The sequence below is a fragment of the Letharia columbiana genome (assembly GCF_014066305.1).
Source record: "Letharia columbiana isolate WasteWater2 chromosome Unknown Sc0000030_s1, whole genome shotgun sequence".
NCBI lineage: Eukaryota > Fungi > Ascomycota > Lecanoromycetes > Lecanorales > Parmeliaceae > Letharia > Letharia columbiana.
This window is the reverse complement of record NW_023501073.1, coordinates 6248-143734: the sequence shown is the minus strand read 5'-3', so window position 1 is coordinate 143734 and position 137487 is coordinate 6248. Positions and strand designations below refer to the sequence as shown.

General features: G+C 45.1%; 44 protein-coding genes across 44 annotated transcripts; 22 read left to right on the top strand and 22 right to left on the bottom strand.

Moving 5' to 3' along the window:
* Positions 1-15664: 15664 nt before the first annotated feature.
* On the bottom strand, positions 15665-16757 carry HO173_008330 (uncharacterized protein; the record flags this gene model as incomplete). The annotated part of the gene is made up of 4 exons (XM_037310230.1): positions 15665-16026; positions 16090-16569; positions 16624-16650; positions 16715-16757. The coding sequence occupies 4 exons, from the start codon at positions 16755-16757 to the stop codon at positions 15665-15667; spliced, it is 912 nt and encodes a 303-aa protein (XP_037162816.1).
* A 62-nt stretch (positions 16758-16819) lies between these two features.
* HO173_008329 (uncharacterized protein) lies at positions 16820-17673 on the bottom strand (the record flags this gene model as incomplete). The annotated part of the gene is made up of 3 exons (XM_037310229.1): positions 16820-17038; positions 17099-17259; positions 17319-17673. 3 exons carry the CDS (start codon positions 17671-17673, stop codon positions 16820-16822), a joined length of 735 nt encoding a protein of 244 aa, XP_037162815.1.
* Positions 17674-29105: 11432 nt separating this feature from the next.
* On the top strand, positions 29106-30076 carry HO173_008328 (uncharacterized protein; the record flags this gene model as incomplete). The annotated part of the gene is made up of 3 exons (XM_037310228.1): positions 29106-29174; positions 29228-29600; positions 29649-30076. 3 exons carry the CDS (start codon positions 29106-29108, stop codon positions 30074-30076), a joined length of 870 nt encoding a protein of 289 aa, XP_037162814.1.
* Positions 30077-31900: 1824 nt separating this feature from the next.
* HO173_008327 (uncharacterized protein) lies at positions 31901-33022 on the top strand (the record flags this gene model as incomplete). The annotated part of the gene is made up of 1 exon (XM_037310227.1): positions 31901-33022. The coding sequence occupies one exon, from the start codon at positions 31901-31903 to the stop codon at positions 33020-33022; it is 1122 nt and encodes a 373-aa protein (XP_037162813.1).
* Positions 33023-33780: 758 nt separating this feature from the next.
* Positions 33781-34544, top strand: HO173_008326 (uncharacterized protein; the record flags this gene model as incomplete). Its single annotated transcript, XM_037310226.1, has 2 exons — positions 33781-34068; positions 34191-34544. The coding sequence occupies 2 exons, from the start codon at positions 33781-33783 to the stop codon at positions 34542-34544; spliced, it is 642 nt and encodes a 213-aa protein (XP_037162812.1).
* A 284-nt stretch (positions 34545-34828) lies between these two features.
* Positions 34829-36069, top strand: HO173_008325 (uncharacterized protein; the record flags this gene model as incomplete). The annotated part of the gene is made up of 2 exons (XM_037310225.1): positions 34829-35000; positions 35102-36069. 2 exons carry the CDS (start codon positions 34829-34831, stop codon positions 36067-36069), a joined length of 1140 nt encoding a protein of 379 aa, XP_037162811.1.
* Positions 36070-37202: 1133 nt separating this feature from the next.
* HO173_008324 (uncharacterized protein) lies at positions 37203-41268 on the bottom strand (the record flags this gene model as incomplete). Its single annotated transcript, XM_037310224.1, has 7 exons — positions 37203-37832; positions 37997-38297; positions 38370-38722; positions 38778-39972; positions 40052-40244; positions 40294-40324; positions 40387-41268. The coding sequence occupies 7 exons, from the start codon at positions 41266-41268 to the stop codon at positions 37203-37205; spliced, it is 3585 nt and encodes a 1194-aa protein (XP_037162810.1).
* Positions 41269-41490: 222 nt separating this feature from the next.
* On the top strand, positions 41491-42894 carry HO173_008323 (uncharacterized protein; the record flags this gene model as incomplete). Its single annotated transcript, XM_037310223.1, has 7 exons — positions 41491-41535; positions 41687-41801; positions 41855-41905; positions 41963-42003; positions 42053-42482; positions 42536-42825; positions 42877-42894. The coding sequence occupies 7 exons, from the start codon at positions 41491-41493 to the stop codon at positions 42892-42894; spliced, it is 990 nt and encodes a 329-aa protein (XP_037162809.1).
* Positions 42895-44235: 1341 nt separating this feature from the next.
* On the top strand, positions 44236-45353 carry HO173_008322 (uncharacterized protein; the record flags this gene model as incomplete). The annotated part of the gene is made up of 2 exons (XM_037310222.1): positions 44236-44752; positions 44866-45353. The coding sequence occupies 2 exons, from the start codon at positions 44236-44238 to the stop codon at positions 45351-45353; spliced, it is 1005 nt and encodes a 334-aa protein (XP_037162808.1).
* Positions 45354-45660: 307 nt separating this feature from the next.
* On the bottom strand, positions 45661-47778 carry HO173_008321 (uncharacterized protein; the record flags this gene model as incomplete). Its single annotated transcript, XM_037310221.1, has 2 exons — positions 45661-47361; positions 47422-47778. The coding sequence occupies 2 exons, from the start codon at positions 47776-47778 to the stop codon at positions 45661-45663; spliced, it is 2058 nt and encodes a 685-aa protein (XP_037162807.1).
* A 417-nt stretch (positions 47779-48195) lies between these two features.
* HO173_008320 (uncharacterized protein) lies at positions 48196-50144 on the bottom strand (the record flags this gene model as incomplete). The annotated part of the gene is made up of 4 exons (XM_037310220.1): positions 48196-49743; positions 49797-49883; positions 49957-50003; positions 50066-50144. 4 exons carry the CDS (start codon positions 50142-50144, stop codon positions 48196-48198), a joined length of 1761 nt encoding a protein of 586 aa, XP_037162806.1.
* A 352-nt stretch (positions 50145-50496) lies between these two features.
* HO173_008319 (uncharacterized protein) lies at positions 50497-51358 on the top strand (the record flags this gene model as incomplete). The annotated part of the gene is made up of 3 exons (XM_037310219.1): positions 50497-50761; positions 50957-51240; positions 51290-51358. 3 exons carry the CDS (start codon positions 50497-50499, stop codon positions 51356-51358), a joined length of 618 nt encoding a protein of 205 aa, XP_037162805.1.
* Positions 51359-52052: 694 nt separating this feature from the next.
* On the top strand, positions 52053-54028 carry HO173_008318 (uncharacterized protein; the record flags this gene model as incomplete). Its single annotated transcript, XM_037310218.1, has 4 exons — positions 52053-52287; positions 52340-52461; positions 52516-53468; positions 53590-54028. 4 exons carry the CDS (start codon positions 52053-52055, stop codon positions 54026-54028), a joined length of 1749 nt encoding a protein of 582 aa, XP_037162804.1.
* A 345-nt stretch (positions 54029-54373) lies between these two features.
* HO173_008317 (uncharacterized protein) lies at positions 54374-56639 on the bottom strand (the record flags this gene model as incomplete). Its single annotated transcript, XM_037310217.1, has 2 exons — positions 54374-54624; positions 54719-56639. The coding sequence occupies 2 exons, from the start codon at positions 56637-56639 to the stop codon at positions 54374-54376; spliced, it is 2172 nt and encodes a 723-aa protein (XP_037162803.1).
* A 1851-nt stretch (positions 56640-58490) lies between these two features.
* On the top strand, positions 58491-62238 carry HO173_008316 (uncharacterized protein; the record flags this gene model as incomplete). The annotated part of the gene is made up of 2 exons (XM_037310216.1): positions 58491-62061; positions 62114-62238. 2 exons carry the CDS (start codon positions 58491-58493, stop codon positions 62236-62238), a joined length of 3696 nt encoding a protein of 1231 aa, XP_037162802.1.
* A 295-nt stretch (positions 62239-62533) lies between these two features.
* On the top strand, positions 62534-68297 carry HO173_008315 (uncharacterized protein; the record flags this gene model as incomplete). The annotated part of the gene is made up of 3 exons (XM_037310215.1): positions 62534-62562; positions 63632-66579; positions 67171-68297. The coding sequence occupies 3 exons, from the start codon at positions 62534-62536 to the stop codon at positions 68295-68297; spliced, it is 4104 nt and encodes a 1367-aa protein (XP_037162801.1).
* A 765-nt stretch (positions 68298-69062) lies between these two features.
* On the bottom strand, positions 69063-70184 carry HO173_008314 (uncharacterized protein; the record flags this gene model as incomplete). Its single annotated transcript, XM_037310214.1, has 1 exon — positions 69063-70184. One exon carries the CDS (start codon positions 70182-70184, stop codon positions 69063-69065), a length of 1122 nt encoding a protein of 373 aa, XP_037162800.1.
* A 1682-nt stretch (positions 70185-71866) lies between these two features.
* HO173_008313 (uncharacterized protein) lies at positions 71867-74542 on the bottom strand (the record flags this gene model as incomplete). Its single annotated transcript, XM_037310213.1, has 1 exon — positions 71867-74542. The coding sequence occupies one exon, from the start codon at positions 74540-74542 to the stop codon at positions 71867-71869; it is 2676 nt and encodes an 891-aa protein (XP_037162799.1).
* Positions 74543-75153: 611 nt separating this feature from the next.
* HO173_008312 (uncharacterized protein) lies at positions 75154-77362 on the bottom strand (the record flags this gene model as incomplete). The annotated part of the gene is made up of 3 exons (XM_037310212.1): positions 75154-75872; positions 75921-77023; positions 77082-77362. 3 exons carry the CDS (start codon positions 77360-77362, stop codon positions 75154-75156), a joined length of 2103 nt encoding a protein of 700 aa, XP_037162798.1.
* A 1241-nt stretch (positions 77363-78603) lies between these two features.
* HO173_008311 (uncharacterized protein) lies at positions 78604-79500 on the top strand (the record flags this gene model as incomplete). Its single annotated transcript, XM_037310211.1, has 2 exons — positions 78604-78609; positions 78637-79500. The coding sequence occupies 2 exons, from the start codon at positions 78604-78606 to the stop codon at positions 79498-79500; spliced, it is 870 nt and encodes a 289-aa protein (XP_037162797.1).
* A 398-nt stretch (positions 79501-79898) lies between these two features.
* Positions 79899-80306, bottom strand: HO173_008310 (uncharacterized protein; the record flags this gene model as incomplete). Its single annotated transcript, XM_037310210.1, has 1 exon — positions 79899-80306. The coding sequence occupies one exon, from the start codon at positions 80304-80306 to the stop codon at positions 79899-79901; it is 408 nt and encodes a 135-aa protein (XP_037162796.1).
* A 698-nt stretch (positions 80307-81004) lies between these two features.
* HO173_008309 (uncharacterized protein) lies at positions 81005-81322 on the bottom strand (the record flags this gene model as incomplete). The annotated part of the gene is made up of 1 exon (XM_037310209.1): positions 81005-81322. The coding sequence occupies one exon, from the start codon at positions 81320-81322 to the stop codon at positions 81005-81007; it is 318 nt and encodes a 105-aa protein (XP_037162795.1).
* A 14-nt stretch (positions 81323-81336) lies between these two features.
* HO173_008308 (uncharacterized protein) lies at positions 81337-81818 on the bottom strand (the record flags this gene model as incomplete). Its single annotated transcript, XM_037310208.1, has 2 exons — positions 81337-81688; positions 81748-81818. 2 exons carry the CDS (start codon positions 81816-81818, stop codon positions 81337-81339), a joined length of 423 nt encoding a protein of 140 aa, XP_037162794.1.
* Positions 81819-82305: 487 nt separating this feature from the next.
* HO173_008307 (uncharacterized protein) lies at positions 82306-82920 on the bottom strand (the record flags this gene model as incomplete). Its single annotated transcript, XM_037310207.1, has 1 exon — positions 82306-82920. The coding sequence occupies one exon, from the start codon at positions 82918-82920 to the stop codon at positions 82306-82308; it is 615 nt and encodes a 204-aa protein (XP_037162793.1).
* A 658-nt stretch (positions 82921-83578) lies between these two features.
* HO173_008306 (uncharacterized protein) lies at positions 83579-84331 on the bottom strand (the record flags this gene model as incomplete). Its single annotated transcript, XM_037310206.1, has 2 exons — positions 83579-84230; positions 84306-84331. 2 exons carry the CDS (start codon positions 84329-84331, stop codon positions 83579-83581), a joined length of 678 nt encoding a protein of 225 aa, XP_037162792.1.
* Positions 84332-84658: 327 nt separating this feature from the next.
* HO173_008305 (uncharacterized protein) lies at positions 84659-86174 on the top strand (the record flags this gene model as incomplete). Its single annotated transcript, XM_037310205.1, has 5 exons — positions 84659-84825; positions 84876-85185; positions 85237-85471; positions 85521-85750; positions 85803-86174. The coding sequence occupies 5 exons, from the start codon at positions 84659-84661 to the stop codon at positions 86172-86174; spliced, it is 1314 nt and encodes a 437-aa protein (XP_037162791.1).
* A 575-nt stretch (positions 86175-86749) lies between these two features.
* Positions 86750-88254, top strand: HO173_008304 (uncharacterized protein; the record flags this gene model as incomplete). Its single annotated transcript, XM_037310204.1, has 3 exons — positions 86750-87708; positions 87767-88083; positions 88139-88254. 3 exons carry the CDS (start codon positions 86750-86752, stop codon positions 88252-88254), a joined length of 1392 nt encoding a protein of 463 aa, XP_037162790.1.
* Positions 88255-88995: 741 nt separating this feature from the next.
* Positions 88996-89352, bottom strand: HO173_008303 (uncharacterized protein; the record flags this gene model as incomplete). The annotated part of the gene is made up of 1 exon (XM_037310203.1): positions 88996-89352. One exon carries the CDS (start codon positions 89350-89352, stop codon positions 88996-88998), a length of 357 nt encoding a protein of 118 aa, XP_037162789.1.
* A 606-nt stretch (positions 89353-89958) lies between these two features.
* Positions 89959-91373, bottom strand: HO173_008302 (uncharacterized protein; the record flags this gene model as incomplete). The annotated part of the gene is made up of 2 exons (XM_037310202.1): positions 89959-91292; positions 91340-91373. 2 exons carry the CDS (start codon positions 91371-91373, stop codon positions 89959-89961), a joined length of 1368 nt encoding a protein of 455 aa, XP_037162788.1.
* Positions 91374-95806: 4433 nt separating this feature from the next.
* HO173_008301 (uncharacterized protein) lies at positions 95807-97111 on the top strand (the record flags this gene model as incomplete). Its single annotated transcript, XM_037310201.1, has 3 exons — positions 95807-96534; positions 96586-96917; positions 96978-97111. The coding sequence occupies 3 exons, from the start codon at positions 95807-95809 to the stop codon at positions 97109-97111; spliced, it is 1194 nt and encodes a 397-aa protein (XP_037162787.1).
* A 3206-nt stretch (positions 97112-100317) lies between these two features.
* HO173_008300 (uncharacterized protein) lies at positions 100318-100911 on the top strand (the record flags this gene model as incomplete). The annotated part of the gene is made up of 1 exon (XM_037310200.1): positions 100318-100911. One exon carries the CDS (start codon positions 100318-100320, stop codon positions 100909-100911), a length of 594 nt encoding a protein of 197 aa, XP_037162786.1.
* A 45-nt stretch (positions 100912-100956) lies between these two features.
* On the bottom strand, positions 100957-102229 carry HO173_008299 (uncharacterized protein; the record flags this gene model as incomplete). The annotated part of the gene is made up of 4 exons (XM_037310199.1): positions 100957-101026; positions 101296-101328; positions 101427-101617; positions 101678-102229. 4 exons carry the CDS (start codon positions 102227-102229, stop codon positions 100957-100959), a joined length of 846 nt encoding a protein of 281 aa, XP_037162785.1.
* A 23-nt stretch (positions 102230-102252) lies between these two features.
* On the bottom strand, positions 102253-102624 carry HO173_008298 (uncharacterized protein; the record flags this gene model as incomplete). Its single annotated transcript, XM_037310198.1, has 1 exon — positions 102253-102624. The coding sequence occupies one exon, from the start codon at positions 102622-102624 to the stop codon at positions 102253-102255; it is 372 nt and encodes a 123-aa protein (XP_037162784.1).
* Positions 102625-103524: 900 nt separating this feature from the next.
* Positions 103525-108625, top strand: HO173_008297 (uncharacterized protein; the record flags this gene model as incomplete). Its single annotated transcript, XM_037310197.1, has 2 exons — positions 103525-103650; positions 107066-108625. The coding sequence occupies 2 exons, from the start codon at positions 103525-103527 to the stop codon at positions 108623-108625; spliced, it is 1686 nt and encodes a 561-aa protein (XP_037162783.1).
* A 2484-nt stretch (positions 108626-111109) lies between these two features.
* On the top strand, positions 111110-111769 carry HO173_008296 (uncharacterized protein; the record flags this gene model as incomplete). The annotated part of the gene is made up of 1 exon (XM_037310196.1): positions 111110-111769. The coding sequence occupies one exon, from the start codon at positions 111110-111112 to the stop codon at positions 111767-111769; it is 660 nt and encodes a 219-aa protein (XP_037162782.1).
* Positions 111770-112802: 1033 nt separating this feature from the next.
* On the top strand, positions 112803-113351 carry HO173_008295 (uncharacterized protein; the record flags this gene model as incomplete). The annotated part of the gene is made up of 1 exon (XM_037310195.1): positions 112803-113351. One exon carries the CDS (start codon positions 112803-112805, stop codon positions 113349-113351), a length of 549 nt encoding a protein of 182 aa, XP_037162781.1.
* Positions 113352-114920: 1569 nt separating this feature from the next.
* On the bottom strand, positions 114921-115560 carry HO173_008294 (uncharacterized protein; the record flags this gene model as incomplete). Its single annotated transcript, XM_037310194.1, has 2 exons — positions 114921-115394; positions 115465-115560. 2 exons carry the CDS (start codon positions 115558-115560, stop codon positions 114921-114923), a joined length of 570 nt encoding a protein of 189 aa, XP_037162780.1.
* Positions 115561-116733: 1173 nt separating this feature from the next.
* Positions 116734-117861, bottom strand: HO173_008293 (uncharacterized protein; the record flags this gene model as incomplete). The annotated part of the gene is made up of 1 exon (XM_037310193.1): positions 116734-117861. One exon carries the CDS (start codon positions 117859-117861, stop codon positions 116734-116736), a length of 1128 nt encoding a protein of 375 aa, XP_037162779.1.
* Positions 117862-118263: 402 nt separating this feature from the next.
* Positions 118264-119893, top strand: HO173_008292 (uncharacterized protein; the record flags this gene model as incomplete). The annotated part of the gene is made up of 2 exons (XM_037310192.1): positions 118264-118647; positions 118715-119893. 2 exons carry the CDS (start codon positions 118264-118266, stop codon positions 119891-119893), a joined length of 1563 nt encoding a protein of 520 aa, XP_037162778.1.
* Positions 119894-120613: 720 nt separating this feature from the next.
* HO173_008291 (uncharacterized protein) lies at positions 120614-121480 on the top strand (the record flags this gene model as incomplete). The annotated part of the gene is made up of 1 exon (XM_037310191.1): positions 120614-121480. The coding sequence occupies one exon, from the start codon at positions 120614-120616 to the stop codon at positions 121478-121480; it is 867 nt and encodes a 288-aa protein (XP_037162777.1).
* A 1495-nt stretch (positions 121481-122975) lies between these two features.
* Positions 122976-124768, top strand: HO173_008290 (uncharacterized protein; the record flags this gene model as incomplete). The annotated part of the gene is made up of 2 exons (XM_037310190.1): positions 122976-123063; positions 123120-124768. The coding sequence occupies 2 exons, from the start codon at positions 122976-122978 to the stop codon at positions 124766-124768; spliced, it is 1737 nt and encodes a 578-aa protein (XP_037162776.1).
* Positions 124769-125271: 503 nt separating this feature from the next.
* HO173_008289 (uncharacterized protein) lies at positions 125272-126510 on the bottom strand (the record flags this gene model as incomplete). Its single annotated transcript, XM_037310189.1, has 1 exon — positions 125272-126510. One exon carries the CDS (start codon positions 126508-126510, stop codon positions 125272-125274), a length of 1239 nt encoding a protein of 412 aa, XP_037162775.1.
* A 1443-nt stretch (positions 126511-127953) lies between these two features.
* Positions 127954-129283, bottom strand: HO173_008288 (uncharacterized protein; the record flags this gene model as incomplete). Its single annotated transcript, XM_037310188.1, has 3 exons — positions 127954-128542; positions 128606-129072; positions 129122-129283. The coding sequence occupies 3 exons, from the start codon at positions 129281-129283 to the stop codon at positions 127954-127956; spliced, it is 1218 nt and encodes a 405-aa protein (XP_037162774.1).
* A 2327-nt stretch (positions 129284-131610) lies between these two features.
* On the top strand, positions 131611-131892 carry HO173_008287 (uncharacterized protein; the record flags this gene model as incomplete). The annotated part of the gene is made up of 1 exon (XM_037310187.1): positions 131611-131892. The coding sequence occupies one exon, from the start codon at positions 131611-131613 to the stop codon at positions 131890-131892; it is 282 nt and encodes a 93-aa protein (XP_037162773.1).
* Between the last annotated feature and the right edge of the window lie 5595 nt (positions 131893-137487).

Here is a 137487-nt window from a genome sequence, read left to right as displayed (position 1 = left end):
ATCTTTAATATATTAAAAGAAATAGACTTTAAATTAAATCTTCTTTATACTCTTACTAGCTTAATATTAGTAAATTTATTAATCTTAAATCTAGATAATATATAAAGTTAAATCGTTATAGATAAGTTATAGATATATTATTATCTAGAAGAACTTGAGAACTTCGATAAGAAGGTCTTAAATATTATTATATTATTCGTATAATATAAAGAAAAGCGTTCTATCTTTAGAAGATATATTATCGAACTTAGTTTAGATTATATCGAAGTATAACTTATAAATATTATCGAAGAAGAGTTTATTATAATCTTTATATTTATTATTAATTTATAGAATTTTATAAAAAGCGCTATTAATACTTCTAATACTTAATATAATAAATTAAAGATTTTAATAGAGAATTTTCGAACTACTAGTCGTAATATTAAGATATTTTAATAATAAAATAAATAACTTAATTAGAATATCGCTTATATTAAGATAAAGATATTAATAATTATTATTTAGCTAAGTAATAGTAATAATTAATTATTCTACGAGTAAGAAATTAATAATAGACTTCGAGGTTTACGTAATAGATATCGCATTAATATTATAAAATTTATTAAAGAAAATAAGAAATTTAAGTAAGACTTAAAGTGTAAAGAGTAATAGCTAAAGAAGTAATAATCTTATATATTAATTAATTTAAAAAACTTCGATAAGAAAGATATAAAGATTATATCTATATCTCGTTAGTCGAGTATTTTTATTAATAGTATTCATCGAAACTTATATTATATCTCTATTACGAATCGCGTAGAGAATATAGAATTAAATAAACGATATCTCGATATCTCGAATTTTTATAATATTAATAATCGAAATAAGTAAGATAGCTAGCGTTAATATCTTAAAGCGAAGTTTAAATAAAGCGCTATAATCTTTCTTATTAAACTTAAGAAAATTAATTATATATAAGATTATTATAAGTCTATTATTTATAACGTTATTAAAATAAGAGTAAATAAAGATATCTTAGATCTATATTAAATTATCTAAGAAATAATTAATAAATTAGATAATATATTCGAAATATATAATAAGATTATTAAATTAAATATTAAGATATTTAATTTTAAATTTAATATAAGAGTAATAGATAAGAAGAAATCGTTTAAGAACTTCTACGTATAATTCTCTATAGCTATCGCTCTCTTAAGATTTACTAATATTTATAAGATATTTAATCTAAAACGATTAATCTTTATACGTCTAAGATATCGAATTTTAGAATAGTCTTTTAATACTTTTCGAGAATTAGTTATTTTTCTATAAGTATTAAATATAAATCTTCGAGCTATTAATAATATATTAGATTTAAAGAGTAAGAAAGAGATTAATAAAATTAATAAGAACTTTACCCCCTCGAATAATTAATATAATACTTTCTTTACTAAAAGAAATAATAATATTATTATCGAAAATTTCAATATATAAAAATATAAGTATTCTAAATTATTAATAAATAGAATTTAAAAAGAAGATAGATATTTTAAGTATTTAAAGATTAAATATCGTTTTAGCGATAATAGTATCTTATATAAGAATATAGATTTATTAATAAAAGAATAAGTTAATATAATTCTAAAAGCCGTCGACGTTAAGAAGAATATCCTCGTCGAATTATTATAAGAATTAAAAAATTAAATATCTCTAATTAAGTCGTCGCTAGAGATCTAAAAGCCTTATATATAAGAATTAAAGAGTTAGAAATAGAAAGAATACTCGCTTTCGTCTCTCTATCCGCGTATATTATTATTATTAAAGCCTCTTTATAAAATAAATATTAATTAGACTTTTATAGAAAAATTATTATATTAATAAAATAGATTAAGATTAATTATCTCTCGAATATCGAAGCTTTAATATTAAGCTTTATAAATATATCTTTTATTAAAGTAAATAAGTTATTTAAAGTAGTATTAATATAATTCTATAGATTATAATTAGTTAATAATAAATTAATCTTTATTTTTAATATTATATATATAGTCTTAATAAAACTCGCCTTAAAAGATTATATAGAAGAACTTTAATACTTAATTATCTTATTAAAATAATTTAATATTATTCTAGAAATATTATAACTAGAATAGTATAACTCTTATATATTCTTTAGATTTAGAATTATTATATTTAATTTAGATTATTATATATTTAACTATTTATTATATAATAAACTTATTATTATTTAAAGTAATAATAAGTTTTTAAAAAAGAATTTAAATTATATAGTAAAGATTATATTTAAAAAAAAGAATATAGTAGAGATCTTCGCCTATATCTTTATTAAGATAATTAAAAAATTAGAGAATTAAGTTATTATTATATAATCTTAAGACTTTAAATAACTTTTTAACTTTATTAATAAGAAAGCGAAGTTTATTATTAATATCGCCGCTATTACGATAGAAGATTATAAAAAATTCTTTTATAAGTTAAGAAAGAAACCTTTAATTATAAAATAGCTATAAAAATAAGTTTTTATAATATATTATAAATAGCTAGATATTTAAAATCTTATTAAAACTAATAAACTTTCTTCTTATCGCTTTATTAATTATAAAATATATCTTAAAAAAGAAGTTATTTTATTATCGAAGAAGACTTATAAGCTCTTTAAAGATTAGATATTAGTTATAAAGAAATATATTAATAAGATATTAGAAAAAGACTATATTAGATTAAGTACTTCTCTCTATATAGTATTTATTCTAATTATAAAGAAACTCGATAAAAGACTTAGACTATATGTAAACTATAGAGCTCTTAAATATATTTACTATTTCTAATTAAAATACTTCTCTATTAATTAAGAAGATCCTCGCTAAATTATACGCGGCGAAGATATATAATAAATTCGATATTATAGTCGCTTTTAACGAGATTAGAGTAAAAAAGAATTATAAGAAAAAAATCGTATTTCTTACTCGATATAGTCTATTCGAATATATAATAATATCTTTTAGATTATATAATACCTCTATTACTTTTTAAATATTTATTAATAATATCTTACGCGAATATCTAAATATATTCTATATTATCTATTTAGACGATATTCTTATCTATAATAATATTAAAGATAAGTATATTTAGTATATAGAAAAGATATTAAAGAAACTTCGATAAGCTAATCTCTATCTTAATATTAATAAATATAATTTTTATATTATTAGAGTTAAATATCTAGAATTAATTATTATTATAAAAGAAGTAGAAATAAATATAAAGAAAATTAAGATTATTACTTAATAAAAGAAATTTAGATATATTAAAGATATATAAGTATTTCTAAAATTCGCTAATTTCTATTAAAAGTTTATTACGAGATACTCTAAAATCGTTATATCTCTAATAAACTTTATTTATACTTAATAGAAGAAAGACTTTATCTATTTATAGACTTAAGAGTATTCTAAATAACTCGCTTTCGAAATACTTAAGAAAGCTTTTACTACTATCTCTATACTTACTTATTTTAATTTAAATAAAAAAACTTAACTAGAAATAAACGCGTCTAATTTTATAATTATTATTATTCTATCGTAAGAAGATAAAGATAAAGTACTTAGATCTATAATATTTCTCTTTAAAAAGATATCTTCTATAGAGTATAACTACGATATCTATAATAAGAAACTTATAATTATAATATAGGTCTTTAAGAAATAATATTCTAAGCTAACTAATATCTCTATCGAGAATTCTATTAAAGTTATTTTAGATTATAAGAACTTATAATACTTTATATTTTTTAAATAACTTAACTTTCGCTAAGTAAGATAAACGAAGTTTTTATTCGAATTTAACTTTTATATTATTTATTATTTAAGAAAATAAAGTATTAAATCTAATAGTCTTATTCGATAAGTAAGAGATCTATCTAAAAATAAGAATAATAATTATACTCGTTATTAATATTATATAATTCTTAAAAATAATAATCTTAACGAAGATATTAAGAATATCGTATATCTTATTATTATACTTCTAAACGATATAAGAGAAAATATTATCTCTCTAACTATAATACTATATAAATTTAGCGAATAAAATAATATTAATAATAAGAAGTCTAATAAAGAATTATTATTAAGAGCCTTAATAGAGACTTCTTAAGAGAAGTTCTTAGAAGAATCGAGAGAAGTCTCTACTATTAATACTTCTAAGTTATTATATTAAATAAAAAATACTTATAATTATAATAATATCGCTTAAAAAATTATTTAATTAAAGATATCTAAATAGAGAAAGCTATTATTTAAAATAATTAAGAATAATCTTAAGCTAAAATTAGATAATTATTATCTTTATAATAGATTATTATATATTAATAATAGACTATATATATCGAACGTATTTCGAATTATAAATTAAAATTATTAGAGATATTTATAACTCTTTACTCGAAGGCTACGTTAATAGATTATTAATCTATAATAGAGTAAGTAGATTTTACTATTAGTTAAGAATAACGAATTTTATTACTCGCTATATTAAGAGCTATTATATCTATAAAAGATCTAAGACTTATAGAGAGAATAAGTAAGATCTACTTAAATCTCTTTCTATTTTTAAATAGTATTAATAAGATATTTTTATTAACTTTATTATATTACTATCTATTTATCTTAGATATAAATACTTCTATTAATATATTATAATAATTATAAATAGACTTAATAAGAAGAAGAAATTCGTTTTTTTAGACTCTCTAGAAGTAAAGATAGTAGTTTAGGCCTTTATCGAATTCATATAGCGAGAGAAAGAATATTTATTTATTATCATCTTCAATCGAGGTATTTAGTTTATAATATATTTCTAAAGAAGACTATATAAAAGAATTAGAATTAAATCTAAACTCTTTACTACGTTTTATTCGAAAATTAATAAATAAATAAAGAACGCTAACGCTATTCTAAAATAATACTTTAGAGTTTATATTAATTATAATTAAGATAATTAGATAAATCTATTATTAATAGTAGAGTTCGAAGCTAACTTCGATAAGAACGCCTTATCGAGAATATTATTATTTCTTCTTATTAAAGAATATATTTCTTATGTAAGAATAGAATCTTTAATCTTTTAAAATTAATTCGCTAATTAAAGAGCGAAGAGAGATATTAAATTAGTTAATAAATTTATCGAAAAGATTAATATTATAAGAAATTATCTAAGAAGTTAGCTTAAATAATTATAAGCTTTATAGAAAGAAGTAAACTAATTATTATTAACTTTCGATATTAGAATTTAAAGTTAAAGATATAATTATACTTAATAGAAGAAATATTAAAATTATACGCCTTAATAAATTACTAGATTATAAGAATTTCGAATTATTTAAAATTATTAAAGCTTTAAATAATTTCGCTTATAAGTTAGAACTCTCGACTTTTATAAATAATATTTACTCTATCTTTTATTTATAGCTATTATATCTCGATAATAATAATAATTCACTACTAGAATAGATTAAGCCTTCGCCGCTATCTATCGATATTAATAAAGAAGATAAAATCTACGATATTAAAGAAATAGTTTAATTTAAATTAAATAAATAAAAGAATAATTTCTTAACTAGTAAGAGGGGATATCTAATATATAAAATTAGATATAGAGGCTCTAAGATTAAGAAAAATTTATTCTAATAACTATTTACGAATATAGTAGAATATTCGAATCTAATAGTAGACTTTTATTATTATTACCTCGAGGCCGTTAACTCTTATTTATTATTTAAAAGATCTTTAGAATAGTCTTCTCTATTAGCGCTATTAATTTATAGTAGCTATATCGATTTATAAAAAGATCTTAATATCGTAATAAAATACTAAGTTAATATATCTAAGAATATTACTTTATATACGTCTAGATATACTTTTTATAAGATCGATATCTACTATATAGTAGTCGTCGCCGAAGCTTTAAATTAAAGAGAGGAATAATATTACGATTTTAATAATCTTACGACCTTACTTATATTATAGCCTAATTAAACTTAGCGTATTAAGGCCTTTCGATCTTTCTATCTTACTATAAAATTTATATACTTATAATAATTCTATATAGATAGTATTCTCTTTATACTATAATATAGAGTTATTATATATATAATATAAAGTTCTAATAAATATATAACTTAATATCTATTATACTTTAAATATTATTATAATAATATTAGATTATTTAAATAGAAGTTTAAAAAAAAAAAAAATTTTTTTAAAAAAAAAAGATTTAATAAAAAAAGAAAGTCTTAGAGAAGAGAGAAAGTTTAGATGTTTATCGCGTATACTAATTTTTTTTTTTTTTTTTTTTTTTTTTTTTTTTTTTAATTTATAATTAATTAATTTTTTTTTTTTTTTTTTTATATTTTTTTTTTTTATTTTTTTTTTTTTTTTTTTTTTTTTTTTTTTTTTATTTTTTTTTTTTTTTTTTTTTTTTTTTTTTTTTTTTTTTTTTTTTTTTTTTAAAAAAAAAATTTTATTAAAAGGGGGATTTAAAAAATTTTTTTTTTTTTTTTTTTTAAAAAAAAAAAATTTTTTATTATTTATAAATTTTTTTTTTTTTTTTTTTTTTTTTTTTTTTTTTTTTAAAAAAAATTTTTTTTTTTATTTAAAAACTATAATTAAAATAGTATATAATATATATTCTCTATATTTCTAACTTCGATACTTACTAGAATTAATACACTTTTTAATAAAATAAGTATTAATTAAAATTAAGTATAGTTTAATATTTATAGATATTTATATAAGCTCTTTAATTTCTTTATATATATCTATTAACTTATCTTTTTATAGCGATTAAAATAGAAGATATTAAGTCTAATAATTTATTATAATAAGTATTAAATATTAATAATAATAACGATATTAAAGAGTCTCGATATAGGTTAATTAGATAGCGATTAGATTTTTAATTAAAACGAAAAGTAAAGAATAAGCTTAGTAAAAATAAAAATATTAAGAGATCGCGATAGCGAATAAATATATTTATATCTAAAAAGAAATTAATTAAAAAAATAAAGAAAATCGATATCTTAATTATTAATTACGCTATAGCTCGTAATAAGTATAAAGCTAGATATATTAATATATCGTAATTAAAATAAAAGTAAGCTTTTAAGAAAATTAGATAAAATATAATAGATAAATAATAAGTAATTTCTAATTCTAGTTATTATTCTAGTAGACTTATATTTTAATAATATTATATAAAAAAAATACGCGAGCGTAATTTAAAGAAAGTTTAGAGTTTCGCTTTTCGCGTAAATTATTATATATATAAATAAAGATAAAAGCTCGAATTAAAAGAAAATAGATAATATCGAAATTAAATAAAATATAAATATTAAGAATAATTCTATTATACGCGCTAATAATTAAGTAGACTTTATTTTTTAAGCTATTTAAAAGCGTGATATAGAACTTAATAATAAGCTCTATTATAGCTTAAATATAAAAGTATTAACGCGTTAATTAATAAGTATTAAGTTATTATAGAAATCTTAAAATATTAAATATAATTACGTCTAGAAGATAAAATTATAAATCTTTATTAATACGTAATTAATTTAATATATAATAATAAAAAGTTTATTACGAAAGCTACGCTATTTAAATTAATACTTTAATCTTAATTATTACTTTTATTATTATATAAGTAATATAAAACTATCTTTTATTTAAATATATCTAATTCTTAATTTTAATTATTATTATAAATATCGTTAATTTATTCTAGAATTATTAAATATACTTTTATATACTTTCTATATTTTATCTTTTTTTTAATTAAATAGTAATTAAACTCTAAATTAAAATAAATATTTAGAAGAGAAAAGTTTATAAGTACTTAATTATATAATTTTATTTTTTTTATACTTTTTATAATTACTTAAATAATTAATAATATATAATTATATCTTATAATTATATATATAATAATTAATTAATTTAGTAACTAAATTATATAAAAATAAATATATTTTTATCTTTAATTTAAATAGCTTAACTAAGATAATTATAAGATCTAGATTTTTTTTTTATAATATAACTCGCTTTTTATATATTATATAAAGATAAATATTTATTTAAATAGAAATTATTAGAGTTAATTATAAAGTATAGTAATAAGAGATTTACTCTTAAATTAACGAATTAGAAAGACTTCTATTATCTTATATAATACTTTAAAAGTAAATCTTTAAATACGATAGCGCTTTAATAGATCTTAATTAAGTATAATTTAACGAATTAGATATTAAAAGAGAAGCTTTAAAATTATAAGATTAATTAACTTTTAATAATAATAGATCTCGCGTAAAGCTCGAGTTATAGCTTATATTAGTTATATATAATAAATATAATAATAATTAAAAGAATATACTATCTAGTTTCTATCGACGCTTTAATACTATTAAAATAGAGGCGGTATTTATTAAAGTAGAGATAATATCTATTAAAGCGATAGCGGTAGCGATTAAAGCGATAATAATATTTAATAAACTCTTTATTTTAATATTATATCTAATACTCTAGAATAATATTAGTTTTTTTAAAGAGCTATTAATAATAGATTAAGCGTATATAAGTTAAGCTCTTTACGCGATCTATTTATATATTAACTTAAAATTATTAAAAGATAAAAAATAAATATATAACTTAATAACTACGTTATACTTTTAATATAGTTATAATAATATTAGATTATTTAAATAAAAGTTTAATATATAAAGAAGATAGTCTAATAATAAGAAGAGTTAATATAAAAAGAAAGTCTTAAAGAGGAAGAAGAAGAGAAGGAAAGCTTAGATATTTATCGCGTATATTAAATTTTTAGATTACTTTAAATTATCTAATTTAAATTAAATATTAATAAAGCGCTTTCTCTTTAATTTTAAAGATTTAAATTTAAGCGAATTATATTTATTAAGTATTATTATCTAATACGATCTTAGCTATTTCTATAATAATTATAATTATTATTATAGCTTATATAGATTAAAAGATAAAAGATTTAAGAGAGTAAGTTAATAAGTAATTATTTTTATCTAATTTAACTAATATTAAACTATTATAACTTATTAAAATTTTTATATATTCTATTCTTACTTTCTTATTTTTAAGTCTTACTATCTTTATAGAAATAATTATTCTTTAAGTTAAACTTTATAATAATATATTTAAAATAACGCGTAATATATATTCTCTTTATTTCTAATATCGATATTTACTAGAATTAATATACTTTTTAATAAAATAAGCTTTAATTAAAATTAAGAATAGCTTAGTATTTATAAATATTTATATAAGCTCTTTAATTCTTTTATATATATTTACTAATTTATCTTTTTATAGTAATTAAAGTAAAAGAGATTAAATCTAATAATTTATTATAATAAATATTAAATATTAATAATAATAACGATATTAAAGAGTTTCGATATAGGTTAATTAAGCGATAACTAGACTCTTAATTAAAATAAAAAGCGAAGGATAAGCTTAATTAAAATAAAAATATTAAGAGATCGCGATAGCGAATAGATATATTTATATTTAAGAAGAAATTAATTAAGAAAGTAAAGAAAGTCGATATCTTAGCTATTAATTATACTATAATTATTAAAAAGTATAAAGTTAAGTATATTAATATATTATTATTATAATAAAAGTAAGCTTTTAAATAAATTAGATAAAATATAATAGATAAGCGATAAGTAATTTCTAATTCTAATTATTATTTTAGTAGATTTATATTTTAATAATATTATATAAAAAAAGTACGCGAGCGTAATTACGAAGAAGTCTAGAATTCTACTTATTACGCGAATTATCGTATATATAAATAAAGATAAAAGCTCGAATTAAAAGAAAATAAATAATATTAAAGTTAAATAAGATATAAGTATTAAGAATAATTCTATTATACGCGCTAATAATTAAGTAGATTTTATCTTTTAAACTACTTAAGAGCGTAATATAGAATTTAATAATAAGCGCTATTATAGCTTAGATATAATAATATTAATACGCTAATTAATAAATATTAAGCTATTATAGAAATTTTAAAATATTAAATATAATTATATCTAAAAGATAGAATTATAAATTTTTATTTATATATAATTAATCTAATATATAGTAATAAAAAGTTTATTATAAAAGCTATACTATCTAAATCGATATTTTAATTTTAGTTATTATTATCGCTATTATATGAGTAGTATAAAACTATCTCTTATTTAAATATATCTAATTCTTAATTCTAATTATTATTATAGATATTATTAATTTATTCTAGAATTATTAAATATACTTTTATATACTTTCTATATTTAATCTTTTTTTTATATATCGCGAGAAGATAGCTTAAAGAAATATAACTTATTATATTAAGCTATAATACTTTTAAAAGAATATTAAGAAATATATTAACTTTTCTAAATTAATAGTTTAATAAAAAGGTTATAATTATAATACGTATAATTTTATATTAAATAATAATATCGAAAATATATAATAGACGTATAAAATTATTATCGATAACTTTAATTATAAAGTATCGACGGATTTCGCGTAATTAATATTAAAGAAAGATAAGCTTTTCTTATTACTAGTAGATATAGCTCGCTTTCTTTTATATATATAAAGTAATAAAATATAATCGCATTTAATTTTATATTTTATTAATTTAACGTAGTCGTATTAATTAGAATAATAATTAAAATAGCTACTTCTAAATATAGAAATTCTAATTAAAATATCTTATATATATATTATATTATAATATAATACTATAGATATATTATATCGTAGTATATATCGCTAAGATCTTATATTATATTAGATATAGAATTCTATAAATCTTAATAACTTATATTATATTAGAGTATAGTATAATAAATTAATATCTTATACTATATTATATCTTTTCGACTCGTAAACTATAATCTCTATTAATTTTATAAAAACGATAATAAGATATATTAATCGACTTCGTTATAGACTTATTTATATTCGATAACTATAACGCTATTTAGATAGTAATTAATCGACTTATTAAGAAACGTTACTACGTAGTCTATTCTAATATTAATAAAGATATTATCGCTAAGAAGATAGTTAACTTACTATTTAAGAAAGTTTTTCGTCTATATAACTTATCGATCTTAATAATATCAAATCGAGGCTCTTAATTTATAACTACTATATAAAAGTTTTTTTATAAGAGACTAAGTATTATAGCTAAGCTATTAATAGCTTTCTATTCTAAAACTAATAAATAGATCGAATAAGCGAATTAGAATATAAAGTATTATTTTTAAATATATTATAATTATATATAGAACGACTAGATAAGATAACTATCTATTATCGAGTTCGTCGATAATAATACTATCTTATTAACTATTAATATTCTATCTTTCCTCGCGAATAAGAGGTTTTATTCTCGAATAATTTTTAGCTTAAATATTATCGACTATAAGATTATATATAAGCGTCTTAATACTACTCGAGCGAAGAATATTACGAATTATATAAAATAAGTTTTTAAGTATATTCGAAGTAATATAGATCGCGCTTAGAAGGCTATAGTTATATAAGTTAATAAATATTAATAAAAGATTACTTTTTAAATAGACGATAAGATCTTTCTAAATAGTAAGAATATTATCTTCGATCGCTCTTCTTGTAAATTAAACTATAAGAGACTTAATCTATTCGAGATTATAGGTCTTATAGAAATCTTATATCGTCTAAAACTTCCGCTAATTATAAGAATTTACGACGTCTTCTATTTTAATCTCTTAAGTCTCGCGATAAATAACCTCTTATTAGAGTAGATAAATCTTTTATCGAAATATATTACTATTAATAATCGAATTAAATAGATTATTAAAGAAATACTTAGCTTTAAATTAATCTATAGCCGTTTTAAGTATAAAGTTAAGTAGAAAAACCTCGATAATAATCTTATCTAATATAATGCGAACGGCGATAAATTCGAAAATTGCTAGAATTTAATAGACGACTTTTATAAGCGATATCTCGAAGAGTCTTATCTATAAAGAATTAACTAATAAAATTTCGAAACTATCTCGAATACCTCGTTTTTAGTTAAATTAAAATCGTTCGATATCTTTATAATAGCCTTATTTTTTTTAAAATCGAGAATCGATTTCTTAGACTTATATTAATTAGAAATTATCTTATATATAATCTTTCGCGTAAACTCCCCTTATTAATATAACTCTAAAGATCTTTTAAAGTTATATTAGTATATATATAAATTATATTATCGCTATTACGAAATATAATCGATATTAGCTAAATAATATATTATAGAGAAGATTATATTAAAGTTACTTAATATTAAATTAGAGTTTTAGCGTCTATCACTCGATTTAGTTCGAAAGCTCTTAATTAATTACGTCGTATTATTCTATCGATATTCTATTCGCTTAAATATAAATTCGAAAATTATTATTATTTACCTCTACGTTTATAGATATAATTTTCGCTATACTATATCGATTCTCTCTCGGCTAGACTTTCTATATATATTTATATCTCGATTAGTAATATTACTATAATATAAATATAAAAAGCTACTATCGTTTCTAATATCTCTTATAAAGAAAGATATAATACTAGAGTTCCCGGATATAATTATTTCTTTACTACTTTTATTATTTTTTAAGCGTTAAGCGTATATATATACTTATTTTTCTATCTTTTTACTTATTAATTATAGAATATAATTTAACGAAGAAGAAAGATAGTATTATAAGCGTACTCTTAATATACTTCTTAGTTCTATAGCTAGCGAGCCTTAGCGAAGATATTTTCTATTATATTATATCTTCTTTTCATCTATATAATTCGATATCTTAGTTATCTTATTTAATATATCTATATTAATATTATATCTATATCGATTCTAATAATTAACTCGCTCGACGAAGTTATATAATCGTATATTATCTCTCTTACGATCTTTTCTATACTCGTTATTATCTTTAAAACGTATTATCTTTATAATATATCTCGATATTTACTCTATTTACTTCTAAATTCTCTTTTAAATAAGCTCGTAATTTTAATAATATAGTTATTATCTTTCGACTTTCTTATAAGTTCTTAATATATCTTTTTAAGTAATATAATATTTTATTTATAGTTAATAAGACTTAATAAGTATTTAAATTCGAGTCTTATTATTATAATTAATACTTTAAATATTAAATATATTAATAAAAGATAATTAAGATAGAGAATAATAAGAAGATTTCTATTTATTATATTATATAAATAAGACTTATATATTAAAAGTCTCTATACTCTTTCTCTATTTCTTTACGCTATAATTAATACTTTAATATTATTAATATATTACTATTATATATTCTATTAATATCGCTATTATATATATACTTCGTATATTTATACTTCGTATATATATACTTTATATATATATACTACGTCGCTATTATATAGAGTACTAATACTTATTAAAATAAAGAATAATAATGCTATCCATGAAATTTGAAAGTATACCAAGCACTCAGCCCTACCTGGACCCTTGTCTTGGCATGTCCAGGACTTTTGGTGCCGACCTCCGTACTGTGTCCATTATTCCTTTAAGTTCTCTAAATTGTGTGCGGATGAGATATGAGACCATAAGGCATCCATTTCAGATGGTCTCAACCACCGTTATAGGTGGTCTTTTTACTTGCTTTTCTTTGGCACCGCCATTGTAGGAATAAAATAACAGTATTAACCGGTGCGCCGCTTCTGAAATCTGTTTGTTCGTTGCCCTTGTCCAAAGTTTCACATAACACGACTGTCCGGAACCCTAAGGTATATATATTCAGGAAGATCGAGCAAGTCCGATGCTCGTGGTTCTGCGGAGAGTATTCGAAAGTCGTTGCGGTCCAACCCTCCCCCCTTGTTGCTCCTTGGCCAATAGGACCTTCAACTATGAGGCATTGACACACCAAAGATTGATCGTAATGTATCAATTCATCGTCGTCGTCGTCGTCTTGCATTTCCAGTCTCAACTGCTCCTGCATCTCTCCCATGGGTGTATTATCACTCCCATCAACAGTCATTTACCCCCTCCATCGACTACTTGTTTAATGCTTGCCTTCATCATACGTTGGCATTGAATAGGGAATGCATGCCCACGTGCTATGGGATGTTGACCACAAAATGCAGGAGCTGGCAATTCATGGTTCACGACTTCGGTGCAACAAAAAGTATAGAGTGCTGCCCCTGCATGTCGAAAATGATCGCTTTGAGATATTCGGCCTTTATATTGCATGAAAAAACCCGGAATTGCTTTACATCGAGTTGTCCGTTTCCCCTTGTTTCCCAGCGGAGTTGACCTATCTTCCATAACAGCCTCTTTGAGATCTTACACAGGATTGCTCACCCTCTCTAGGATTCCTATTGCAAAGGATGATTTCGTTCCAAACATTGTTGGATATTGCCACCATAATCACTCACGCCATAGCTGTCCCCAGCCCAACTTCGTCAGCTCCTCCAAAAGCATCAACTAGCTCTGTAGCCAAGTCATATTCGAAGGCATTCAATGCCATGGTACGCTGCGTCATATCAAACAAGCGCGGCCTCTCACATTATCCAGTATGACGACACCACTGTCCCCGTTGGCATCTCCGCAAATGTTCCCACGCCCTATTTGGAACCCAACTATATTGGCTGGACTGTTCTAAGCAGAATAGCCGCGTCGATGCAGGGTCGTGATTGCGGTGGGATCTAGTCTGTTCTTGATAATATATCTGTCTTGAACCTCCTATAGGTAGTAAAGCGCGCTATGGAAGGCGTTGCAACTGATATTATATCTGTTATATCTGATACCCTTGACCAGGCTACATTTACTGTGAAAATGCCTGTGCAGCTACAATAGAGTCAGCCAAGCCTATCTGTTCGAAAGGGCGGAAAATGACGTATGTTATTAAGTTCCTTGCCAATATCACTCGCAGCAATTTAAAGTACGTATCATAGTATAGCGGGCGCACCAGAACAGTTGTCCGAGACGGGAGGGTAGGAAGGAGGGACGGAGGAGAGGTTCTGATTTTGCCTTTCCCACTAGCCGCCACGCGCAATGTTGGTTCGTGTCGAGGCGTAAAGTAAGAAAGAGGTTCGGCGAGGCGGACTCACGGATCCGTCCACGCGACTGCTTCCGAGGGGCGCTTGGTATTAGGGGCTCTGGGGCTATCAAAGTTACTTCTACTTCTTCTAGTTCAAAATGCAATAAGCTACTAGTTCTTTGATAACACCCTAATATTATTATTTCTACTTATACTTTATAGATAGTAACTATTTCTTTTTCTTCTTAAATAGCCTCGTAATAGTAGTACCGTGGGCCTTGGCGGATAAAATGGTCCGAGAACGATTCCCAACAGTGGCCTATTTGTTAGCAACTCAGCTAAAAAACTTGGTCCCGGGGGTCTGCGCTTGACAGCCAGACACCCCTATTATTTGGACCTAAATACCTGCCCGCAGGGACCCCGATGGGGGCCCCCTAGGGCTGTAGATGCTGGCCCAGGGAAACCGGGGAAACCGACTGCGATTCCACCGCCGCAGGAAACTCAGAACTCACATTCCGCCTGCGCGATAAACGTGTCTTCCCCGGCGCCGTTGTCACAAGCCTGCGTCGACGAAGTCGCTGCGCTGCATGTGGTCCATGAGGCCATATCCGGACAGGAGACGCTACCAGGAGCGGTCGTGGGACCTTCGTACCTGCATCCGCTGTATGGAGCATCGGTGAAAACGCCTAGGCTGCTCGGGAAGCTGACGGTGTCGCCGGCAGAATCCTCCCAAAATCCTCCATTGCAGGCATCTATCTTGGTGGCTTGACCGATGGCGTGCGAGTAGACTGTCCAAGCGTCGAGCTGTATCCCGTCGACTAAACCGTGTTTGAACATAATCTCAAACGCTCGTGTCGGAGTTGCTGCGATCTTGATGTCAGTTCCCATTTCCTTGAAAACTTGAAATATACATTTGGGATACATACGCTGTGACGGTGTCACCACGGGAGCCGGGGTAGCAGATGAGGTGACGATCCCTGTGTTGACTGGAAACTGGTTTATCGCGAAGATGGTATTGCTGAGCGCGCAGCCAGTGCTGGATCCCTGGGTTGTCAACGCTGCGGTCGTCGTCCCGCAGTCACACTTTTCGCTCGGGCTGCCTTGAACCGATATGGATGGTAGGAATGTGAAGCAGTTCTCGGTTTCCGGATGAGCTGTGTCTGGCGTAGACGGAAAAGTGATATCTCCGATGGTAGTAAATGTCGTATCTGGCATAGATGGAGGCGCTTGGGAAGAGGCATAACCCCATTCCTCTGTTCCAGCGCTGTTTTGATCTGGAAGTGCCGTGAGGCTGGAATTTGTGCCGTCGCTATTGTCCATGTTGCTCCATGCATCGACGGCCCAGTCCTCTGATCTTGAGACGACTGGACGTGCTCCCCAATCGAACGACTCCGGAATACTTATCGCTAATTAATATCGATTAGCTAATCCGGTGGCTTGGCGGGTGGTGATTATCTTACCCAGGGCGGTATAATAATATGACATGACTATTGAGATTAGCTGACGATGAATACAGGATCAGACATGAGTCTGCATTGGGGATCTGCATACAATTCACCGAAGTTTCTCGCAAACTTTTGTCTTGTGTAGCCATCCTAATACAGGCAGCTGGGCTTAGGATACGTGGCCAGTCGATTAACGTCACTAAACAACCCGTCAGAAGTTGTGATAGGTCTGATGGACGCCAACGTTACTTTTTTTGATGCCTATGGAACGGATCGAGATGATACCCGGAAAGAGCCACTGCTCACGCGTACCCAAGTAGTTCTCCATGTAGTGTATGTTTTTTTTTGGGTCGTCGAGTGTGCTCTGAATTTTTGCGGGAGCGGCAGGCAGAGACCAGAAGTCCGGACAGAAATTCCAGTAGATCGTGTCCTGGAAACGTAATCAGAACTCGCACCACGAGGTATGCAGTCACTCTTGAGGATAGCATACCCAACGACGGAAGTAGCCATAGTCGTTGAAGATATTGAGGATATCGGTTGACATGCACGTAATGCTGGTTTTGTCAAACGCATCGCACCCAACGAACACATAGGTTGGGATCCATGCAGATTTGTAATGTTTGATCGCCGTACTCACTCTGAGGAAGTTATCTGGCAGTGATGTCAATTAGTAGGCCTGCAGCGAAGTATGTGATTGAAAGTCGCGTTACTTTTGATCCACGCAGCTTGGGTTGGTGCACTTCTTCCGAACCATTGAGTCACTTCGCCAGTCCAGTCGTGAAATCCGTCACCCTGCCAGAGCTGGACTCGATCGGACAATGCTGCGATGTTTTTCATCGTTGCCAGGACTGCCGCCTGCTGGCTGTCAGAGCATTTTCCGTCTTTGAAGATCACGTGGAAATCGTATTTGAAATCTGGTGTTGTACCGGGCGCTGGTACCAAGTCTACAACGATGGGACTAAGCCTCTCGGTCGATGAGTTCGAAAAATTTGTCGAGGCGGCAGCATGTCTTGCAAAGACAGCAATGGATGCCAAAGCTTGGAGTGAAAAATGTGTGATATGCATGGCTTGGAGTTGTACCACGATTAAAAACAATGGGTTTCGGGGCCTTTCCTCCACGAATGTCTTACCTATGAGTTCAAGAGCTATGGGAATTCAAGTAGCTAGACATTCAACGTATATATATTCGTATCATGCCCAACATCACCCGCTCTTTGCACTAGACCTCGCCATGCCAAAATAAAGTTCCATGCGGGCCCGCGAAACTCACACCAACATGACATCTCCCAATATCCTGAGCAATTTTTGAAACAGTCCATCAGTCAAACGTTCCAACAACTGCTCGATGCAATTTGTTGGTCATGCATTGAGCCTGCTTTACTGAACTCTGAGTTCTACAGCGGGACAAGCCGATTGGAATCGAGGTCTTGCATCCTCACTCGTCTATCAATCAGGTCAATAACGGGCTTAACAAAAAAATTTTTTTTTTTTTTTTTTTTTTTTTTTTTTTTTTTTTTTTTTTTTTTTTTTTTTTTTTTATTTTTTTTTATTTTTTTTTTAAATATTTTAAATTTTTTAATTAATATTATTATTTTAATAATTTTTTTTTTTTTTTTTTTTTTTTTTTTTTTTTTTTTTTTTTTTTTTTTTTTTTTTTTATATTTTTAATAAAAAAAAAATATTTTATTTTTTTTTTTTTTTTTTTTTTTTTTATATTTTAAAATTTTTTTTTTTTTTTTTTTTTTTTTTTTTTTTTTTTTTTTTTTTTTTTTTTTTTTATATATAAATATTTTTTTTTTATATTATAAATAAAAAATAATATTATTTTTTTTTTTTTTATAAATTTTTTTAAAAAAGTATTTATTAATTTTTTTTTTTTAAATTTTATTTTTTTTTTTATTTTTTTTTTCTTTTTTTTTTTTTTTATTTTTTTTTTTTTTTTTTTTTTTTTTTTTTTATTTTTTTTTTTTTTTTTACCTTTTTTCCCTTTTTTTATTATTTTTTTTTTTTTTTTTTTTTTTTTTTTTTTTTTTTTATTTTAAAAAATTTTTTTTTTTTAAAAATTTTTTGGTAATGCCCCCTAATACACTCTAAGTACTATTCTATATATATATGGCATCAATATATATTATCAACAATATACGTATCATTGTGCGCTATATTAGAGCATTACCCACGCGACTAATTTCATTAAATCATTCAATTCCGTAGCCAAATTTGAGTTGACGTTGATACTCGTTGTTATAGAACCTTACCGTCGCAACGTCGATCATTAGAACTTTTCTTTTTTCGTGCGTATTACTACTAAACTGATAGAACTGGCGGAAAAGATTAGAATAGTTACTGAATCGGCGGAATTTAGATAAATTCTAATTAGATTTGCTAAATCGGCGGATAGCGTGTGAAAAGTAGATTATAGTTGCTAATTGAGTGGAATTTAGACGAATTTAAATTAGATTTACTAATTCAACGGATTTTGTAATTTCCGCGACAAACGCGCAATTAGCAATTTCAAATTTTGTAGAAACTTTTCAGATTTACAGAAGTAATAAGTATATCTATCTTTTATAAGTTAGTGATCTCGATTACTAACTTTCAAAAATAGTAAATCTTAGGTATCGAGTATAATATCTATCACCTATAATACGTTTTAAAGACTTCCTTCTATATAGACTTTTCTTTCGCCTTATTAATAGCCTATAACTTCTTTCTATCCTTAAATAACTTTATTAAATATAAGCTTTAACCTATATCTTTAACGCTTTCAGAGCGAGGGTATATTGCTAGACTAATCTCGATCACCGTTAGTGCATCTATAATTACGAGATTTCGAGAGAAATAATAATTATATATTAAAGAAAGCGGAGTTGAAGAAGAGGGCTCCGCGGGCGAAAAAAATATCGATCCCTATACGTTAATAGTTAGAAGTTTTTAACTTAATTGAAAGAGATTTAAGTAAGTCGTTTAGATAAGATAGTCGTCTTATCGAATAGAAAGAGGTTATCCTTATAGAAACCTGTAATAAAAATTATATAGGCTATGAATAATACGGAAAGGTTTAATAATAGTGGAATAAGATTACCTTCTAATTAAATGATCGTCTTTATCGAGTTTTATCTTATTAATTAGTATAAAATAGAATAGATATTCTTATTTTTAGACGAGATAAAGAAAAGGTATAGGAGGTTATTAGTAAATTAAAACGAGAGGATAATTGGACGTAGTAAATTAATATGTGAATTGAATTTATTAAAGAAAAGAAGCTTAAGGCTGAAGTATATGAATAGGATAACGAGAACGCACGGGTTTAAAAGGTAATTTAGATATAGAAATTGTAGGTTATAATAACGATTTATAGCAAGAAGAAGGAGGCTATCGAGTTTTTATGCGAGAATACTATATTTATAGAGCCCGAAGATAATTAAAATGAAGCTCTTAATTCTAATTTCCCACCTATATCTAGCTCTATAATAGACGAAGATACGTAGCTAATAATAAATATATTCTTATCGAGTATAGCATTAACTTCTATATTTACTTCGGATCTAATAGTCTTATTAACGAATACCGAGCGAAAGAGAATAGATTAGATCGTTAAATAAAAGAAGGCTTTAGAGGAAAATAGTCTCCTTTGTAAAGCACTAATATTAAAGCTTAATAGAGCTAAAAAGAAGCGCGAATCTCGCGTTACTAACTTCGATAAAGCTATTATTAGTATTACTAAATTATTTAATAAGATAATTAACGCTTAAACTATATTAGCCTACGAGTTAACTACCCGCGTTAAGAGACTAAAAACTATAATAAAGAATATTGCCGATAGTATATAGGGTATTATTACTAGGATGAATAGGAGTGAGAATTCGCTAAAGAAGAAGCGAAGAATAATTATTAAAAGTGATAAGGGCGAAGAAGTATAATTTCGCGTCGAACCGTTTCCGTTATTTGCTATTCTTTATTCGAATTTAAGGTTATTTCGCGGCGAATATTCGAGTATAATGCGTATATATTTAGTAGTAATCGAAGATAGTTTAATGCGCTATCGATGAAATTATTAGTAATTCGATAAGATTAGGTATTTAGTAAGAGAGAGCGGTTAAACTAGAAAACGGCTGTTTATATAGTTGCCTCTTATATATGTATAATAATTCGTAAGTAGAATCGACATTATATAGTACGCCGCTATAGGCTATAGACTCGATTTTTATTCGAGTTTAAAAGTATTTACTATTTATAGCTACTAAGTAGAATTAAAGGCCTATTCGATACTAATTCGAATACTTAATATTCTATTATTAATAGTTCGTTCGTTCGCGGTTAGACTATAATAGTCTCTAGAAATTAAATTTAAAACTTTCTATATTATAGAGTATGCCTAATTATCGTAGAGATAGAGTATATCCTTAACTTTATTTAGCTAGAATTCTTAAATCTTTCGAGCGATAATAAACTCTCGGAACATAGTTAGATCGTTAATAAACCTAAGACGAAAGTTGTCTAATAAGAAGATTAAGTCGTTTAGTTTTATAGTACCCTAGAATTTTAAGCTATATCCTTTATAATCGAAATAATTAAATCTTTAGACGTAAGTAGAGCGATAGAAGCCTCGAAATATCTTATTAACGAAAGCCTAAATCGTATTATAGCCTCTATATTTCTTTAGCTTCTTTGTAAATAACTTAGCTCTTTTTTTATTTATAGAAGGATGTTACTCGAGGATTTTCTGATAGCGATACGTAAGATGAAGAATGGTATTATTGAAAATAGTCGATATATAGGCCGGCGATCTATTAAATTTATAGGCTATACTAAAAAGTCGATTAGGCTAGGATAACTTATAAAGGATAATATAGAGTGCAAGTTTCGGTAAGTATTGATATCGATTCCGCCATTTAATAGTATTTAACTTAAAGTACTACAGAAGCTCTCTAATCTTATTCTTCGTGAATCTTATATAATATTAAAACTAGGTGTTATCTTTAATGTTAAGATTCTAGAAGAAAAAGTCGTTTTTGAGCGGAGGCTTATATCGCTAGCGTAGCTGCTGCGCTAGGAGCTTTTTACGATAATAAAGAACGATAAATATTAAGATAGTTATTATAGCGATTATTTCCCCTTATTTGAAAGACGTTATAGTAGTAGACGTGGATAAAATAACTAATATGAATTAAAAGTAGGAATTTTATAAGGGCATTCGGAAGCGCGGAATATCTACGGATATATTCGTTTAAACATCGGTTACTACCCGATCGGGCTAGCGTAGGACCCTGAACCTCGTAATGCTGCGCAACTAAATTTGAAATTTATGTTGCGAAACCCCTCTAATACATCGCTAACGAACGAAATAAAAGATATATATACGCTCGATTATAATTTATAAAGTACGAGTAATCTAAGATATTACCTTACTTAATTAAAGGTATTTCGATATTAGAGTAGTTGACATTTCTTAGCGTATACGATTACTTCTATACGCGTATATCGTAGATTAAAGCTAAGAATAATTTCGGTGTTGTCGAGATGACGATACGACGTTCAATTGAGGATACGAGAGGTCTTGGCAGCGACTTAATGTCATATATAAGTAAGGTACTAGTACTCTATATAAGTAATAGGGCTGAGTAGAGGGAAGTCCAACCAGTAAGATACTTTTATTATATTATTAAAAAGGAGGATGCTTTGCTCGTCGCAATTTGATGTTTCCAACCGTCGTCCAACAGAGTCTCCATGAACTTTATGATTTACTTACTTCTAAACACGAAAGTTAACTCGCAATACTGTGGTGCTGGCAACTTACTAATTAAAGTATCTAAAGTACACTAAAACATAAAGTAGTGCTAGTAGCCCTACGAGGTAGAGTAAGCTAAGCAATCAGAGAGAGAATCGATTCGTGCAGAAACCGAGCTAATGAAAATAAGTATTCGTACTATACCTTATCTTAGATCCCCATCGTAAAGTAAGTAGTGTATGTTGCCAAATCGCTAGTCGAAGGGATACTAGTCGAACAATGTAGAGAAGTAAAGGACAGGTAGGGAAATTATACCCGACAGCGACTCCGTAGGAAATACGAGGTGTTCTACAGGTACTTTAGGCTTCGAGGAAGGTCGATGTACAAGTAGGGGAACGAATGCTGGTTCAGCCTTGGTGAAGTGCCTCGGGGATACAAGGATTTAGAGTCAGGATGGGCGCACCCTTCCTCCATCCCCTTCAACTCCCTCATTAATCACACCAGTGTCAGCATCATCTGATCCAGACCTGAGCGAAGCGTTTTGGTACTAGTAAGAGCGCTGGCTGTCGTCTTCAACTTCTGCTGCCAAGCCTGGTAGTGAAATCTTAAAACATGGTATTCACCGCGCAATAGGGGCTATCAAAGTTACTTCTACTTCTTCTAGTAGAAAATGTAATAAACTACTAGTTCTTTAATAGCACCCTTATTATTTCTACTTATAGATAGTAACTATTTCTTCTTCTTCTTAAATAGCCTCGTAATAATAGTATCGTATTAACTATATTCGATATAGAGCCTTAATAAATAAAAACGATTTAAGAACGATTTTTAATAGTAGTCTATAGTTATATAAAATACCTCTTAAAGTTATTATTAAAGTTATTATATATAAAATATCTCTTAAAGTTATTATAACGATTATATCTTATCGTAGTTATTATAACTTCTACTTTCGTCGTAATAAAGATTTCTCGTAAGAAAGCTACTCTTAGAAAAACTTTTCTAGACCTTTTTAAAAATATAAAACTTCTTATAATTAGATAGTCTAATAACGATAGAAAACTCATCGATCTTCTTATTATAAGATTTAAGGAGAATTAATTCGTTAGATATACTATTTAACTAGCTTTAGATAATTCTATCGTTAGTATTAAGAAATCTACGACTTATCGTAACCTTACTAATAGGGTCTTTAGCGATTTTCCGCCTTCCGACGAGTACTTCGCGTATAAGAGAACGCTTATTTCATATAGTAAGGCCGTTAGAAATTAATTAACGGTGTTAGAAAAGATATATTATAGAATGAAAGAGATTATAAGAGTTATCGATAATAGGCTTAATATCGAGAAAGAGATTTATATTAATATACTAATAATAGATAGTTAAAACGAGATAAAAAAGAAATATCCTAAATTCTATCGACTTAAGTATCTACTAGGCGAACGTATAAATATCAGTAATTATATCGTTAATAATAGTAGTTAAAGCATCGATCTTTTAAGCGTTCTTCCCGATAGTAGTAGGCGTGTTACTCGAAGCGGATCTGATAACGAAGCGACTATAGATTTAAAAGCCGCTATAAAAGAGAATAAGAATATAGAGAATAATAATAATATAATAGAAATAATAAAAAATAAAATTTTAAAGATCGCTATTATAAAGATCTCTTCTTATAAAAATAAAGATAAATAGAAGAAGACTCGCGATCTTAATTCTATTAATAGCTCTATATTTAATATAACGAGTCGTAAACGTAATTTCAGCGAGTTTAATTATCTTCTAACGATTATTAAGTATAAAGAGTTTTAAAAATATCGCCGCGATATAGTAATTAAAGAGATTAAGCGTTTAAAAATATAGAGAAAAATAAAACTACGTTATCTAAAGCTAAAAATAACTAAACGTACTAAGATTCGAAAGTATAAATATATTATAAAACAATTACGTATACTAAGAATAGAGGCTACTATAAAGAAATAAGCGACTCTATTATCTTTAAAAACTAATATAAAAAAAATAGCTCTCGATTCCGCTATTTAGCTTAAATATAAATAGAATATTATTACTAATATCTTAACTAAGCTATTAAATAAGACTACGAAGAATATTTTAACTATTAATTATAAGAAATAGCTAGCAATACCTTAAAAGTAATAATTTAATAGAAGTTTATTAAATATTAAAGAGACGCGAGATTATATATATCGTAGTTCGACTATTCGCTTCGCTTATAGTAATTCTTAACTTAAAGACGTACTAGTCTTAAAGACGCGAAAATCTATTATTTCTTTCTAATTCTATATAGATCTTATTCTATAACTCGAATTCTAATAAATACGTCTTAATATATATATACTAGCTTCTATAGATTATAATTTAGCTTTTAAATATAAGCCTTAATAGCCTTATCGGCCTTTTTTTACTAAATTTCCTTAGTTCGAGTAGCTCGCTTTAGAGCCTTCTCCGCCTTTTCTATAGCTATTTCTTCTATTACAGTTAGAGATTTACGTATTTAATCTATTAATATTTATTCTCTCTTCTAGATAATTATTCTAGAAAGTATCTTATATACTCGCTTAATTATAGTCTCTTTATAAATAGTTTTAATATCTCGCTTAGTAATTTATCTCGAGTAGTTATTAGTAATAGATTCTTTTATAAATCGAGCTAATAACTATTATATATTTTTTAAAATAATAAAAGTCTAAGTAGCAAGTAGTTCTTTAAATCATTAATCGTATTTAATAATATCTTCGACTTTATAGAGGATTCTAGTAAGTATAAGAGATATAGACTCGTCTAGAGTTATAGCGCGAGGTATTAGATTTCTAATTTTTTTAAATATTACTTTAGAGTTATAGGATATAAAACTAATCTTTTAAAAGATCGAATATATAATATTAGACGTAAAGGTTTAGATTCTTATTTAATTAAATATTACGAGAAAGTCGAGCCTATCTATCTATTAAAGTCGCTACTTCTAAGATATATAGTTAAATTTATAATCTTTATATAATAATATTTAAATAGTTAAAAGTATCTTATATCTAATAGCTATATAATATATATAAAATATAAGAGAAGTATAAATAAGTCGATCTTCAATTATTAGATAAATGTATGAAATTCGTAGGTGTAGTAGAATTCGAAGTCGTCTAGAATTAAGATTCTTTATTCTCTTACTTAACGATAATAAGAAAATGTATTAAAATATAGTAGTTAGTCGTATGCTAATTAATTATTTAAATATTTAATAGATGAAACGACTAATATAGTATTCGAAGATAAGTCGTTTTTACTTCATTTATATAGAATATAAGTATCTTTTAGAATTATAAATAAAGGTATACTCTAGTCTATAACGTTAATATATTCTATAGATATAATATAATTACGATTATCTAGATCTACGAATTATAGAGACTTACTTTTATTTAAAGTAATAATATAATAAATAATTCTATAGTTAATTCGAAAGCTAGTTTTATTTATATTTCAAATATCTTAATATTATATACTCTTCTCTTTATAGTTCTATCGAAATTTCTTATATATTACGCGTATACTCTTAATATCGTACGTATTCTTATATTTAGCACTAAGAGATTTTTACTTTCATTTATAATATTTAAAATATCGTTTTATAAATTATATAGTCTAATCTTTATCGAGTAGTTTAAGGGGATAATACGGATTTAAAGCGATTTTAAGAATATATTTAATAGTACTTTAAATGTAATTTAGTCGAAGTAAATACTCGATATTATTTAGACGATTAATATAGTTATATAGTAATTATTCTTAAGTTATAATAAGACGTATATAAGTAGATATTCGAGTACTTCTAGAAGCTTATCCCCGAAGTCGTCTTTATACTTATCGCGGTTTAAGACTATAATACTCTACGGCCGCTATAGCGCTGCGAAAATAATTATTCTTATACTTATTAATAGTCTTCTAGATAAGTTTCTCTTACTTAGAATAAGATATAGATATAATATAGTAAAATAATAGTAAATTATAATATAGAGTATTAAATCGCGAAAAAACGCGTCTTTGAGACTAGTACGTCTTTAAGTTATAAACTACTATAAGCGAAGCGAATAGTCGAACTACGATTATATTTAATAGATCTAGATTAGCTATAATATACTTATTTTAGAGTAAAAATATAGGCGTAATCGCTTACTAAAGTCTATTTAATATATATAATCTTCGTATATCTCTCTTTATTAGAAAAGTACTAGAGAGAGTTATCTTAGAGTCTTTTTTAAAAGTATTACGAGTAAATAAAGTTAGCGCGATATTATATTTACTTCGATAAATTATAATAATTAACTCGAAATCTAGTAAAAAGCGCTAAATACTACGGGAACTTTTTTAAATATACTTATTCTCGTATTATACTAAGTATTTAGTTACTATAAAAATATTAATCCTTCTCCGTTCGCGTATTTTAACTTATTTTCAAGATTTCGTTCTCTATAGCCTACTTTCAAATTTTTATATATTAGATCTAGAAGTACTAGTAAATTTATAAATCTATATTACCCCTCGCGTAAGTATAAAATATAATATTTATCATCTAAAATTAGCGTAAGTTATAGACTATAGGGGCTTATTTAATTAATATCTTCTCCGTACCCTTTTTAAATAATTAAATTACGAAATATTCGAATTTAATAGCTTATTCTTTAAGTATTTACGTATATTCTTCTCTTATTATAGAGTTACCCTTCTTATTACGATAATATACTTCGATATAATTATTATTAATTTATATACTCCTTAATCTCTATTCTTATTTAATTATTATTCGAAATTAATCCTATTCTAGTTAGTCTTATTATATCTTTAATTTATCGTTAAGATAGAAAGAATATAGAACGATATAGGCGTTAACCTAGATTATAATAAATATTATATCTTTTAATCTATAGATCTAAATACGAAGCTCTTTTAGCGACTAAAAACGTTCTTTAAGATAACTAATTGCATACTCGCTTTTAATACGAATCCTCGATAGATTTAAATTAAAAATACGATTCTCGCGTACATCGCTAAAAGGCTTCTTATAAGAAATTATATATTATATTTTAATAAAATATTTAACGTCTATTTAGATTTATTCCCCCTTCGTTAGCAGCTTTATATAATTCTAAGCGAGTCGTATAGCGATAAAGTAATATATATTATAACGACTTTCTACGAAACCCGAGACATAATCGATAATCTTAAGATTCGGAGTGTTGATTATTTAGATATTTATAGAGTAGTTACTCTTACGATCGAATTAGATATTATTATATTAATAAGACCTCTAAAATATAGATATAAGAGTCTTATCGACTATATATCATCCTTCTCGCTATACTTCTTTATCTAATTATTCTTCTATTTAATCCTTTATATACTCTCTTTCTAATTCTTTCGCTAGCTATTAAATATAATCTCGTTATAGATTACTATTAAGAATTACTATAATCACTCGACGAGTAATAATATCTATTATTCTATATTCGATTCCTGCCTATATAGCCACTCGCTAAATCGATACTTTATTTCTATATATTTTAAATCTATCGAAAGTAATAAATAACTGCCGTTCCACGGGTATTTACTTCGATTTATATTTAGAGTTATTATAAAACACCGCTATTAAGTCGAATCGCTCTATTAATTTATCGAATATCTAAGAATTTATATAAGCGTACTATCGAAAGAGATTCGATCGCTTATACTTTCATTTTAAGTAGATATCTAGATTCGCTAATATTTTAACTATAGAACGACGAGACTTTAGAGTACGTTTTCTAGTCGTATTTAATAATATCTATATCACGAAATCCGTCTCTAAGTTAGACGGGCTAAAATCGCTACTATTTAAAGTATTATTAATTATCTTCTTAATAAGTAGATAGCTAATATAGGCGTCTATTAAAGCGCGTTTAGACTTCTTTCTAGTTATAACGCCTATAGAATCAGGCTTAATAAGAGATAGCGTATTATATATATAGAAGGCTACTCTAGAACGTATAATAGAATACGTAATAAGTAGCTTATAAAGTTGAATAGCAGGTCCGGAGTTGCTATTCAAAAGTCGTTTTTTTTCTGCTTATCATAGGGCTGAAATAGGGCTGCAGGGGTAAATAAGTGACTTATTTCATAAGTAGAAGTAACTTGATAGCCCCTAATGTCAATTGAAAAATTTGCATCTTTGCTTCCTTCCTGTCGCTTCCTATCCTCGCCTACTTTCTTTGCTACTTTCTTCGCCTCTTCTCATGTCTCAGAGCGCTTTAGGAAGTCTGGCACTCCCCGGCGTGTTTGCCTTGATCTCATATCTCGCCTATGGATCGCAATTCCTTTTTCGCCACATTGAGCCCCACGCATTGGAACAGAAACAGGCATTCATCTTCAATGCGCTGGTTGCTTGCGTATGGATCACCTACGCTCGAGCATGTTTCACTAATCCTGGATGGGTACCGCCTGCCTGGAATTCCAATCACTCGGCTTCTGAGCAATCACCGCCGTCTAAGAAGACGCTAAGATGGTGTAGAAAGTGTGAAGCGTTGAAGCCGCCCCGAGCACATCACTGCAAAATTTGTCAAAGGTGTTCAAGGGTCTCATCTCCTGCAAATGATGCCGACATCTGATGGAAGCCTGCAGATGTATCCCGAAGATGGATCACCACTGCCCATGGACTATCAATTGTGTCTCTCATCGTACCTTTCCTCATTTCCTCCGCTTCCTATGCTATGCAACGGCATCAATGGTATACCTCGAGTACTTCATCTACCTCCGAGTAGCTGTGGTCTGGACAGGACGTAATCTTCCAAGCGTATGTCGGTATAGCTGATCATGCTCTGGTCATTACTTATCAGACCTTCTCAGTATCTCGGTCCTACTCCCACGCAGCTAGTCTTCCTGTTCATATTCCTGATTGTAAACTCGCTCACTTTGTTCGCTCTTGCTATCCTTCTGGCTCGTAATATCTGGTGCTTGGGTGGCAATGTAACAACAATTGAAGGATGGGAGATTGAACGACATCAGACGCTCGTTCGCCGAGCTCGGGTCCTGGGAGGATATCTAGATGGCCCAGACGGCATGAGAATCAAGATTAGGAAACAGGAATTCCCTTATGATATTGGAATACTTCAAAATATGAGGCAAGGAATGGGCGGTACTCCTTTGCTTTGGCTATGGCCGTTCACGGCAACACCATCAATCGAGTCTGGCCTGGACTTTGAGACCAATGGCTTTGAAGGTACTGTGTGCTCTGAAAAATATAATAATGCTAACATGCTATTGACAGATCCCTCTATGTCGTGGCCACCCCCAGACCCTGACCGGATGCCAAGGCTTAGCAATCGGCCACCTTACGAACAACCGTTTGTCTACGATGAAGACTTGTCGACGACTCAAAACAACGTTGACGCATTTCGTAGAAGACAAGAGGAAGACCTAAAGCGATATGACGGAGGAGCCACTACTTCAATTCGGCGCCGACCTTTCCATGAGCGCTACAGGAATGGAGGCCATGATGAGGCGTCCTTTGCTTCCCAGGCAGTTGGATCCGATGATTTGGCAGGCGGTGAAGAGGTTTGGCGAGATTCAGAGGGAGACAGGTTGGATGACTTCGGCGTTGACGAGGATGCCGAGTTCCATGACGAGGATGACATACCGTTGGCCGAGTTGCTCCGCAGACGACATGAGCCTGCCCATTATAGTGACGGTAACTGAGGAGTCGACAGTTGCCTGAATGAAGACCAAGCCACTTGCGGCCTTAGATACGGAATTGAAAGATGCTACGTTGCGGGTGGCAAGCTATCTCACGCCTAAATCATGCGGGGCACGGAAAGCATCAAATCATCTTCGTTACAAACGAAGCTTATGGCCGTTAAGCCTTCACTATTTGCATCATGCGGGGTAGCGACTATGTACTTGTTGGGTAGCATCGATTGCATCGGCAGCAACCCTGACGCACGGACGCTCATGCGTGTCCCCTGCTTATTAGTTCTAGAAGATCAATGGCTGCCACGCGAGCATGTGCATCGATATGCAGGTCATATACGGACTACATTAGCCTGTCTCCTTCGTCGATCCGTGCCGAAGCCCGACAAGAGGATGAGTGAAGGCCCGACTGTCTCCGAATAACATAACACCCCCCGATGCAGGTTGCTCAATCGGTGAATCCAGTCCTCAGACAGCGCTCAACACAATTTTCCGTTTTCTAGCGTGGGGCCCGAACAGATAGGCACCTGCTAATTCTTCGGAACGAAGCAGGCACGAGGTCCAATGCTCCCCCAATCAGGGCTTTGAAAGCTTTCAAGTCGGACTGTTTTACTTTTGCCAATTTGCATTGAAGCCCGAATATTTCCCTCCTCGCATGCTCACAGTCTTCAATTGTCCATGATCCCAATTCGTACTTCCGTCGGGTCCAGACCCAGACCATTGGATCTTCTTATGAGTCAAATGACCGACGTTCTCGCGAATGGACGGTGACGGTCAATTCAATTGCCCTGATGGCCACGGCATTTTTTTGGGGGGGGGGAAATCAAAGATTTTTTTTTCCCCGAGATCACAGCTAGGCACAGGTGACAGGTGGCGTTCCTGCCTCAACAGCGGAAGGTCCCGCCGCAGACCCCCACGCTCGGCCAGTGGTTTCGCCTCATGAGCCCGGCAGAAGGGAGTCGAGAAGCCCATGCGACCCTTGGGGCTCTCCCATCTGCGGTGCTATCTCGTATCTCAGTCCCTTTCTTCCGGCAGGATCAATATCTCTTCAGTGCAAAAAGTAGCTTACATGTACCTAGCAGATTCCCAGACTAGCCGATAGTGCGGTACTTTAGTATTCGCCTGGCTTGACAGCTAAGCAGCTTGCAGAGTAAAGTAATAAATGCCCTGGAAATGCAGGAGACTACGAGTAGTAGTTGGCGATCAATCACCAAATTCTCCGTTGATGGTAAGGCTTAATTCCCACAGCGCCCCTTTCCCGGTGAGAATAATGGAAATATAACCAATCAAGTGAAAGGATTGTGTAGGCTATGTGTGGGATGCATGTGGGGTCCGAAGCGTTCCTGGGATTTCCGTGGAACGGTTGGGGAAAGAAAAGAAAGAAAAGAGAGAAAAAGAAAAGAATTGCTCCCCACAAGACTTTCACCTCACTCAGATGTGACAATTGGAATTTAACCGCCTGAAAATCAAGCTGACGTTCCAAGGACTCTGCTCCGAGCTCTCTCTCTCCTCTCCTCTCCTCTCCCTTCCCTTTGATGTGTATCAGCTTATTACTGCATTCCATTTCAATTCCCACCAGACTTCACCTTCTTAGCCTGTTGGACCCCCACTCTATCCTAGGGCTTTATCCTTGTGCTCGGACCTCTTTGCTGATCTCCATAGTCTTTCTCGACCACAAAAACCTGACCATCGTGTATGGATAATTATGGAACGTCTCTTTAGCTTTGTACATGTCATGGATTCCGATTTCTTCCCCGTCCTTTGCAAATATCTAGTTCCCAATCAACCTCCGCTCCTTTTCTTCTCATTTTCGTCTTTTTTCCTTCACCCAAAATGTCTCCTCACAAAACTGCTTCGCCTGCCGGCAGTTGTCATCAAGACGATCTGCAACTTCCTTCTGTCTCTCTTCTTGCCCGACCAGCGACACTGACCCACTCAATTTCTTCCGAATCATCCTACAACCCATCTCCCCGGAGCGCATCTGTTTCCTCGCTGGACGACATGCCCATCATGAATAGACCGTTGAGACCAGGTGTATACGTGCCGACGGTGGCATTTTTCAAGAACAACGAGGATCTCAACCCCGATGCGATAGGAAAACATGCTGTGAGACTCGCCAAGGCTGGTGTGGCTGCGATTGCAACGCAAGGTTCCAACGGCGAAGCAGTACATCTCACCCATCAAGAAAGACAACAGGTCACTCGCATCACACGCAAGGCTTTGAACGATGAAGGATTTGACTCCCTGCCAGTCATCGTGGGCTGTGGCTCGCAGTCGACTCGCGAAACGATCGAGCTTTGTCAAGACGCCCTAGCTTCTGGAGGCGACTATGCCCTAGTTCTTCCTCCGTCCTACTACAAGCCATCCCACAAGCCAGACACGATAGTCGGATTCTTCAGAGATGTTGCCAACGCATCTCCCATCCCCATCATCATTTACAACTACCCAGCAGCGGTGGCTGGCATCGACCTCAGCTCGGACGTAATCAGCGAGCTCTCCAAGCATCCCAACATCGTTGGCTGCAAGCTCACATGCGGAAACACCGGCAAGCTGACTCGGATCGCCGCAGCCACAAATGCAGCCACACCCGCAGATGCCGGCTCCAGTTTCATGTGCATGGGCGGTTCTGCAGACTTCACTTTGCAGACGCTGATTGTCGGTGGATCTGGAGTCATCTGCGGGATCGGCAACGTTGCGCCCAAAGCCTGCGTCAAGATCGTGGACCTGTTTGCGGCCGGGAAGCTGGCGGAGGCTAAAAAGCTGCAAGCTGTTGTGGCCCGTGGTGACTGGGCCGCTATTTCTGGAGGCATCGTAGGCACGAAGAGCGCGTTGGATACGTACTTCGGGTACGGAGGCATCGCACGCAGGCCTTTGCCTCGAGTGACCAAGTCAGAGGCTATAAAATTTGCCAGTGATTTCAAGGAAATTGTGGAGTTGGAGAAAAGTCTGTCATGATGAACGTGGGCGGTATTCTGTGTCCTTGTTCTCGCAAGCGCTTTTCGTAAAATGGCGTACGAATGTTTAGCGATAGCCAGCCATGCTTAGATGAACTTGACCTGTCAGACCATGCTGTTTTTTTTCTCTTTTTCTTTTCATCATATCAATTCCAAAGTATCTATATCTATTCTAGGATCTGCGAGGAAGTACTCGTAGGTGGTCTGCGCGTAGTCGGTTCGGCCCTGTCAAACTTGCATATTTACCCCAGACTACCTTCTTTTGCCGCAGCTCTTCACCACTCACTGGGCGGCACACACACACCACCTTCCCCACCATAATCAATCACCGTCCCCACACTAGTCAGGTACCATCTCCACGCTTGACCACAGCTGTGCGCTTCGATCGAGCTTTCCCGCCCAACAAAGGGATTGATCTATCAAAAGATCAAGACAGTCTAAAGTTCTCAAGAAGCGCGCCTTCATGACGAGCCCAACCAGAATTGAACGGTTCACAAAGATGCCGCTCGCTTCTAGTGCGTCTTAGCCCTACGCAACATCGAGGCAGCGACTATACACGCCATGCAGCATGAGCGCTGACCCTCTTGCGATGCCCGTCCTAAACTGGTGCAATCTTTCCTGCTGCAGCTTTCTGCGTCGCAGATGCGTACGGCGATGCTATAATCCAGGTCCCACCCTCTTCAAGCACGTGTTTTACAGGAGAATAGAAAGAGTAGGAATACAGCGAAGGACCAGGGTTTCCCGGCAAATTCCGCGAGAATGCGTCACTGGCTCCTACGCGCCGCTCCATTGCTGGCTGCCCTTCTCGGGATATGGACTCCGCTGTCTTTTGCTACGCCAACGCTTCGCAGTAGCATTGACCCAGCCATTCCTATCGTTTCCCAGCAGCAGCAGCAGCAGCAGCAAAGCGGACCTCAAGCACTTTCACTGTCTCCCGCTTACAGACGTTCTTCTCCCTCAGTAACTCCTACTGCCATAGGAAAGCGCGATGGCATCCACATCCAGGAGCTAAGTTCCAGCTTCCTCCTCCATTACCATGTTTTCACGGTAAGTGTTCTCTACAGATCTCCTCGTCACAAGACATCCCTTCAGGAAACGAGCGAAGCCACTTGCTCCTTCGTCTTCCCATACATCCAAAGGATGCTGAATACCGAAACTAATTCCTCCAGACATTTGCCCCTTCCTGGCCCACCGCATCCCGGCTCGCAAACTTCTGGTTCCAACTCGGAATCCAGCTCCTCGAGGTCCCGGACCACTATTTCCTCTCAAAGGTTATACAATTCAGCTCGGGACCGCTGCAGCTGGAACTGTTCAATGCGAGTGATGACACCGGTGGTATCCCGAGGGAATTTATCATTGCGTTGGCGAATGCGATGGTGGGGTATACTGAAAGGGGCTTTTGTGGGGTGTTCAATGCGAGGATTAGCAGTAGGGGGAATGGAGAGGGAGGGCCGAGTGAGGTGGCGAAGTTGTGGATTACTTTTAGGATTGTTGAGGGATTGGGGGAGGTGATTGGGGTGTGATGGTGGGGTATGTAAGACAGTGTGGAGGGTTGGCGTTGTTCTGCATATGGAGATCGGCTATTGACGGCTGACAGCGGAGGAGATATTGTGGTAGAGCAGCTTCCTTACCAAACATTCTCGTATTGTAATCATATTCATCTGAACTTGCGCTTCAAATTGGACATATTCACCTCCCTTGCCCACTTTCTTGAGCACCTCCAACAGATCCCCAGCTACTCTTCATCTCAGCGATTGATAACCAAAGCCCCACCTTCCGCCTCGCCCAGCTGGCTTCATCCCTCACCATGGGCGGTGGTCCCGACTCGAAGCCCGAGCATCTGCTCGTCATCCTGCCCTTTAAAGAACCGACCGAGATATTCGACAGGATCAGGAAGAACCATCCGAATATCAAGATTACGTTCAAGAGCTTGCTCTTCACCAGCACGCCGTGGATGGGCGAGGAGGATATACCGAAAGGTTTGATTGACCTCCCCCTCTCTTTCTCTTCCGCCTCCGCCTCCTGCTCCTCTCAGTAGCTGGGTGTGATGGATGATTGCTGAATGCTATGCCCGCTGTAGAAATATACAAGGATGCTACCATCCTCGTCACACTGTCCGCTCTCCCTCCGAGTCCCGAAGCCTGCCCCAACCTCCGACTCATCCATTTCTTCTCCGCCGGCACGAATCACATCGCGAATTCTCCAATCTATACAAGCACCTCGATCCCGTTGACCACCTCGTCGGGCATTCACGGCCCCCAAATTGCGGAATGGGTCATCCTGACCGCGCTGGCCCACTCGCATCACTACTCCTTCCTCCACACACTGCAAAAGAATCGCGAATGGGACAGAGCCAAGAACATAAAGGCCTTGCAGAGTTTGAAGGATAAAGCAGGCCAGCGACTAGGCGTCCTCGGCTACGGCAGCATAGGTCGCCAAGTTGCCCGCGTAGCTCGCGGCATGGGCATGGATGTCATCGCGTACACAGCCTCTCCACGCACCACGCCAGAATCGAAACACGACAAAGGTTTCATCGTCCCCGGAACCGGCGACCCAGACGGCTCGATCCCGGAAGCCTGGTTCAGCGGCCTGGATAAGGTTTCTCTACGCAATTTCCTCGCGCAAGACATCGATCACCTCCTCATCAGCGTTCCTTTGACGAAAGAGACAACCCACTTCATCGGCGCCGAAGAATTCGCAATCCTAGGCAAGAAGAAGAACGCTTTCATATCCAACATCTCCCGCGGACAAATCATCGTGCAATCCGACCTCATCGCCTCCCTCAAAGCCTACGACGACAACGACCCATTAGACGGAGGCGATGGCGGAGGCGGATTGCGAGGCGCGGCGCTGGATGTGACGGACCCGGAACCGCTGCCCAAGGACGACCCGTTGTGGGAAGCACCGAACTGTATCATCACGCCGCATATCAGCGGGCTCGGGGAAGCGTATGTGGATCGCGCGTTCCAGGTGTTGGAGGTGAATCTGGACAGGAGGGAGAAGGGGGAAAGGATGATCAACGTTGTCGATAGGAAGAGGGGCTATTGAGATGCTGCTCTCGGATCAAAGTGCGAAGCACGGGTGATTGAATGGTCTGGACCGTAGTGGAAATCATCTAATGAATCATGACTCTCTCTCTCTCTCTCTCTCTCTCTCTCTCTCTCTCTCTCTCTCTCTCTCTCTCTCTCTCTCTCTCTCACACACATCTACCTACAACGCTCCCCAGAACCCGCGTCCCACAGGCTCACCACCCCCAGACCATCGCCGTCAACGCCATCCAATCGCCTCGCACACACACACACACACACACACACACACACACACACACGCCAGGGCAACGAAAACTCCACCCCTCTCCTCCAACCACCCGACCCACCTTAAAATATACACGTACATGTCACCATAAAATATATACATGTCACCATAAAATATCCACATACATGTCACCATAAAATATCCACATACACGTCACCATAAAATATCCACGTACATGTCACCATAAAATATAAGTACACGTCACCATAAAATATCCACGTACATGTCACCATAAAATATCCACAAACATGTCACCATAAAATATCCACGTACATGTCACCATAAAATATCCACATACATGTCACCATAAAATATCCACATACATGTCACCATAAAATATCCACCTACATACCATAAAATATATACACGTACATGTATTCCACCAAAACCCTACCCCCAACATGCCACGTGTACAACTTTCCATGCGCGAGGGTTGTAACGGGGGTGTGGAAAAATCCGGGATACCTCTTCGTGGGGGAAGGGGGGGATGCTAGATTGCTGGTTGCCTCTGTCTGAGAAACGAGGGGTGAGGGCAAGACGGGACGGGAGCGAGGCGGTTCTTCTTTACGCACGTGGGGGGTTTTGAAGGGGACGTGTCCCGCGGTGTCGGTGGCAATGCGGTTGATTGCCTTCTGTAAGGAAACATCTGAGCTGAGCAGAAGAAGAGCAACACTTCCCTTCTTTTCCGGGGGTCCAAGGGCAATGGTCCCATAGCATTGCCACGAATATGGCCTACTCTTTCTGCACACTTGGACACTTTCAAGTATTCAAAGGGTGCAAATCCCAAAATGCTATGGCTAACTTCGGTATTTACCGTCCGTACAGGAAGAACCAAGCAGAACGAGCCACCAGCGCCAACCACAACGCTACTTGTACTGCGTCTTCTTGCGAGCTTTTAGCGTGATTTCACTACTCGCATTGCGCACTAACTCCCTCCGTGGCTCAAATCGATTGACGTCTTCCTCCGGCGAGGTGACCCGACTAGTCGACCCATCGCTGTCTGATTCATCATCATTGGCCGTATTAAAGGTGAGGAGATCGAAAGGATTGACCTCAAATTCGCGACTCAGACGGGCCACATTCTCGACAGTAAGCGCAGGGATTGGGGGCTTGATTCGCATTGATGAGGGAGTTGGAGGCATGGAGATGCTCAGCTGGCGTGGGTTGGGATGGCTGGCTACCATGAGTTTTTGATCGCGAAGGATGATGGCTTGTTCGTTGGGGGCCAGACGCTGCATCATGATTTTGCTCTTTCCAGGATCTGTTGCTTTGGGGTCTTTCGAGACCGCAAGTTTTTGATCATGCTCGCTACTTTCATAAGGATCGATTAGCTCACTGGTAGAGGCAGAGCTGGACGCAGTACAGATGCTATCATTGTCGATGTGAGGGGTTGGAAACGCTTCTCGGATGCGCGATCTTCGTTTGCCTTCGACGGCCCATTTAAGAAGCATCTTTTCCAGCGTCTTGCCTCTGACAGGCTTGGCGAGGTAGTCATCCTATATCGAGTCTGACATCAGCATCTCTTCTCCGAAGCAAAAGTTTCAGATACAAGACAGGCTTAGGGAACATAATAAGGTTCTTCCTCGCGATGCAGGTCTTGCGACCCAGACTGCTGTGTCAAGGAGGGGACAGCGCGCCTAGTGCTTCCAAATGAACATACCATGCCTGCTTGGGTGCACTTTTCCTTGTCGCCTTGAATAGCGGAGGCCGTCATAGCTACTATGGGAAGGGTCCGTATGCTAGCAATCGCTGAGTAAGGGCTATGATGACGGATGAGATGGGTGGTTCGATAGCCGTCGAGGATGGGCATCTGGCAGTCCATGAGGATAATATCCGGTTTTGGGTGAGTCGTGCTGGGAGCTTCTAGCAGATAATCGAGAGCTTCCTTGCCATTCCACACCGCGTTCACGGAGAATCCGAATTTTCTGACTGTCTTGAGAGCGATCTGTTGGTTGATAGCACTGTAACAGGCAAGTAAGCAAGTTGATTCATGAGCACAATACAGCACGCGCGAGATGGAAATTACAACATACTTGTCCTCCACGACCAGAACATGAACATGCCCACGGTCGATCTCCCGCTGGACCGATTCCTCGTTTGGATCTTCTCCAGGATGCATCGGTCCTAAGCCAGTGCCAGTCCTACTATTGAGATGATCTGGTGGAGCCACGTTTTGCTGGAGACCTCCATCAACACTTTGCGCGTCAGAAAGGCATCCGGGTATTGAGGTATCCCAACGAAAGCTCTCTGGCACAAGTCTTGCATCCCTAAGGGGCGAGCCAAGCGTTGAAGATCGCGGCTTGTTGAATGGTATCCAGAATGTGGTTGTTGTACCCAAGCCGAACTCCGATTTCAAGTTGATATCGCCATGCATTAACTCGACGAGCTAAAACTTGTCAGCGATTTCATGCTTTAGCTACCGAGAGCAACATCATTCGTACATTTTTGCTGATGGTCAATCCGAGCCCGGTCCCTCCAAAATTCCGAGCCGTGCTGGAATCGGCTTGACTGAAAGGTTTGAAGAGCCGTTGCTGCACTTCCTTTTCAATTCCAATCCCCGTGTCCTCCACAGTAAAGAGAATCTCAATCAAGTCACTCGTCTCCTTTTGACTTTCGACCGTCAACTTGACGTAACCCTCCGACGTGAACTTGATGCTATTGGTCAGTAGGTTGGTGAGTATCTGCCGTACGCGGCCTGGATCTCCCATCACTACCAGATCCTGCTCAATATCTCCTTGAACATCGCTTTCGAAGTGGATGTTTCTTCTCTCCGCGGCAAAAGACAGCATTTTGCATACGTCTTGAACCACGACTGACAGAGAAAAGGGGATTTCTTCGATGTCCAATCTCCCAGACTCGACTTTGGAGAGATCCAAAACGTCGTTGATGACGGTCAAGAGACCATTCGCTGATCGTTGAATGCTCTCAGTAAATTCTCGCTGCTCTTTGTCAAGATATGTATCCAGGAGAAGCTCTGACATGCCGATGACCCCTGCTATTGGTGTCCGGATCTCGTGTGACATGTTGGCCAAGAACTGACTCTTGAGTTTGCTTGCCTCTTTGGCAGCATTTTCAGCGGTGGACAACCTGATATTCTCCGTTCCCTGGGACTGTAGCTTGTTATCTCTTTCCTTGAGTTCGGTAACATCCATGCTGATTGCAATCAGCCCATCAATGTATTTTTCATCGCTTCCTCCGCTGTCTCCCTTCTTCATACCTAGAATCGGGGAAAATTGTGTGCGATACCATCGATTCTTATCGTCTACCTGGTGCTCATCGCTCCACTCCTTGACTCTACCGTCCAAAATTGACCGAATCAAATCCGCAAATATATCCCTATCCTTCTTCTCTTTGTGTTCGCCGAAGTACTGGACGACGTTTTTCCCAATGGCTTCTTTCATAAATTCTGGGCTTTGATCCTGCCACATGAGCTCGCCTTCAAGGAATGTGATAGTACAATCCCGGTCGATCGCCCAAATGGTGACCCTTGAATGTTTGATCACGTTGAGGAATTGTTCTCGGGTTTTCTTTGCTTCCTGACGGGCTTCGACCAGGTCATTGATGTCTGTATAGGATCCGAACCATTTTATGATCTTCCCAGATTTATCCCGCAATGGCGAGCCCCTGGACTGCATCCTGTGAAGTTTTCGGCGTCAGCCTTTCGTTGTTCAGATAAGAGGACCTGGATTTTGGCATCGACGAGAGTCATACGTACCAGCGCCATGCACCATCATGGTTTCTGAGACGGAATTCCATCACGTAATCATGACCTGTTCTTAGGCAATGAACCCACTCTTTGAGGTACTGAGTCAGATCATCTGGATGACACGGGATCCGATCCCCAGGCATCCCGATCGATTGATCCGTGGTCAGACCTGTATAATCGTACCATGAGGGAGAAAAGTAGTCTTATGACGCGTAAGCGCAGGAATCTAACGAAGGGTCTGAATTCCATACCTATAAGTCCCCCTGGAGTGGTAGTCCATAGCTATTGTCAGAGATTAGCATCTTTCTCAAGTACCTAGGCAATAACTAGCTCAGATTACATACCATTTGAGGTAATGTTTCACATATTAGTTGGAATTGCTGTTCGTTCTGTTCATTTTGTTCGCTCTGTGCCTTAAGCAACTCTGTGTACCAAGTCACATCCTTGAATGCACAGACGGCAGCTTGGAAGTCTCCAGTCTTCTCGTCGTAAACGCATCGGCCGACAGTCTCAAAGACTTTTTGCCTCGCTTGAGAGTCTATGATTCCAATCCTGAGCCTGCTAAAGGGTTGCTGAGTCCGACAAAGCTTCACAATTGGCCATTCGTGTTGTTCCAATTCTCGATCAAAATCCTCCGTGAAAACGATGTAGCGAGAAAGAACATCACCTGCGTCATCGGAGACTGGATCTGTATCGAAGCGCATCATCCGGGCCACTGCTTTGTTGGGTACGGCTATACTTTGATCTTGCCACAGAGCAAGGACAGGTATGTCTGTTGCATCAAGCATAGCATCTTTCATCCGCATGAGCTTGTCGTTTTGGGAAAGACCAGGTGTGATGTCTGGTTTTCCAGGCGTATCAGGATCGTTGTTGGCAGATACTGGGAGTACTTGCGGTTCAATAGGTCCCAGTTGGGAAAGCAAAGACAGGCGGGAAGTGGACGATAATGGTGGAGCTTCATCCTGAAACGGGACAGTCGAGGAGAGCAGAGCAGCACCACATTGCCAGCAATGAGTGCTTATGGGAAGATGTGCGTCACCATCATGTCGGAAGCCGGTGGGGGTCTGAGCCCAGGTATCAGATCGGCTCCGAGTTCGAGGGAGAACAGGTCGCCCTTCAAGTCCGGCCCCTGACAGAGACTTCTTTAAGGTAGGGTAGGAAAGCAACCCTTTTGAATGCGCAGATGGTGATTTCGGTGGAGATGTAGAGGGAGGGTTCGACGGCATGTCTATGACAGTGGGTGAATGCCTCCTCTGTGGTCTCCAAGAGCCATACAAGGCTGTGCGTAGGTGTATGCTGCCTAGGTAATAGCCAAAGCTTAGTAGCGGGCGTGGTTATGATCGCAGCGCAGCTTAAGAATTGCAGGAAAAAACGAGCGTCTTAAGAAATAGAAAATGTCCCATTACACATCCGTAGTGTCTTCAAGGAAGCTTTTGTGGAAATAGAAAATGTTACCGGCGAAGGGCCGCTACTGCTGTGTTCTCTACACAGCAGTACATATAGCTCCTGCCTGCCATAAGCTCTTACATACTCGGGATTCTCGCTTGATATTAGTTTTAATTCCAAGAATTTGTTGCGATTTCCTCATACTCGAATACCGACATCTTACCTTATATCCTTAATCTCCGAAGCACTTTATCTTAGCGTGATTTGGCGCGAAAGGTCGCGAAGCGCGGACAAACACCAAAAACAAAGTACTCCACTCTGACAGCGACCTGCTTTTCCAACCTGCCTCACCATCTTCAAGGTAGCGTATTGCGTGAGTATCTGTTCGAGCGTCTGCTAGCCCATCGAGACTAATTTATCAATTAGAGCAAAGTGACCCTCCGTCTCGAGCAAGGAATCCTCAGCTATCCACCAAGAGTATGCGGCTTTACGGCACAATCGTCTATCCCTCCGTATGCTGACGATGAACCATAGTGCTTGAAGCACGGTTGGAGCAGGCCAACCTGCTGAAGAAGGTAGGCCATACTTGTCTAGACTCTGAATATATACTCAAGCGGCCTCTAGGTCGTCGACGCCATCAAAGACCTCGTACAAGACTGCAACTTCGACTGCAATGACTCCGGCGTTGCCCTCCAAGCCATGGACAATTCCCACGTCGCCCTCGTCTCCATGATGCTCAAAGCCGAATCCTTCTCTCCTTTCCGCTGCGACCGCAACATCGCGCTAGGCATCAATCTCACCTCGCTCATGAAGGTGCTGCGATGCGCGCAAAACGAGGATATTCTAACATTGAAGGCGGAAGATGCGCCAGATGTCGTAAACTTAGTATTCGAAAGCAGCGAGAGTGATAGGCTGAGCGAGTATGACATTAAGCTTATGGATATCGATCAAGAGCACTTGGGCATACCTGAGACTGAGTACGCGGCTACAATTACGATGCCTTCGGCGGAATTTCAGAGGATCTGTAGGGATCTGATGGCCTTGTCGGAATCAGGTTTGGTGACACTTGCAGCAAGACGTGTATCATCCTGCTAAATTGTCTCAAAGTTGCCATTGAAGCTACAAAGGACGGCGTCAAATTCTCCTGCTCCGGCGATATTGGCAATGGAGCTGTCACCCTTCGAAGCCATACCAATGTCGAAAAACCAGACCTCAATGTCGAGATCGCCCTCTCGGAACCCGTCGCTCTGACCTTCTCCCTCAAGTACCTTGTCAATTTCTGCAAAGCCAGCGGCCTCTCAAGCACAGTCAAGTTGTGTCTGTCCAATGAGGTGCCGTTGCTCGTTGAGTACGGTTTGGCATCCAATAGCTATTTGAGATTCTACCTAGCTCCGAAGGTAAGATACTGTGTCCTACCCACTCCCGGAACCTGCTGATCCGGTGTTTAGATTGGTGACGAGGAGTGAAGGCTGGATCTGGGATGGAAAATAAGACAACGCTGTGGCATAGACTAGAAGTCTGCGTGGCCGTATGATGATGAGGATCCGCCTAGGATAGGTATTTGATGTATCAACAATTTGTGGAGGACTTCTAGTGCATGCAGAGCTAAGGGATGCTGCCTCGCGAATTCAAGTATTCAAATGCACAATCTGACCTTTTAGCCTCACATTTCGCAAACGAGCAAGAAATCTTCAGTCATCCAAGGCCTCGGGCTCTTTGCTTTATTATGCACAGATATTTGAGACCTCCTTGAGCCGTTTGGCACTCTGGGCGGCTGTCTTGGTAGTAGGCGCTTACTCGTACCACCGGCACCACCGGCAATCATCCCTGCTACCAACACCCCCTCGACACTCAATCTGCTGTTTCATGTTTACTATTTCCCATTACGTACGATGCTATCGCATTCCCGACTTACGTCAGTAGGACTAGGAGACATGACGGTCAACCAAGGATTCGTACGAGCATGAATTGCTCGTTCACTCCTCTCGAACACTACCTACCGTATTTATTGATGCTGAGAAGCCTGCGGCCTGGGACCACAATAGGGAGCCTCTATGTGCAGTTGTTTCAGATGATCATTCGCTGGTGCCATCGCCGCTCACCAACGCTCCAGATGCCCACCCTATTTCCAGCAGTGAAACAGGACGATGTTGTACCCAAACCAACATCTCCAGGCTAATCGGATAATAGTGCCGAAATGCTTCGGAGTTTCCGGAATATGCTCGTCAACAGATACTCTCAATGAGAATGATACCTCCTTTGCCCACGCTAGGTTCCGTTCATCTCGGACACGATGAGGCCATGTTTTGCTGGCCCGAGCCGATGGTAGTGTGTATCAGAATAAATTCTCCTTTGTGTACGATTTAGTTGAAACGAAACCATCAATATTGGTACTCGATGGCATCGCATCTAGACCGCAATTGAAAGGGACACCATACTCATTCGAGGAAAGCATTTACTACCATGGTGCGTTCTAGGACAGTCAAGGTACTACTGCTGCTCCAACACCGGTACTTCGAGCGACAAGGAGGACTCTAACCCGACCATATTGCCGGACTTCCATGGTGCATCCCCACGGCTTGTGGGATCTAAGGATAGTGTGTCAATACGAGCATGTCCATGCCGTCTATATAATCCAATGTACCCCCTGGTGCCCGAGTATGTAGATACACAACCTCAGTGAGGAGATCCCAATCATTCTTTGACAGTCATCAAATATTCCCTTCTTGATCGAAACAGCTAGACGCTGCCATTGACCTCTCACATTCTCTTCTTTCAGACCCCAAAAGCTTGATCATTCTCTCGATATGAAAACTGTTCACCATTTTACCCTGCTACTAGTTGCTCTCGCAGCTCCGTCCCAAGTCTTCGCCGCGCACCGTCCCTCCAACTTGGGTTCCCCTTACTACAATCCTCCAAACGGTCAACCAAATGGTGGCTGGACACCTCATGGCTGGAGCCCCTCCTCAACAACAACAACTACCTCAACCCCAACCACATCGACGACCACGACCACATCATCCGCCACCGCCATCGCTGCCGCCACCGCGACCGGCACCTCCTCCGGCGACTCCAGCTGTGACGGCTTCGCTCTCAACTTCTCAGGCGATCTCAGCTACGATTATTGGCTCGGCGGATCCTTTGGAAACGAAACCGGCAGCCTGAGCGACACGAGCAGTTTCTGCTTCCCGAACGGAAACTCGGGTGGCAGGGTCAACATCGGCCAATTTCCCGACCCTGGCGACGGGGCAATGTTGACCGGCAACAGCCTCGTAGAATGCGACCCGGTGACCGCCGGCACTCCGGGTTGCGACGTCTCTTACGGTACATCCTTCCCTCCGCTTTTCACCCCCTTCCCTTCCCTTCCCTTCCCTTCCCCTTCCCCCTTCTCCAAATCCAACATGCTGCACGCTGACCACAATCTTCGCCGCCCTCAGTCGACGGCTTCTCGGTCGGCATCACCTGCACCATGGCCAACGGCGCCAACTTCCTCGGCGCCCCCGGCCCCATCGGCTGCGCGTCCAACATCCTCGCCGCCTGCCCCTCCGACCAGCAAGACTCCACCTACAACGTCTGCGGCAACCCGGGCTTCGACTCCGACGCCGCGGTCACGGACCCGTGGACGGACTGTCTGGGCACCCCGACCAGCGGGGCGATCGTGTGGCCGGACGGAGACGGGTATTTCTATCTCGATCCCGACTTGTTCCCCGTCGAGTGTACGGTTCACGGCGCGGGGACGGTGGGGAAGAGGGCGGTGGATGGATTACCCGTTGCCGGGAGAGGTGCGGGGGATGTCGCCGTTCGAGCGAGGGATGGCGCGCGTGGGCATGCGCGTAAGCATGCTGAGGCTCATGTTGAACGGTCGAGGAGATCGGGTGGGCATGCGAGGGGGTTGATGGATGTGACTGGTGAAACGAAGCTTTGAGAGCTTTGGACCGGTGTATTTGTGCGAGTTTGTATATATACATGTGATCTTTTTTTGAAATAGAAGGCTAGGCTGGATGTATCCGCGGGGCTGGATCGCTATCTCTACGATGAGGAAGATGTTGCAGTCATGGATTAGACGTTTCTGCAATCATCGCATTACCTAGCCTTGGAATTGCTTTCTGCGCCGCGAAAGGTTGCTTTGTCTGCGAATGGCTCGACAAGCTGAATTAGGAATTTTGAGCAGGGTAATATCACCCCTGCATCTTTGGGAACGTCCGATCGCTCGAACGACAACATTAATTTCATTAGCTATGCCACAAAAGCCATATATACCACACCATTGCGCCAACCCCCACATTCAACACGCTTGATCTGAACTCGTCGTACACGACCATCAGGCCTTTTCTCCGCTTTCGTCTCGAAGGCTCGTCTAACGCACTATCATTCCATGTCCTGTTCACTGCAACTCCTTGCGGACTCTCATCCTCAGCCTCGTCCTCGACGGTAGGAGGCTGATAGCCGTAACCGCTTCCGGGAGTCACATTTCTTGGCCCGGCTGATGGTCTGACTGCAAGGCCATTTTGGGAAGAGGTACTTGATGAGCTGGCGTGGGATGGTGTGTCTTGCTGTTTCGTAGGGGCTGGCTTGATCTTAGAGAGGGGCAGAAGGGAGCCATTGGTGTTACTGGTAGCTGGCGTTGGACCATAGGCGATTCTGACTGCTCGAACGAACAGCACGACGAGCGTAAATGCTAACAACAAACCATAGCGGATGAAAATCGAAAGCTGGTCTGGTAGTAAGCAAAGGTGACTCTGTATCGTAGACGATTTCGAAGCATCCTGGCTGTTAGCCTTCCCCTCCTCATCCACAGGGTTCCATAAGCTCAAGAGCAGGAACCCAGGCTTGCGAACACCCATGGCCCAAGATATCGACTTGACGGTGACTTCTCGTATACCGCCATTTTTTGAGGTGTAGCCTCGATGAATGACATCGCAATAGTCGTGATCGTCTCCCGAGAAAATGTGAGATACGTCTCCTACAAGCTCCACCAGCTCCTTTGATATTTCGTGGGTGAGGACGTTCTGATACTGTACGCCTTGCTGTATAGCGATCGCATTTGCATCATCCTTCTCTGGCGCTTCGCCACTGTCGGTTCTGGATGGAGGATAGCGCTCACGGAGAGGTCCGCAGGGTGTTCCTGGAGCTCGGTATAGTGGTACATGGGTCAGGATGATCGAGGGTATATCTGTACTCTTCAAGGGGTCAAAGTCCAGGGGTATAGTCCAGGCGCGAGGCTCTTCAAGATCTATGACGTCTTTATTCATGATTTCGTTCTCATTCTTCCCATACCGCACTCTTAGTTCTCGAGCAATGGTTCGAGCTTTCTCCCCTTGAGCAGTATGTAGGAACTGTTCCACGGGGCCCCAGATGTCTTTGTTCGATTCATCTATCCCCTGGCTGCCAGTAGCTGGATCGGGTTGTCCCTTTGCGCTCAGTGAGACGGTGTCCAGAGACACGAATGTGTGGTTCCCAACAATATCTATTCTGTTCCCATTTCCGAAATAGGCCTGGAATCTCTTTCTCACGGGTAATCGTATACCATTTCCAAGCCCAAGGTCATGATTGCCGGGAAGTCCGGCCACCATCTTTCGACCATTCTGACCCTGTCCACCTCGTAGCCAGGTGTTGAAGAAAATACGGGCGAATCTTTTATACTCCTTCAACCAGAACCTATTGTCGTACTTTCTCCATCTCTTGTCCACGCTTTTTCCCCCTTCGGCTTCACCTGTCGACCACTCTCGTCCTCCATCGAAGAGATCACCTAGAAAGAAGACGGAGCCTGGAGCCAGTATACTCTGGATCTGCTGGAAGGACTTGCGAATGTAGAGATCAGTGTAGCGGACTGTGAGCGTAGAAAGTGGCCAGGGGCGTCCGGGGTAGGTGTGGGGATCGACGAGTTGAGGATCAGCGATGAGCGCGACGTGGTGGGGAGTGGATGTAGCGGGCTAATGATTCGGTCAGCGCCAATTCTTCTGCTCGAATTTTGGGGAAGGAATCTGGCATACCCAGCTTTCCCAGTTGCTCCAGGCGCAATTTTCCACGCTGTGCCTGAAGACGACCTCTTCGCCCCACCAAAGCACCACCCACCAGATGATGATCAAGGCAAGTGGTATGCCGAGCAGGTCCCTGGGCCTCCATGACCGTAGCATCCCTACTATTCCCAGAGATCGTCTCCATATTTCGTTCCAATTCACGCGCCTCGGCAGCCTCGAGCTTGAAGGGTGCCCTTGAACGGGACCATTCGGTAAGACGGGTATGTAATTACCCAAAAACGAAGGCAGCTCGTCCGAAGTGCGACGCTTCTTGCCCGCTTGGTTGATCAAACCATTGCGCAACGGGTGCCCGTTCTGGTGAGAGGTCATACTGCAATCGTCGTCGTACGAGTAATACCGGTCATTGTGAGATTTGAGGCTCACAAAGTGCCTGAAGAAAAGGACTTCGAATAGATTGCCAGTTCGACGCCCTGTAATTCAATGAGCCCGAGGACACTAAGCTAGATGTTGGTCGCGAGTAAATACGAATTCAGCCCTACGAAGCGACAAATTGGTATGTCAGATCCTAATACTATACTCGTAGGTGGAGTTCTTGAATTCCAATGGAGATTCGCAGAGGGAATTTCCCACAGATTGATCGGGTACTTAAGAGTGTAGAGTGAGTAAGATGCATGATGCTAATTGAATGAAAGAGCTCGTGAGTCCAGCCAAATGGAATCATAAGTATGTACATCTTCTGAAGCAAAGCAAAACCCCACTTCTAACTCGCCGAAACGATATGATACATCAATGCGAATGATCCTCCTCGTTATGCATGTCGGCCTCGACCGTGCTCGGTGCACAGCACTGACCGCCTTGGTCACATTCATCGCCGCAATCAAGCAGGCAGGCCTCGGGCTCACTACGCATGCTGGCTGCTTTACTGCCACCTTTGCTTCCTGCTTTCGGTTTGGGCAAGCTAGAGTCTTCGTTGTCTGAGTGCTGTGCGGAAGTATGCCGGTGTTCGCTGTCCAAGCAAAACTCTGGTTGTATGGTAGAGGAGTGAATGCCGTATTCATGGAGGCAGCGACGGACTTGCCTGGCAAGCAACATATACCGTTTCGAGCCTTCGCCTTTAAAATCGAATTCGACCTGTACATGTAGCGAGGCGACCACTTTGGCGTCGCTCAACTGCCATACGTGTAGATGGTGACAACTCAAGATTCCCGGAAGCTCTTCAATGTCCTCCTTGATGTTATCGACACTGATGCCTGCCGGGACGGCTTGGAGCAGAATCCGTGATGCCGCTTTACATAGCGGAATGGCTGATCCGAGGATGATAAGGGTGATGATAAGGGAGATGGCTGGATCTGAATAAAATCTCCACGTATAGTCCGTGAGCCAAATGATGAGAGCAGACCCAATAACACCAATATTCCCAAGAGCATCCCCCATGACGTGTAGGAAGACACCACGCATGTTGAGATCTCCATGCGATTGTCCGCCACTACTCGTCTCCTTTGGCTGGTTGTGATTATGGTTATCGTGCCACGAGTCGTGACGGTCGTCAGATTTGTGCTTGTGAGAATGTCCGTTATTGTCTGCATGCTTGGCCGAGCCGTTGCTCTTAGCATGCTTAAGAAGTGGCGAGCCCTCTGTCGGCTCGTGCTCATCCTCGTCAACTGCTTCTTCTCCTCCGGACACACTACTCCCCTCCCTGGATTCAATGTCTTCCAATCGACTTTGCGCAATGATATCCTGCCTGAAGCTCGCAGGATGGATATGAATGTCGTCGACACTGGAAAATCTATTTCTCGATCCTCCGCTGTTCTGACGGCGACGGTGTCGCGTGCTGCTAGCACGTGATTTTCGGGTGGACAGAGGCGACGTGGACCCTTTGACAGTTGAATCGTCCTCATCGCTAGGTGTAAACCCATTGGAGCTTCGGCTTAGCTGATCTTGAGGCCCTTCTCTTGCTGCCCCCGCGGACTTTGGCCACCCAGCAATTGTACTTTGCGGCAATACGTCTGCCACGTTCCCGCTCTCATCTGCTACCGCTTGAGTATGCTTCCCACCAACAGTATGGCTATGTCCTTCCTCAGCAGTAGCAAGCTTATCGGCTCCACCGTGTGAGTGGCCATGACCGCCTCCGTGACTGTGACCATGCTCATGGAAGAGGAACAGGCCGAGGATATTGGATAGGAGGCCAAAGCAACCAACGATGAAGACTAGTCTGGGATTTGAGACGGTCTGCGGTTCGACAAATCTCTGAATGGCTTCCAGGAAGATAGATAGACACAGAGCGACAAGGAAGACTCCATTTACAAGAGCACCTAGTGTTTCGGCACGTTGCCACTGAACACCTGTTAGATGCTTTGTAGAACAAAGGCCAATGGAGCTAACCATACCCCATATGTGTACATCTTCGAGCTTGCTTTTTGATGTGCCACTTTGACCGCCCACAATCCGACACAAAGCGAGAGGACATCGTTGAGCTGCAGCACCTCGGAGATTAGTGAAGAGTTCCGTACGTGATGTGAACATGATAAAAGTTGTAGCATGACCGACCATATGAAAGGAATCTGCAACGAGGGCCAGTGAGTGTACGGCATAGCCTAAGACTTCATTAGCTTTGCCATAAGCAGAAGCGCCCGATTTCGCCAGGACCCAAGCTCACCAACGATGAGCTCCAACAGGAAGAAAGCCGAGTCGATTGCCAGCAGTATGATGATTCTTGTAGACTTTGATAAAGCCATGGTGACAGATGCCGTTCGCCAAAAAGCGCCTTACTCAGGTCTGAATAGGTTCTGGCGGCAGTGACTTGTCGCTCCTCTCAATACGGTCTCAGCGTGCTCGTAATCTTGTGTTCGGTGCGCGGGGCATTGAAATCATATCACGTACACGCTGTCGCAACCAAAATATGATGGCTGGCTGATTGAATGGAAGTTTGATGACGAAGGTTGGTGTTTTACAGGAGAGCCTCACATTGCGCTAGGAAATACTCCGCTTTTAGAGTTTAGACACAAACATCACAATCACTTTCCTGGGACCTGCAGCATTCATCACCCTCTCTTTGCCCACAGGCGTCAACCGACTTAGACGAAAACAATGGCTTCTTCTCCACCAGCTTCGCCCCTGGAGCAGTGCCTGGAGCACGGCGGCGACTCGAATCGAGAAGCCACCGAGATGGGAGACTATGCCGAAGTGTTGCGCAGAAGCAGTGTCTACATTAATTCTTCTGCACAAGGGCAAGGTGCTGGTGATACTATACCGAACGGGGCCTACTTTACGTCTACGCGGAGATCACTGGCAAAGCTGTGGCACCGACAAGTCAGCGCCACCGTGCCACACGACGCATGTAGAGATCATCTTGGTACGCATATCTTTTCTTTCGCCAGGCTCGAGGCCAGCCGCTCAATAATCAAAGAGCTTTGACATGTACATATCGTAAGATTACGCGTCTACCAGTACTCGTCGAAGTTGTCATGTCGCTTCCTTCGCAATCTGCTTTCAACAAGCGTTTGGTGGAAACGTCGGCCAAAAATTTACTTACTACCCCCTTCACCAGCCCTCGAACGCACTTTTCTTGGATACCTGAGAACCTCGTTGGCTCTGTCAATGATTTCTGTGATCATTGCTCAGCTTTTCAGGCTTGAACACGCGCAGAATCCAAATAAAGTATTTGGTTACTTTACTTTGAGTCTTCCTTTGGCATGTGTCTGCATTGGAGCAGCAATCGTTGTCCTGCTACTGGGAGCATATAGATTCTGGCGGCAGCAGAACGCTATCCTGCGGGGGAAGGTGCATGCGGGAGGTTGGGAGTTGAATGCGATTGGCTTGACGATAGCTTTGGTATGACTGCCCCTCGGCCGCGGCAGCAGGTGACTGATACGATCCTTAGCTCGTGCTCACCTTGTTCGTGCTTCTTGTCGCTGTCGACTCAAGGAAGGATTCTCTGGATGCAACTTGACTAGGTGCATTCAAGCGAGCGATTGCCGGCTTACGAGGTACTCCGCGCGTGTGCCGATATTCAAAGCCATCAAAACACACGCTGCCCCGCATTATGCAAGTGGTGCTGTCTCGTACCAATGGCGATCCCCGAAGAAGCCCGAATACCGCTCATTCAGACCAGACTCCTCCGTCTTTCTTGCCATGTTGAAGACGGAACAGACGAAGAATAGAGAGGCCTTCAAGTTGCCTTCGATGACGGCGAATTGTATTCTTGCATGGCGGAAGCATGGGAAACAAGGCCATTGCTGCCAGGACACGCCTGAATGAAGCCGCATGCAGATGCAGGTACAGGCAGCTAGCGTGTAGAAAATCGGAGGTATTGTGGGGCATCATCAGTGAGGCTTGCATTTACTTAGATCAATTTGGCTCCACCGAGAATTCATTGGTACTAAGGAACGAGAATTAACTGTGAGGCTCGTGTTCCGCGTTTATGACAAGTCCGAAATGAATCTCAAAATCCCTAAGGATGGCAAAATGACCAGATAGTATGGATTTGGAAGGCATGTTGCCGAAGTCTTGTCATTGCTACTCAATGTTGACCTCTCACCGATGGTGCATCCGTTCTGAATTCTTTCATCCAAGACCTCAAAATGTCCAAGACGTGCAATAAAATATATTCATGCCTCCATCAAGACAAGTGACAGCATATAACAATGGCCTTCAATCGTATATTCATTGTCATTGCGATATGTCTAGCATCTCTTGCAAATGCCGTGGCAACCACCGGCCCTGAAGGCGGCGTCAACAATTCCACCGGGCAGAGACCTTTTCGACAAGAGTTTTCTACCTTTAAGGAATCAGGCCCAGCATTTGACCTCTATATTCTCTCTCTACAAAAGTTTCAGCAGCAAAACCAATCTGCTCTCCTGTCTTACTATCAAGTCGGAGGTAACATAACCTCTACCATTGTCCAACGTACGAATACTGACTTGTATTCAAGGCATTCATGGACGCCCCTACATCGCATGGGATGGCGTTCAAGGTCCCTATCAAACAGGTTACTGCACACACAGCTCTATCCTGTTCCCATCATGGCATCGACCCTACATGGCACTCTTCGAGGTAGCATTTCATCATTCCGTCCAATATCTCAGCTCTGTAACTGACGCAAAATAGCAAATCCTTTGGAAATACGCGCAGCAGATCGCCACAACGTACCCAACAGCCCAGCGAAGCACGTATCAAGCCGCCGCCACCACCCTCAGGGTCCCATACTGGGACTGGGTTCTCAACGCTACGATGCCCGATCCAGTCAATAGTCCTATGATCAGTGTGAACTCTCCGCATGGTGTCACGAACATTGTCAATCCATTGTACAATTACACCTTTCATCCTCAGCCTTCTGCTGTAGATTTCCCGCCCAGTGACGGCATGATCGCGGAGTATCGCAGCACCGTGCGCTATCCAAGTTCCAGTGGGCAGAGTCAACCAGGTCTAGCCAACCTGCAGCTCGAGGCCAATGCTCAAGCCATTCACGACGCGACTTATCAATTGATCGCCGACCAGTCCAACTACGCACCGTTCTCGAACACTGGATACACCGACGGCCGAGGCGGATCCTACAACTCCCTCGAGAACATGCACAACGCTATCCACAGCCTGGTCGGAAACGGAGGACACATGGGTTTCATCCCATACGCAGGCTTTGACCCCATCTTCTGGCTGCACCATGCAAACGTCGACAGGCTCTTTGCCATCTGGCAAGCAATGTACCCCGATTCCTACACAACAGCCGAGGCCGACGCCGAAGGCACTTTCACCAACGCTCCTGGCGAGACCGAAGACGTCAACACGTCACTGACACCCTTCCACTCCGACAGCGCAGGCACACTCTACACATCCGCCTCGGTGCGATCGACTCGTCCGTTCGGGTACACCTACCCCGAAGTCGTCGACTGGGGCGTCAACGCCAGCCAGCTGTCCTCCAACACCAGAACAGCTTTCAACAAACTCTACAACCCATCCGGCAGTCTTCCAACACGATCCCTACTCAACAAGCGAGACGACCCCACAGCACCCCACACGAACACCACAGAGTATGAATACTCCATCAACATCCGCGTTCCAAAGTCAGTCCGACCCCCTTCCCTCCCTCCCTCCCTCTCCCCCCCCATCACCACCACCATCCTACACAACCTCAACCGCATCCATCCGCTAACCAAGGCGATCCCCCTCCTTCACCCCAAACAGAGCAGCCCTCAACCGCCCCTTCTTCATCCACTTCTTCCTCGGCCCCGTGCCCCCAACCCCCCTCACCTGGTCCTTCGCCCCCACCCTCATCGCCTCCCAATCCATCCTCTACCACCCCACCACCACCACCACCACCCTCACCTACGGCCAAATCCCCCTCACCCGCGCCCTCCGGCGCTCCCACCCCACGGCCCCGCTCGACCCGCGCGCCGTCGTCCCGCTGCTCGCGCGCCGGCTCCGGTGGGCCGTGCAGGATTTCTCGGACCGGGTTGTGCCGACGGTGGAGGTGGGGGGGTTGAAGGTTTTTGTGGTCGGGAGGGCCGTGGTGGGGGGGAGGGGGGAGGGGGCGGATGGGTTGACTAGGTATGGACCGTATACGATTTATAGGGCCGCGACGAGGGGGAAGGTTGGGGGGTTGCCGGATGGGGAGGGGATGTGAATGGTGCTAAGCTTGTACCTTGCTTACGGAATGGGAGTGGAGGATGCGGATGTGAATGGGGGATATGGCTTTGTGACGAGACGCTCATTATTATATTTCTGACCTTTTACATATGATAAATGATAACCAAAGTGCTCCCTTCCTCCTTTTTTCGGTCCCGACCCAAATGCAAGATCCCGAGCCCAGGATCAGGATACTCGTGCCAGTATGCTCCCAAGCCCGTAACGCCGTGTTATGCCATGCGATTTGTGGTACAATGCAGCGCTGGATGATGATGGAAATGCAGATGCCCAAAACGCAGAACGCTATATGATCCCCTTCGCCTATGCCCTGTTATGGTCGCATCTAGAAGAGGCCCCATTTCTTCTTCCCTTTCTCGTCCCCGCTCTTTTTACTTGTGTTCGACGATGTCTGGAACGAGGATGTGGACGAGCCACCGGAGGCTGCCGCTTGTATAGCTGCGAGTCTATGCTTCGCCCGCTCGTCGCCCGAGTCGGCGGCTTTGACGTACCACTTGTTGGACTCAAGAGGATCGCGTCGGCAGCCGATACCCATCTCTGTGAAGTAGCCGACGGCGTATTCGGCTTTTGGTAGGCCTGCTTAATGTCAGTAACAGACGCGGGGTAGATACATGCAAAGCGGTAAGAACCGAGGGCTCTGGTTCGAGAGATAAAATCGAATCGCGCTCACCAGTCTCAGCGGCTTTCCTAGCCCACTCATACGCTTCGTTCTCATCCTTCTCTAGCACCGGTTCCGCGCCGACCATGTACCATGCACAAAGCGCCATCATTGCCAACGGATGCCCTCTTTGCGCAGCACCTGTATAAAAGTGCACGCTCAGTGCCGGATCTTTCGGACAACTTAGTTTCCCATGCTCGTATGAATCTCCAAGCCTGTAGTTTGCCTCCACATGTCCTAAGTCCGCTGACTGGGTAAAAAGCTGCGCCGCGTACGACTCGTCCTTGAATATATCATCACCAAATCCTGTTTCGTGTAAAAGCCCGAGTTCGTAAGGTGCGGAGTTGTATTGGAAGTCTGCGGATTCCGCAGCGCGTTTGAGCCATTTCACCCCCTCACGGTAGCGGTTCCCTAGGCCCATCTCACCAGTCAAGCAGGCTTTTCCTAACCGTGACATTGCACCCGGGTGATTCTTTGAGGCAGATTGCCGAAAGAATTGAACGGCTTTTTGTGGATCTTTTCGAGAGCCCCAGCCGAACTCGTAGCATAGTGCAGCTCGATAGCCAGCTTCTGCGTGACCATGCTTGCTGGCGGCCACAAAGAGTGGGAATGCGCGGTCGTTGTCTTCGACGCCTTTATTGAAGAGACCTGAGGCGTAGCCGTCGGCTAGGTAATACTGAGCGTATGGATAGCTTCGATCGGAGAGCTTCTGTAGTATTTGTCTGGCTTCGCGGAGGAGGTCCGCCTGCGACCCGCCAGGTGTCGAATTGTCGCGGTGTGGACTCTCCCCATCTCGATTTGGTCTCAGACTAGAGTGTCTCTGACTGTCATTATCCCTCTCGCTGGTCGCAGACTCTTGAGCAGCATTGATCATAAACACAGCGAACTCGTACTGTATAGTAGGGTCGTTCGTTTTCTTCACGTTGGCGCGATACATCTCCAGAGTCTTCTTAGTACTGAGTAACGATGCGTTGTCGCCGATAGCTGAGCGCAGATGTGCATTGTCAAGATTCGATGGAGCTGGAGGAGGTTGTGGGTAGGGGACGTTCAGTAGGTCGACGTACGACATGGGCCGGGAGTCCGGCGAAAGTCTGGAAGGGGACGGCGTCCGAGCATATTGAGGCGAGTGTGTTCGTCCTGGGGCCCCAAGTTCAGACCCCGAGGAGTACGCAGAGGACGGCCGTGGGAGATTCGCACCCAGCCGCGTACTGCTTCCCATGGGCGAGAGATGATGATGATGAGACGGAATTGGAGGCGTATCGTCAGAAAATCGTTGAGTCTTCTTGTTCGAAGCGCTGCTGTCCGCGGAACCCCTGCCATCGCCTGACTGAAAAGGGTGATGATGATATTGTAAGGGCTGAAAGGCGTCTTCGGGGCCTGAGGCGCTCACATAGCTTCCTCCTGATGTATGTCTTGAATCTGAGCCACTACCATTCACGGTTGAGATTATCCCACTCTGCGGTTGCTGCAATGACTGAGATGCTTCCGTAGTAAGCAATTGCCGGTACGGTATTGACTGTGTAAATGGTGCTGATTCACTATCCCTTTCATCTCGTTTTGTAGCAAAGTCTTCTAAAGGCTCCCAATTCTCGGATTCTCGGGCAGGCTTTCTCATGTACACATCATCGCCGGCCTCGTATGAGGACCTTCGCGGAGGAGGAGTTCGCGTGGCGCTGTCAGAAGTATTGGCCATGGAAAATTGCGAGCCTTGAGATCTGCCAGTATTCGGAGACGAAGAAGAGAGCGGTCTTCTCTGCGTCTGCGTAGAGGGACTCGACGGCCCTCCTCTCTCCATGCCTTTGGGGGAGTAGCGAGGGGGTGGGCTTGCAACTGGCGGCTGCGGTGGGGCCAAGGACGGGATTGGAGGTGTCCTGTCTCGATTTGTGTGTGAGAGAGCAGGCCTCGAATAATCTATCGCAGCGTCCGTGGCCATCACTGGGAGATGTAGCTGTTGAGCCGAAGTAATCGTTTCCTTCTGGATGCAGGAATCCTGTGGTCTACCGACTGCCCCTGTGTTTCCAGCACTTGCAGAAGTGCGTGTGTATGCCTTTGGCTTGGATTTGATTGGGCGTGGACTGCTGTGGCTGCTTAGTGATGAGGGATGAGACTGGACTAGAAATGACTGTCGAAGGCGTCCACTCTATGAAGTAATGAAGGCAGCTGAGACGACGATTGGAGCAGCATAGTTGACTGGGAAGGTGGGTCTTAGTGTCGTGGTGGTGTATGCGTTAAGTTTTGAGGCGTGTGAGAATGAGTGGTGATGGTGGTGACTGGTTGATGAATTAGGTAGTCCTGCTTCGATCCAACACCTGTGCCTCGGGAGGTCCGGCCTCCGAGTCCGGGCGGTCAAATTGGCGAGCACCTGAGTCAACAAAGGGGGCCAAACACACTAGATCTCACGCAGCCATGAAAGGTTGCGCAAGCTACACATGCTCGTCACCAATCATTTTTTTGTCATTTTTCCACCAGTGACATCATCAGAGTCCAGCAGAGTAATTACTACGAGTACAGTTCCGCTGCAATGTTTACATATGCATGTGGGATATCTACGCGCGAAGGGCGTCTATTCTGTTCCGCCAACTTTTCCGACTAAGATTGAAGGGTGAAGATCTACAGGGGGGAATGCATGATGCATAATGGAGAAGAAAGGGGCGTGAGACATATTGCATTCGAGTTACTTACTTACCGTACTCTTTACTCATCAGTGGTAAAACACCCTTTTCTTAGGAGTGTGATGAGGATGAGCAAAGCTGGATTTTCAACGGGTGAAGCATGTGGGAGAGATACGTTGCCTAGCGACGATTTTTACTACTTTAGTTTACGAAAACCCGTGTTCGGCTCTCCGGTAGTCCTAAAGCCGAGCAGGGGTATTGCCGCCTTGCAGCTCCTAAAGTATCTTACTTTAGCCTCCTTGGGTTTTGGTATTTTGGTAACGTGTGGCCCAATCAGGTGCTAAGAAGCGAAGCTGACCTTTTTGAGTATCGAGAGATCTTGTGAAGAATCGATTTCCATGCTAGCATTTATTGTAGCAGTAGTCGTAGGAGAAGCTCAAGGAGTTCTTATGAATAAATGATTTCACAGCTGGCAGATCAATCGCAGATGAATAGTAGATCAATCGAAGCATTCATGTACAGCTGACCCCACGGTTCATGGATTATCGTATCCATGCGGCCAGGCAAGCTAAAAGTAAGGGAACAGTAACGCCACTCTCGGGAATCAGTGATGCTAAATTTAATCCCTAAGCTAAGTACTTAGCTGCTGGGACTAAGGTGTACCGTATTTTTTAGGTAACTTAAGCAAGAATCAAAACACCAACCATGAAGCAGTAAGAATTCCATCACTCGCTCTGCTCACACAAGATCTGTTGGAAACAGTACTGCGACTGGTCTTTTGATTGTCATTGCTTCGTCCTTCTTGGCGCGAGCCGCTTCTTCCCTTACTTCGCTCCTTCGAGGAAGCCTCGTCACTGTCGTTTGATTCCATTCACTCGCTTCTCCGTCTTTGTTGTTGACGCCTCAGCCCCCACTCCCCTTGCCAGATCTCAACGCCGACCTTCATACCTATGGAAAGACACCTCTCCTTCGGGTCCTCCGCTTGCTAGCATTGCGCTTGCGCTGTAATACCATCTGACAACCGTCATCTGTTTGGTGGATTTTCGCATAGCGCTCGGGAGTAAGGACCGATTCCGGCGCCGAAGTCGTGAGTAAAAAACGCAGAGGCGAGGATCCTCGTCAGTGTCGGACGTGTTTTCAAATCACCGTGAAACTGAGCTTGCTATAGCACCATGTCTCACCCACGAAGGCCTGCTGCGACCTCGCCCAAGAGAGAAAACAGGGGCTCCCCATACAGAGAATCACCATCAAGACGGGCTCGTCCCAACGACATAGAGGCAGCTCCATACCGTGATGCACCCGGACCCCGAACCCCAAAACACCGACCCAAGCAGCAAGCCTACATGCCCGCGGAGCCTTCACCTTCGAGAACACTGAACGACGACCAGCATGATGGGGCAGGGGCCGATGTCCATAGGAAACGCAGTCTCATTCGACCGGAGCGAGGTCGCATAGACCGAGATCATCCCAACTTTCACTATCGCCAGCACGCTCAGAACATGACCGTTTACCCTTCAACCACTGGTAATGACCCGATTGTTGAGGACGATGATGACGAGGATGAGGCCGAAACCCTGATGACCGATGGGAGAGATGGCAAGAGACTGGCTCGGGACGAGGCAACTGTGGCGGCATCTCCAGAAAGCCCTCAACGTGGACGTACACGAGAACTCGCTCCCGTCGTTGGGAACGGCAATAGGAAATTGAGGCGGAAGTTTGCGCGGAAGGAGACGAAAGTCATGACCGAGGAAGAAAAGAGGATGCAGAAAGAGCTGGATGCGGTGCGGCCACCGAGTCTTTGGAACGTCTACTGCGCAATGGTGACGTTTTGGTGCCCAGGGTTCATCCTCAAGTGTTTTGGAAAACCTGCAAAGGCCCAACAAAGAGCTTGGAGAGAAAAGATGGGACTCATAAGCATCATCTTACAAATCTGCGGCTTTGTCGGATTCCTCACTTTTGGTTTTACGGAAGCTGTGTGTGGCACACAGAGTGTTATGCTCCGAGTCAACCATGTCGACAATGGGTTCATGATCTTCCATGGGAGTGCATACAATCTCGATAATTCCAGGCATCCAGCTGCTCGCGGGATCCTCCTCAATCAGAACGTGCTTTACGATCTGCCAGAGAAATATGGAGGCATGGACGGGAGCTTCATGTTCCAAAATGTGAACGGGGCGTGTAAAGGTCTCATTACACTGGCGCCAGGTTCTGATGTGCCGACAAACTCGCAGGGAGATCTAGCTTGGTACTTCCCGTGCAATGCCTACAATCAAGATGGGTCCAGCAAGCCAAATGACACGATCCCCTACTATCTTGGCTATGGCTGCCATACGACGGTCAATGGCAGAAAGGCTTTCTACAACCTACGCAGTTCTGGAGAAGTATTCTACACCTGGGAAGATATCAAGAATCAGACTCGAAATTTGATGGTTTACTCTGGCAACGTCTTGGACCTGGACCTCCTTGAATGGTTCAATACCACTCAAGTCCAATATCCGGCCAAGTTTGATCAAATTAGAAACAATCCTGCTGTCAGAGGCGTCGATGTCACGCACGCTTTCCAGTCTAGCACTGACAAGCAGCTTGGACAGTGTCTATCACAAATCATCAAGGTCGGATCGATCGATACAGCGACAGTGGGCTGTATTGCGTCAAAGGTCGTTCTCTACGTGTCCCTCGTCTTTATTCTATCAATTGTGATTGCGAAGTTTGTTCTAGCGCTGTCATTTCAATGGTTCTTTAGCAGGCGGTTTGCGGCATCCAAGACCGATCTGGATTCGAAACAGCGGAATCAGCAGATAGAGGATTGGAGCGACGACATCTACCGTCCTCCCCCAAAGATGACCGATTCAGGCGTTGCTCCTTCGGACAAGAGCAACAGACGGAGCAGTGCCTTCCTGCCAACGACCTCACGTTTTACCAGCCCTTACACTTCTGCTGCTCTGTCGAAGAACCGCCCTGCTCCAACCACTATGGCGAGTCAGAGCTCGACAACTAGATTGATTCGACCGACTTCGATGTACCAACTTGGTGATGGAAGCGAACTCACCCTACCAAGCTTTGACCCAACAACAAGACATAGCTACGCGGGCAGCCGCTCAAGTCTAATGATGTCCGGGCAGAACCAAAGACTTTCCAGTGTGATGGCAGATCTTGACACCACGGGACCTGCAGGCTTCATACACGAAGCAGTTGTGCCTCAGCCGCCTCCTGAATGGGAACCCTACGGTTACCCATTGGCCCATGCAATTTGCCTGGTGACGGCCTACTCAGAGGGCTATGAAGGACTCCGGACTACCCTTGATTCAATTGCCATGACGGAGTATCCAAACAGCCACAAGGCAATCTTGGTAGTCTGTGACGGATTGATCAAAGGTGAAGGGGAGGATCTCACCACACCAGAAATCGCCCTGAGTATGATGGGAGACCATGCAATTTTGCCAGAAGAGGTTCAAGCCTTCTCGTACGTTGCCGTCGCTAGCGGGTCGAAACGGCACAACATGGCCAAGGTCTACTCTGGGTTCTACGACTACGGAGAAGGATCTCGGGTACCGTTGAGCAAACAGCAGCGAGTCCCTATGATGGTGGTTGTCAAATGCGGTACGCCAGACGAAGCCAAGGCTCGCAAGCCCGGAAATCGTGGTAAAAGAGACAGCCAGATCATCTTGATGTCTTTCCTGCAGAAGGTCATGTTCGACGAGCGTATGACTGAGTTGGAATTCGAAATGTTCAACGGGCTTTGGAGAGTGACTGGGATTTCGCCCGACTTCTACGAAATCGTGCTTATGGTAGACGCCGATACGAAAGTCTTCCCAGACAGCCTGACTCACATGATCTCTGCAATGGTCAAGGATCCGGAAATTATGGGTCTCTGTGGAGAAACGAAGATTGCAAACAAGCGCGCAAGCTGGGTATCAATGATCCAGGTCTTTGAATATTTCATCTCGCATCACCTTTCGAAATCGTTTGAATCCGTGTTCGGAGGTGTCACCTGCTTGCCCGGTTGCTTCTGCATGTATAGAATCAAAGCACCGAAAGGTGGCCAACATTACTGGGTCCCCATCCTGGCCAATCCGGATGTCGTCGAGCACTACTCAGAGAACGTGGTCGATACACTGCACAAGAAAAACCTGCTCCTCCTTGGTGAAGATCGCTACCTCTCAACACTAATGTTGAAAACCTTCCCCAAGCGAAAACAGGTATTTGTTCCACAGGCTGTATGCAAGACCACGGTGCCGGAACAATTCTCCGTGCTATTGTCTCAGCGACGACGATGGATCAACAGTACTGTCCACAACCTCATGGAGCTTGTATTGGTCCGAGATCTGTGCGGCACTTTCTGCTTCAGTATGCAATTCGTCGTTTTCATCGAGCTTGTCGGTACCTTGGTCCTACCCGCCGCCATCACTTTTACCTTCTACGTTATTATCATCGCGATCGTTAGAAAGCCTGTGCCTGTCATCCCACTTGTACTCTTGGGGTTAATCTTAGGTCTACCGGCTGTGCTCATCGTCTTGACCGCACACCGATGGTCCTACGTTTTGTGGATGATGATCTACCTGCTCTCGCTCCCAATATGGAACTTCGTCCTTCCCACTTATGCCTACTGGAAATTCGATGATTTTAGCTGGGGCGATACCAGAAAGACAGCTGGTGAGAAGACCAAGAAGGCCGGCATCGAGTACGAGGGTGAATTCGACAGCAGCAAGATTACGATGAAGAGATGGGGGGACTTTGAGAAAGGTGAGAATGCCTGCTCCTCGGTCCAAGGTTGAGGCAGCTAACAAAGCGGCAGAGCGACGAGCAAAAGCTCCAAACTCGAATTGGTCACAGTCACAGCGACCTAATTCTGTGGGATGGCCATCACAGCATCGAGATTACGAGAAGCACCAAGGCTATGAGCAGTATTCGGACATTTAGGCCTTGTTCCGTGTGGGGATTTTTGTCTCTTTTTTGTTGATAGTGAGAAAAAGGGAGCTGCATTGCTGGGCGTTTCATCGCATTGAAAACTAATGAACTTGCATACAGCATTGGGGGGACTTGGGGATGCAGGCCAAAGGGGAGTCGTCTTAACGGCAATTTCTTGCCTGCCCCATTCATTGGATTTGTACAATTAAAATTGGAAAAGCGGCGCTGCCGGAATTGAATGGACAGGCCTTTTGTTGTCTATTAGACTTGTATACTTTTATACAGACATTATTTCTATAGGTCGAACATGGAGAACGTACTTGATTACCATAAAATGTACAGTATTCAATTGTGACTTGTGAGGGGGTATCAAAGGTCGCAGATGGGGCCAGTGGAGCGGTGGCGCAAGCACATCCTACTCTACAGGGGACGTTCATGGCTCATGCATATATGCATCCCACCGATTGCGGGGTCCCCTCAAGAAAGTGACCTCTCCACCAAGCGACGAAGCGACAAGGCGACGAAGCGTAGCCTCGCCCATCATCTTCTTCATCTTCATCTTCATCAACATCATCATCATCATTATCATCATTCGGCAATCTTCCTCCCTTGAACCATTGTAATTGCTACCTCCTGACAGCGACCATTGTCAGCCCATAATCGCTATCGTTCCTCGCGCTCTTTTTTTCACGCTGCCGGCAGCTCTACAGGTCACAAAGAGCACTCCCTGCTGCACTTCGGAGCTGCACCCACGCGCCCACATCGCGCCCTCAGATCCAGTAATATCCTCCCGCGGTCCCAGAAATTGCTCCACCCAATAACCTTCCCAGAATTCATTCCTGGAAACGATCGGTTGCAGCGGGCGAACTGCTGAAATCGTTGCTGGGTCCACAAGGCAGCCACACGAACATTTTAATGTTGCAGATCGTAGACGCATGTGAGATAGGAATAAGAACCATACTCGTTGGAGGATCGTCTGCATTGGGACGCGGGGTTTTCCTGCCAACCAGCGAATCAGGCTGGAGGGTTGCTATGTGACCGAGAGGGGCAGGAGGAAGAAAGGCGACCAGGCTCCTTCCACTTGGCTTCTTCTCACACTCATCTCGACACCCCAAACGGTCCAGGAATGCTAAGCTATCCAAGTGCTGGATGCTGCACCCTCATACCTCACTCAGGTCTTCCCTAGAGCACTCGCGCTTGACTTCCTCACATCACTATTCTTGTGACACCACAAAGCCACAGATATCTATACTGCCATCTACATCTCCGTCTTCCTGGAACGGCTTCCCAAGACAAAAGCCTAGCCACTCGACTGCCAGAGGCTACACCTTCATACCTTATTTGAACCCTCCTTTGCGCGCCAACGAGCCACATCCCTCACATCCCTGCTCTTGCGGTACCATAGTGCCATCGCCATCTACGCTCCCGTTTGCGTGGCAATTCGCATCGGGCTGCCGAATGAACAAAGATCTTGGAGTACATGCAAGATGTCGGCAGAATATGATGTACATGCGGAGACGGAAAGCGAGGATGGAGGAGTACCGTTGGCGAAGGTAAAGTCTGATGAAATAGATATAGACACTGGATCGGACACGACGCCTACCTCGCAAGTATCCGGTGGATCTTCTTCCTCGTCAACGAATGCATGGGGCGAGACGCTCCCTTTGTCCTTCGGTGAACTCACCGAGCATGAGGATCACACCGCCGAATATCAACATACTCCAGCTTCCTTGAATGGCATCTTCCATGGCTCGGTGACTCCGCCTTTCAGTGTACCACAAGCTGCTTCGAGCACGACATCGCCTCCGATCTCCGAGGCACCACACAACCTTGAGACTAGCTTCACCGTCGTCGATGCGGGGTCTAGCGCACTAGACACAGTCCAGTATCTTCATTCGACCAATGGAGATTCGCATGAAGAATGGGCGGATCAACCAAATTGGTCGGCGTTCGACTTCTTACTGTCCAATGAAATGCAACCACCCGACCCGTTATCAACACACATTTGGTCTGCACCTCTTCCAGCATCTACCGATCCTCTGCCCGCAGGCGCGGACGACGTCACCCCGATAGAGCATTCAGAGCCACCAGCGGGTACATCTGAGGATGAGACAGCACAGGGCGCCAATCAAAATTTCACAGGAGATCATCCCATCTCAGCTGGAATGGATCATACTGATGGCTCGGACGAGGACTGGCTGGAGCTCTCCGAGGACCCGTACAACATTTTCGACTCTGATATCGCTCAAGTAAACAGTACATTACACACATTGAGCCAGGCAAGCAATATGGTCTCTTACTATGATAATGACGATCTTGAAGATAACAGCAATTTCTTTTCGGTGCCGTTCTTCTTATATTATTGGAAGCAGATGTACATGAACAGGAAGCCTGATTACCCACCCATAAGCCAGCTCGCAAATGACCGTGCAAAGGTACGCCGACCTGACAAGACCACCGCTAACGACCGAGAACAAGGCGACTATCAAGGCATACATTGGTCCAGATATCAGACAACCAAGCAAGAAGCTCGAGAAGTGCGAAGGATGACCTACAGGAATTTGAGAAACATCGGCCCCCCTGAACAAAACTTTGCTACCAAAGCGTTCAAAGCAAATTTTCCTGGTGCGGTCATTCCTAGTTCAGCTTGCTACTTTGATTTCAACCAAATGGACATGAAGAGGAGACCAGACTTCTCCCATTTTCAACTCCGGCACAACCTGTCTGCTACCTCGAAGAATGCCGTTTTCTACACCAATATGCCTCCACACCATGATGCCGTTTCGGTCTGGGATGTCCGGAAATCACAACATAAGACAATTTCGTGTTTCAATCCAGAGACTGGGACAGAAGAATGTGTCATGGACGTCAAGAAGAGATACAACAAGGATGATCCGAAGATCAGCAAGATTCACACTCTGACAGCTGGAAATGGGGTGCTGGTAGCTGGAAGCTTCGAAGGAACCTATGCCATGAAGTCTCTATCAGCCGATTTCGAAAGCGCACCCGTCACTGGCACAATTGCTACTGGTGGCGATGTGAGCACGAACCACGTTCATACTCATCTCGACCGTCAAAGTGGACTGCCTCGAGTGGTATTTGATTCTAACGACATGAGTGTAAGAATCCTGGACTGTACTACAAGCAATTGGGTCACATGCCACACGTACCCCTATCAAGTCAATTGCTCAGTCACAAGCCCTGACGGACGTCTAAGGCTGCTCAACGGTGACGACTGCATGCCCATCATTGCGAATGCAGAGACTGGGGAGACGCTCGCCAAGCTACCAGGTCACAATGATTTTGGCTTTGCATGTGATTGGGCAGCAGATGGTATCACAATGGCAACAGGTCATCAAGACGGCCTAGTGAAGGTTTGGGATGCTCGCAAATTAAATCAATCCATCCAAACGATAGCCATGGAACAGGCGGGCTGTCGGTCCTTGCAGTTCTCGCCACTTGGAAGCGGCAAGCGCGTGCTTGTGCTGGCTGAACCCGCTGACTTTGTTCACATTGTTGACGCTCAGACTTTCAAAAGCAAGCAGACCGTTGAATTCTTCGGTGAAATCTCTGGGATCTCCATGCCACCGGATGGATCGAAGTTGTACATTGCCAACGCTGATGCCAAGTATGGTGGGCTTATGGAGTTTGAAAGGTCCTGGGACAGCAGAGAATACAAGAGACGGCCATTCCGAGTGCCAGACCTTGAGGATGAGCACGAGGAGATGGTAGACTGCATCGTGGATGGGGTGCCGCCAGCGCAACGGTTCCCCAAACTTGGAGACCAGCTCTACCAGCATGTGGAAGCAGTCATGCATGGACAGGGCTTGCCTTTCGTTGCTCAACCGATGATTGAGGACACCATGATTGATTGCCAACGCCTGTTCTTCAGATGCTTAAACATGGGTGGCGGTCAAAGAGTGACGGCATCAGGAGAATGGTCGACGGTTGCGCGGACGTTGGGCATTCCCTGGGAAGAAGCTGTGTCTTTCGGGCACCAGCTCTATGAATATTGGCAAGATAATCTTGCGCCATATGAAACGTCCCTGCCCTTTGCGCCCATGATGCAGGAATGGCAGCGAGCCACTGGAAGGGAAGTCAGGGGATGGGTCGCGAGCCAGGGAGTACGTGGAAGTGAAGGCCTGAAACAGCAAAAGTTTTTGCATTGTGGCGAAGAGCGCCAGTATCGCAGAGATTACGATGATCCTAGAAGAAAAGACTTCAAGATCGGTAGGAAGAGTGAGAATCGGGACTGGCTGTCCGAGTCGGATATAGAGGATGATGCTCGGGTGATGTTTCCTCAGGGGCAGCGTGGGCGTCAATGGGCGTCGAGGCCTGAGGTTGATGATGATTGTTTGCCGGTTTGGTTGAAGATATGATGTGGAACAGGGTGGCGTGAGGGTTTGCTTTAGGGGTTGGGAGACGATGTGGTCATGACTTTCTATGAGGCTATGAGACATGGAAGAAAATCAGGAAGGGGTGACTTCTCGGTGACTTCTGCATAGCAACTGCGGGTAAAGGGTTGTTTGTGCTTTGAAGATGGAGGATGTTTTGGGGGGGGGGGGCATTCTAGAAATACTCTTCCAATTCCCCCATTCTAGCTAGCTTTGCTACCTACGACTCACGAGTTTGGGAAAGGAATACAACAGTAACCCCTTCAATTCCTTTCAATTCAATTCAATTCCAATTGAATCTCTCGTCGTGAAGTAAGGAGCGCAATCAAGTTCACAATCACCCCAAGAGACCCCGATCAAAACATTGACGCTTTTTCTTCCGCCCCCACCACCCAAAGCCCCCACTTTCGGCGTCATCCCGCACTTCCCTTGGCTCATACGCTACCTTCCATCACCAAACCTTCCCCACCTTCCCTTTCTTCCACAATCACCACCTCAATCATAGAAATTCTCTTGATCCCTCTTATTCATACAACAAAACATCTCAAAGCCCCCACCCGTACACTCACACCCCCTCCTTCCCCGACTCCACCTCCCACAATGTCCTACAACGACGACTACAACGACCAAGGCGGCGGCGGTGGCCGTGACGAGTACGGCAACCAAGGCGGTGCCGGCTACGGAGGCGGCGGCGGGCGTGACGACTACGGCGGGCAGCAGCAGGGCGGAGGAGGAGGCGGCTACGGTGGTGGAGGAGGAGGAGGAGGAGGAGGAGGAGGCATGGGTGAAGAAGGCCGCGGGGGGCATCACACGCAACATCGTAGGGAGGAAGGGGAGGGGTACGGTGGCGGTGGTGGAGACGGATATGGTGGGCAGGGAGGTGGGATGGGTGGAAGAGATGGGTATGGTGGGCAGGGAGGCGGGATGGGCGGGAGAGATGGGTATGGTGGGCAGGGAGGCATGGGAGGAGGACGTCAGGAGCAAGGATACGGCGGCGGAGGCTACGGCGACCAAGCCTCCGGCCGCCTCCCCGGCGCCGGCGGCGACGGCCAGGGATACCCGGGCGCCCAAACCTCGTACGGCGGCGGCGACGAGGGCCAGTTCGGCGGCGCCATGGCGCACGCGCAGCTGCACGCCGGCGGCTCCGGCGACCCGGCCCTGTTCCAGAACGCCGTGGGCCATCTGCAGAGCAATCACCAGTCGTACGGCGGACAGGGCGTCGACGAGGGCGCGGCGGTCGGTGCGCATCAGGCCATGTACGGCGGCGGGGGCGGCGGGCAGCAGCAAGGCGGGGCGGGGCATAGCAGCCAGACGGTCGGGGCGGGGGCGGCGATGCAGGCGTTGAAGATGTTCACGGGCGGCGGTGGTGGTGGAGGAGGAGGAGGAGGTATGATGGGCGGGGGCGGTGGTGGCGGTGGTGGCGGTGCGGGCATGGGGGCCGGTAGCCAGGGGCAGGGCGGGGGCGGGGGCCAGAACCAGTTCGTCGGCATGGCCATGGCGCAGGCGAGTAAGCTCTTCGATCAGCAGTCCGGCCAGGGCAACCTGCAGCAGGGCGCCAGCAAGCAGAGCGCCGTCACCCAGGCGGGCGAGATGGCGTTGAAGATGTACATGGGCGGCGGTGGGGGCGGGGGCGGGGGCATGGGTGGCTTGATGGGCATGGCGAGTAAATTCCTGTGAAGGGGGCGTGGTGTGCATGGTGGGATGAAAAGCTGGCATGGGCATGAGCATGAGCATCATGGATGATGATTACGATCTAGCAAATACATCCATGCTATGAAGGTCCACTCTCTCTCTCTCTCTCTCTCTCTCCCAGGACACTTCTCTCCCCAAACACTTCTCTCTCCCGTCGACGTCGCCGCGCACGGTACTAACACGGAAGAACTAACGTCTGATCTGGAAACCTGAACGGTACATACACTCATCGCCAGTAAAGGATCCATACAAATCCACAGTTCGGTGTTGGATTCGCCTCGTTAAGGCTTTCTTTGCTCGAGTTTGTTTCGGTCAGATTACGAGAGTTTGATTCGGTCAGATTGCGAGAGTGATTCGGTCAGATCGCGAGAGAGAGTGCGATCGAAGCAATCAATCAATCAATCATCGAAAGCTCGGGTGGTCGTCGAGGGTATGTGGATAGTATTCGTTGTTAGGGGTTGTGAAAGGATAGGATAGGAGAGGGTAGGGTAGGGTAGGGTAGGGTAGGGTAGGGTAGGAGTGTTGACGGATGTTGGGTTCTATATATCCTCCAGTCGTTTTTTTGCAAAAGAGGCTTTGCGTGGAAGCTTATCTGAATCACTTGGGCTTTTTTGATTCATCTAACTTCGTTGATCGAGTTTACGAATGTAATCTTCCAACCTTCCTTTATGATCGTCGTTCTCTTTAAAACCCCCCCCTCCATCCATCCATCCATCCATCCATCCATCACCCACCCACCCACCCACCAACTCACTCCCCAAAAACATGCCCGCACCCCCAACTCCCCTCGACCCCAAACGCCCCCTCGTCCCTCCACCCCTCGTCCCCGAAGCCCAAGACCACGCTCCGGCCCCCGGCCCCCTCGGCCATGATGCCCGCGACGGCCATCCACTGCTCCAGGTAGCCCGGCACGGCGGCCCCGTTCGGGCGGCCGCGGCTCGGCCACCCGGTCTCCAGGCACACGGCCGGCAGGCCCGGGCACACGGCCGCGAGGCGCGCGAGCTCGGACCGGACGTAGGCGCCGGCGGCGGCGGCGGGCACGGAGGGGTGGAAGAAGGGCTGGATGGTGGCGGCGGCGAGGTCGAGGGCCGGGCAGAGGGTGCGGCGGTGCTGGGCGAGGATGGAGAGGGGTTCGGTGGTCGTGACGGGGCCGGCGTAGCCGGCTGCGCGGAGGGTGACGCGGGAGGTGGTGATGAAGGTTGCGAGGGCGGGGGCGGTGGCGTGGGTGTTGAAGATGGCTTCGTTGCCGACGACGATGAGTTCGATCAGTGACCATTGGTTGTCGGCGGGAGTGCCGGCCCAGGCGATTAGGTCGGAGAGTTGGGTTTCGGCGTCGGCGAGGCCGTCGTCGATGGGGATGCCGATGATGAGTTTCAGGCCGTGGGTGCGGGCGGCGTGGCCGACGTGGCGGAGCGCGGAGCAGTCGATCGAGTAGAGGCGGATGGAGGTGAAGCCTTTGCGGGCTATGGTGGCGACGTCGGAACGGATGGAGGAGGCGGAGAGGCAGGATAGGGTGCTGGTGTAAGGGGTGTAGGCTATGGCCCATTGGGAGGAGGCGGAGCCGATGGTGAAGTTGGATTTTTGGGGCTGGGATGGGTGAAGGGTGGTATCATGGGGTGAGGGGCTTTGGCCTGGGTTCTGGGATGGTGTGTCGTGGGGTCGAGGAGAGTTGGAGGCGAACCTTTGGGCTGGTATCGCTGCTTCGATGTGTTCGGTTGATTCTGCTACAGTACTGGCGGCTTTGTTAAGTCCCTTTGCGGGCTGCAAGATGACCTGGTCTTGGTCATCGTAGTCGTCATGATTCGTGGGAAGGAAAGCAGCAACGGATCTGAGCAGTGCAACCGCTGCTCCAAGGTATATTATGCCCTTCATTATGTGTATTATATTAATCATTAAGAGAGTGTCTGTGTAGCATATGTGGGGTAGTTTGTTTTATTATTGTTGCATTTTTCTTTGTTCATATGCCCTTGAAAGGAAAGAACGGTAGGAGTTGGAAGCAGCAGCAGCACCGCGCGCGCAGAAGAACGAGTGATATGTTATGTCCCTTCATGACAAGTGAGGGGTGGAAATGGCATATATAGAGAAGTGGGAGAGCACAGCAGATTGCAAGAGCCACAGACAAGATGAAAATACTCAATTACGATGCCGTTGAACTTAGGGCGTGAAAGAGATGAGGATATTCGTATTTGGCACACTTGGCGTGCGATCCAGCCGACCCTTGCATTCTTAGTACATATTCATACTCCTTACAAGGCTGTAGCACGGCACAGGCGATGTCTATGAGTATGCGAAGATATGAAAGACAAAGACAAGCGAATAATAGAAGAAATTTAAAAGCCACTATTCACGACTTGATGCGTGCTTGTGGCAAGACCGTGATACGATTGAGCGAAAAATGGTAGTGGGACAAAGGAACGTCGCATCGTTCGGTACCATCGCTCGCTAAAGAATCTTACCTGAATGACCTAACCATCATGGGCTTGGTGGGATATTTGGCCTGAGTACCCCTTAACGTCAAAGTTGCGCCATCCCGGGGAAGGCCAAGACTCAAATCTTGACAGTCCAGAGATCGGACAGCCGTGAAGATGGGGTGACAGTGCGTGGAATGGGAAAGAGGTACGGTAGATACTTGCTACAGTACCTTCGCAGGCTTGTCAGGCCGACGAGACAGTAGTGAATTGGGAGCAACGAGCTTAGACCCTGGAATAGCTTTGCTGTTGTTGGACGAGTCTTACAAGATCGTCTTACACATTAGCATCGAGGCGTACATGCACCAGCCGTGGGCGTGGTGGTTCAAGAGCTCGAGTCTTGCCGAGTCCAGTTGGCTAATATCCACTATCTCACTGAGGATTTTTCAAGGATGTTGCTGGTTCTCTGCTCACTGCAGAGGTTGTCTGCCACGCAATCATTACTTTGGGGCGGTTCAGCGAGCATCGTCTCTTCCACGCACACTTTGTAGGAAAGGCATATACTCTACCCAGTCGAAAACTTATGAATGCGGGCCTGCCAGCCACGTTCCAGAAATGCCCTACAGAGATGTTTGAGACACTTCTTAGGTCAATGAGATTTTGGAAGGAGATCTGCTTTGGCTTTCGAAGAAAGCCACCAACTGGGATTCTTATGGCATGGCCTTGGCCCTCAAGGTGTTCGATTACAGCAGAGGTCAATGTCTCGGCAGACAGACTGTCGTGAATACAAGTCACATCAACGGCGCCGCAAGACCATATAGCGGCGAAGAAGCCGTGGGTTGTTAGACTGGTTGAGCGAGTCCTTCCGATCCTTCCTGCATGTCGAGATTTTCACTACTAGCTCGTAGGTATTTCATCTCTGTTTCGGGCCCGGTAGAGTTCTTGACGCCGTAGGCGCATGCTGTAGACTTGTTGCTTCTGATACGTGGCCAGGTCCAAACTCGGTCCATAGCAATTCAAGTTACACAGCGGCGCGATTGTGCATCATTCGACCTGTCTCTTCGAACAACCGGACGAGCCCCGAATCAACCCCCAATTATTGATGTAGCCAGCCATTCCACTTTATTTTGTTGAGGCTTGGTATCATCAATCGACACACCATCGCTGAGTCCTTGGCACCGTCTCCCTCATACACACATAGTGACCCCAAATCATCATCGTAATAAGGTCCTCCGTCAGTAAAATATCAAATTGGTTTCCAGCAGCCTCAATGGCCTCTTTAGCCTCCTCGTTCGTGGCCATTTGATGGATCTCTGATGCAAGTTCCTCGAGCGCTGTTGTTTGGGATAGGAATGACGATGATGATGATGAATGCTCATCGAGACCATTCTCTATGGCAGCTAAGTTCCGCAAGGCGAGAGAAACAGAGGCGAGTTGGGCGGAAAAGGCAGCGGCGACCGCGAACCAGGCCTGCGTTGATGTCTTTAAGGGGACGATGTTGATGTGGAGCTTTGCATGGGTTTTTTTGACTGCGGTTTCTTCATCTTCATCTTCAGCTTCAGCCTCTGCTTCTGCTTCTACTTCTTCTTCTTCTTCAGGTTCGACTTCAACGATGAGTCCGACCGATACTTGGGCTTTGCTGCCCGGTGGCCGTGGGAACTGAGAATCTGGATATATAACCCATATTTTTTTACCTTCCTCTACTATTTCGGCCAGCGTCTTGTCCGTCAGAAATCTGTCTTGCTCAACGAGGAGGTTGCGACGCATGAGATACCATGACCCGGAATCGTCTTTCATGAATAGCGTGTTCGGTTTCATCAGCTGCGAGGTACCTTTGCGACGAGATGGCAGGCCCTTGGCACGTGAGGCTAATGATAAGCGAAAGCCGTGAAGGCGGACGAGGAGACCGTCCGAAGCGGTCAAGATGCCTTGTTCGTTCTCGCTTTCGCTCGATTGGATGTCTATGTTGGCATCATTGTCAATCAGCAATGTGGCAGGAGCCCATTTGAGTCCAGGCTCCGCCAGTCTTGGTCCTACACGGAATAAGAGATTGCTTGGTATCCTATGCCTTGTTGAAGGTATCATTCGCCAAAGCCGATTTATGCGTAACGCATCTGCGGCGTCACCGCCATTGAGGATCGGGGCTGAGTCAATGCCGAGTAAGTTTCCGATCAGCAGAGGCTCGTCTGAAGGTACGCTGACTGAGCGGTGGTGTAGAGCCTCGATCACCTTCCCGAGATCGGCTCCAGGACGCTCGGAATTGTCCTTTACGAAAATATTGGCGAAGCTGCCCATTCGTTTGAGTATATCGCCCGCGAGACCGCTTCGGCTTATGCTCGAGAGGTACTTTTCGTGTGCGTTCATTCGAAATTCGCGAAGGTTGAGAGCTGTGTGGCTCAGTTGGAACCAGAGCCGGTTGGTCACTGCGGGCAAGGCTCCTTCTTGCAATGTCCAGAGTCGACGCATCCATGGTGAGGTAAGTATTCTCATGCTCACTTCATCTATGTCTAAGCTCTCGACATTATATTGCATGAGGGATGCATCCAAAACGAGAACATGCGTTGCGTTTCGATAAGTCCGGTACATATACTCCAAGGCCAAATGTTTGGCTTTTTTCGGCTGGACCGGGCAGCAGAGCGTGTCGCACCACAAGAGAAGTTCTTCTTCTTCTTCCTCGTGTTCTTCTTCCGCATCTTTTGCTTTGGCGCGATGGTCTCGGGTATCTCGAGAATGGGCTGCTATATTTAATTCTTGGACAAGCTTTCTTAGATTGGATAGCTGGCAACGAGGCAACGCGTTGGCATCAGGGTTCCCAAGCCCATCAGCCCAGACATGGGATAATGCCACATAACGAGACGTTGGTTGTGACGCAACAAGGTCAATGGAGAGCTCTCCCAGCGTTTGGCTCGGCCTCACCCGGATCAAAGGGAGAGCTTTGGTCTTCAAAATATCGTATAAAGCTTCCGCATCTATTGACAGTTCCTCGCAATCACATTCTTTGCCAATGTGTCGTGTCTGATATCCTTCCAGGTCATTCTGGTAGGCCGTACATTGCCGCGTATCACATCCTTGGTGGCTGTGCTCCAAATTGGTTTTATCAAGGCAGGCGAGAAAGTGTAGTGTTTGCAAGGACAACGTAGTATCCAAGATAAGCTTTACCTCAGTCACGCACCATCCATGTGCTAGTAAGCGTCCATTCCAGTAATCATCGTCGATCAGCCGGCGCCATGTTGAAGGACACTTGTTGTTCTTGACTATGTCTGTAATATTGAACGCTTTGTTCGCAGCGTACGTGAAAGTCTGGCCTAACGAGGCAAGGGAGAGCTTGATGTTTGGATCGAAATGGGAGCGGAACGCCTGAATTGACAGCGCGGCGTGAGTCAGGCATAAACATTGGGCGACATGCGCGTATGTTACTGATGAGTCTACCCTGCCAGCCTGAACACGAGCAACCCACTCGTCGAGAGCAGGGGCGAGCATTGACGTGGAAACCGCCTTGGTGTGACCATGTTGGTCCTCGCACGTGTAGATGAGATCTTCGGGTACGTAGAGGCTGCCCAATATCTCATGGATCAACCCGAAGAAAAGCCAGGTTTGATAGAAGGATCGAATCTCCTGTTTCGATAGCGAGGCCAGTTGCATTTGGTGAGAGTCTAGCAGCTGGCCCGGAAAAGGGCCAACTGTGTGAAGATTTGGCAAACTACCCCTTCTCCTACTAGGATAAGTCATGAAATCTCCACCGTCATAGTCTTCCTGACAGACATATGGCACAACTGTTTTCTTTCTGCCATTCGCAGATCCTGGATAAGGAAGATGATCCATGTTGGATAATAAAGCAACGCCGATAAGTTGTTGCTGAGTCTTCGAGTAGCCAATCAATTTGCTGGATGGGTTCCTCGAGATCTATCAATCTAGATTGACAATCTCCGCCGCGCAAGTATGAAAAGATGCGAGGATTGTTATGCCCAAAAGATCCGCATGCGTTGTCCAGGACAAGCAAAAAGCGAGCAGGAGCGAGCAGAACAGGAGTCAGTAGTGCATTGCCCTATAAGCCAGAAGGCCTGTCTCAGTATTTTCTATATGTAGGTATGACTGGCACGTTTGCAGGTCAATGCGAGCAAAGAATCGCAGCTCCATGTGGTTCGCAGGATGCGGTGGTTTCAGGTTCTTCATGGCAGTCGTGCGAGGTGACTGCGGGGCACCTCTAGCGGCTGAGCAAAGTGGTGGCTACTGACCCGTCCGTTGTAAACAAATTAATTGATTGCTTGCAAAGAGTGACAGATCAATATTGTACTTGGGAGAATACGAGGGCGGAAGCTTAGGAGATTGAGTACTCTACGCTTACGTAGTGGATACTTCATGGTATCATTCACGCAGAACTCGCTGATCACAGTGGCTTTGTATAAGGATCACTACTTATAATACCAATCTATCTACCCAACGAACAATTGCATCCTCTCAGCCTCAGGCGACCCATGATGCGATTGCTCGAACCAATTCCGAGCTCCCAGATCAGCGAAGGGGCCAATGTACGGTCCGTAAGTTGCTGGTGCGCTCCAAGCGGAATTTGAAGGAGACATCATTTCTGAAGCCGAGGAGATGGTTTCTGGGGGTGGTATGTGCACGGATTGCGCCTCGGATCCATCTTCCATGAACTCGTCGTCGTCTTCTTGTTGTGGTGGAATCAATCTCGTAAGGGGAAGTACAGGCGCTGGGGGCACCTGTCGCACGTCGAGTTCCTCGATCTTGGGTTTCATTGGCATATCTTTCAGTAGACCTGTAGACGATTCGAGCGATTCGATGGCGAAGTTCAAGAAGCCGGCGCTCTGGGCGCTGACCGAAAGCGTCCACCCATACTCCGCCAACCTGGCTTGGTAGAAATCTGCTTCCTCTTGGCAAGGTGCCGTGGCGAGGAGGAGACTGCCAAAAGTTGCGATGAGGGCGAAGTTGACCCGGGAGGGAAAGTACCAGAAGGCAGTGAGGTGGCTAGGTCGCAGGCGGTTGACGAAGTCCATGGCGGATATCAGGCGAGCTTTGGCGGCCGAGCGGCAGACGTGGGTAAGGTAGATATCGGTAGAAGTGGTACTCAGGGAGCGGATGATGCAGCGGTGAAGGGTTATCTCGGTGGCAAAGTAGGCCAAATGTAGATGTCCTATGAGCGTCAATTACGAATCGTTTTGTCGAGCTAGGGACAACCTACCAATCGTTGCAGGCGCCTGGCCGTTGTCCATCTTCAGGTCCTTCGGTAGGCGTGTGAACCATTCTTTGAGCGAGACCTGGATTGGTTTCGCCCGCTCAAGGATCAGTCGTGTCGCATTCGCCCCAGCAGCGTCAAATTCTTGCATGGCTTTCTGAGTGTAGAGGGTGTTCAAGATGCTTGATAGGATTCCTGTCAGAATGACCATCTGGGAAAAGCACTCTTGCCCCAACCTGGATTCTTCCAGGACCTCCTCTTCGGCGGAAGGATTCACTTCCTCGAAATCATCATCAGAAAGATCTTGTACCGCCCAGTGCTCTTTTGATATCAATGATGGTCGCCCATGCGTCAAGGAGCACCATTGGTCTTCCATGTATAACGCCCATGCTAACCGTTTCCGCAAACCACGTTCCACAGGAGATATGGTCCAATTCGAGCTGTCGAGATGGAGGCCAAGCTCAAAGGCAGCGCCGATCAACTGGGTGTTTAGGAACTTTGAATCAACGTTTGACCTTTGCATCAAAAGCAATCCAGCCTGGAGAGTCGGCAATGTAGGATTCGTGAGACCACCTTCCAACAATTGAAACGCCAGATCCTCCAGCTGAGTGACGTCGGTCTGTTGCCATGTCACATTTCCGAGATTATGGGCGGCCGATGACGCGGAAACGAGGTAGACAGCACATAAGAGAGCAGGGTCCAAGCTGTTCTTCCGACGGCCATTGTATGTCTCGAAGAAGGTATCCTCGACGATTGGTAGGTTGCGATTGATCGTACGAAAATGCTGTACAAGAGAAGGACCGTGTGATCCGATGAGCTTATCGATGGCCTGAATCAAGTTAATCTGGGGCTCCGCATACCGAGGGAGATCCGACTGATGTATAAGAAATGCGTTGCGACCGTCAGGCTTCTGATATCCGGATCCTCCTGCAGGGGAGACGTCAAACAAGATGGGATCCAACTCAGTTGTGTAGCCCATATGTGTGCCTTGATATTGCCAGCTGTTGGTTGCCGTTTCGGAGCGTGATGCTGCTGATCCTCCTGACTCCTCCCGCTTGACTTTGATTGTACCGCGGGACTGGCCCTCGGATTGCGAGTCCGCAACGGACCTGGAGGCGCTGTCAGCAAGTGCGACCATACAGCGTACCGATCTTGACCGTTGTTGACCTTCGCTTCCCACTATCTGCAATTTTGCCTTCCGAGTCAAGCCTTCTCTTTCGCGGCCGAGGATCCTCTAGGAATGTACATTGATTCCCATGCGTATTGCAGGCCACACAGCAGTTGGTCTGACCCTCATTCATCACACATCTGCTCTTCTTCCTTCGACACGCGTCACAGGGACGGTCTCGTCGGCCTCGGGAGGCCTTGGCATTCACAGCCTGCGTTGGCTTGGTTTCTGAGCGCAGACTCTCCGTTGATGGCTGGGACGAAAGGGCAGGGACCGACATAGTGGTTGAAGCTGTTGGTAAAAATGGCTGGCGAAAAGCGACTGCTGCAGCCATGTTCGCGCAGGAACGAAGCGTACACTTCCCAGTAGGATGCCGCTCGTGATAAAGCAGATGGGTAGAGTGGCAATACGATTTGAGAGTCTGAAAAAGCAATGATTCGCTTCCACCTTCCTGTCAGCGTTGCTCACAGGCAGCCACAGATTGCAGTAGGATGACACAGTCTCGAGACCATGCAGTCCTGGGGTTTTGGGATCCGAACGAGCTCGCCACCGACCATGCGCCCACACGGGTGCTCACAGTGACACTGAAGGACTCGTTGGAGGTTGATATAGAAAGAAAGGTAGGTGGGTTTTGCCGCTGCGTGAGCGGATATTCCGGAAGGAATCATGTCGGAAAAGATCTAGAGAGGTCTGGTGGTTGATAACGTCAACTGGTAGGCTCGTAGGCTTTTCAGACCTCGGTGATCGGTTCAAATTATTGGGGGTCCTTGGAACTCCGTGGGATATAGACACGTAAGGAGAATAGGGTCGTGTGCCCAAGGTTGCATGGTGCATCATTCATGCAAGGGCAAATTATAGAACATGTAAATAATAAGAAGGGGTGATCTTGATGAAGTTGCAGTGGGAAGAGGGAGACGTTGATAGGTTAGCAAGGGCGTTTGACGTTTCCCAGGGTCAAGGGTTCGCAACTAAGGTAGCTTTGAAGATAAGCATCATGCTTCTGTATGGGTACAGGGATTTTACCTTACCTAAATCTTATGTCATGGCTTGCTCTAGACATGAAACCTCCAACGCTTAGGGATTATGGAGCTGTGCCATGGTATATGGAAATATCTTCGGCATCTGCGAGATGCGGGAGGAAAATGAGAAACGAGAGATGGGAAAGATGGGAAAATGGGAAAATTCACTTGCTCACGCGACTCGAAGCAAAAGGCTCGTCGTCAATTGCAAAAGTCCGAAGCGGAGAGCGGATAATGTTCAAGAAGGTTACCGTACATTAGTCAGCAGACTTGGCAATGGAGCTGTCCGACTTCGGAGACATACTCCCTTCGGAGCAAGCAACACGGATAGTTGCAGTATCTGCTTGACTCAAAAGCTCTCTTCATGTGTCACGTTTGATGTATAAGGGCCTCTGACGCGAGGTCGCACCGGAGCAATGGTTCCACCAATATTCCAGAGCCAGCCGAGATTTCCCCCAAATCGTCCAAACATTACCACCGAGACTTTCACTGCATCTAAGCAATGCCGGTCCCCGAGGCTCAGAGCTCTCCGCAGGAGTCCAGCAACAATGCAGCTCAAGCATTAAAGCCGAACTTCGATGGTCGAGGCCCAGACCACTGGACCGCCAAGGCCTACTCTGCCTCCGCCTCCTTCGTGCCCCTCCTCACACAAGAGATCGTCCGGTGGCTGGATCCTCAACCCCACGACATAATTCTCGATCTTGGTTGCGGCGACGGCGTACTGACGGCGAAGATACGCTCCAGCTGCTCTCGTGTCGCTGGCTTCGATGCCTCTGCGAACCTCATCAAAGCGGCCGAGAATACCTACGGCACCAATGAAAATCTTACCTGGAACGTGCTCGACTGCCGATACCTTGAAAATTGCAACTCTGTCAAAGAGGCGGAGTATACCAAGATCTTCTCGAACGCCGCACTACATTGGATCCTTCGGGATGCGGCAACGCGAATGTCTGTCTTCCGAGGTGCATACAGAGCGCTACAGCCAGGTGGCACCTTCGTGTTCGAGATGGGTGGAGCCGGGAATATTGCAGATGTCCATACGGCACTTTTGGCCGCTCTAGTACACCAAGGTGTGGGTATTGAGAAGGCTAGGGAGGCATGTCCGTGGTTCTTCCCCTCCGAGAAAATGATGACGGGGATGCTGGAGGAGGCGGGGTTCCGAGTGGAAAAGATGAAGTTGGTGTATAGACCTACGGAGTTGACTGCGGAGAAGGAAGGGGGCTTGAAGGGATGGTTGAGATTGATGGGAGCGAACTTCCTCGATGTGCTGCCTACGAAGGACAAGAAGGAGGCTGTGGTCAGGGAGGTTTGTGATGTGCTCCAGACAGTCCTTACTCACGAGGCAGATGAAAGCATGTGGCTTGGATATGTGAGGCTCAAGGTAGTTGCGAGGAAGTGATCTGATGAGAACGCAGTCGTGACATGGTGGTTCGCCAAGAAGTGAAGGCGTAACACTTGGAAGAACTCGCAATCTTGAAGAGCAATTGTGCAAATCACCTCTGTTGTGACAGAATCTAGCGTAGAAGCACCGTGCCAGTGCTTCGGGCAGATAGCCGCTAAGAACCTGATCCTCCTTTCGCTCTTGATCTCCAACGACGCCACAATGACGACGAGTCCTGTAAAGCCACTGCTGCCGTAAGGGAATCGGACCGAATTCAAGGCCCTGACGATTCCTTTCCCACCCATGCATACTGTAATGCCGGCATCACCCGTTCGTCACCCGCGAGCCATGCACGAATCTCCTCAGTACTGCGATGATCACCGCGGAAAAGTTCTCCGGTCAGAGGACCTGATTGCTCATCCCGGAGCCTCTTGAATAACTTCCCCCGTATCCGTCCGGGTAGGTATCTCACCGTCGAACGGACCGACCTGGCACTCGCCCTCGACGCGATCGTCGTGGCAAAACCGGGCAATCACCTCACCGGCCACTAGTCCAATTGCTTTTCGAACAACACAACCGGGCGGCTTCCCGAGGACCGGGGGCAGAAACGGTCGAACGGAGCCACGGACATCCCGCCCGCTTGCCTTTTTGAAGATCTTCGTCATGGGGATGGTCCTGGGGTCGTCGATGTCGAGGTTGTCGGCGAGCGCGTATAGCTTCACGGGTTTTAGGGATCTCTCACTTTGAGCCTTGGCTTCTTCGGTTCGGGTGGTATCTCGTAGCGCTGGTGAGAGAGAGACAATGTACGAGCGATTTGAATACATCTTCGTCTTCTTCGGGGAGGGCCATTTTCTGTTCGGAGCTCTCCCGGAACCGGCCTTCGAATACTGCTTTGAAGACTGGTGAGGTGTCGCATAGCTGGTCTCGATGGGTTAGGGAGGGTTTTTCGTTCTTGCCGATGAAGATGTTGACGGTGGGAACTTTATAGAATCTATATGCTTTTGACATCTGCGAGATAGGAGAAGGGATATCTTGTTGAGTCTGACTTACTTGGTTGTGGATGGATCCGTGGAAGGCATCGTGGGGCCCTGATTATTCTTGGGTGAGTGTGGGGTCGGAAGGTCGAAGGATGTTGTCAGTAAATGAATATCAAACTGGATTCAACACCTGCAAATTGGAGTCAACATCTCGGACAAGCCGCGGCTACTTCGAAGTGTTTAACGAGTGTCTTGTGTCTAGCAGCATTCAGAAAGCTGTGCGTGAACACAGGTTTGGTTTATGATATCACTACCCTGAAAATGGGCTTTGAAATCTGGACTAGCTTATGCGTGTAATCCAACCGCGAATCACAACAAGTTCCCCTTCTATCAACAGCTGAAGCAGAACGAGAGCCGGAGGAGGCGAGTACCTGGCGAGTCTTTTCAATCTATGCACAATGTTAGCTTTGCTTGATGCTCTATTTGCAGGCTATGAACTTACCCGTCAGTCCTCGATAAAGCACTTCTGGTTGGCGGTAGAGTGCTCATTCTTGCAGCCCTGGGTCCTCTTTGTCTTTGTACTCCTCTGGCATATCTCCCGCGAAAGGATTATTCGATCTCCTATGCCTCCACTTAAGATTCTTGGCAAAACTGAACACGACGTCTGGGGCAAAATCTCCGGTTGCGCTCGCAGGAACGCATTTCTGAATCGCATCTGTGTACTCGAACCACCCGAGATCAATACTTTCCAGGCATACCAGTCTGCTAACAATTTGCGGAGACCTGAATTCGTGAGTGGTATGATTGTACGCGTAGACGACTGCTGCGAGTGGCCGGGTCCCCACATCGGGGTCCACGACCATCGACGAAAAGAGTTTCAATAACGAGGTCTCTTCAGCTTGCAGACGTCGTATTTGTCTGCAAACACAAACAATCGGAAAGGCTGCAGGAACCTCTCATCCACGTGGTCGCCCTCGTCGTCCTCATCATCCCCATCGTCAGGTAACATTTCATAGCGCTGGCAGTAAAGCCAGTCTACGAAAAGCTCGAACGTGCTCTCGTCGTCTTCTTCGGAGGTGCATCTTTGCTTTTCGGAGCCTCTCTTTGAAACTTTCCTGCGAGTGCTGCCTTGAAGAACGGGCGAGGCATCGCATAGAGGTTGACGATGGACGTAGAAGGGCTTCTTGCTCTTGCCGACGAAGAGAGTAACCGTAGAGACCTCACAGAATCTGTACATTATCAGCACTTATTTCGCGAAGATTCAAATTTCTTGAGGTAGTCTTCTCACTTGTGCTTGGCTGGCGCCACGGACACGGTAGGGGTTGGCGTCACGTTTTGGGGTACGGGTGATGTTGCCATCTTCGAACGCCGAGGATATGAGTGTTGATGAAAACACTTTCAGATCAAGTTGGTAGTTGATACACGTCCAGGATTTGAGTACCGATGTAAGATGAGAAGTCGAAGTACTTTGAGATTAAATTGATAGCTGATGAACGTCGAGAATTTGAGTATTGACGTTGGACATGAAGTCGAAGTACTTCGAGTTCAAGTTGATAGCTGATAAACTCTCAGAATCCAAGCGTCCTATCAAGGTGTAAAGACTTTAAGATTGAGTTGATGGTTGGTGAAACTCGCTTGCTTCACAGTAACACACCATGACTACATTGCCACACTGTACTAGTACAAGTGAGTTAATGGCTCTCCCAGATATTTCAGTCATTAAAGTCGCAAGAATGCATCAGATTGCTTCGCGAAATTTATCATCTTACGAATTGGCCTTAACAAAATCCTATCAGCTCCTTTCGTCCTGACCCACCGCAACCCCCATACCCTCCTCAATCCCTCTTCACAACATCCTCCCCATCCCACTGCTCGCCCCCCCAGGCGCCGGTCCATTGACCGCAACAAACAACCCCTTCATATTCCCCACCAGCGACAGTCCCCCCAGACTCGTCTTCGACATCGGCACGCAGTCGTCCAAGATCCTCTGCGCCGCCACTATCACCTCCACCAATCGGAACTCGTCCACCGCGTCCGGTACCCCCGTCGTCAGCAGGATCTGACACCGAAGGTCGTGCCAGTCGGCGGGGATCCAGAAGCTGCCGGGTTCGCGCGCGTGCCAGGAGTAGGTGTGGGGCGTCATGACGCCGCGGGGGTCGTGGAGGATGAGATCGATGGCTTTTAGGCAGTCTTCAGGGTCGAGAGGGTAGGCGAGGTGGCTGGTGGTGTTGAAACAGTCGAGGTCGGGGACGGTTGGTAAAGGGTTCGGGTGGGGGGTGGTTTGGTTGGGTTGGAGAAGGGTGGTGTTGAGGTTGATGTTGGATTGTGAGAGGATTGGGGGGTAGATGGAGGGATGAGGGTATGAGTAGATAGCGGAGACGAGCGAAGGCAAGGAACAGAGATAGATGACGAGAGTGAGGTGGAAAGGAACAAGTTTTGGGTTTCTCATCCTCGCGTTCATTGTGCAAAGGCTCAAGCTTGATCCGGAAGGAGATATCGTGATAGATGCGAGATGGAGGGAATTCAAAAATTCGCATTTTTGCCGCACCGCATCATGTTAGTACTGCGGATCTATGGTCCACAGGCGATTCAATCGCGTGTCACTCTTGGTCGCGCCGGGAATTTCCAACATGAAAGCTAAACTAACCGCTGTCCAGGTCTGATATGGATTCCATTCTGGTGGACTCTCACATTGACAACGACAGAAGCTTTCAGAGAACGAGACTTACTACTATACCGTTCAACCTGACCTAGTCTCCATCGAATAAACATATAAGTCAGAGATAAGAAAAAGTTGCCCATATCACAGAGATGGGCCAGGCTCAGAGAGGCGCGGGGCTTTGAGAAGCCTAGATTTAGCTGCGAAAGGTGATCATGTGGACAAGGCGCGCTTGGTAACTGGGCGCACGTAGAAGCAACCATTGTTCATTACCCTGCTATCGCTAGCTTCGTATCGGATCCTGCCAGCTCAACTAAGTAGCCATTGCACAATCCGGAATGTGAGAATTCTGCTTCGAAACGTAGTGAGGATCCTGACCATTGATTCAAAATATGCAACTTACCCCAGATACTAGACGAACTGTCTTGTTGAGGCTGTCGTGCCTCTATCTCGATACCTGCTAGGCATAACCTTCATCAGCCTTCTTGGGCGGCTCCTCATGATAAAAAGTACTGGGTAGAGTGAATGGGTTAGGTCGCTCCGGGTACTTCTGTCTCACGCCCAGTGCCACAGCCAGATCGATGGCAAGGTCCTGGGAGACTTCTGCAAGCGTGGCCTTGGTGGTATCACAGTCGTACCACTTGAGGTCGATGCGGTAGACATACCAAGCAACCAACAGCTTCCGGAAAGACGATCCTTCGGTGGTGTTATCGTAGACATACTTGGTGACGGATATCTGTGGCGGCTTGAAGTTCCTTGGTGGCTTTGTGAGGTCGAAGAGCTCATCGACGATCTGATTCTTCAAAAGATAGATATCGTACTTGTCGGCCAACGTGTTCAACTTGGCCAGTTGCATATAGCATTCTCCCGAAGTCTCTGAGGAGACCGGAAATGTCAGCTCAAATTTTCTGGTATAGAGCCACTGGATCATGCGCCCGACCGAGTCTTTGTCGTGGTCGGGAAGCGACATCGATCGCTCAGAGGCTTCCCGGAAATTGCCAGAGAACGCAGCCTTGAATACAATTGAGGCATCGCACAGGAGGTTCTGGTGGACCCGGAAGACAACCTTGTTTGGGCCAGCTTCAAACGTAACAACCGTGACGCCTTCGAGCCTGTGAGAAGAAGGAATTCAAGTTAGCTTTACAACATTACTCTTAGCCATAAGTATCATTCGACGGCCAACTTACTTGAGATGTACATGAGCTTCGGCCATCGTGCTGGTGGGACTTGCTCGGTGATTGGGGGACAGCCGCGCGCTTGAATTTGCAGAGGGAAGCTGAGCCGAGAGAGAAATCAAAGTAAGTATCATCAGTCTTGAATCTGAGAATAGGTAGCTTCAAGCTTGAAAGGTGAGGGCAATTCACAGCGTATAATAATCATCTTTGGTGCTTGGATGAGGTCTTTTATAGCGCGAAATGGCCGGGTGTTGACAAAACGCGCCTCTCTACCAAGCAGCTTCATTCACTCCCCACCCAACACAAAACCGCATCGCGTCACTTATCAGCCCTGGCGCGTTCTCTCTAGCAAGTCTACCGGAAAGATGAAACGCAAGGCTATGGACTCAGGCACAGATTCAAAGGCCAAACGTCCAAGAGAGCCCGAAGCAGATTACTGTGATGTGATATCGCGGAAGGATGGCCATGGAAACGCGATATGGCCTGCATCCGAGGAGTCTATCCAACGTGCCGGACAATTTCTTACAGAGTGGTAAGTTCTTCCTTGGGGGGTATGAAGCGGGTTGTTGAACTTCGGTACAGTGCTGCCTCCCGGAGCAAGACGCTCATCGTCCCGGACAAGGACGCAGATGGCCTTGACGCCGGCGTGATTATCCGCACGACGCTCATTGCATTGGGGATGTCTCCAGATCTTATTGGTGTCCATCTAATCAGTAAGAATGCTACTGTACACGATGAAGCTGAGAGAGCAGCCATGCTAGCAAAAGATCCAAAGTACATCATCATCGTGGATCAAGGAAGTCGCGCTGCGCCGGCAGTCGTGGACTCCCTGAACACCAAATCTCTGATCATTGATCATCATCTGAGTGACGAGTTCCCGGAGAATGCTACTGTGAGGCATTCCCTTCTCCCAAATCAACCCAACCAGTTAATGGATTTCTAGGTTGTTTCCGCCTGTCATTATCCTCCTGTGGCGACGTCTGCTCTCCTGACCTACGAGATTTGTAAGCCCCTCGACCAAACCATTGCTTCTGCTTGTGGCTTCTTATGCGCTATGGGTACGCATGGCGATCTCGGCAACACCCTCAAATGGAAGCCTCCATTCCCAGATATGACGGACGTCTTCAAAACGCACACGAAGAAGGCGATCAATGACGCTGTGGCGCTGATAAATGCTCGTCAGTCTGCTCAAGGCATGCGTTGCCTTCCATTGCTGACGAAGAACAGCTAGGAGAACATCGAAATTTGACGTAATTTCGGCATGGGAAGCACTACTCGCTGCAAACGGTCCGAAAGACATCTTGGACAACGAACGGTTGCTCAATGCTCGAGCTGAGATCAACGAAGAGGTCGAGAAGCAGACTCACACGCCGCCGAAGTTTAGCAAAGATGGAAAGATTGCAGTTTTGCGAATCAACAGCGAGATGCAAGTTCACGGTGTCATCGCAACAAGATGGGTAAGCCTCCCTGGCCTTTGCACGTTCCATCTTGGCTTATAGTCGTTTTCAGGCTGGATACCTCAACTCCAAGGCTCTGGAAATCATCATGGTGGCCAATTCCGGCTATCGCCCTGGTTACGTCAACTTCTCCTGTCGCATTGCCCGCTCCGCTCGCTCCAAACATCCCCCAGTCAACATTATTGAATCTTTGAAGGCCGGAGCTGACCTCGATACTGGCGATCTGGTGGAGAGGATGGGCGAAAGCTTTGCTAGAGGGCATAAAGAGGCATCTGGAGGCATCATCCCGGCAGCTGAGTTCGAGGAGCTGATGGCCCTGATGAAAATTGGGGAGAAGCCAGATCCGAAGCCTGAGGATGGTGCGAAGAAGGTCAAGGCATCGCCACAGAAGAATAACCTGATGAACTACTTCACCAAAAAGTGAACCGCCCGAGTCACTGGTTTGCTGAGTCGTGCAAAAACTGGCGCGCGAGGCTGCAGAAGTCTCCTCTTGGGGCCTCAAGGTGCCCCTCCTCCCAAATTGGAACGATTTTGCTGGGTCTCGAAACACAGTGATTTTCGAAATGACTGCATTCTCTGGAATGCAGTGGGCGACTTGAAACTCAATTCAACATGGCCAATTGAACTATAACAACCTTGCCGCCTGGTGATACGGCATATGATTGAACATATGAACAGTATAAATGCCCGTTCAGCCAAAATTCCCAAACCTCACTTCACTTCTATTAGGTGATATGCCCGCTAAGAACAGCTACTTTTCACGGGCGCTACTCTCACTTTCTCACGCCATTTCCCTCTTTACAAGTTCCAATCAACACTTCGATCCGCTTTTTGAGAGTACTCTTCAATTATTCAACAAGTGTGCGAATCCAAGGCATGTTTGCTGAGCTTTAATCATCAAGGCGGTGAGTCTCTCTCTGGACCGAGTCTGATGACAAGGCCCTTCCAGCTGACGATCTTTGATTCTAAGTCACAAGCTCCTCGCAACATAACCTCATCATGGCAAGTCAGACTCAGACAGGAACAGACCGCTCTGCCGCTGCATCTGGCTTGGGCTACAAGCAGTGGACTCGCAAAGATCTAGCCGTTATTCTCAGCCACTACGGCGTGCGTTTCGGAGAAAGAGATAGCAACAATGTGTTGATAGGCTTGTTGAATGAGCTCGCTGCGCAGCGTGGATTGACACGTGAAGATCGCTTGACCATCATCAACGCTCATAAAGCCGGTACACGCCTCCCCTCTCGTAAGCCTGTAATTCGAGCTCCGACAGTTCGATCCACTATCACTCAGCCTGTTGTCGCTCATCCTGTCATCACTCAAACGGAGGAACACTCTTCAGGCACCAGTGATGGTAGCGACGTCGGAATGTCTAAGGACGAGCTTGCGGAAGAATTGCGATCCCTGTCTGAGGAAGAGCGGGAATACACTGCTACAATGAGTATGCCAAACAGCACTGGACAACGTCGGACTCGTGGGCTACGTTTAACCGCATCTGAGGTTGCCAACCGCCCACTGCTTGTGAGCCGCCCTGTGGTGGGAAACCGACCGGCCACTGTCAACAGCAGAGCTCCAATTCGTCGCTCAAATCCAGCATCTGCCAATCGCCAAAGATCTACGATTCATTCGGGATTGAACCATCTTGCTCGTCCACGAGCTACCAGAGCAGCCACAACCATTCCACCGAGAAGCGAGCCAGCAGCCCCACAAGCCATCAAGGCTTTAAACCATGAGTGTCTCATATGCTACGATCCATTCGACCCAGTCAAGACTCTTGTACGCCAGCCTACGTTATCTTGTGTGCATGAGGTGAACATTTGCAGACCATGCCTGGCTGCTTCGATCTCTTCGCAACTGGAGACCAAATTGTGGACCCACGTCGGCTGCCCCACCCCGGCTTGTGAAGAGCTTCTTGAATATGGTGATGTCCAGAAGTTTGCAGAGCCTCACATATTTTCAAGGTGAGCAACAGTAGTGTACCGAACTGGTGACACTCTAGCTAATGCGAGGGCTGATTAGATACTTTGAGTTCACCTTCCAGGCAGCGCAAGTTGACAGCCACTTTCAGCGCTGCCGTACACCGGGATGCAAGTCCGGCCAGCAATGCTTCCCGGAGGACACCATCATGAATTGTCAAGAATGCCATCGCAAAACCTGTATTACTTGCGATACCGAAATGCATCCCGGTATCTCATGCGGCAACAAAGAAAAGGAGCGCCAAGCTGCCCAGCAAACCCACGAAGAAGCTACCACAGGATACCTAAAGACGCAAGCTAAGATGTGCCCGGGGTGTCAGGCTCCTTCTCAAAAAACAGGAGGATGTGATCATATGACCTGTAAGGCTTTGAAATTAAGATCTGCGTAATAGCACTGTGCTGACCTCTGTGGTAGGTAAGATCTGTGGTTATGAGTACTGTTGGCGCTGCCTTGCGGATCACGGACCGATCAACGAAGAAGGGAACCACCATCATGCCCCATATTGTAGACACCACTCCAACAATCCATGAGCAGCGCCTGAATGAGTCGGGTCATGGCTTTGTGAAGTCATAGCCAACAGGGCAGTCCGGAGACCTTCAATCGCCAGACGTCCCAAAACTCCTGTTACAGTCTTTCTCCTTTTTCTTATTCAACGCCGGATGAATCCATGGTTTTTTCCGGTTCCGCTGTACGAACTGGACTCTTCCCTGTTATGTGCCGCACTTCGGTGTTCACTATACCGTTCATGAGATGTATCGGAAGCTGCCGAGAGAAGCACTGTCACAGCGTGGACGAGCTTCCTCACCAGTTGTACCTACAGAAACCAGCACTCCTGCACCTCAATGTATCTAAGACCAGAGCGAAAAGTGTCGTCTTCGCAAAAGCATAGTGTCATAGCCTACTTAGCAAATACATGAACGCTGTGAGCCATTGCCACACCTGCTTTCTTCGAAAGCCAATAGTGGAGCAGTGCAATTGTCGTCCCATTCACGCACGGGCAGATTTCGTAGCCGCCCTCTCCACTGTCCCTATCGTCCGAGACCGCCCACGTAAACACGCTCGCACTGACGGCGAACGGTAGCCGTCAGCGGATGGCGGAGTCCACCTTTCTAAGTAGATTGTATCAGCGGACTAGTGTCGTTAGCTGAGGTTGACGTACGATACAGGTTCAGCCATATCGGAACCAGTACGCAAGGGATGCCGATATAGTTGGTCAGGAATATGCGTCCAAAGAATCTTCCCTGATGGTGTGCATCCGAGACCTCGCTGCTTTATGTAGGAGCAATGCAATTGGAGTGAGGAACATTGATGTCGGTGATGACTCTGGCGCAGATCTGCCATTTGCCGTTCTGCGCTGATGTATGGAGCAAAGGACCCAAGGTGCACCACAAACAGCCAAGCTGAAGGCCGTGAACGCGACTAATCTTGTTAGCGAACCGGCGGGCAAGGAATCCTCCCCAGGATGATCCAAAGCGATAGACGGCGACGATGACTTTGAGTTTGGTTTGAGGTGTCACGACTGATGCGTTTCCTGCAGACAGTCCCATGAGGTTAATATAGATGGGGGCTGACATTGAAGGCTGCAATGAAGCCTTGACTGTAGCCTTCAAAGAAGATGGCGAGAGCATTTGTCCGATGGATGAGTAGAAGAAGGAGGTGGTGGCCGCCTGGAACACGAGTCCACGCTTTGGTGCGTAAGAAAGCCATGCTCAGATACTACCGCTTGCGTTCAAAAGAGCACACGAGCCTTAGAAAGGTGATTGGATGCTTTTCGGGCTCAGAAAGAGTGTTCCTGCAGAGAGTGCGGGAGGGAACGCGATCTGACAGAAAGATAAAGAGAAGGAATACAAGAGCTTCAGTTGAAGCTTCCACACAAAGTTTTGACGCAGATCTACTGAATGGCATAGCACGAGTTTATCAAGCTCTGCGCGAATCAATTGTCACTCTCTCCGCGGGCACAGCACGTTTGAAGGCGTAAAATTGGGGATCTTTGGGGCAGTAGGGCCCTTTCCGGCGAAGCTCCACCTTGCACATCGCACGGCGACGGGCATGAGAGAAACCCGAACCATGGGGGATCTGGTTAAGATCGGAGACTAAGCAATAGGATCATACTCTGCTGTGAAAAGTTGCAAGCGACCATGCTGGTCAAAAATTGGTGGGCTGAGGTGTGAATCTCAGGCCACGCCATTGAGGCTAAAAGCGACTCGAGCAGGGCAAGACTCACACTCGCATCGTTATGGCTTAGCATCCCAGTAGCTCACCATTGCGTACTTCCCATGCCGCGTCCAACCCTCCTCAAAGTTCGCGTCCTGACCTGGCTTGAGTCCTACACAGACATCGGCCTTGGCGGTCCGCAGTACCAAACTTCTGACCCCTTGGCCGTCGTGTTTCTTGGCAAGAGGTCCGAGGGCTTCGCTGAACGGTGTTGAATGTGGCCACATGCCGTCGTAGGTGAGCTTCCTGTAGTTGAGATCCCCTTTGTATACCACAAGATCAGCATCAGCAAGGTCCTCGAACAAAGCAGGTTCCACAACGGGCATTCGCCCGAAGGGATGTTGCGTAGTCCAGAATAGCTCGGCTCGGAATTCCATTTTCCCCGACTGGATCAGGCCTCGCCAGTATTTCCCAGCTTCCTGGAGCTCCTCTTTGTCTGGAGACTTGATGTCCTCGTAAATCGTGCCATCGGCAAAGCCCTCGATCAAGTACTTCAAGTCTTCTGGGTTGACGTCTGACACGAACCATGGCATTCGTTTGCCGTGGAGCACAATCTTCTTAGCGTAGCCACTTTCGATAAGATATCCGGCGAGGACCAAGTCCGTAAGCAACTCAAAGCCAGCATTGTCTAGGACTATGTGCATGTCTCTAGGAGACCCCAATGATCGTAGCCTTGACAAAAGACTCCAGACTTGCTCCGTATCGTCAACAACGATGTTTTCCTTATTGCTGTCTCTGACCGCTTTCCCTTGTCGACTGTTCAGCTCCTCCACTGAGAGAGATGTAAGCAATGCCAGGTCTGTAGCATTTCCCCAAAGACTGATCTGTACCATCTCTTCGAATATCGCCTTCTGCGTCTCTTCATCCACAGCTTGCTTTTCAGCGATAGTTTGAAGCACTGCCCGGAATCTCTTGACCAGCTCAATCGTTCCTTTCTTGCTGCCAATGAGGGACGATCTTTTGCTGGTCGCAAACATGTCGAACGAATGCCAAAACGGAGTGGAGAGCGTAAAGTATGTGTGGATGAGGCGGTACATATAGCACTCTGTGTATAGCCAAGGCGCAGCTAGCCATTTGAGGTCTTTGAATGTTTTGAACTCCTCGTTGTAGGCTTCAGTATCGGGTCTCCCATCTCGTGGTATTGGCTCCAGCACAGCATTTCCCAGCATACTTGTCTTCAGCGACGTCAGCTTGGCCTGTATAGCCCTCCCAGCTTCCACATCCTCCTTCGATAAGCCATTATGTCCAGATATTGTGGAGGCGATCTCATCGATCGCTGAGGAGAGGATCTTCGGCCAACGCTCGCGTGCAGTGGAGTAGGCGAATGACTCTGGGTCGCCGCTGTTCGAAGTTGCTGTCCACCGTAAGCTCTTGCATTGCTGTGGGGAAAGAAGACTCTACCAATCGATGGGTCTGTGGATTGAAAATTCGCCATTACACACGAGAATGCAGGTGTGCGGTGACACTCACTTGGATGAGTCGACTTCAAGCAGTATTTTCGAGACGTCAGCGGTGACCTGTGATCCCGTACATTACCATGGCCGTTCTCAAGACTTCAGGGAATGAAACTTGCACCCGTTGTATGCCCAATGGCTGTATAGGCCAACAAATGAGAGCAGGGGAAGGCTTGGCGCGGAGAAAGCTGTCCGACTCCGCGGCTCTGGTCTTTCTCTTTCCTCATCTTCAACGTCAGTGATCATCCCAGGCAAATTAATCTGCTTCACGTCCCTCTCAGGATTGACCAGTAATCATGAGAGCAGCTAGTTCGGTAGGAGCCGATCCGTCGGCAGCAGGATTTGCGGCCTGCCAGCCGAGCCAGCCTCCATGAGCTACGAATAGCTCCTCGGGTCTTTGATTAGACATTTTTCCTACAATTTACCATCAGTCCCTGTGTGATACCGACAAGAACCTCTTGTCGGCCAGCCCATTTGGTCCTTCAGTTAGGGATCACAACTCGAAAGCCTTTGACAAGCTCAAGGGTGTCTTTCGACGGGCTCTAACGGCATTAATGGCACACGTGATCGAAATTCTCTGGACATGGTCGTGCTTGGGCTGAACAGTGGAACTGCTGAGGACGGCATGGATTGTGCCATTTGTCACTCCAAGCAGCAGTCTCCAAGCTCTCCCCTTGAATTGAAGATTTTCCAAGTATGACGCCGATGCTTCGAGTTGCACAAAAGACTGACGTGTGCTTCGCAGCACGACGAGCTATCTGTACCAGAAAATTTGAAGAATTAAGTGCTTCGAATGCTTCGAGAAGCTGCTACAACCCCGTCCGCGATGGCACAGCTCAATATTCAATTGGGTGAAATGTTCGGCCAGTCCATATCAGACTTCTGCGAAGAATACAATATTGACATCAACATGCTGGATTTGATGGGTAGTCATGGTCCGGCGATCTGACTGTTGCTTATGCGCAAGGCCTCAAGATCATCTCCATGGCGAGGGAGCTATCATCAGCGGTATGACAGGGATCACTACAGTCACCGAATTCAGGACTTGCGAAAAGGCTGTGGGGAGACAAGGCGCAATCCTAGTCGCACTATTGGACGGTATTCTTTCACACCACCCTACGAAGTGGCAGATATACTCGGAGGCATTGCCAATGTCTGCTTCATCCCTCCAGATAGTGAAGTCGGCATACACAAGATGATTGACTGGGATTGCGGACATTGAAATGTGTTTATCGATGCAGCCATTAGGTGTTTTTACGAATGTCAGCTGAAACATGGCAAGCATGCTGAATGGGCACGTCAATGCAATGTCGATCAAGTGGTGTTTGACAAATTTTGGGACAACCATCCCTGTGTCAACCAACCACGCGCCAGAGACGACGGGCTAAGAAGTGTTCGGCGATGGAGAAGCTCAAGCTTTGATTGACGAGTGTCTCCAAAGGCGCGTCAAAGTATGACACTGTTGCTACCATCACCCGCATCACAGCCCAGAACATCGTACGACAATACCACACCTTTGGTCCAAAGATAGCCTTCGAGAGATCCGTGGACATCCACATCTGTGGTGGAGGCTCTCTCAACCCTGCAATCATTCATTCATTCACTGTTGAGACTTGACCACCGTCATCGTCTTGCACCAGTTTGCCTTCTTACACCCTCCACCTTCTTTACATCCTCCACCTTCCCACATCCTTCGTCCACATCCGTGAGAGGTTGAGGCTTGACAGGCCGTAATTTATCACCAAGGACTTTGAGCAAAATTCTGGGACTGACAGGCTCCTTGTCCAAGAGATACCTCACTCCTGACGTCAGATGACGGTGCTTCTCTTCAGTCTTGGCTTTCTGGACAACAGAAACTCGCAGTTCACACGCCTATGATAACCGAAGTGAATCGATTACTTGTTTTCCAAACATATCCTTAACATGGCCGCTTGGAAGTCCCCGCGTGTAGCTTTTTGCAATGCTTTTGGCACTAGTATTTTGTTTATTGGAGACTCACCCGTACTTTGCTTGCCGCTGAATAGGTTGCCGACCGCTTCTCTTAAGGACACTTCTAATCGAGGGCCCTGATTATTGGACAGAATTGTAATAGACTCTCCGAGATCCAGAAGCGCCTTTTCCTGCCTTCGGATCAGAAGAAGGCAAAGATCCAGATTTGGGCTGATCCAGGCTTGTGAGACGGCTGCGCTGGGGTTACGGTGAAAGACGTACACAGCCGATAACCAGTATCATGAATGAAAATTGCTCTGGCGCCTTTTTTGCATCGAGACCGCTACGTCTCGATATCCCATCGTTCTTTCGCCAGCGTCATACAATCTATCGAGTCCGGCTGGATCAAATGCTGCCGTGTATGGCCTGAGAATATGCCTCCTCAAGTCAGAAACAAAGACCCCACATTGTATTGCATTGCTCAATTCGAGTCATTCACTTCTCAAGTACAACCAATCAGGATGCCAGAGTGACGATGGATGGGTGGACAAATCCGACCTGACAGAATTATCAGCGGCCAGCCTGAACAGACAGTTGAATAGACAAAGAAGGCTACTCAAGTGGCCTGGCACGAATTGGAATACCCTAGATCTGGGCCAAGTCCTATCAACGGCGTCAATGGTTACAAAACAGAGGTGAACGGAAAGTTGAATGAATCGAAAACGAACAAAAGCGGTCGATAGCGCAGCGTTCCAGCGGATGAGGAGCACATGAGGAAGAAAGCAAAACGTCTATTGGTTCCCACGCCCGATCTCGCCTCTTCGGAAGCGATGAAGAAGACCTTTGAGGATCTTCTGAGTCGTGAAGCTGCTGAACCTTCTAAGCGTGGAGCTCGCGCTTGATTTTGCATTTACACAAAGCGAGATTATGGCAGGTATGCAACCTGCTCTAACACTGCATTCAGTGTGAGGGCAGTACATACATATCTTGATGGAACGAGGAAGGGACTTGCGATTGAAGCGTTTGGAGGTCATACTGCTTACTACGTTAGATACCCTTAACCCATATCAACACTTCCAATAAGCCGAGACCATTGGATATTCTAATCTCTCCGTGTCGACTTATCGTCGGTGAAGTTGACAATCGTGGCACATCGCCTTCTTAATCATCAAACGTTGGTTCAACTAAGTCTTGCAGGGACTCACGGTGTAACAGCTTCACGTGAGAAACTCCTTCTACAACATGCGATTTATATCAACTCGAGGGCCGGTCTACTTGACTGCTTTGATCGATCTAAGCGTGTACAAAGTCTACTCAGTCCTCTTAAAGGCCTCGTGGGGAGTGTACTTCTTCATGCGGCTGTAACACCCATGGTCATTAATAGCATGTACCTTCCCCTGAAAACATCTTCATGCTCATAAGGGTGAAAGAAGATTACAATCAATTGCCACAACTTTCATACTCCCCCCCCCGGAACCTTTGCTTGTCCCCGTGCTTAACTTCCTGCAGCATCACGTCGCTGTCGCTTGTTCTGACAGTCAGGAATGTTGTTCTGATTCTTTCCATACTCCGGAGGTGGTGGCCTCCCGTTACCTTTCGGAGGCCGTGATACGCTCGGGAGCTTGATCCTTGCGACTGTCCAGCATACGATGAAAAGCCCATGATCCACATACTACCTGCAGGCTGAGCTACTAGATACCTGTTTCATCTCTATCGACGAATTCGGCGTTCCTTCGCCAGGAAAGGAGCTGGTGACTTTCGCCTTGCAGGGAATGGAGGCGGTACTTGGAAGACCGGTCGCTGTACCCATCGACTCTGATATCTTGACGCCGCCGTTCATCGCTGGAAAAGTTGCGCTGGGGAAGGAGTGGAGGCGGTTGATGACAAGAGCGTGGGGCTTTGGTAATGGGAAGGATCTGCCGATGGTTGAGGAGCTCATATTGACGGAGAAGTACTACATGTGAAAGGCCTATCAACGCACATTCAAGTATACCGTGGTGATCGGAGTACGATGAGAGGCAAACACAATAATATGCCGCATTTAGAACAAAACTGGGACTGCTTTACAGTTCTAGAGTCCATACTGATTTCTTGACCGTTGTCGAAGTCTTGGTGGACTTGCATGCACCCTCTGTTCGAATAAGTTTCGACCCTGAAATACCTTAAAACATTGTACGCATCATGCCGCCGCTATTTGCAACGACATGACTTTCAATATCTTAGATTCTTTGCGGCTACTCCTATCTCGAACGACATTAAAGATCTGTTCAAAGGCTCCGCCGATCTCAATACATTCTCACCTTGGCATCACCTCACAAAGCAAAGCGCATTCGCGCCTAAGCCTAGCTCGCCTTTGAAAACGGGGCAGTGAAACAAGTGAAATGCAGGCTTGAAGAGTAGATATACACTCATACGTTCCAGTATCCTCGAGCTATAGCTTATCTCACCTTCTGTCCATCACACACCTGCTGCGCTGTCGACCACCATGGCGAGTTCGAGCAGCGCCAGCATCCAGGTGCTCAACCGGATGTACCGCGAAGCGGGTGTACCAGGAACTATCCTTGACAAGCATCACACTTCATGGACTATGGAACAAATCCGGGATATTCTCCACTTCTACGGTGTGGGGGGGCGTGTTGTTGCTGCAAGCACGAATCTAACAAAGCTGGAGCTGATGCGTAGGCTCGCTCCACTCGTTGAGGAACGCGGACTCACACGTTTCGATCGCCTGGAGATCGCGCGCTACAGTCGCGGAGGTGGCGGTCGTGCAGGTGGTCCACGTCCACCTCAGAAGCCCGTTGTTTTGCGGACGACAGCCTCGGGAGGTAATCATGATACTCGCATCCTTGCAGAAGTCAAACAGAGTCCACCTACCACGCCAAGCAATGACGAGACAGCACAGCAGCTTGCACAGCCTACGTGGTCCACAAACGAGCCACCCGAAGCTGTATCGGCTCGAGATGTTACGGGCGCGGAAGCCTCTAATCCTCCCTGCGCCGTCTGCTTCGAGGACTTAAGCACGCAAACTTCTCCAGACCGGAAGATCACTAATTCTTGTAGCCACGAGCTGGATGTCTGCAGACCTTGCCTATCCAGATCGATCTCTACACAGTTTACTAGCAAAGTCTGGAATCAAATCGATTGCCCAACCTGTGGCGAGAGGCTAGACTTCCATGACGTGAAAGATTTTGCCGAATCCGAAATTTTCGAGAGGTAGGATCTACAAAAGCGATTTCCTAAGAGTTTCCCAACTGACAGGTGCAGATACGACAATCATTCGCTACGAGCGTTCTTATCGGAGCACCAGGAGGGTCAATTTCAACAGTGTCGTTCACCGGGCTGCCAGTCGGGCCAGCAGTGTTTTCCCGAGCAAGACAGCTACATGATCTGCCAGACTTGCAAGGGTCAGACATGCATTAACTGCGATACTCTGTGGCATCCTGGTATGACTTGCGTTGAGACTGAGGCTGCAAGAAAACGCATAGAACATAATGCCGAGGAAATCTCTGCAAAAGAATACCTTGCAGTCAACTCAAAGCTATGCCCCAAGTGTGAAGTTCGTGGTCAGAAGGTTGAAGGCTGTGATCATATGAGGTGTAAGTATAGCTCATCCGCTCCATAGTCATGGTCATTCTCTAAATAGAATCAACTCGCAGGCCCAAGATGCCACCACGAATACTGTTGGGTCTGCCTGGTTGATTATGGCGTAATACGGCAGCGCGGCAATGGACAACACCTCACCGATTGCCGCTACCACACCAACAATCTAAATCAAGGCTTAGGACATTGAACCAAGGAGCCAAAATACAGGACATTTGGCAGAGAGGCTAGATCATACTAGCTTGCTAATTGCAGGCTCCGAATCTAGATAGAAGTCACAGAAAGAGCTTTCTGAAATTGGACTGGCTTGCTGGTACCCATCGTGGTGCTCAAGCTCAACACAATTCTGGGCACAGGTGTTGTTATCTTTTTCCAGCGGCTAATAGATAATAGTACTATTGCGAGTGAAGGAAATTCTCAATCATACTCTTTAATCTCAGCAGCGAGAGTTGCGGCTTTCGGTGCGGAACAGAGATAGATAGAAATGCGTTAGATAGGAATGGAGCGCTTTGTGCGCTGGAACCTTGCCTCCCCAAGATGTCTCGTTGCTCCATCGAATCGCATAACAGAGACTTCTTTGCGCAGTTGCTAAGCATGGAGGATAACAATGTGAGCGGGGCATCTTCGAAGTCATGGTTGTCCGTAAGATTAAGATGACCTTCGCACGCCAAATACGCTTATCGTCTCCTGACTCGGCGTCCTGTCCACGGTCCAGACTTTCCCTGATGTCACTTCCTTGGACCTTCAAAACTCATGCAAGTCTCGTTAGTTACGATTGCGTTCCAAAACCCTCCGTGAAACACATGTCCAGTTTAAACACGTCGAGAACACCTGCATGAATCATGTCGTGTGGAATCTATGATACAGAGGAGTGAGCTCTCACTATATCAATTTCTACTTCCTTCGTGGTGGTCCTTTGAACTTTTGCTGATGGAAGCCCTAGAGCTCCCTGTCTGGAAAAGTGCGTTCCGGAAACACGTTGTAAGTCTTGTCTCCTGGATATCCGCAGAGTAAGCACCTGCATGAATCATTATGAATGTTCCACAAAGAGAGCTTTTCGTGGGCAAATGAAGATGCATCAGGAACAGCTCGAAATAGACAGCGACTGACTTTCTGCACGGCAAAAAGATTGCATAAGAATGGCCATCGTTGGACCGTTTGGAAACCAGGTGCTCCGAACAGGAGATAAAAGCACTGTTCACGATAGTCGTGATCCAACCACCATCTCCCTTGTAACATCATGGCTGAACATGGATTGATAGTCTTCTGTACAAACACAGATGTGATTTACGAAATGGACCTAGGGTTTGTCCACGGGCTTCATGGCGACAGGGTGAAAACTTGGAGTAAAAAGGGGATCCTTTGGGCCCGAGATCTTCTCCCAGATGATATTTTAAATGCGAGACTGGTTACATGGAAGTACCTCGCATGCGTCATAACTGTTACCGTCTTGACGACCGGTCATCTTTACCGTACATAGCTTGGGCGGTATTGTGATGAACAAGGTACGTAATGCTCCGATCAATCATCCGGCAACCATATCTAGAGAGCTAACTAACGAAAGTGATCTCTCCCAAGGCATCGATCAAAGCTTTTGAATATCACAACTATGGACACCATCCCGAAGCAGCATGGATACTTGCGTGCCCCAAAGGCATAATTTTCATAGAAACGCCACACGGAGGGAGCAAAAAGAGCAACATCACGGATTTCGTTGCCAAAATCGCCGATTGGATGTAGAGGAGCCGAATGTAAAGCTATTTTGGGACTCTTAACCAAGAGTCTGATGTACTTGAGCACCAGCAAATATCATTCTCCAACATTAGGCAATGAACTCCGCATTGTCTGCTTCTACGAGGATAAAAATAGGCTTTCCTCATCCGTTAGGGTAAGTAGTCAATGTTCTTCATCAAGGCTCGCTATCTGTACTCAGTACAGATCTGCTTGATATGCATCCTAAGTTGCAGTCAATGAGAAACTTAGCATCCAAGATCGCGTGAAGATGTGCATGAACTACAGGTCCTCGTCATCTTTTTCATATCTCGTTACACAGATCGTACCACGGTACTCAGCTGTCACGGACGAGTCTTCAATTAGATCCTTTGGGATCTTCCAAGATCGTTTGGACATGTGTAAGTTCGCCGGTTCATAAGACACAGAATATAGACATGGGTATTACCAAACAAATCAGATTCTGGAGCAAGATGTGAACGCTGGATCGCTAGGTGTATAATCTGTCACAATGAATCCGCAAGCGCTTACGGATGGAAGTCCAGAACTCAAGACCTCATCATACTGGAGAGTAGAGTACGTTTCCCTACCTAGGAAAGGCGAGCTTTCACACTACTGACTGGAGCTGAAGAGGGCAAGAGGCTAAGATCAAAAATATCGACTTACAAGGCATTTGCGACCGTTACCGACATATCGCTGAAGCACGCGAGAGTACTTTCGAATGCATCTTTGGCAGCGCCCAGCACAACCTTACAAAATTGGCGACAAGGCTGTAAAGGAATCTTCTGGATCAGTGACAAGGCAAGATTGGGAAAAACCACGCTCACAGAACATATTATCAAGGACAAGCAAACGACGGCCATGCTCAACGACAAATCTGAAGACAGGGACATTTGTTGAGATTGTCTTGCAAGGTTTTTCTTCGAACTCCACGCGGAACCCATGTTTGGGCCTGCTCCAGTTCATCTTGAGGCAAACCCCACGGCATCTTCCAGGGTTGGTATCCGTGGTCCTGCCTTATAGCGATGATGGCAGTCTTACCAGCACAGGGAACCGGACAAGGTCTCGGCCTGATCTTGAGTCAGCTTTCACGACTCTCGTTCAACAAACAAAGGCCAAGGCCCGTGTTTAGGAATTTATTGACGCTCTCGATGAATGTGCAGATTGCGGAAGATACGATACCTTTATCATCTTTTACAAAAGAGTAGCGACTTCCTTCGAAGACAAGCAGTTCCGCATTATGGTCTGTATCTCAAGCCGAACCTTGCCTGAATTCAAACCCCACTTCCCAGATATCAGTGTTGAACGCGCTTACTGATAGGAACACCAAACACTAGGTACGAGATACCGTTTATCGATCCATCTATCTTGAGCACAACTTCTGTGCGAAGGTAGAGTTCACGTTTAGCCGGCATTATCATACTTAGTGTCTCTCGCGAGGTGGTATGTAGTCACGACGTCCAAAATTGACTGGATTCAGAATCCTCCTCAGTTGGGAACAAGTAGTAATCAGACCTCAAAATTCGATAGGGTTCAGCCCGCTTGCCTGGCATATTAGGTGCCATGCAAGGGACATCTTCTAATCAGGAAACGCTGTGGCCCCTTGATGCATTAAATCCGAAAAAGTTCCCAGATGAAATGGAAAATCCTCCACCTTCATGACCAATGACACCCTCTCACCCCTCCACACAGATCAAAACCCCATGGCGCTGGCTCACCACCAAGACCCAGAAGAAAAACAGTGACAACAACAATAACAACAACAATAAAAAGCGCGCCACAGCCACCCCCCAGCCTACCAGCACCAAAAGAAATTCCTTCACCAACCACACAATCCTCCCTAAACCCCAAGCGGCCGTCCATCGACTGCAGGAGCTCAAAAGCCCGCCTCCGAATCCCATACCACAGTCGCAGTCTTCGTCCGGCCCCGACGGCCTTGGCTTCAAGTCTCGACCCCTGTACAGACGAACTCGATCCTGTCCTGCGACGACGGCTGAAGACGACGGGACCACGGGCGGTGCGCGTGGTGGGAAGATGGCGCGAGCGGAGGCGGTGGTGGGGGAGGTGGGGGAGGCGTCTGGTGCGGGTCGTGCTGGACTGAAAGGTGAGGGTGGGGGATGGAGGATGGATTTCGCAAGAGGGAGGGCCGGTGAGGGCGGAGGAGATGCTGGTGGTGGAGGTGGTGGAGGGGGTTCTGGGGGTGGAGGAGAGGATTCTAGGGCTGGGAGAGGGGGCTCTTCTGGTGGTGGCTGTGGATAGGGACCCTCGGAGGGGAGTTCTTGGCTGGGCTCACTTTCAGTCTTGCTACGAAGTAAGCTTGGAGAGTGCTGTGGATGGTTCCGTGTCACCGAATTTGGTTTCGAGGCCGCCTTTACTGTATGTAATGAGCGTCACCCGGTGGCCTTTAAAGACACTCTATCCGCAAGGTTAGCATGGAGAGAGGCGACAGACTGTTGGGGTATGGGCTCAATCCAGTAAAGAGATGCACGGTGGAGTCGTAGCAGACGTTTACTCAGGTATAGAACGTTGATCCTTTTTCGGAAGGATCTGAACTGCGAAAAAGACGGACTTCGTTTCATTCATTTCAGAGCGGCAATGTCTATTTCTATAGCTTTCCGCGACTTTTTCTTCTCTTTGGCCTACACTGGCTTATGCTTCAGCATTATCGTCGTATATCTGTGCCCCGAGTGTTAGCATGGAATATCCGATTGCCGTGCCAGTGGTAGACGAAGCACACTAGATCGTCGGAACGAAGAACAAGCAAATGAACTTACGTGATAATTCCAACAATAGCAAGCAGAAACCCAACAACGCTCCCGTCAGCCGCGGTATTACCACCAACAACCCAACCAAGCGTAACAATGGAGACAGTCTTGACGTGCCCGACCACTGTACTGCTCACAGCGCCAGCCTCGTTGATGATGTAGAACTGCGATATGTTGATCACGCACGCACAGAGTCCGCTCTGTTTCCGCCATCAGCCCTCGTCATCGCCCGAAATTCCGCATTTGCAAGCAAAGCTCACCAGAAGCACCAACATCCACCCATTCAGCGGCACTTCCTGGAAGACGGGAAAGCTGTCAGTCCAAGGGATGATGTACAGCAGCAAGGCCGATCCGATCGGCGCCTGGTTCGACAGCAGCTGCATGCTGTTCATGCCGAACTTGGCATGGTACACGCCCACCCAGACCGTGTAGACGGCGCTGCTCAGGACGCCGCCGAAGGCGAACACCACCCCGGGCAACGACGTCGTTTGGCCGTCGTCACCCTCGCGGGCCCTCGCGTTGAAGTAGGTCGCCATGCCCACGCCGGCGCAGATGGGCAGGAGCGCGAGGACGGCGGTCCGGGGCAGCGTCTTCTGGTACAGGAAGAAGTTGAGCGCGGCGACGGTGGGCGTGAGGAGGACGCGGCAGATTTGGTAGAAGGGGATGGAGGAATAGGCCAGGGAGAAGTTTTGCAGTATCACGTTCAGGCACATGGCGGCGGCCAGAGGGAGCATTTCGAGGATCTTGGCCCGTTTGGGCTCGAAGAAGCCGAAGCGGGGGCGGGAGAGGAGGTAGAGGAGCGTTGCGGTCATGAAGAAGTGGTAGGATGCGAAGGTTAGTTGGGCGTGTTTGAAGAGGGTTGACGTGAAGAGGGATTTGTTGGTGAAGACCTGGGATCCCGATTAGAAATGAGTTGCTCTGCGATCAATTGCGGTGTTAGAACAATACGGTTCCCTACTGTACATACAATACCAATGGTAGCGAGGGCGTTTGCCAGCATCCATAAAAGCAATTTGGCCCGGCTAGCGCTGGGTGGATGCTGATCTTCTTGTTGACTCGGCGGGCTCGGTGGGAGTAAAGCTTCTTCGTCGCCGGGCTTCTCACTTGCAGCTGGTTCAAACGAGGATCGGGGTTCAGAGCCTGATGACGAAAAGGGCAGATCTTTGGGGTCAGCCAAGTCCCCAGGTTGGATCGTGATTGTCGCCATGATTTGTAACAACTTAGATTTAAGAGCTGCGAGTGTTGCTGAGATGTTGTAGAAGATGTGGTCACTTCAATTGCTTTCAGTTTCCGCCAATCATTGAGGTATGTGGCGATGAGCAAGGGACCCCCAGGGATCATCCCTTCCTCTTTCATTTTCACTCAGCCAATCACGGTGCAATACAATTCGTGCATAAGTGAGGGGCAGCGTGCAGGTAGGAAAATCTGGAAACCAATCAGTCTCGACTTCGATGACTGATCGTCGGAGATAAGCTGTTCAGTGGCTCAGTGTGGGTGCTCAAGGTGAACTGGCGCAGAGAGAAGATACCTTTGAACTTCCCAAGCAAAACAACCTCTTAAGAATTCACCAAATGTCCTTACGTTAAAGTGGTTACAATTGAATCCTGAACGTGGCTCTTTCTGGTGTGACTCGTCACTCGTTGACACCTGGTGCTGGTGGTGTCGAAGATTGTTGGCTCGTGAGCTGAATCATTACCTCTAAGTCTGTTCGACGCACGGCGATCCTAAAATCCTGTAAGCGTCTCTATTGGTCAATGACATAATGTAGGTAGAAGTGTGTGCAGGATCGAATGCGCGACTTTGTGTCTTAGTGCCGCTCATTCTGCTCGACGATGTAAGCTGCAATTGAGATACCGATAACGGATTTCGGTTTCGCTTCAAACTTTGGCTGCATCGTTAGTTCCCAGACCCGATTGTGTAGAGTGTGAAGAGCGGGTACTATTCTCTTCTATATCTCTATGTTGTACAGTAACGCGAATCCTCGTGACGCCGAGAAATAAACAATGCGAAGAAGATTGGGGGACTTGATTCTGGTACATCGTGGATGCGTTTTATGGTTTTGGTGTTTTACAGTGTTTGTGAGTATACTCAAATGTTGTTGACAAGAATGGATTATGCAGCCTTGCAGAATGAATGGCGAACGAATCCAGAGTACGACGTGCAAGGACTAACCAAGATCCTTGCCGAAGCCCCCAAATCCAGCTTGGTCTGGGCGCTCGAGAACCCCCAAGCAGTGCTTCTGTTAAGGTATAAGGGTTTCGGCGAATGAATCTCGTTTGCATGATAAGACCCTCGTCAACTTGTCTAGGCGAACGACCTATGACAAGGGCAAATCAGAGACACGCAACTTCTAGAAACCCCAAAGAAGATCTCAGGTACCGTTAGTAGGAGCCTGATGTTCCCAGCTTAGCAAATGTCACCCAGCCTGGAATGTCACAGCTAGCTCATTGGCGCCCCTTGCCATTGTTGGGAACCCCTGAGGTCACGATTCATTATGCAGGCTTGCATATTCGATCTTTGTTAACAACAGCAAATGCGTCACGAGGACAAATCAGAGAGATAATTGAAAGCGGAAGCGGAAGACCACACCAAGCTGTATCAGGAGTTTGGTATTGCTTTACCCTAATCAAGGCTTCTGACGCTACTCTCTTTGAGTCGTTACCTTCATACAGCTCTATCACATCAACATCGTGCCAGAAACTACATACCTTATTTCCTTCTTATCTCCGGTACCTGCAAACGCTTTCGGTGATGAAGGGGGCGCTTATCCTGGACATGATAGCTACTGCGTCTCCGTCCACGTCACGTCTCGCAAGAGAGGGGACACGTGAGATGCTCCTTCAGCGCCCTCCGCATTCAAGTGCGGCGAAAAGGCAGGATTGTCAAAATAGGGCATGTCGATGACAGCATTTGAGATGATACAAAAGAATCAAAGGGACAAGCCCCAGCCAGAAGAGCCGGCATTGGGTTTTGCGCTATTGATATGGAGGTATGAGTGGATGTCCTTCCCCGAGAACGCAGGCTATTACTGCATCTGTGCGGTGACCAAGAAGTATGTGAAAAGAAGCAGTGGATGAGTGTGGGGGGAGTTAACGAAAATCACGATGGCGCGGTCATCCGACCTATTCATCCGAACCGTCCAAAGATCCCTCCAGATTGTATTGGCTGAAGACTTTGAGCTTAAGAATGTTCCCGTAGCCCTAAGTGTCTGTAACTTGGTTTCATAGTCTTTTCATCAGCGATACAAGCATTTACACGAACCCTCTTCCAAAAGCCACGTTGATTATGGAATTCCCGGCTGTTGAGGGTATTAACGTGACTGCCAACACTCGTAGGTAGTCTCTGAAGCATACATTGGACGGTTGCAGTTCCCAAATTCTCTAGATGGGACACACATTCCAGCTACTGCTACCGCAGCACCCCAAACTTCATACCATATAAATGGAGCGGGCGGTCCGTCCATCAGCAGTGCAATGGAACAGTCTCCACTAGCTGTGGGTACAGGCAGTCTCGTCAGTATGTCGGCAGCTTTGGAGTTGGTTTGAAGGGGCAGCTTACCGGACGAGGGGCGCTGTGTAAGGGGTACTTCAACGCCAGGAGCTCCGCGCTCTCCGAAGATCTGAGATGATGTCGTCGTGAGCATTCCATCCAGTAGGATCTGACAAGCTTTAGCATTCAAGGCTCTACTTCGCCTCGAGGGAAGCCAGCACTCTACTGTGGGTTAATAGTGCTGCATTGTTACGTGAGTCTGCCTTGTGCACCTAAACGTGATCAGCTGCTGCTCAGGATGAAAATCCCCCCTTTCGACTTACCTAAACCAGCTGCAATTCCTCCGTGGTGTACACCCTCTGGCTCAAATACACAATCGAAGATAATCAGCTCTGCCATCCCTATTTCTTTGTACGTCTCGAGGTCGGGTTTTCCACGCCTCCGACGTAGTCGATATCAATGATACAATTTCCGTCAGCTATGGTCGCATTAGATGTGTCTTGTACATGAAAAGACCTCATAAAAACAGCAGCACGGAGCTGTGACTTACAGCTTATATACCTTTAAAGGAGCCCATGGGTCCCCTGTATTGCTGTTCCTCTATTGCCGAAGGTCTGAAGACTTGTACTTTTGGGTATGTTTTCCAATGCACCTGCACAGCTCATAAGCTCTGGACTTCCGTATTGATGGCAGGCGCCTATTTCACAGTGGATGGACGCCGTGTTTTGTTCAGACCGATTCACGATTGCGGTGAGGTTCAGACCTGACGCACTGAATACTGAATTTAGGGATGAGTTGGCCGTTGCCATTGTTAGATCTTGGGGAGTACTCAAGATCAGTGCTGAAGCAGCAGGCAACCAAAGAAGGTTCCGAGCCGGCGAGTGAAAGGCGTTGTGTTTCGTACAGATGAAATAGTGTGTTACTGTGGAAGGCAGATATGGAGATTGTGAAATGGTTTCGCAAGGACTGAAAGCTGCTCTTGTCGCTAAAATTTGATATGTTACTGCCGACGCGAGTTAAGCTCAGACTTTTGGAGGCCATCGGATGAGAACCAAGGTGTCGGAGTTTCTGTGGGTTTGCCAGTCGAAGTCAAAGCGTTTCCTGCGTTGTTTGCTGCTTAGTGTTGGTTTGCTACTGCCAATAATGGTCAAAACCTTGAAAGCCATTTGCGGAAAACCATGGCAGCAGGGAAGCTGCCACTAGGGACTTTTGCTGTGAACTAAACGGTGTACTTGGGCTATAGGAAGCACAACAGGGGACTTCATTTATTCATGCACATCTCGAAGCGGGAAGAAGAATGGAAAGGTACTCGTATCTTCGTTCCTATCCCATAAGATTAGGCACTTGTACGATAGTCCTGTGCCATGAAGACCCCATGATTACCGTTGATGTAGCTATGATGAGATAATGTCTCAGAGATCGGGTCTTTCAGTTGGCCCAGTGGAGCATCCTTCGACTTCCACATTTGCTTTCGTTCAGCCCATAAACATTACCATCATTCCTTGAAGTTGATAACCTCTGTAAGACGCAGAGCGGCAAATTTTTGGGGACACGGGGGTCCGAAGCAAAGTGAATACTTCTTTGCGGTGTATCAAGGTAGATTACCCTCCATATATTACATCCAGGGCTCAAGGTGCCTCATAGACCACAGTTCCTTAGGTTCTGAATCCGAGTACTTCTGCGACTTTCGAAAAGCCATCTCGGTGATTCTGTGTCTTTTGATTTGTTGCAATCCCACAAAGATCCTTCTCAAAATAAGGAGATGGGTTTTTGTTGCATTCTCGGGATGATGTATCTTTGTTATTGTGAGGTGGCGAAGGTCGAGACGGATGTTCGACTTCACGTATGGTTTATAGGCCGCTAACAGAGTATTAATCTGAAGCCCATCGCCCACTTTTCATTACGTCCGTGAAGAACTGATGTGACGCTCTGTGTTTGTGCCTCAAACGCAGTAGACTAGGTAGAGATTTTGCAATTTCCACTCTTGACGGATTGCTGCAAACCCGTTCCACCACTGAAAAAAAGTTCGCAGACTCAAGAAATCCTCTCGAGACTGACGCTGATGTTGCAATGCTGGAGGTGGATCGGTCTAAGGTAAAGTCTGGTCAGGCATTGGTGATTGGTAAACAATTTATTGCTGACTAAACAAAGTTGCCAAGACAGCTAAAGACCGACTCGGCCGAGCTCCAGGAGCCAGGCAAGCAGAATCATTCACTTCTTCAACCTTTCCATCATGGCATCACTCCTTGAGACATGCTACCATGTTCGCTCGTCCTACTCGCATCCTCACCATCATCCTAGCAGCATCCGGCCTCTTCATCACCACCACCTTCCTCCACCGCCTCCTCAATGGCAGCCACCGACTCTCCATCTTCACCATCTCTCCATCTGAAGCCAACCCACCCACACCTCAAATACTCGCATTTTGGGAAACATGGGCTAAGGTTATTGATACCGCAAGGCCAAAAATTCCAGCTATAGAGTTGAAAGAGGTGGCGCAGCCAGCGGGCATAGAGCCAGAGAATGAAAGAGAAAGGAAGCCTTTCAACTTCGCCATTGGTATATCGGACAAGGACATCGAGTCGCTACGCCAATCGCACGAGAAGTTAGTCGGGCACGCAAACTTCTCAAGGATCAACGACCAAGCCACCCGCCTGTTCTCAGGCACAGGAATAGTGACAGTAGCAGGAGGCTTCTATTTTGCCCCCGCCATCCTCAGCATACGGATGCTTCGCAAGACCAACTCCACTTTACCGGTGCAAGTATTCCTACGGAACAAGTCAGAGTACGAGAAGAAGATTTGTCAAGAAGTGCTGCCTGCGCTTAATGCTGAATGCTTCGTCATTCAAGACCACCTACGAAAAGACAACCCTGTTCAAGTGGAGCACTACCAGCTGAAAGTCCTCGCCATCCTCTTCTCATCCTTCGAATCAGTTCTGTACCTCGACAGCGACTGCATGACCCTGCTTGACCCAGCCGAGCTATTCCTTTCCGAGCCCTTCCTTTCGACGGGCCTCGTGTCATGGCCGGACTATTGGATCGCGACCGAAGATCCCGTATTTTACAAGATTGCAGGCCTGCCATCCTTCCCAAAGGGGTTGCCAGCAAGGTCTAGCGAAGCAGGCCAGCTCCTGATATCTAAGCAGACGCATCTCACTACCCTTCTACTAGCAGCTTACTACAACATCTACGGTCCTGGTATATACTACCCGATCCTCAGTCAAGGTGCTGCAGGAGAAGGTGATAAAGAGACGTTCCTTGCGGCTGCGGTCGTCCTGGAAAACCCCGATTATAGAGTTCGCCATCGTTTAGGCACCGTAGGTTATCATGAAGCGGACCGGAAGTTCCATGGCACTGCTATGGTGCAGTACCATCCAGGAGATGATTATGCTCCTCGAGACCCCACATCCCTGAAGCAGACGCGACCACTCTTTTTGCATGCTAATTCGCCAAAAATGAACATTGCGCATCTGCTCGCTGACGATAGGGTGTTCTACCAAGGTACTGAGGACAGATTACGGCTATGGGGTCCCAAGGAGTCTATGAGCAAGATGGTTGGATATGACATCGAAGAAATAGTCTGGGGAGAGATCGTGGACATGGCCTGCCAGCTCGACAATACCTTGAAGGATTTTCGCGGGGCGTGGCAGATTTGCGAGAGAGCGCAACGACATTATAGAAAAACTTTCCAGCCGCATGCCACGGCGCTTCTCACCTGAGTGGCTCAATAGAAACTGGCACAGTCTAAAACTTCTGGCAGCAGCAGACATAGAAAAGACAATCGAACGAGCGGCTGCACACTAAAACCTGCAGGAGATTCAAGTAACCTTTTCAGGAAATTCTGAATGAGGAAAATCCACGATGATGGGGTTTGATGGCACGGGCCGGGGGGAAGGTAAACGGCACAGAAGAGGCAAGCAGTGGTTGTAGAGGTCACAAGAAGCCATCGAAAATTGGGCAACATAGGAAGATGAACTGTGAAGAATGACGACAATGTATATATAGGCAATGATAGCATGATAGAGTAATAACAGCGAACTAGTTCCCGCAAACTCCATCATGGCCTTTTCTCTTCGCCCGCCTCCGCCCGCTCTTCCCCTTTCTACAGATCCGTCAATCTCAGTGGCTTCCTCATCCGCTTAGATCTTTTCACCTTGCTTGCCTCTTGCCTCCGACGCCAGTTTGCCCACCAATCACCATCAACGCTCGTCATGTGAGGGAACAGCGTACCTAGCCTCATCCGGCGGCGCCGCGTAGGGGGCAAGGAGAGCGAGATGAATGAAGGGTTATGCGGCTAGGTGGATAGGTGGATGGATGATCACCGGCTGCTGGTTTGTTTGTGTGTGTGTGTGTGTGTGTGTGTATGATCCAGGGTTATGTAGATGCAGCGCAGCAGTATGGCATCGGAGAGGGCGAAACGATCGGAATCCGGAGTCGGCTTTCAGTAGGCGAGGGATGAGCGGATTGAGGATGGAGGATGAGATGAGGAGGGAGGCAGTGGGAGAGTGTGTTTGGGCAGGGTGTTCCGATCAAGGAAAAGGAGACAAGGTTTGGCCGAGGAAGGGAGCCGGAATAGGCTGGCTTTGAGGGTGGGAATGAGTGGGATGTTAAGGGCTTGCGGCAGAGCTTCCTGAGGATGCTATGCTAAATTTGTCGTGGAGGGTTTTTGGGGCCGTTGATGGGCGCAGTAGGATGAGTCCACCTCAAGCCGGAGATGAAAGGGGCGCAAAGGACGAAGACTCGGGGGTTTGCCCGCCCGTTTACTTAGTCCGAAGGGTACCTACCCAGGGACTCGAGTCTGGCCATGATCCCAGGGCGGTAGAGAGCCCATGCCCCCATGAATGTCACTTAGTTACAGTGAACACTTGAACACGTAAACGTGCATATGAATGATGTATAAGAGATGTATAAGAGATGCGAAACGAATTGCCTCCGTCACATGCTGCAGATGGCCATTAGCACGAACCGGAGTACCGGACACCATGATCTAACCAGGTGATTCAAGGTAGTGATAAGTTGTGCGGAACGGGGGTGGTGGTTTTGAGTCTTTGCTTGGACTTGTTTACATTTCCTGAGCCGGAGATATGTTGCTAAGATCGCTCGGAAACTTCGGAAACTTCGGATACCTACCACTTTCAATGGAATCTGATCCATCCAACCCATATACATCAATTTGTACAATCAAGGAATAACGCATCCTATCCCATCTCCCGTAGAAGCATACTCAACCATCCGTCAGTATATTTTTGTGCCACTGGCGCTGCGGGAATGACAGAAGACGGCATCAGCCTCGCTGATCGACCTCTCAACCGCGGCCATCAAGGACTCATGCCTCAGCCTTCGCCTGTAGTCTGCCCACCGCTGCGATAGAGCGATTACCTGCAGTATGGTGCGAACCGTCATGGCGTACCAAAGGCTCATAAATGCTTCGCCAGTCATTCATTGCCATAGGTCTCCATGTTCAGCAAAAGCAGTGACGACAATGTCCTTCTCCCCCTCCTATGTCACTTCCAAGCCTCATCGTCCGGAACCAAGAAAAACCCCTGAAAAGCTCCTTGAACGAACCTCAAGTTACCAATGCCAATGGATGCTATATCGCTGTCCGACCAGATGCTCGACCACCTACCACGGCACAGAGTGATCAGGTGTATACCCCGCCAATATGCCATTCCTCCTTCTGCGATCCCACGGCACATGAAAGACCTACATCACTTCTACTGTGAAAGAAGACAAGCACTGCTGTTGTATGTTGCGGGGTTGGATCTCGCAGACCCCGATTTTTTGATTTTTTTCATGAAAGCTTGACTTCATAGAATTACGGCGAGCGAGACTGAGTTTCCTGCATATTTAGCGTGGCCTTCGCTAACTTCCCACGGATGATCCTACAGCATATTTGGGCGTATTTTCGCACCACCACCATAATACCAGATTGAAAGATAGAAATATCCGTCCTAGCTCAGGACAGATTTGTCTGAAAATTCCGATTATTTTATTTTTATGTCGATGTCGTTGTTGACACTGCTTTTATGAGGCATTTGTTCCAAAGACTAGAATCCATTCACTTTCCAGTTTCCTTCAACACATTGTCACCATCTGCCACTCTCTTATCAAACGCGTCACAACCAACAAGACACACATTTACCAAATCTTCAACTCAAGGTGCCATCATCATAACTTCAGTCCAATACCTCTCAATTCCCATCATGGCCGAGATCTGCTCCAACCCCTCCTGTTCGGAACCAGGCTCTCGCAAATGTGGCCGATGCAAGAGCGCCAACTATTGCAGCCAGGACTGTCAAAAGATCCACTGGGGCGCCCACAAAGGGGCCTGTAAAGCAAACAGCCAATCCAGCGCCCCAAAAGCCAATTGCTATATCCTCCGCGCCACGCCTCAAAACCCAGACGCGCCCGTCCTCGACAACATCGCCAACCAGATCGAGCCCTTCAATCTTTCTAATCTTGGCAACGAGGTCGCAGAAAAGCGACAGCTCGAACGACATCTCGGCTGGAAACACTCTATCGAAGCTGGCAAGTTCTATGACCATACTGGCTCCGATAAGTGGTATTATTACGTCTACGGCGATGCACGCGCTTTCAACACTAAGTCGGGCTTGCCGGCCAACGAAGCCGCCGGACTGATATGCCACCAGAAAAAAGTCTACGGGGACATTGGCATAGTTAGGTCGGGTCCTGTGGGTTCCGAGTACGCGGAGGAGTTCGAAAAGATGGAGTTGGTCAAGGCGGTGCAGTTCTATAAGACGAATGATAAGGACAAGGTCTTTTCCCAGCGAGAGATGAGTCGGGCTATGCGAGGGTTTGGCATGCCGGGCGCTGGGTTTGGGTCCTCGCATGTCCATGTCTGATGTTGATGTTGAAAATGATGATGAATGGGTGGCGGCTTCTCTGTTGAGACTGTGTTGCCATGCTGCGAAGATGGGTTCTTGCTTGTCATCAGAGATGTGCGCTTGAAGGGTGCGTTCTTTCGGGGAGCTGTGATTGTTCATGCCATTACTCTACTCTACTCCACTCTACTGAGTGCGGCGATCAGTCCCTTAAACCACTTCAACCCCGCCGGCTGAAATTCTCCTTCAATATTCGTTCATGGCATAAGCCTCTTTCTCTCATTCCGAACCATCTCCCAAGTCCGATAGGTTTTGAATACGCTAATATCGTAAGCTACTCTCTCTATCCTTTTCTTCCGCCCCCCCCCAGACCTTCTCCTGCCCTTTACCGCTTCAAAAACGTAAAATAAACTAGGCTTCTACTTCGTGCATCATTGGCACCTCCCCGTTCCCGTGGTCCTGTCAATAGAATTGATTAGTTCGGAAGAGAGGTGCGGCTGCTAAGACTTCTTGGCCCGGAGACTCGGAGTGATGGGATAGCACTGAGCGCTGACCGTGCGTACGCTCGTCGCATGAAGTAGGCACGTAATGCGTAGAATAGGTATTTTGAATCCGATGGTCAGGATTGGAAAGTGACATATCTACATGCAAGAACGGCATCTGCATATTGGTTCGGGGGCTATGTATGGCAATTTGTGCGACGCTGCCGATGGGTCCGCGAGCGGGGCCCCCACGGATGGGGGGGACGGCGGAAGTTGGGAGGATTGGGATTGGTATGGTCACATGGTGGATAATAGGAGGAGGAAGTTTTATTAGTTAGGGATTGAACTGCAATCGTGATGTTGTTTATCGAGAAGTGGGATGGCATTTCAATTTGCCCATACGCTGTATCAGTACTCTGTAGGTACTTTTAAGTGTCGAGAGCGGAGAGCGCTTAGGCGGCAGTTCTCTCGGCATTCATTCTTTTGCTCCAAACTGTTACACCTCCGCCTCGTTCTCCTCCTTTCCTTTTCTCGAGCTTGCCAATCCACCTACCAAGCCACTCCCAGTCATCATGGCCACAGCCCTCCTCGTCATCGACATGCAACACTTCTTCCTCGACATGACCGCCACCGCCCTCCCCAACATCCTCACCCTCTGCGCCCACTTCCAATCCTCCCACCTCCCCCTCCTCTTCACCCAGCACGGCCACTCCAAGCAGCAGCTCACCCCGCCCTACAAGAACCAACTCGTCCGCAGATGGGGCCCCAACGGCTCAATCGCCACGGGCAGCAAGGACTGGCGGCTGCTGCCGGAGATCGCGCACGTAGCAAAGGATCACGATGTCGTGGCCAAGGACACCTACGATGCGTTCGTCGGCACGGATCTCGGCGCGAGGTTGGAACGGGGTGGGATCGAGAGGGTGGTGTTGTGTGGCGTCATGACGGATTGCTGCGTCGATACGTCGGCGAGGAGCGCGTTCGACAGGGGCTTTGAGACTTGGCTCGTCAAGGATGCGTGTGGGAGCGCGAATGAGACGCAGCATGAGGCGGGGCTGAGGGGCTTCGGGTTCGCGTTCGGAGAGGTGCTGACAACGGGGGAGGTCGTGAGGAGGCTGAGGTGAGAATGTGAAGGGGCTACTGGCCACGCTTCTGATGTACACGGATACATGTTTAACGATGTCATGACGAAATGATGGTATGCATGGGCTGTAGGTCTATAGCGACACAACGCGTACGGGTGTACCGCAGCATTGGGACTGCTGGGGGCAATGGCGAAACAGGCGGATTTCGCGCATTTTGCAAGCACGCTACATACATCCTCGCAAGTATGCAAGGTGTCTTCCTCCTAGCCCGCTTACAAATAGAGGGTAGCTTTGCTCAAAGCACTAACACTCACCGTCCGATCTGTCAGAAATCAGTACTTTGCACAAACTCTTCGATCTCAGGACTCTCCTGGGCCATCTCTGATACCCCACTGAACAAGTGGTTGATCCGACAGCTCGCTGGGAGGATGCTGGGGATCCTTCTATCAACAGATCGAATTAGTAGCCTTGGGCCTGCTTCGAGCTTCGGACTGGCTATTGCCTTCTGCAGACATCAACTGTCACTGATGGTGCCTGTCAGCCTACCTACTCATGTCCTGTTCTGCCGACAAGATCGTACACAACCATTCCTATTCTGCAAGGAAGCTCGTTGGTAGGTCCTGGTCGGCTCCATGGCTTACCGTCGAAGTTAGTACGTACTGTTACAAATTACTCTTCTGCCTTGGTCCCAGACTCTGTTGCGAGGCCTTTTGGAAAATGGGGCTGGCTACGGGTACAAAGGGTGAAGGATCAAAGCTACAAAACCTACCCATGCACTGTTCGCTTGGTTTTCTTCTCACTTCCCGCCTCATCGAATACTTTATCAATGCACCTTTCGCACGCTCCATCCCGGCGTTCATGCACCCAAAACCAGAACTCTTCCATCTCACGCTCCATGGAACCTGCACGAGGTCGATCAATCGACTGCATCACCCTAAATCGGCACCCCGAGGACTGCCAGTCTGTCGGCACCATTCGCGCACTTGCAGGTGCATAGTGAACCCTATGGTAAATTGGCAATACTCGTAAAATGGGTATATGATTTCTACTGCCTACGGTAGACTCCACCCTTATCGTCACCCGCGCATGTGCGAACTCCACCGGTATGACTGCCTCCCTCTGGCCATCACTTGGTGTACGCATGATGCATGGAGTTTCGGGCTATGTGCTCCGCTTTGGCCAGACAAGCGCTTAGGCGAGACGGTCAGTGCGTTCGGCGTGCAAGAGCTCAGACCCGCTGTAATACACGAGTCCATGCTTGAGCCCGGCAGGTTGGGTACAGTCCAGTATTCAGGTTGTATGTAGGTGTGAAGAGTATGCTGTCAGCTGTTTTGAGGAAATCATCTTATTGAAATGTAATAGCAATGCTGGGAGTGGTCTCAAGGACGGCGCGGATTCGAGGATCTGAAGCGGTCTTTAACTACAAGGTACAATTCAGGCGAATTCGGTCAGTGTTTTTCAATCATGAATCTCAGAAACTAGTCAGAATTAGCTTGTGGAATCGACTGCTCCCCTCGATGACAGAATTGCGATGTAAGTGATCAGCTCGTGGCGACGGTGCCTAAAACGGCGTCGTCCACGTAGAACACCATATACGAACGTCCTTCGTCACCCATTCAAAGTCTGCACCACTGCTGCTCTACATAGTGGCCTTTTGCTCCTCGGTGTAGAGGTGGCGGAGAAATTCGGTGTCGCACGCGCGTTTGGCGGGAGCGAGGGCTGCTTGTGATCTGTGTTCGTTCTCGTCAGTATGAGATTCCTGTGGATGCAGACACTTTGTGATAGGGGGCTTCTGCAAAGAGACGTGTTGGACAGCTGGCCAAGTCCCAGAGCATCGGAATTGAATTGGTATGTTTCGTATGCCCAGATCAGCGTTCCCAGGCTTCCCTTTTTGATCAACGAGAACAGCGCAACAGCAGCCTTGGGCACACCGATTGTAACCCATTGTTTCACGAAAAACTCGCGTAGGCGCTTGTTGAGAGCTCGTCGCTGCTCTAATGTTTGACAGTCTGGCTGGCTGGTCAGATAATTCCAGAGGTAGCCAGATTTGAGGGGTCGGAGGTAAGTGATGAGGGCGGATGCCTGGAGATGAAGTCATTGATTAGGGTGCTTGCAGAACAGAGGCTGGTGCGGGGAAGAGCAGAGTCTTTACGGCGACGAGGTGCCATCTGTCGGGTCCCAGTGACGAGGGGAATTTGGCTTTGACAGCATCAAAGAGTCGAGGAAATGATTCGGCTTTGGTTGCCATGGCTGGACGACTGAGCTCGGAGACCTGGCGTCTAGAGGCTGCAGCTCTGACGACTTGACCGTGTGTTCGTGCAGTCGTCAGTGAGGTGTTATGAAGACGGATCTGATCAAAGGAAGAGTGATTGGAACACGAGGACTCGTTTGTTAACAGCAGTCAGACCGTGGCGGTGAAGTTGATGGGGAAGGAAGGTGGAAGTTTTCTGCGATACACTAAAATACAATCCACTTCGTAGCCTTCCTCGGATGCTGCATCATTGTGCATGCAGGATCATTGTAGGGCTTCAAAAGTATGATGTCTATTCCGGGATTCAACTCTTCCCGTCATCTAGGCCGTCAAGCAGGATCTATCACGGTACACTTGCAGTTTTGAAGACTCAGCGATAGCCCGGATGTCGGTTTAACAATTCGACGGAGATCGATGTGTCGGGAAGGTGAAATGATCGTACTGTTAGAAGGAGACGAAGCGCAACTGGCGGTTGCAAAATGGACAGACTGAGGGTGCACGGCAAATGGAATACGTATATTTCTAGACGATATGATTCAATTGGTTTACCATTTCACCACTTCACCACTTGATGTATGTAGGAATATTTAGAATTGATAGAGATGACTCTAATGGGTCTGAAACCTGAATAGAAAGATTGACTGACGTGCCTATTTTGAAGATGTACTTGTAGGATTTTGCTCGATGACAGGAAATTGTTCATGTTCTTCCGCAATCGACATAAGAAACGTTCAATTTGCATGAAGGGTCGACTGGAAGATTCAGTGTTGGCATTGACCCTGGCAGAAATTACTGCGCGTACACGCAAGAGATGAGGTCTTGAAGATCTTCTCTGTCGACCAATAGTTTCCCAATACAACAGTAGATATTAGTGAAGCAGTTGCCGCACGAGCGACGGTATTGGCATCGAGTAGCCTCTCTTCATAAAAAAGAAAATACTAGCATCGAATCGAAAACATCTAAAGTAACGGATTCGGTAAATGCAGCGAGAAAAGATAGAGACGAATGATGCCGCCAATGAGAACGACAACTGTCCTACCATCCGAGACAGCATTATAAGACGGTGGAAAGATGGGAACTGATAGTCAAGACTTGTGGCCTATCTATCTTTGCTGAATGTGCTGGAAATTTTCAACTTCCGAAGCTCGAATTGGGCCGTTCCTAGTTGTATCATGGCGCCGTTCCGGTGCGCCAACCTACCTTCATGATTGTCTCACACTTGTCGTTTGTAGAGTTTCCCACGAGATCCTCGTCAAGCACCACCTCACCCTTGGGGTAAAGCACAATTACGGTACTCCCTCCGTAGTAGAAGGCACCCAAGCACTGCCCTCTCCTGACATTTGCACCGAACTCAACACCCTCGTTGTACTTGATCGTTCCCACGAGCATAGCACCAACGGCTATGATCGCGATTGGAGATCCAGTAGAAGACCTCTTGAGAAGCATCACGGACCTCTTATTCTCGCAGAAGACGTCCAATGTACCAGGCTCATTGATGGCTTGCGGATTGACGGTGTAGTAGGCGCCGGGGATATCCTTGATGGACTCCACTGTCCCAGAGACCGGTGCGTGCCAGCGATGGTAGTCCTGAGGAGCCAGGCGAGCGATGACGATGGACCCTCCATCAAATCGGTTTGCCAAGGCTGGGTCCCCCAGCAGCCTTGAAATTGTGAAGCCTCGCCCTTTGATCCAGTACTCTGTGGCGAGATCAATGGTCGGGTAAGCGGTCAATCTGCAATCGGCAGGGCTCGAAGTCACAAACTCGTCTTCTGGCTCAGCAATCGGTCGTGCGGACTCCTTGATCTCACGGGCGAAGAAGTCGTTGAAAGTCGCATACTTGGTGGGATCCGGCTGCACCATCTCCACGAGAGAGTCTTGTAGATCGAAGCTCTTGATGAATGGCTCAATGTGTGCCCTACTTTCAGGTGTATCATACTCCCGACCCATCTTCAGACTTTGTTCTTTGAGGAGTTCGAGCGTTCTCTGCCAGTGTAGTGCTTTCTCTTGCTCCGAGCCGTAGTAGAGCAGGTGCATGCCCAGACGAACGTAGATACTCATGGCTTCGAAGCTCTTCTCCCCAGTCTGTCTATCGATAACATAGTTACCCATATGGAATCGGGTCTCCAAATTGTCGAGGGTTGAGGCAGGTAGAATCTTGCCGAGCCATGTGTGGGCGGATTCATGGTTTGCGGGGCGATGTAGATGGGTAACTGGGGTATTGGGATGGTTTTCGGCGGCGGTGGTAAGGCTGTTGAGTGCCTTTGCACTGGCATCGAAGCCTTCTTGGGTTTCTGACATTATGGATAGCAGCAATCGAAGCTGTGGTCTGTCTGGTTGTTTCAATTTTGAAGGACGTGGGGGGATGAAGACTTGGCAGGCACAAAGAAAAACCTTGGCAGAAACCCCGCACTATCTGTCTAGTAGATCCCGTCCACCGTAGGAAATACGGCAATTCAAGATTGAGTACGGTGCAAGCGATAAGAAACCTGGAGACCTGCAACATTTTTGCACGACCTGCCTGAAGTGGTCGGGATCCCCGCGACCTCGGACGCTCCTTCGTTCTAGAGCCTGTGAATATGCAGTCGCCCGCACGATACGCAGGCGAGGGCCGGATGATGATATCTGACATGTATATCATCATGTCCAGTCCTCGAGTCCTCGAATACAAAATTGGCCCCGCAGCAACGTCCATCCACAAGCATGGCTTCACACGAATTTGCAGACGAGAAAGGCGGAAAAACGACTGTTATTTCCTCCACCCCCTCCGACTTTGTTCCCTCGGAAACCGAAAGTGCAGAATTCGACACCGCCCCTCCTCCACCTCCCAGCGGTATCCTCGCTCGACTGCGCCATTATGAAGCCCTCTTAGACGATAAGCTTGGTGTAGAAAAAAATGGCCCCGCGAGAATACTGCCAGAGGAACGCAACCCTCCCCATCAGGCTATTATGGCGCTGATGTGGGCGAGTGGGACGATGAATTTGAGCTGCTTTGCTACAGGGTTCTTGGGGTGGGAGTTTGGGCTGGACTTGAAACAGAGCATCTTGACAGTGATATTTGGGACGTTGCTTGGTAGCATGGTTACGGTGAGGAACCCCAGCTACGCTGAAGATCTACGCGAGCCCAGGTGATCTGACTGTATGCTGCTCACAGGGTTGGTGCGCAACACTCGGTCCCGGGACTGGTCTCCGTCAAGTTGCCATCGCACGCTACAGCTTCGGCTGGTGGCCTTCCAAGATCATCGCTGCTCTTAATGTCGTCGAGCAGTTGGGATGGTCCTCTGTTGGCAGCATCACTGGGGGTCTCGCTCTCTCCGCCGTCTCCGATGGTAGGGTCTCACTCGTCCTGGGCGTCATAATCGTTGCAATCCTTGGTCTGATCTTCAGCTTCATCGGACTTCGAGCCGTCCTTTGGTATGAGTCATGGGCATGGGCGATCTTCTTCGTCATTTTCATGATCATGTACGGCGAAGCCGCCAGTTTCGCAGACGTCAAAACGCCTTCGGCCCTAGAAGGACAAACGCTCTCAGGTACGGTGATGACTCTACTTGCTATCGTCTATGGCTCGAGCTCCTCATGGTCTTCGATTGTGTCGGACTATTATGTGCATTACCCTGTCAACACATCCAAGACGAAGGTCTTCCTCCTCACGAGCATGGGCATTACCATTCCTACCTGTATCGGTATGGTCATGGGCTGCTGTGTTGGGTCTACAATGGGAGTAAATACCGAGTGGACGAATGCATACGACGATGGACTCGGATACTTGATTCAGACGATCCTGTTTCCCAGGGGCTTCGCCAAGTTCTTGCTTGTGGTGCTGGTCCTTTCTGGTATTGGCATCAACTGCATAGCCATCTACTCCGCTGCTTTGTCTATCCAGCTCTTTGCAAGACCGCTGCAGGTAGTCCCACGCGCTTTCTGGACTCTCATAATCTTCGTTGGCATTCTGCTCCTCGGAGTCGCTGGCCGCAATCACCTCCTCGCTGTTCTTCAAAACTTCCTGTCACTTCTGGGTTACTGGAATACAGCATTCTTCGTCATACTTTTCACCGAGCACTACATTTTCCGCAAGGGCAGTCTTGAGAATTATAATCTCGAGGTCTGGAACACGGAGTCGAAGATGCCGATCGGAATTGCAGGCTTGATTGCCTTCTTGTTAGGCATCGTTGGATGCATTCTGGGCATGGTGCAGACCTGGTACATTGGTGTAATCGCTGCCATGATTGGAGAGACTGGCGGAGATATTGGGAATCAGTTGGCTTTTGCGTTTACGCTTATCTCTTATTTGCCGTTGCGATACTGGGAAAGGGGTCGATTCCCTGGGCGGTAGACAGCACATGACCTTGGTTCTTCGGCGTGACTTAAGACACCATAAAGAACAACAAATGTGAATGAGGTTCGATCTTGTCCATTCACTCCATCATGCTTCATCTTACTTCATACACATATCCCCACCTCAACTTGATTCATGATTGCACCCACAAAGTCGCAGACTTGGTGTAGCATGGTATGAACGCTGCTTCTCAACACCATATGTTACATGCGACCTCATATCTTCACCATTGATTCCTTTCACTCCATCAGTCGGGCTCACTTCATCAATCTTCTCAGATCAGCAGTCAGTCCCTCAGTATCAGTCAATCCCTCTACGCCAGCCATACTCTCACCACAAGCGGGTCTCCCAGAAGCAGTCAGACTCTTCTCATCAGCCCTCTCTCACTTCCGCCGAGTACCACTCCACGTTCGCGTCCTCGCAACCCGCACAAATCGTCACTACTGCCATAAAAAGACAATTGGCTGGGTCCAATACAGCAACGTATTTCGAGGCGAGTGAAGAATTCACCATCAAAGGTGAGACCTCTCCACATCAATTCAAATCCGTCCACCGACACTGTTACACAGGCCTCAAAACCCAATGGAGACTTCTGTACCATCCGCTGAGTGCAAACGGCATTCGCTTAAGGTGAACATCCTCATTGTCCTTATCATTGACGAAGCAATCGAACTACCTCATCATTGGGTCTCACTGACCAGTACTATACAATAGGCCATGGCTCCATCTTTTCTCTCGCTCCCGCCAGAATTGCGCCTTCAGATATACCGATATCTCCTCTGCCACAGCTCATGGATTCAGGCGCGAACATTTGAGACTCCGAGGTGGCCTATTATCAACCGAGCCCAAAAACTTCTACCCGACTGTGAACGGGAGGCGCTAAGGGTGTTCTCGCTGGAGAGCGCCGTCTTACGGACGTGTCGCACGGTCTATTCAGAAGCCAAGCCCGTCCTCTACGGACAAAACACCTTTCTTTATTCTTGCGTCGCGTCAAAGTTCGTTACGGAATACGGCATGATAGGGTTCCTAGACAAGAGACTGAAACATATACAGCATCTAAAGCTCGAAATTGAAGATATTACCTGGTGTGGAGTGTCCACTGCGGAGAGTGTTGCTCGCGCAATTCAGTACTTCGTCGAGCGTGGTTGTGAACTGGGGACTTTCGAGCTTATTTTGAATCAGCTATGGGACAGACCTGGAGGATATTATGAAGACAGACACCATCTGCTCAGAGAAATTGCTGCCAGCCAGGAAGTTATGGCAGCACTGGTTGAGCTGGAAGTTTCCAAGACCTTGACCGTTTCAATTTGGTTTCTGCACGAAGCCGAAGCCTCTGAGCATGAGCTTCAAAAGTCATCAGCTGACAAGATCGAGGATTTTGTGGACCGTTTGGCGTCCGAAAAGGGGATGACTGCCACGCGAATTGTTATCGAGGATACTAAGGGAGACGGAGCCGAAGATGACTCCGAAGGGGAATATAATCGTGATGATGATTGGGCTTTCATCCCGTACAAGCTGTCCTGGTGCCTTCGCTCGCAGCGCTCCGAGCAGCAGAGCGCCGAAGGGGCCAGTACAAGCGATTGAAGCGGCGGGAGGTACCTTCTTTTGCTTTGAGGATCGGAGGTCGCGCTCGCTGAGTTGAGGTTTTATCAAGGAATCTCGAGCAGTCTCAGGAAGTAGCAATGGTGGTCTTGATAGGTTCCAAGCCTCAAAAGATAGAAGTGGCCACAGTATGCTGCGCTCGCAGATGTTACCCTTGCAATCTGCGACCACTTAGACAGAAGCACAGCTTTAGGTTTTCTCAATCAACTGACACAACCACTTCCGTCGCTTGATGGCACAGCCCTTCGAAGCCATGCTCTCGAAGCGCAGATACCCAGCATAAGGCAGATTAACGGCAAGATACTATTGCATCCGGGAGAATGGGAGCAATGTAATCATGACGGGCATTCAATCAAAATTGTTGTACCAATGGGCGAGTATGTAGTTCTCGCCTAGAAATGTTCTAGCCTTGACGTCTGGGCTTGGGGCATGCCACAGCCTCACTTTTGCATTTGTAAACCCTTCCCGGGGGATACGTATCTCTGTGGGAGATATGCGTCTTCTCATAGTCTGGTGCAGGCCTTGAAGCTGGCCTCTTATTGCGGAGGTAAATTCGCCGCCTACCATCTGTGACCTTTATCGCCATCAAACCATGTCGGTAGGCGGGGCCTTTTATCTCATCCAATGCAAGTCAGCTCAAAGGTGGGGGAAGATCGAGTTTCAGTATTCAGGAGAAAATCTGGGGCAGAAACAAGAAAGCATCGCTGCATCAGGTCTCTAGGCAAGGCATTGCATCTTACATTGGCATTTTAGCGTCAGCTTACAGACAGCAGGCCATGTACAAGGAAGAGAAGTCACGTTGTTATGCCACGGAAACCTCGGTCACGTGATCTGCATCCACACACCACTTCTGTTGTCACTACCCCTCTATTGCTAGCCAGCCTTGGCCTCACTGAGCCTAAAAAAAAGCTTTGATTACTGTCCAATCAAACAATATGATTCATCGGCGGTACCAAGAGCGTCAACGAGGCCATGCTGACTTCTCCCCAATGAAGTTTTGTGTGTAGCTGTTGGAATTAAATCTAGGCAAAGAAATCGATCTAGTTCGGCATGTGGCTAAGTGGCAGTGTTATGGAATGATATTATTGGTTGAACCTACATCATGTGATTACTACCAGACCCATAGACCAGTCATCAGCGAGGTGGCCCGAGCGGAGTTGCCGTTGCAAGGCTTCTCGTGTCACCACAGCCTCTCTTCTCAACAAGCCTTCCAGACTCATGATAATCTGCAAAGAGATTCACCATTTATACTACATCCATCCCACGATGTCGCTTTGCTGGTTTTGTCAGGAAATACCCGATCATTTTTTCCAACCAAATCCAAACCACAAAAGTAACCCTCACTCATCTTCCAATCTACTATCTGCAGAACTCCGCGGCTTCTGGATGCCCTCTCTGCAAGATTCTTGCCTCGGGTAGTGGCGGCGACCTCCCTCTTGAGATCCAAGCCACTCACCCAACTCATCTACGCTTAGCAATGATAGACCCGCACCAAGCTTTTGATGTCTGCGTTGATATTGACGATTACAAACATGTGTTTTACTACCATATACCGCCTTCATTCAGTGAGTTCGGCAATTCTGTTAACCTTTTGTAGCTTCGCCCCACTAACCTTTGTGAGGTCGACACCTTCCGATCGCTCAATTGAGTAAACCAATAGACGAATTGATCCTCATGAAAATGTGGTTGCGAGAGTGTCAGGAGACACACCCATTATGTTCAGCTTCCCATGAGCCGTTTGCACCAAAAAGACTTCTAGACTTGGGTCCCACTGGAAAGACGTGCGACCTAAAACTGGTCCAATCCCGAGATATTCCGTCAGTGAGGCCAGTATATGTGACGTTGAGCCATTGCTGGGGCTCTTCACCCAATCCATCAGTAAAGACTACGTCATCAAATCTAAAAGAAAGAACGAGAGAGATCTTGTTTGCGAGCCTACCCTTGACCTTCCAAGACGCCGTTCAGATCACTCGTCACTTGCAGGTGCGCTATCTATGGATTGACTCATTGTGTATCATCCAAGATTCGCCTGAAGATTGGGAGGAAGAGGTCGCCATCATGGGCCAAGTCTACGCCCGATCACTCATTACGCTTACAGCTTCAATGTCCAGGAACAGCGATGGAGGGTGTCGTGTCGGGAAGCGCCCAGCTGCCGAGAACAATCAGCCTCTGGATATTCTCAAAGGCTCGAAAAGAATTAGGATTTTTCAGAATACTCCGCTCGATTGGAACAACGCGTGGAACAGAGGCCCACTTCGTAAGAGAGCGTGGACATTACAAGAACGGCAACTCTCCACGCGTAGTCTTCACTTCTCCGAGACTTTACTTCTCTGGGAGTGTAAGACTTCTAAAGCTTCGAGCGAGCTACCGTGGATGCAGATGAGAATTGAGGATCCACCGTCTCTTCTGATGCTGAACGATGCTGCTGAGAACATAGAGAATTCCGGTTCACTATCCATGAGAGACCACTGGTTTAGTATTGTGGAAGACTATTCGCAGCGAAGTCTGACCTACGAAGCGGACAAGTTGCCAGCTCTGTCTGGACTGGCCCAAGTTTTGACACAGTCACACGGGACCTATTTTGCTGGTTTATTTCGGATGGACCTGCCATCTGCCCTTCTTTGGAGGAGTAAAATTGCACAGTTCCCCCACGAGCTTCAACCTCGAAGACCATGCCATTATCGAGCGCCAACTTGGTCCTGGGCTGCCGTGGAAGGTGCCATTATCTATGATAGCCAGAGACTTGACGAAGCAGTAGGCGAAGACAGATCTGGGCTCATCGAGCACGACTTCGGGCATTTTTCAATCAGGGATCTTGCTGTAAAGCCCGTGGGCAACGACACATTTGGCGCAGTTTCAGGTGGCTCGATACGTTTAGCTGGCCGTCTGACAGCCAGTATTGCTGATCTACAGGTCTCCGAAGAGGGTACTATGAGCTTCTACGAAGGGTGGAGGGCATTGTCAAATCGTGAAAGTGAGAGAGTAGGCGTTATCTACCCCGATGTCCTGTCGGATTTGAAGGATGGCCAAATTATATTCTGCATGGAAGTGCGGAAGGAAAGGTACTGGTCAGAGGTTGGAATGCCGTCCACGATATACGATCGGAACCCTGAGCCGAAAGACGAGGAAAATTCGAGGGCAATGGTCATGGGCTTGGCACTGGTGAAAGACGACGAGCATACCGGTGGGTATAAACGAGTGGGACTGGTGCGCTGGATGAAGAGACCGTGTTTTTCGGATGTGGAAGCCTGCGAAATCACCATTTACTGACGACGCTGGGTGCGATACATTTCATGACTTTGTTGATCGCTTGGTAACCACTCAAGGACAGGTTGCGGGATGCTTAAAAAAGCACGGGTGAATTTTTACTCATAGCTTCAACATGATCTATAAAGACCCACGGAATTGGTAAGGATGTGAAAGATAGCGGTTCCAGGTGTTTCGCCAGCGGAATTTATCCAGCTACGCTCAGTTATTGCTTCCAATCTTACGGGGCTTAAATATATAATTGAAGTGGGACGGGCAAGGGTGGTGAGAGATGTGGCACCCTCTGTATATGCTTGGTAGCACTAGTATCTCTCGAGATACAAGCATAAAGCAGCTGGGTTTGAGGGTGCATGAGATTAGGTGGTAGAGCAAAGGGGCAATTGGTCTCTCGTCTCCATACATAGCTGTGTAAGCTTCGGGACATTTGTTGTTGGATTGCGATTTAGCATAAAGAATCGGTTCTTTGCGTTGCGTCCTATTGTTATGATGTATGTGACGCCCTGAATTTAGAGGCGACTGGTGAAGCCGCTTTTGTCAATCTTGACCAGATACTCCTTTGTTATGTCCTCTACCTTCACCGTCCCCGCTAACCCCATACACAGCCTGAATTCATCGCTCAGCAATCTCAAGCAGAGCTCGACCCCTTCTTGCCCTTTATACGCCAGCCCCCACAGCACCGGCCGACCCACCCACACGAAATCCGCACCCAAGGCCAGTGCCTTGAAGACATCGGTACCGTGTCGTATTCCTCCGTCCACATGTACGGGTATCTTTCCTCTAGCCGCCTCCACGACATCCGGTAGGGCATCCAGCGTCGCCAATGTACCATTGAGTTGTCTTCCCCCGTGATTCGAAACAACGATCCCATCAACGCCGTGATGTACAGCCAAGTGCGCATCTTCTGCCGTAGCAATCCCCTTCACCCACACCTCCATCTCCGGCGAACATTGCTCCTTCAACCAACCGATATCACGCTCCCAGCTCAGTGTCGGATTGGGCGCATGTGTATGGAATGACACCGGCCCTGTAGGCGCTTGCCGTCTCTTGCCATCATGGTATCCTTTTGTGCCGTTGCTTTTCTTTTCCTCTCCCTGCTCTGACTTCGGCGTCGATCCATCCATGACCGTCTCTGACGCAGAGGAACCGGAGTCCTCGGCAAAGTTGGCAAGCTTGTATGGTTTGGGCAATTTGAACTGGTTGCGTATCTCCATGTTTCGGCGGCCTAGCATGGGGGTGTCGACGGTCAGGAAGATTGCCTTGTAGCCGGCTTTCTTGGCGCGTTGTATCAGCTTCCGAGAGTGTTCACGCTCTTCGAAGAGGTAGAGTTGGAAGATCAGAGGATGGCCGTCAATGTTTGAGGCGACGTCTTCGATGGTTGAGGTCGCGAAGGAGGACAGACCCATTGCTATGCCTGCCTCTTTGCACGCTTTGGCCGTGGCGATCTCTCCGTCTGGATGGGCCAAACACTGCATGGCGGTTGGAGCAACGCCAATGGGTACCGAGTTGCAAGCACCCCATATTGAGACGGAACTGTCGATGAGAGATATGTCCCGCAGGACTCGGGGCCTTATGCGGTACTTGCCGTAGGCGGTGGTGTTCTCTCTGAGAGTGGATCCGGAGTCGGCGCCTTCGTTGTAGTAGTCGCGTGTCTGCTTGTTCATGCGGAGTTCAGCGTGCTTTTCGAGCTCGGCAATGGTGAGGCAGTTTAGGTCGTGAGGCTTTTCGCCTTTCACTTGGGCGGCCATGGTGGAGGAATCGTGTGCTGTTGCTGGGGCAGGAGGACGAAGAGCATATGGGACCCCAGAGGAAGAGGCAACATGGGATTGAGAAAGTGCATGACGATTGAGATGATGGTGACTGGTTGCTGATAGTCTGTACTATGCCACATTGGTAGATACTAAGCCGATAGTGGCATCATACCTCCAACCATTTCGGAGATGTGGAAGGTGTTTTGCTTTTTTGAGGTGACCCCAGTGTGGGGCTGACACTATACTACTTAGAGAGTAGCTCCATTCGCGCTTTGCTGCTCGCCGCGCCAAGTCCAGTGCCAAGCCTTGTCCAATTACTTTCTTACTGGCATAGATGATGCTCTACTTGATACACATACTCATATGGTGTGCAAAAGCGCTCTAAGGAGGGCATTATCTGTCAAGTCAACAGTGCAACACCTATCATCGAGATGATTACCATGTCACTTGCGAATAAGTGTATGCGACCATGGAGCCTCGCTCTATGTCCATGATCATGTCGTTTCTCCTCCTTTCACTCCAAGATTTTGGAACTCCTCCATCCTGGTTAAGCGATAATTTCAGGATCTTAGAACGCGGCGTGCATGCATGCAGGCCGGCCGCTCTTCTGTTGAACAAAGACACCGCGGGAGCTCTACTCATGGGCAAGCAAGTCAGCGGGGTTAGTTAATTGAGCGTTGACTTCTATGCCTCCATCAAAAGCCCACTCACTACACAATGATACTGTGTCTCGATTGGAAGAGAGACAGAGTGGCAATGAGTTCGATGTTAGATACACCTTGCCAAAAGCAGCTAACCGCTCTAATTGCGACGCTGTGCAGGTCAAGTGGGAATAATCGAGACCAGTATCTCCAAAGTCCGTCGACCGTACAGACTTTCTATGCTTTTGTCACGACGTCACACCTCGATGTGTCCGGGTGCCTTTCAACGACGACAATAAGACAAATCAATCCTGTGGCGCGGTCGCTGTCTCAATCGTTGAAAGTGATTGTGTCAAAGTCCAGATCTGATAATTCTGCCGAACTGTATGGACGCATTCTGGGCGCGTCATCTAGGACTATCGACAGGCGTGGCGAAGCCAGGAACATAGATCTCGAACTCGGATCGCCGGTTCAGGGGCTTGGTCTGTCGAATATCAGTCTAAGCTCAGAAGAGGATGAAATGGGCCGGGTTTTAGTGCGAGATCATGGCACTGGTACTCGTGGCTTGTTCCTATCCGTTGCGGGCCATGAAGGGCATGGCGAGGAACCCTGGGTACCGAAGGAGTTGCATCGACAATATCGCTGAAATGGTAGTCCGGTCGTCGGTCTGCGCAACAAGGTCTGGCTCTGGAAATCTTTATAGAGAGCTCAAGGCCAGTGGGATCTGGTGACACTGGATTGCAAGGATACTTCCTTACCGGAGGCCAAGATTTCCCTAAGGGGTGATCTGCAGGTTACCTCAGCACCTGCCGATAACTTCTTTGTGGTGACTTTGCCACTGAGGTTGCCATGGTAGGGTGGGCGAATCGCCCTCCGACGGGCGATGACCAACATCCCAATCTGTCGTGACTCCAATTCCGTTGTCTTTCCTCATTTCCGACGGGTCATGCTCCCATTCTGCCCTGGGAAGATAATACCTGGACAATGGTCGCCATGAAAAGGTCGGTAGTGGAATCGATGGTGCTCGAACATCTAGTGGCAGATCTGAAGAGAACATAAGAAGTGATTCTTTGTGCACTATCTGCCTAGGCGGACTGATATGCGGATACTTTCCTCCTCGAGACGACACATGATTCTTGCGACCCGCTCGCAGAGACTTATTGTGTATGCTTGAGTTGACGGTTGATGTCCTGGTCCGAAATGAGCTGAAGATGCTGATCGCTCCCAGCTTGCTGAAAATGGGCTTCATCACTGGCAGGCAGGCGTTAACGATGCCAAGCAGGGCTTCGAGGCATGTTAGAAGGGCGATTATCGCGTACTGCTGCTGCGTATTCTGCGCATTAATGCCCGTTGTTATTATAATCCGGACCACAGTGATGGCGCAGATTCTATACGAGATATCAGCATGGCATTTCCTCGCTCCCTTACATCTTTTGTTGAGGGGTACTCACACTACTCCCATCGAGAACATGCCGGTTATGACGAGCTTCTGCCTCATCCGCATTTGAAGACCCCACAGAACGGGCATCGGGAGCGCAACAGTCGTGACGTCCATCATGAGGTTGAATACTCCGATGAACAGATCGAGAGACTTCTGATCACCACAGAAGCCATCGATGGACTGATTCCAGAGAAATGCAAACGGCCGGCATATCAAACAGCAAGCTAGGACTACGGCACCAAAATAGGCCAGATTGATGCCTTGGATCACGTAGCAGGTTGTACGAAAAGACAGCGTCCGGAAAATTCGGATATAGAGAGTCAGGACAGAGGCCCGGATAAATGTCACGGATGTAACCCAGAGGAGCTGTCCCACGAGCAACGCTTTGTCGCCCCAGTTTATGTCGGGGTTGGCTGGGTCCAGGACCGGGAAAATGGTGGAATGCATTGTGAAGATTGTCAATGCTAAGGTAAAGACCTAGTGTCCGATCAGCATTTGGCAGGCACTCGGGTGGTCGAGAGCATACTAAGCCGGCTATGCACAGATAGTCATTCAGCTCCAGCCTAAATTTCTGAAGCTTGCGCGCTGACAATCGGAGAACGACAGAGGTAAGAGCAGCAAACGAGAAGGCGGATAATACGCAGACGTGCATGACTCGCGCGGAGTCACACGTGAAACAGTCTGCCATTTTGAATTGTGGATTAGACTATTACCGAGGACTCCTTTCTATTCGTTGAACATAGGCTTGACAGAGCGCATTGTCAGGGCCTGCAGGGTCAAAAGCTGCCTTTGCAGTGTATGAAGACATCAAATAAATGAAGTGGAAGAGTGCGCCATTATAAGAGATCCAGTGGCCCTTCTCTCCAACGCCGTAATCCCGCATCGATGTTTTCGTCTATCACAGCACACCACCATCGAATGATACCGCCCTTGAAAATGTTCCGTTTTGTGTGGCAAGTGAGGCCTGAAGACATGTCCGATCAATCAATCCGCATACCAGAACCAATGAACACTGGACGCAGATTTTCTTGGCGATGTGAGTCGCAAGGTGCGACGAATGCGGCCACGCTTACGCCTCATCTCTAGCGTGTGTCAAGATTTCGATGGTGTTGTGGCAAAGAAACGGTAATCACAGTTGATCCTCAAACCTCCACAATTTTACGCATTGCGTGGCCCTGGTCCTTTCCTACGTGCAAAGACATGCGGGTGGATTCTTCGATGGGGCTATGCTTACGGCGGGGGAAGCAGGGCGTCCGCTGACTCAAATACCGGTACGGGCCTCAGGAACGGGTAACTCCCAAGAACGACAATAGAACGTACTTCAGGTAAGACGGGAATAGGGAGTAGACATCTCTTATTGAATGTATATGAGCAGACGGAGGGATTTCCTTGTATGGATGATATTCAGAGGAAAGCAAGTACCACGGGTGTGGATGGAAGAGTTGAAGGAATTCGCCCGTGGTGTTCAGATACCATATAACTTCACCGGTAACTTCAACCGAAAACGGTTGCCTGTAAGGTTTGTAGAGCCCTTCTCAATTTGTAGATTATACCCTCGCGGTCCTGCTGCGGATTCGTACGTTGTTGAGCTATAACAGACTGTGAGCTACGAGTCGAAATGCGCTTTAAACCTCCGTCTCAATGTCTCGCACACTGCATGACATCCGCCAGTCAAAGCATGCATCAGGTAGGTGCATTGGTCTAGAGAAGATGTGGCCTCGAGAAGAAGGGCAGTCGTCCGTCTTCATGCATCTCTTGACGGCTTTTAATCCCACACCTTGCTGTGCCTGCTCCCCAAGTATCTTGACCGCCAACAGTCCATTACAATTTCGAGCCCAAAGTTCTAAAGGGTCAATTAATCCGTTCTGATATCCTAGCCAGATCCCCATGCTAGGCTACGCCTTATGTTATTTATACGTGCACATGTAGCAAAACGCCCTAATGCACGGTAAATCTGGCCATCTCCCTACTCTAGCGCTTCGCTTAAATCTCTAAGTGCCTGACGCTGCATGCAGAGACCGAAATCTGCCCTTTCTACACTTTGGTCTAAGAGCTATGGCCGCTATGAAACTTGTCGCACTTTTCGTCCCTCGCTCCTAGACAAACAGCATACAATTTTAGCACCGTGGTTCGAAGATATCAAACCCAGCCGAGGTCTATCCCTGCCCTCGTCGTGACGTTCGTAGCGCAGATTTGACCAGCTGAAGGTGCTGCACTTCGACAATGCCAGAGCTCGTCACAGCTGTCATAGGAGAAAACGTCACGGGGTCATTGCAGATTATCTTCTAGTCTCTGCAAATGGTGGCTCTGGATTCTGGGGACCTGGCGGATAATATCCTTATCAGATTGTGCTCTTCATAGAGTTTCTCAGCCCTATTCGTTGGTCGATGTTGAGAGGGAAGTCAGAGGCTCGGATGTGCTTGCTGGGCTTCAAGGTCATATGATGCAGAGAGAGGGGTGGGCTGTTTTATGTTACGAACCGGGCATGGTGTTTGAAACGAGGGAGGAATGCTGGGTAGACTGGCTTCAGACAAGTTTCGAGAAAAAACGTCGAAGATGGAAATGTAAAGATAGAAGAAGGCAGACACCAGAGTGGAAGAGCTATCGTATAGACCGGGCACAAGAAAGAGGGTTTGCGTGTCTATGGCTGTGTTTCATTGGGACAGCTCTGATTCGCAGTCACATCCGATGCCGAAACAGATTGAATCCTTTGTCGGCTGTGTTTACAGCACCGGCTGAGATGGCAAATCGGCTCCCGATAGCATAAGTGACCTTTGTCACACTGTTAACACATTTGCTTGCAAGACAGTGCGACGTATCCTACTCACAACAGTATAAGAACCTGCATCAACGGTATCGCTTTCACAATCATACCCGACCAACGCTGCCTATTCATGGACTATGAACTCGTTCCCCATCATGCCGCCTACATCGTAAGCAGTGTACAACTCGACCTAGATACCTCCATGCACATCCGCAGTCACAGTAGCGGCCTCCCTTCTGCTCGAACTGCCTATGGCGCTACGTAACCGCATCATTTCTCTGGTGGTGGTCAAAAATTTCTACGGAAACCCCATCATCTTCAACCGAGAGACAGGCCCCTACTTCCCCGAATCAAAGGACGAGCACCTGCCACCGTGCCTGTCTCGAGTCTGTCGCCAGCTCCGCGACGAGGTCCTCTCGATCTACTACGGCGAGAAACTCTTTGGCGTACATATCCGCAGAAATTCCCACGTCGTCGAGCAGGACCGTGCGCTTTCCGTCGCTGGCTTGACACGGTGGGAGGAAAACACGTGAAACGTTTCGCTAGTCTTAAGTTCGACGTCCAGGTCTGCGGCGCGGCTGTTCAGCTCCATCTGCTGAACGGGCCGCGGGGATACCACGTTCGGAGGATCGCGGCGAAGACGGAGGATCGGAAGGCGAAGGTGAAGAAGAGGGTCGAGGCTTTTCTGGAACCGGCGAATGAGCGGAGGGTTGGGGGTGGTATCTGCGTGGAGGATATTAAGGGGGTTGAGGAGAAGCTCCAGAAGATGTCGAAGTCTCGGAGTTGAGTGGAGTAACCCCAATATGAGTTAAACCTGGAAATCAAGTCGCGAATCAATTATTACTGTGAAGGTTCTGCTTGTGCATCGCCTCCAGGGTCGAACTTGTCATGTATCCGAATCTCGATTCACGTAGCCAGTCCCATATCCACACTGCTCTGGATCCGCTCTACACAACCTATCGGTAAATTCCTTCCTTTACCCTACGATCGCGGGCTCGCAAGCGCACATCAGGTCTTACACAATTTCAAATGATTGCTTAGGGGCCTTTGGGCGGAATTCCACCATCCCAACTTCTAGTAATGCGCAGTGATTCATTGATGTCCCTAAGGCAGGCTTCAACGCCTCGGCGGGCTAGCTCTGGCGCTCCGAGTCCCCCCCTTAAGCGCTGTGCCCTACTTGTTCTTGGAATCGACTTGATTCCATGGTTTGGAATGCCTCGTGACTTCCCAAGGTCTGGGACGCAGAAATAACGTGTAAAAACAGCCATCGAAAGGGGTTGCGTAGAGAGTACGAGAAGGTGACAAAGGCATGTTCTGCGCTTGATGCTCGGATCGACGAGAACCATAAAGGACTGAAATCCGTGGCTTGCTGTCTTAGAAGTAATGCATCGTCGGTATTGGGGATTTTGAAGAGAATATAGGTATTATAGTTTATCTTTTCGAGACGGAGTCTGATCGGTATTGAATGTTTGCGTCCTGGGTATCCGGCGTTCATTCGGTAGATGCTTTCCGCATGAACTGGTTCTATAGCATCTTTGGAAATGCTTTCGAATGTGCGGAGTAGACTGACATGGCCACTGTTGATGAGGAAATCGTAGACGAGGTCGGTTAATTCTGGTGGACAGAGGAAAGATGGTGGCGACTATCTGGTCCCTAGTTTCAGAGACGGTGCTTCCGGCCTCTCTGTGGCGGCCATCCGAGACGGCATAAGGTGCCACGAGCACTGGAGTACTAAGGGGCGCTTCTAAATGCGCCCCGACTGCCTCTTCGTCGGTAGATCGTAGACGTATTGCTTTGCAGGGCTGAATTTGTTTGGCCATTTTCTATTTCTAGGTATCCTGATGCAAATTGGGTCAACTTGAGCTTTTAGGCGTACGAGTCGCCATTCTGAGCTCGTACAGGATTCGAGGGAGCCGAACTAGATGCTCCGATTGTGTCCCGAGACAACGTCAAGCGGCCTCTGGTCAGATGTATCCATCAGGCGGAGATGATACATCGTAGAAGCAAAGGTAGCTGAGGCTTCAATACGTTGTCGGGCTTCCGATCACGTCCACAAAGCGTGTAAGAGTGTGATTTTTTTTCGTTAAATTTTTCTAAAAAAAAAAAATTTTTTTTTTTTTTTTAATTTTTTTTAACCTAAATTAATTTTAATTTTTTTTTTTTTTATTGTTGAGAATAAGAACTCCTCAATCCTTAGGTATGTCGCAGGTATGTCGACGTTTTCCCTACTTCCTCTAGTTGTTGCCTCCCAAGCACATGATAGGCCAACGCTCGAGCTGACTAATCAGATCCTTATCTGCAATGGTAAATTACAATTGGTACGGAGTACCGCGGAAAGCTACATGTATGAAGGATTCCAGCGCCTCGATCCTTTCATTTGTGATTGATGATCCGTCTCCATTCTTCGCTTCCCGTCTCGAGTCGGAATGAGGCGGGTAACAAAGACTTTTGGAAGAATGAGCATCCGGGTATTCATACCAGCAGCATGAGTATCGAAAATCGGGTCCCAAAGTCTCAAATTTGTGATGGAAACCGCTAAGAGACTATGGGATTTCCTCTCAATAGTAAGGTGAAGGGGAACGTCTGAATAGATGTCTAGGCTTCTTCACAACGATCCCAAGGGATCATCACTGTCAGCACCCTTGATGACGCTCCATAGAGAGGAGAAGGGCCTACATTTCAATGCTAGAGCTTAGCTACATCGTCAAGCAACTTGGATTCTCAGCCTTCTACCGCTGAAAATTGAGATCGCTCTCGCAAAACTTGCCTGTTTCTGCCTCTTGCATTCAGCTGCAGTCATTAGCCGGCCGTTGGCGCGTTTGTCCAGCCCGCTTATCTTAAGTAGCGATGCGTCGCCAATGATTTTCTTCTTGTCTGCTCTTTTCTTGAGGCCGAAATAAGGTCTCAAAGTCCTCAGATATGCCGAAACTGACAAATACAGTGTTCGCGCCGCCAGTGGAGACGAAAAGCAGAGACGCAAGCAACGATGCAAGCAGGCTCGGGCTAGAAGGATATCGAGACAAGCGAAGCGAGCGGAGTCTATTACGGAAAATCGATGTCCACCTCGTTCTACCCTTATGGATCATCTTTACCCTCGGCTTCATGGACCGCATCAATCTAGGTAACGTCCGGGTCCTGGGAATCCTACCAGACCTCCATCTCGTCGGTAACGCGTACAACATCGCCCTACAGGTCTTCTTCGTCCCATATATCCTCATTGAGATTAATAATTTAGCTCGTAAAGATATTTATAATTACTAAAAAAAGAGATTAAATCTTTATTAATACGTAATAGATCGTATAGGATCTTATTAAAATTATATATATCTTTTTAATTTTAATAGTAAACCTCTATTAGAGAAGTTATATAATCTCTTAAGATAGTATAATTTAATTATATTAATATTCTAATAAATCTTATTCTATTTTAATAGAGATATAAGATCTTTTAGCTATAAATATATATTAGTAATTTTTCGATATTAAAAATATAATAGATTATTAATTAGCTAATTAGTCTTTATAGATATTTAAATAAATATTATTATAATATTATAAGTAATTATTAATATAGCTATATCGCGTAATAAGACTATAACTAATCTATATATAAAGAATTTATATAATCTATTAATATATATATTATTATTATAATAGAGAATTAAGCGAGATTCTTATAACTAATATAATTATAGCTTTATCGCGTAATAAACGATCTTTATTTCTTTAAATTATATATCTTTAAAACGATAATATATAAGTATTTTAATATTAAAAACGTCTTTAAATTAAATTAATTAAATATAATTAAGATAATTAAGAATATTATTAGAATTAGTATAGATATAATACTAATATAAATAAGATAGAATAAAAATAATAAGACTATTAAACTATATAGATGAAAAGAAGATATAATATAATAGAAGATATCTTCTATTAAGATACTAGATTATAAAGCTAAATAATATATTAAGAGTATATTTATAATATTATCTCTCTCTTTTAAAGAGCTATAGTCTTTATAGCTAATAGATTTAAGATATATATTTATTACTTATCTTATATCTTTAGATATTTATAATTTTTATAAATCTTAATTAAAGAAGATTCGTTTAAATATAATAATAATATCGAGTTATATAATAATTTTAACTATATTATATCTATATTATTCTTTAAAGATCTTAAAGATATTTAACTATATCTTATCTACGTATTAGTAAGATTCTTTAAATTCTTCTTCTTATTTAATCTTCTTATTATAATTCTTTCTATTATAATTCTTCTATAAAATTAAAGAAAATTTAATATATATATTTATCTCTAATATCTTTTAATAGTCTAGTCTAAGAGATTTACTATAGATTTATCTTATATCTTCTATACTCTTATTATTAAGTCTATTCTTTATTTTATTCTTTATCTTAACTTATAATTATCTTACTTTATAATATTATTTATTATATTTATTTATCTTATAAATCTATCGCTTTAACTATTAATATCTTATAGATTTATTTATTTTAAACTATTATAGCGAGTATTTAATAGCTAATAATCTAATTAATATAGACTACTTTTATAAACTTATATACTTATAATCTTATCGATTTATAAATATAATAGAGAGATAGATAATAAGAATTAAATATATTAAAGTAATAAGCTTATTATATATATTATCGATATACTTAATAAAGAGATTAATATATATTATTTTAAGACTATTCCCGTCGCCTTATAGTAGACTTACTATAGAATATTTTAATAAGTTCTTTTTAATTCGCTAATTCTACGAATGGTCTAGCGATACTTTATTTCTTCTACTATTTAAAGACTATTTCGTTATATTAAAATAAATTACTTATTTAATAAACTAATTTAAAAATATAATATCTTAAGTTTTTATCTTAATCTTAATTAATTATAATATCTTAGTCTTAAGTTAATATCTTAATAAAGCCTTTATTAACGCGTTTATTTATTAACTATTTATTCGCTAATTCGAATAGATATAAATATATATTAATTAATCTATATATATTTTTTTTTATTAAATATATAAAGAAGCTTTATTATAATATTAGAATTAGTATAAGTATATTATTAATATAAATAAGATAGAATAAGAATAATAAAGCTATCGAATTATATAGATAAGAAGAAGATATAATATAATAGAGAATATCTTCGATTAAGATATTAGATTATAGAGTTAAATAATATATTAAAAATATATTTATAATAAATATAATCTCTTATATCGAATTTTCTAAATATATTAATTTATATATATTATATAACTTAACTATTAATATAATATATTAAAATAATATTATTTTAATATTTTAGAAAGATATTCTACTATAAATATAATAAATCTATTTTTATATTATCTATAATTTATATAATTATTATAAATCTTTAAAGAGTATTAAAAAGTCGTTTTAAAAATACTCTTTTTAAAATTATAATTTTAATAATAAAAGAGAGGAAGTTAATCGCTAACTCGAGCTTTTAATATAAGATAATTACTTTTTTTAAAAGATTTTTAATTATAATTCTTATTTTAGCTAGCTTATTTAAAAAAAATCTCATCTTTATATAAATACTATTAAATTCGATTTCTAAGAACTTAATTATAAAATTTATAATATTCTTTATATAATTAATTTAAAAGTCTAATTTATTATATAGTTAATCGAATTATTAGATATATATAATTATATTATTATCTAATAAAAGAATTATAAAGAAATTATTTAAATAATAAAATATTATTTTTTATAAAAAAATCGTAATTAAGATTTAAATAAGAGTCTTTATAAAGAGATTAAATAGAAATAATAATATATATAATTCGAATAATAGATTTTTTTTTAATAATATTTATTATAATTAAAACTAAGTAGTTATTAATTTAATATAATAATAAGTATATATCTAAAAGCGTCTTTAAGATCTCTTTTAATAAATTAAATTCTTAAGTCTTTCTATAGTAATACTACTACTATATTATTATATATAATATATTTTAATATATTCTACTTTATTTAAATATTATTATTAACTAAATAGCTATATAAGAATAAGAGATTATAAATTTATCTTTAATCTCTATTATA